Genomic DNA, 140,573 nt, shown 5'->3' with positions numbered 1-140,573 from the left:
TATGCCTGTTGTTAAACAGATACCAATTCTTCTTGGCTAAATAAATTGTTTTATATGTTTTTGTCTCATTTAATTATAGTCTCTGTTATGAAAAGTTGCTTAAGAGCTAGTAATGGATGTAGAACAAAATTTCAGGTGCATCACAATCTAACGAAAACAAATTGATCCTGCATTAAAAAAAGGCTTTTTTGACATCTCAACTTACTGAAAATGCATCCATGTTATGTGCTGTATATGATGTAATCAGTGCATGATAGGGGCTCCCGTTAGCATGAATCAGTGCATCATGGCATGGAGGCAATAAGCCTTTAGCTCACATAAGTCTCTATGACCTTTAGAAGGTTTTGAGTGCGTTTACCAGTGTTTCCTGGTGGAAAGCATTAAGTGTCCTGGAAGAAGACTGTGCCGATTTGGGACTTCAATATTGGGCTGTGGACGTTCAATAGCCAATTACATCACATGCCTTCACAACTCATTTATTTCCACTGGGTATCAAGTAACCAGTTCTCTGCTTCTCCACTCTTCCACCAGACTCTGGGACAAGACTCAATTCTAAACAAAGATCAAGTTTTACATGTAATCAAAGTGAAGCTTTGCATGGCTGAGAACGTTGCTCTGTGTTTTTTCCTAAACTGGACACAGATCAGATAAATGTAGTGTGTATTTCTTGGGACAAACAGGAAAGCTGTGGATAAAGGAAAGACCCACTTCTCATACAAGACTTTGTAACTTACATGAGATATTTCTTTCTGTGAATCTTATTGTGACATTTGGTAAAAGGTAATCTGAGACTTGGAAAAACTCTTTTGGATGGTACATTCTATGAAGTCAAGACTAGCCTGCTGAAATGTTATAAGCTGGAAAAATAAAAATAGCCTTGATTATTTATCACTTTTTCATATTTTACATACTTTGTTTATAGATGTTAAAATATTCTAATTTTTTTCAGGAATTAAAGTAATTCTGTAAAACATTCATAAACCTTACCAATTACTTTATTGAGTTTTTATGGAATTAACTAATTCCCTATAACTTTCATAAAACTCACCGGTTTGTGTCCAGAAAATATAATCAGAATATCACATAAAACTTTCAAAAAGTGTTACTTGTAATATATAAAAAAAATGCTTGTGACGTTCTGGAAGAAAATGTTGGTATAAATCACCTTTTATTTTAGCTAATTTCTCGAAGACCCACTTAAAGTTGTTGGAAATTCGCTGTTCTACTTCAGAGTTTGGAAGAGTTTGCCATTACAACTCATGGCATGATACATCTATATACTCTTATATTTCTAATATCTGCTAAGAGGCCCTCCCTGTATAATTTGCATTTGTTAATTCCAAATGATATATATTATTTATTCAGGCCAACTGTATTCTTGCTTGTCTGTGTGTAGCATCTTAGCACACAAAAAAGCCTGCTTATATATATATATATTATATATGTTAAACAAGTAAACAATTTGTTGAGCTGCTCTTATGAGGCAAACAAAAAAAACACAAAACAAAAAAATTATGAAATCAGTATTTTATTAAATTATCATTAAGTAAGTTTTTTATTCATTTTTTTCAGTTTTGTATTTTTAGAAGTACTAATGTGGATTTCTAATTTCCTTTAATAGAGAGGGTATGTAAATTCCCAAGCACAACTGTATATGTATTCATATATCAGTACAGAACAGACTTAAAAAAAAAAAAAAAAAACTGACTTAAAAACCCCAAATACCTACATTCTATCTGGCTTTTCTCATTTTAAGAAATACCTTAAATAAATAAAAGTCTTTCCACAGACTTTACTTACTTTTATTTATCCCCATATATCAGCCACCTATGCTGCCTAAAATGTGCCCCTGCTCATACACATTAAATGAATGTGAGTCATCAGTTAACACTTTAAACCTCTCACTATGTGAAATAACTATAGGATACATTTCATCCTTATTTTTGAATTAAGTTATATTCTTGTTTGTTTGGAGTCAGCCGTGGTGGTGGTGGATTCCTTTATGAACTACAAATTAGCTACCGGCTCATCGTATTGCGTCATCAGTGGGGGACAGTCGTCCATTAAATTAGCAAACTTTGCAGAAATGGCTTCAGAGGACGCGTTTAAAGTGAGTGCACGTGTCTTTAAATAAATTTTTAATTGTTAAAATCAAACTGGTGAAAAGCTTTCGTTTCTGCTCCTCTGTTTACCTTTGGGTAAAAGGTATTCGGACACGTCAAGTGTTAATACTTGTTTCTTTTCTCTGTTTTCCCAGGTGTCATCCCTGAGGGGGAAAGTGGCCTTGATAACGGGAGCCAGCTCGGGGATCGGGGCTGGAACGAGCGTCCTGTTCGCGAAACTTGGAGCTTTGCTGGCTTTGAACGGCAGAGACGTCCAGAGCCTCCAGAAAGTAGCCACACAGTGCACTGAAAGTGGAGCCGCTGAGGTACACTCATGGGCGTAGGTTTGCATAGGGACATAGGCGGATCTACTGGGGTGGCAAATGCCACCCTAAATGACAGCCTTGCCACCCCTGCTGCCACCCCAGTTGGCGGTAGGGGTGGCGAGGCTTATAAATTATGGATCATTTGAGAATTACCGACCGCTAATTTCCATTGTCGGACTGCAGTGAATGCAGCACGAGATGACGTGAGAGCGACTGAGACTGATTGTTTTGAAAACCGAATGGGGCAAAGCGAGGGAGCCAGGGGTGATGGGGAGAGGAGAAACAGGTAAAAACTGATTAACTATCTATCGACAAATTAAATCATAATGAAAGCACAATGTTGCTAGCATAGCTGCAATGCTGATTTACAGATGATTAAAATCAGGTTGCAGAACGTTATTTCTCTAAATATGATGTTAGTTAGGCCTGACGTCTGAGGCTCATAAAGACATATTTGCGGTCAATTATGACAGAAAAGAGACGATCAAGTTTGGTTGAACCTAGCATTGAATCAAAACGCACAAAAGCATTGGATCTAAATACATTTGTGTAGCGTTTTGCTGAGCAACATGGAAATCGCCGCATTCAGCTGTTATAGTCATGTTAACTTTATGTTATGCTCTCTGGTGAGCCTTTACAGAGCTGTTACATCTGACAGTAAAGTAAAGTAAAGTAAAGTTAAAAATGTGATACTGGTGTAAATCCTGCTTAACATGAAGCAGTATTGTTTCTTTTTTTGTATATAAAGTATGAACCTATCCAGAAATGACCTGTATGAACCTACTCACAACGTTTTTTGTACATTTTCAGACTGGAAGCAAAAACATATTTTTATGTTGCTTCTTTTCAGATTAGTGGTGATTTTGATATAACATGTAACATTTATGTTGATTTTTTTGATACAGCAGCTCTATCTACAGCATATCTACATGCATATCTACATACAATGCAAGGGAAATGTCCCTTTCATGTTGCCGTAACTGCTGTATGTCAGGTTACTGAGGAACAAATGGGGTAAATGTGTGTTCAGAGTAATCAATACATGGATGTCTGGTATCTTGTTTGGGTGCCTTGACCCATTTATTTCTACTGTGTAGTTCTGCTCACTTTAGTCCAGCTCAGTCCATAGATCTCTGATGGGAAACTTTTTCTTTCTATAGTTTCTTCTTGTGCAAATGCTGCAAAGCTGCCTCTCTGACAATCAATGTCACACATCTACCACTCAGCACCTGTGTCTTACCTTAATACCTTTTCTGTGATAATGCCCCATTAGAAGTAGTGTTATCATTCTTCTATCTCCTATTAAGGGAGATCACATTCTACAATGTATTTCTAATATGAACTGTTTCACATGAAACACTTACTGTACATACTATTCTCACCAAACTGTAATAACTGTGATTAAATTCAGTGTAAACAAATGCCATATGTTGCCACCCCTCAAAAATTCCTGGCCCCTCTTGCCACCCCATAAATATCTTTCTAGATCCGCCCCTGCATAGGGACCATAGGGACATGTCCCTACCAAAATTTTGGATGGACCTATTTGTCCCTACCAATAATTGGATGTGAGCAACATGTTTATAATTTACTATACAGCAGCCGCTTCTTTTCCTCTCGCAGCTTCTCTGCCTGGTAGCTGCAGCTGCCTGCTCTCTCCTGTCCCTTTCACATAGCAGTGCATCAACTGTGCTGCGCGGTTTAACTCTCTGATTATTCTGCCTTAAGTTCCGCCTTCTCTCTTTCTGATTGCGTGTTTTCTAGTCTGTATGTGCGCGCGCGCGGGTGCTCGGAGCGCGAAAAAAAAGACGCTAAAATAAATTAATATTGGGCTACGAAACTAGTCCGAATTAAAAAACTTATTATCTACGCTAAAACAGGCGAAAGCTTCTGATTGGAGTTCTGTAAAGAAGCAGGAGAGAGTTTTTTGATTTGTGGAACTTGAGAAATGTAAGTTAACAACGTTAGGATTTCTTTTATTTTATCTTTTAATCAGATAGCCAAACGCTCCTTAAAGAAGATCTTTTATGAAATGAAACCAGATGAAACAGAAACGTTTAAACGTTTCCTTTGGAGGAGTTCTGGTTGTAGAATATTGACAGACAAAAACTTTTTTTTTTTTACTTCTTAAATGCAAAATGTTTACATATTTTTTACAATCTTGGTATAATTCCTGCTCTAAGTGGGTCGCTCTGTCGGCTAAAGGCACATTTTAGTGGCCCTATACTCCAGTTTACGATTAATCAATTACTAAATTAGTTCACGATTATTTAAATAATTTGTTAATATGATTAATTGTTTCAGCCATAGATAAAATACATGTAATTAGCTACACAGAGTAACTACAGCCCAGATGTACAACTTCTAATATTAATACTTTAAGTGCTCAGTGTCAGTTCCTCTTCTAGTTCCAGTGCACATGTAAATACAATACATTTATTTGCTGTCCCTTGAATGTATTATTTTGCATGATCCAGAGAGAGCATATTAGATAAAAAAAATAAGAGTGGGTTTTACCTCTGCACAATTCTCTATCTTCAGAAGAAAACACAGGATAAATCCACATATTATAAACTATATTTGGTTAAACAGACACTGTCTTAGTAGCAGGTAAATTTAAATGAAATCCTTTTCAAAGTGGAAGAAGTCCTAATTCCACATTCATCAGAGCCAGTGATGCTTTAAATATTGATAAACAGCATCTAGTGCATGTAGTGCTTATAAGATTTGTGTTAATGTAGTAAGAAATGCTGCTGTTCTCTTTAAACAAATGAGCCCTGGAGCTCACATTAAGCATAAAAAAGAGCATGCATATTTTTGCAAAGGACCAATGAAACTGAAGAATAGTGTCCCTACCAAAGTTGAAATCAAACCTACGCCCTTGGGTACACTATGTTATTAATAAGAGCTGTGTACAAAATTGCACTAAAATAAAAAAGTATGAATATCTGTAGCTATATTTTTAACCTTTATTATAAACCAATATTTTCAACCCATTGAAATGTTTTCTGTTGACCTGTTGTATGAACAATTTAAATTTTTCAGTATATAGTGTAACTTTACATACTCACCAGCCACTTTATCAGCTACACCTGTCTAAATGCACATGGCAACAACTTAATGCGTTTAGGCATGTAGACATGGCTTTGTCTGAACATCCACCCTAACCCCTCAATCAATGGCATAACTACCGTTAAGCAGAGACTGCAGTTGCTTACGGCCCCCGACCTCTTAGGGGCCCCTTCACTGACACCTGGTTGGACCCCACGCAATTGAGGACTTGGACGTGTCTTTGCAGATGTGATGGTGCTAAAAATTCCTCTTAAACCTACCTGATACTAAGTTGACTGATTGGAACATATTTATACCCCAACATATGGGTTGGGGTTAGGGGGCAGCGGGAAGTGGCCATGGGGTGTTGTACTTCATATGGGGCCCAGCCAGATAATGTTGCTTACAGGCCTATTGTTGTGTCGTTATGCCACTGCCCTCAATCACCACATATAGCATGAACTATGTACAGTAATGACCTTTATAATGAATTAAGTTAACTGACCATTCGGACAGATGACCACTACTTTTCCCTCCCTGTTGGTCATGTGACTTACTGCCGATGTCATCTTTGTTCACTCTCACCCACAAAATAAATCCCATGATGTGCTGTGAGGAGAATTTGTCTGGTGACCATGGATGCGTTCTACTTTTCAAGATGCATTGTGGGAGGTTTTGAGTCCCTGTGCATGTTCATGGCCAGGCATCTCTAGGGTTTACAGAGAATGATCCTAAGAAAAAAATTATAGACAGTGAGCTGTACTTCTTTGGGTGCAAATGCCGCTTTGAGGCCAGAGACAGATGGCCAGGCTGGTTGAAGCAGATGGAAAGGCAAGATGCTGACGAGCATATTTGAATACACAACATCTCAAACCTTGATGTGGATAGGCTACAGCTGCAGGAGACCACACTTTGTGCCACTTCTGTTACCTAAAAACAGGCTACAATTTGCACAGGATAACCAAAAAGGGACAAAAGAAGATTGTGAAAAATGTTCCCTGGTCTGATGTGTCTCAATTTATTTTTTTGAGTTTTTATGGCACTAGTGGCTCTTTTTTTGGACAGTAGGCTGACAGGAAAGGGGGTATTAGAGAGGAGGGAGAGACATCCGGCAAAGGACCACAGGTTGGATTCGAATCCGGGTCGGCCGTATCGAGGACTAGGGGCTCTGCACATGGGCCGTGTGCGCTAACCACTGCGCCACCAAAGCACGCCCATGTTTGGATTTCTGCGGCAACATTCTGATGGTAAGATCAGAATTTGGCGTCAAAACCATGAAACCATCCTTCCTTGTATCAGCGGATCAGGCTGGTGATGGTGTAATGGTGTGGGTGCATTTTCTTGGCACACTTTGGCCTCATTACTTCACATTGGCCATCATGCCAACACCAGTCTGCCTGAGTATTGTTTCTGACCATGTCCATCACTTTATAACCCCTGTCAATCCATCTTCTGATGAATACTTCCAGCAAGATTATGTCATACAGTGCAAGTCAGGTCAGACTGGTGTCTTGAACATGACAATAAGTCCATTGCTAGCATCCTGCAGCGTTTGTATGACTCTATAATGTCAATGTGGACCAGACTCTCTGAGGAATGTTTCCAGTACCTTGTTGAATCAATGCCACAGAGGATGAAGGCAGTTATCAAAAACCATAATGAAATGGGAGTTTTCTTCTGCAGCCTTTGCTTGTTCCCGGAGACCTGACGGATGAAGACACAGTGAGGAAGACTGTGGAGAAAACCATTGCCCACTTTGGCCGACTGGATGTCCTGGTTAACAACGCAGGCGTCTTGGAATATGGCAGCATCGAGACCACAGACATGGCTCAATATGACAAGGTCATGAATGTCAATGTCAGGTATGTATCAGAGAACCCAGGGAGGAGACGCTGATGAATAAAAGTAGAGACAGAAATTGGTTTGTCTTACAGAAATAAGCAAAGTCAATCTCAGAAAAGGTTTTGTCAAGGTGGAAATTTAAGCTATTTTTAATGTTGATAAAAAATATACACAGATCATTTGTGCTATGTAAAACTAATGTCCTCCTTACCATTATAGGTATTGCATGTTTCTACATTTGACATGTATGGTTCCTAATTTAGGCTGATGTGGAAGTTTGATTAAGGCTTTTCTTAGATGTATTGTTCCTTCGAACCCTTCTTAGCTTTGACTACAGCGTTTACTATATTTGTCATTCTTTTTTTTCTTTTTTTTATTTACTTATTAAATTTCTATTTAGGAAAAATTATATTGAAGTAGGTAGATTTAAACAGAATAAAACATGCTCAGTTTTTTTAAAAGATTAAACTTTGAAAACTGGTGTATGTAATTTTTATTTATTTCTCTTAATAAAGCAGCAATGGGACAATTGGAATTGTATACTATAAATAAACACAATTCCTATTCCTTCAGAAAGATAAGATGGATAATATTTATTTAAAATCATTTATGGTAACCTACTGGCAACACCTTGACTTTTTGTTTTTACTTAAACATTTCAGAAAATTTCAGGCATCTTTACGCAAACTCTTTTCCTCCCATGCATCCATTGGTCTAAAATGGAAAAGGTTCTAGTAATAGAGAAAATTTACATACTCTTTATCAAAGTGTACATTTGGTGAATTCTTTTAGAGGTCAGAATTCCAATATGGCTTAAACATTGCAGCTGTTTTTTAATTATTTTTTTTTTTTATTAATCTGCTTTTTATCTTGAGAGTTTTAATCTATATGCTCCACTATTCAATCAGTGGAGCATATAGGAATGTTGATGTGTTTACTGGACAAGTTGCTTGTTTAAATATAAATGCAGAGTGTTAGGGCCAGGCTAGAGATTATATTTTCATCTATTTCTAGAATAAAGTCGTAAAATTACGAGAAAAAAGTCGTAAAATTACGAGAAAAAAGTTGTATTATTACGAGAATGAAGTCCTAAAATTATGAGAAACAAGTTGTATTTTATGACAACTCCCACAAGAAGCACTTTCTTCGCTAAAATGAGGAATATCGAGCATCATGTGAAGTTATACTTTGGCTCTGATTTGACATATAAGAAAATCTTTTAACACTCCAGCATCAAATCAGGCAGTATGTCAAAGTGGACTCAGGTTGCTGTTTGGTGGTGCTGGTCGATCGTCTTCTGCTGGTCGGAAACTGGTTGTTGTATGATGGCTTCATTCTCTTAATATTACAACTTTATTCTCGTACTATTACAATTTTTTTATAGTAATGTTATCACTTTATTCTTAAAATAAAACAAAAATCTCTTAGTTGGCCCTAATACTCCATCGTACCCTTTCAACATCATTCAATGTGTTATTAGTTACCAAAGGGTAAATTAGACTCTTAAAAACTACAAGGTTTTTGTGGAGCTCAGCTCTCCACTGATTCAGATGTTACTGCAGGAACACTTTTTTATCAGAGTAGGTCTTTTTTTTATTTTTTATATAAGGTTAAGATTTAAACTGATGTTTTTTTATTTTCACAAAGTATTTTGATTGTTTAAACTAAAAGATGCTTAAATACCTCAGCTTCTTTTGTTACCTCAGGCCACCTTCCAGGCAGCACCATTTATTTATTTTGCTAACGGTTTTTTTTTTTTTGTTATTTTCAATTTAAAGTTTAAACCGTTTCATACAAACAGTTCTCACTGTGCTACTATTTATCTGCTCTTTGTTTTTAAAGCAGATAAATAGCCTCAAAGGTACCAATTAGTGTTGTACTGCTTTGTCTGTGGTGTCGCACAGATTTTTGTTTATTTTTGGGGTTATTTATTATGTCTTGTAAAATATGAGTTAGTCATATTTTTATATTGATAAGTAATACTAAAACATAAAGGTTAAAGCATTATCTTCCAGGCTTCACAAATTTGTAATACCTTTATTCCTAAATACCCGAATGCTAAACCTTTTGAAAGTTAGATTAATTTAGTATTGTAAGCTTTAACATCTAAATTTGTGTTATTATCAATTAGAAATGCACAGATTCAGTTTTTTTCTGGTCCAATCCAATATCGATACCTAAGTCAAGCCTATTGAACGAATGTTGAACGAATGAATGAACCGTATATCTTGCCATGATAGTGAAGGCTTTATCCTTAACATGAACATTGTTAAAAAAATTCAATTCAGTTTATTTCTATAGCGCCAATTCACACCATCTCAAGGCACTTTACAGTTCACCAGATCATACAGTCAAATTGATTAGAAGTTTTCTATCTAAGGAAAACCAGTTGATTACATCGACTCATTGACTAGAATGCAATCCCTCACACTAAGCATGCTTGTAGCGACAGTGGAGAGGAAAAACTCCCTTTTAACAGGAAGAAACCTTCTGCAGAACCAGGCTCAGTGTGAGCGACCATCTGCCGAGGCCGACTGGAGTTCAAAAAGGTAACAAATTAACAGATGTTAATGTACTTTATTATTAACAAATGAGCAGCAAAAAGAAAAAAATAACAGTTCCGTGTAAGGACCACTGGACTGGATCTTTGATATCAAATCACTGATATTATATATGCATTCTATCCAGCTAAATAGTCAGTTAAACTCCATAAAATGATATATAATGAAAAAATCTATTTATTTCAGGAATTTGACAAAAAGATTAGTTTAGATTCATATGTGTTTAGTTCATACACTTAGTTTGGATATTTGTGGATTATGATTTATTGCCCATAAAGCTGAGAATGGAGAAGGTTGCTTGAAAAAGTTGAATATTATACAAGACAGTATTTTTAACACAAAATACTGAAAAGTATTTCCATGTTCTGATCTTAGTACCTACTCAGGGGTCATTTTTAAGGAATTGCTGCACAAGTTCAGTGTGGCATAAATATAATCAGCCATGTACTGAGTTTTAATGAAGCCCAGGATAATTTATTAACACCCTTCAGTTAATCTACATTGTTTGGTCCATTTTTCCAGCGTCTTCATGGAAAATACTCCATTTAATGTCGATTGGGTTAAAGTCATTTGTATTAGCTGGCCAGCCAGGGAGTCCCTGGTTATTAATCAAAATGAAATTAGCATGGAATTCTATTTCCTATTCGGAAAAATACCCAGAATTCTCTGAATAGGGAAGCGAATGAATCCCTTTGTCATAAATCTCAAATGTTTGAACTGAATTAAATGTTTGGTCATATTTAAATTTACTTTGATACAGCTGGGAATGATTATGGAATTATAATAATGCTTTAATTCTGTTTTTCATTATGTACGGCTATAAAAGGAAAAAGCAAATTAGACAATGGAATTATTGGGATTAAAATCGGAAAGTTTCACATCATTTGAAGAATTATGAATACAGTTTAAGAGGAAAAAAACTTTTATTCTTTTAAATCATAACCTTGCGTTTCTGTTTTCCATCTGATAAAAATTCATTACTTTCTCCTTGAGTTGTTACTTCTGCAGCTGCAGCTTCAGGCGCAAGACTTTTATTGCCTTCTCGATTATTAAAAGAGCGACTCTGAGGCATAATCTCAGATTGGTACCAGTTGTTTTTCTTTCCTGTATTCTCCTTTATATGTCAGATGATGAGTCTAAGGGGAAATTTGTAGCTAAGCATTTGTTATTTTTATATCCCTGCTTTACAATTTTTTAAAGTAAAAGTTGTCTCTCCCTCCCCCCAGAAAGTGCCTGATGGTCCTCCCTTAGTCCCTTCAGCTTCCAAAGCACTGCTAAGCCCAGAAAAATGAAGAAGGGAACACACATGTGTTACAGCCACATTTTCCCTTAAATTTATAAACTAGAAACCTTTGTCCTTCATTATAAACTGATGGATTTGGTCTAAGTTTTCTCAGTATGCAAACTGCCATCACTTACTTGATCGCACATAGACTCTACATTAACCTGGAAAGCCAGTTTAATAACTAAATAGTTCTACATATTCTTAATCTGGGAGTGCTCTCATCGAATCTGTTTGGGGAAAAAGAAGGACGTTGAGCAGAATCTTTTGAGCTGATTTGGGGAAGCAACACTTAGCCACCGTCTGCAGAAGTTAGCCACTCAAGAGAACAAATGAAATTGCTGCAGACGGCATGAGAAACCACAAGAATTTATGCATTTATACTCTTGCTATTCCTCTTTCAACGATAAAATCTTAGATTCTGACAAAATAGATGTGATAGTGCCAGCTATGCGTATGTCCTCCCCTGCTGTGTTTATTTTCATTCGGCTGAGGGCTCAGCAGCTCTTGATTACGTTTCGCATAATACTGCAACATGATTGGCTGACATGTTTCTTGTCGGACTCAAACCATTTAAGCTTTAGTGTTGCAAGATGGATTTTTATGTGTTTGTAAACTCATTGATACTGTAATAATGCTTGTAGGCAATCTTAAATTGTTTAATGGTTAAAATAATTTCCTCTACATTACATAGGGCAACATATCACTTATTAATTTTAACATTGCTCATATTTATCAGTAGCCTGATGTAGTCCTACTCAATTCTAGTCAGAATATGAGTCTGATACTGCTCCATAGAGCTGTGATTATGGGGCGTGTTTCGAACGAACCAGGAAAAAAAAATGCCTCTGCACTCAATTGGATAGACCTATAACCAATAAAAGCAACGGAGTGCGTGACGTATGTTAAGCGATGCATAGTTGTCAACAAAAATCAAAGCGTGCAGTTGCACGCCTAGAATAAGAAGATGAGCCTTGATCTTGTTTCTCTGTTCCTCTTTTAAAATGAATTTGCTGTCGATATCTTCTAGAACAGACCTAATAGCAGAATCAACACACCTCAACTCTCCAGCGGCAGCCATTGTTGTTGTCACCCAAGCACGCTTTGGTGACGTGGTTGATTACGTTACTGTTGATTATCTGTCCATCATCGTATAAAGCCCGCCCTGACAATTTGATTGGCCCGCCAGATATTGTGCGAGCATACTCGCGCTACTACTTAGCAATGCCAGACCGAACTTCCAGACCTCAAACGTTGTGGGCGGGAATGGCACCCAGGCTAATTTAACAGCAAATTAAGAGTAAAAATTAAAAACAAGTTGTGCTTGTAGATAACTCACAAATGCCTTCCAACTCCATTGAAAGGTGTAAAAAAAAAAAAAACTTAAACCTTTCTAAGATATTTGAAATAATGATTTTAAGTATTTACCATTTAAAAATAAATAGAAAACCTGTTTATTTTAATAAAAACATGATTCATCAGTAGGGCTGTGCATGATCAGAAGTTATTCATAAAAATATACCAACCTCCTATCTCATTAACACCCCTAATAATAATGAATAAACCCTATAAAATAAACCAATCAGATATGGCAGTAGCATAATCCCTCACTGAGAAAAAAAGCTTAAATTTAGTATAAAATCTAATTACACAGTTTCAACTAAAGTCCCTGAAGCTTAGCAAACTTTTAAAAATTGGAATAAAAAGGCCTTTCCCTTTAATCATTCCTACACAACCAGCTGGCATGAAGATTAGCTGTTTTTATATTGATTTTTTTTTTTAACCGCTCATCATTTTTCTTCCTGTGTATGGTGGTAAACAAAACATGCACAATCACAGAGCCTCATAGATAGAGGCTAAGAAATTAGGCCTCTTGGTCATTTTCTATTTACAAGCCAGGTAAAGCTTTTATTAAACATAGGCTGTTAGTGGTGGTGAAAATTGAGGCACTGATTACTTTTTATTGAAAACAAAAGCGCTCCTATCTTTTTATAAAGGATTTTCTCCCAACACCAAACAGGCTAATGGCTGCTTGTGTATTTAAAGGTGAAGAAAGGCTTTCATGTCAGATTTATAGATTGATCCTGTCAATGGAACATATTGGTTACTAAAAGGTAAGGGATTTATTGTGAACATAGTCTTGATAACAATTCTGGTTGAGCTTAAATTGAACCAGAATCTCTCTGTTTCGTCATGATGTGGTCATTACTTCTGATTGGACATAAAATCTAAACTGATAACAAATCAATTCCTCGTTGAAAAAGTATATACAAATGAAATGTTTGCTTATCATAGATTCTTTTTTTGGCTTTGTTAATACAGTTATGCCAATTACTTATTGTTTTTTTTAGTCAAAACATAAGTTTGTCTGAAAAGATCACAAAAATCTATTTCTATTTGCAGTCTGTGTGATACTGATATAACACTGATATAAGTTATACGGTAAATGTTCTGAGATATGAGGTATGTATCTTTTTATATCGTAATAGGAAATTTGCATTCATCTTTTTATTAAAGCTATGTAAATAAATTTAATTACATAAATTAATTGATTTATATAAATTATTTTTACTTTAAAAATTGTATGGAATTATTTTATTCCTATTATTTTATTCCTATTCCTAATTTTATTCCTAATTATTTTATTCCTATCAAAATATTTCCTTCCTATAACTGCTGACCAGCTGTGGATAATTCCACTGGTACTTTGTCTTTGTTGAGTCTTAAAGGTTGATCTTTAGCTTTGTCCACAGATTCTCTGTTTGGTTTAACTATAGTATAAGTATAGTGGAGGATTTTCTTTTTTCAGGTGGATCATCAAAATAAGTGGTCCTCCTAACTGTCAATCATTCTGGTGATATGTTTATGTAAGGCCGTCCTATGTGTTCATCCCCATTTTCACTTACCATTGGTGAGATTGACATAGTGGAAAAATTCCCAATCTTCTCTTTTAAAGTAAGCTTGTTTGAGCGATGCAAAGCGCAACTTTTAAAAGAGCGTGCATGAGGAGAAATGGGCTCGTGCACGCTCTTGCACGCGTTTAATAGGCGTTCCCTCTGGTGAGCGGGTACAAAAATCCTGCATTATACCTTTAATATTGATTCCAGTCAGTTGAAATAAAAAAACTACTTTAAAACCTATATCTACTTTTTTTCGGCGTGACTTCATTTTTACCATTAGTAAGGCAATGTTGAAATTCCTGTTTTTGACCATACCTTTTTGACAAAGCTTCTGGTTAGAGCGTCTTAAATCATTGTGAGCTACTCCTGCAATTATTCTGCCGTAGGCTAAGACCATGTTTCCTCACTTTACCTCTTTGTTCCACAGCTCTCTAGTTATGCTTTATGTGCATTTAGATCGACTAATTTCATGTTCTCTCTTTTTTTTTTTTTCTCCCCCTATCACAACTCTGTTCTGTGAAACGTTTCTAAAAGATCTTAGCTGTCTTTGTCTATGACTATTGAACATTTCTCTCGTAGACAAAGTTACTCAGAATTTACTACTGGGACATAACTTATCTGTTTAGCTACATTTCCCCCCTAGATGAAGCCACTAAAGAAACTTCTACTGTGGTTATCTTTATGGTATTCTTTTATCCTAGGGAGTACCCATGGAACAGTGCTGCTTCATTCTGGTTTGACTGCGTATTTCTATGTATATATTGGATCTTTTTTTTTTACTTGTTTGCTGCCTTTAGATAATATTTGCTGTGATCCGAGCTTTGCAGGTATACTAAATTGAACTGCACTGAAGGACAAAGAGTCATTTGAAATTGCATTTTCAATTCTTCAGTTTTTTTTTTCAGTCACACTCATCACACGTTCCAAAACATCAATTCAGTTTGTTTGTGGAGTGAAGGTGAACTCTGAAACAATGCCGCAGTTCATGAAAAAACATGCCGTTTCCTTTTACCCACAGCTTTTCACATTCCATTAATTCAACACACACATCAAGTCTTAGCTGAAGCAAACAGCTGCCTGAAGTGAAAGTGTTTGTGGGCAGGTGTGATATCGCTCCTCTCAAAAAGCAGAGTCTGATCACGGATGTGGGATAATTCTCCCTGCAGCCATTATAACACTAAAAACACTTATGCAGAATCTTTAATTTCAGACTCTGTTTTAGACGATGGCGAGCTCAAATTTGAATCTTATGCAGATTTTCAGACAATGTATCTGTTCTGTTTCTCTCATCAGATCCGTCTTCCACCTGACTCAACTCTGTGTGCCCCACCTGATTAAAACCAAAGGGTCCATTGTCAATGTTTCCAGTGTGAATGGGCAGAGATCTGTGGGTATCGTACATCTGGATATAAACTACTATTTGAATGTCTATAAACTATGACTATTATGTTTTTAAGCTAAACCAGGATGTGTTTTCTCTCTTTTAGTTTTCTGGTGTGTTGGCTTACTGCATGTCCAAGTCCGCTATTGACCAGTTTACACGCTGCGTGGCTCTTGGTAAGATTAGGATATACATTTATTTTTTATGAAAATAACAATGTTCATAATGAATAATGAACATCAAATATTTGCTTTGTTAAACTGCAGAGCTGGCATCGAAGCAAGTCAGAGTAAACTCTGTCTGGTATGTGACATGGAGCATATGTTTTGTTTTTCTAGAAGGAATTGCCTGATTCAGTTTTCTTGTTTTATCTTTTCAGTCCTGGAGTGATCATCACAGACATCCACAGGAGAGCTGGGCTGGATGAGGAGCAGTATGCCCAGGTATAAAGAAAGACTATCATATAAGTTGAAGCCCATTTTTTATATGAGGGACTTTCAAACCAGACAAAAACGAATCATGTCTTTGTCACGTGTTCCCTGATGTAGGATTATATGACAAAAAATGTAATGGCAAACACTGCCACGGTTAAAACTAATTAATTATACTGCGTTGATAAATAAATTGAAATGTTGTCTAAGCAAATAATGACTAACCTAAACAAAAACTTTTTTTTTTTTTATTAAAACTTAATTCCACAAAAATATAAAAATGGCAATGGCTGACATTGGTGCGTTTAATTAGATTAAGACTAGTGATGGAGCATTTGTTTATTGATCTCACAGTGGCGAAATATACTTGTTACATCAGCTCAAATAGTCAAAGGAGAAGAAGAATATGACAAAGGGAAAAAAAAGGTACATGAGATATATACAGTATATACAGTGTCCACATATGACAATTTTTATTTTTTTTTGTATGATTATTATACATTTATTTATAGAGAGAGAGAGAGAGTGAGAAGGTTATTGCACAGTTTATTAAATAGTAATCATTAAAGGAGCTGCTCAGCTCCTCTGCAGTGTTTTGCAGAGGGTGGAAGGTGTTGTCCATGATGGATGTAAGCTTGGACACCACCCTCCTCAGCCACCGAGTCCAGAGTGCAGCCTAGGACAGAAACAGCCTTTCTCACCAGTTTGTTCAGTCTCTTTCTGTACCACTCTGCGCTGCCAGAGGCCCAGCAGACAACAGCGTAGAGGGCTGATGCCACCACAGTGTCACAGAAGGTTTTAAGCAGGGGCCTGCTCACTCCAAAGGACCTCAGCCTCCTCAGTAGCTGGGAGCGGCTCTGGCCCTTCTTATACAGGGCGTCGGTGTTATGAGTCCAGTCCAGTGTTTAATTGATATAAACACCCAGGTAGTTGAAACTCTCCACAGTTTCTATGTCCTGCCCCTGGATGTTCACGAAAGGAGTGAGGTGGGGGCCCTCTCCTGAAATCCATCACCATCTCTTTGGTTTTCCTCGCGTATATTAACAGATATACAAAGAACAGAGTAGACATAGGATTTTAGTGCTGTGTTAAAACATTAATATCCATCATTTCTCACCAAAGAAGTGCAAGAATGTCTTCTACTAATGTCTTCGAAAAGCTTAAACAAAACATATTTGTTTTAATAAACAGTGTGCAGGGTTATCGATGCATAGGAACTTTGGAACGAAAATGGGTAAAAAGAAATGGAGCATTTGGTATCCGTGGCATGTTTTATCTATTGTTTAGTGTTATGTGCTGTATTTTCAACTATTGCTGCATTTTTTCATTACCATTTCATTTATGCTAATAGAAGTTATTAGGAAGAAAAGACATTGCAACCACATCCAAGAGGATTCTATTGTTTGTTTTTGCTACTGGTGATACATGTTGCCATGAAAAAAAAGGCACCCTCAAATAAATTTGGCTATATTGCTTCGTCACAGTAAAAGCTTTATGATTATGATGCTGATGGTTCCGAAAGTATTTTCTTTTTATATATGAACTTTATTAGTTGTATTTCATAACAAATACCAAGAACACACTTCTTACATGTAATCCTAATTCCTGTTCACTTTTCATTGGCAGTTTATTGCAAAGTGCAAACAGACCCACGCCCTCGGTCGGCCAGGGGAGGTGGAAGAGGTGGCGCACAGCATTGCCTTCCTGGCATCCGATGCAGCCAGCTATATCACTGGGGTGAATCTACCTGTCGACGGGGGCCGCCATGCAATGTGCCCTAGATGAAAGATGTTAACATGAAAAATCCTGAGAATAAGAGATTGTTAAAATCAAGTGTCTCTGTGTTTGATTTTTTTTTTTCAAATTTACTCCAAATAATCGAAGGCTGTCCCTGGAAGCAGGTCTTCTATTGTTAGGCTGATATACCACTAGAAATGACAACTAAGATAGTCATTTACAGTAATGTAATTCCTGCTACTACTGTAAAAAAAAAAACAGGGATATCTAAATGTTATAAAGGTTAGTTATGTAATCTGTTTCATTTAGACAATATATTTTAATATTAGTACATGACTGGCTGTTGATTACATTATAGATGTAGCATTAAAAATGTCCTGAAATCACTTGATAAATAAAGGTATAAAGGTTCTGTTTATAAATAGGACTATATTTCCTGAAAATGAATAAATTTATCAGTAGTTGGCTAATCAAAAATATGCATACCCCATAGTACACCACTCACTAATATTGATTGTTAGAAATTCTAGGCAAATTGTTCACTATATAAATTTAAGTGTTAAATAGACTGGATCAATACAGCCCTTTTCTTGAGAAACTGACCATTCCAGACATTTTAAAGTCCAAGGTTTAGATTTAACAATGTTTTTTTTTTTGTTTTTTTTTTTTACCAATAAGTCTGTTTGTGTTAGGAGGTGAGACAAAATATATCAAAAGATTGGGGAAAATGCAGAATGTGTATAGTATTTAAAACAAAATCATGTTATTTAAAAAATGGTTATACCTTCATTATTTAGTGGGAAATGACTTAAAATTAGAACAAACTCTACCAACCTGACCAGCATCATGCATGTTTTCACTGTTATTATGAGGGTTTATCTTTGCTGATGAGCTTCAAGTCGCTCAGGTTGAAGATCTTGCCACATCCCAATGTTCAAGTCAGAACTCTCAGTAGTGAATTACAGAACTTTATTACTCTCCATCAGGAAAAAGAATATGTTGGTAAAATTAAGAGAATACCTTATTTTACCATAGTTATGAGGAATTTTGTGTTTAATAATATATGGCTTATTGGAATGTAAAATAATTTAGGAACAAACATCTTTGATACAGTTATATTACCATTGTTGGCAAAAATTTTAGTTTTTTTTTTTTTTTTTGCCACTTACATTGCTGCACTGATTGAAGTATTGACTTTACTAAGCTTAAAAAAGCCCAAAGTAATATTATGTTGGTTGAAGGACACAAAAACACTTGCTTGTCAAGAATTATGTGCTTTTTTGGGTTTTTTTCCTACAATCAGAGACTGACCGGTTTCTAATTTAATATTTATAATCTAGATCTGGGAATTCACCATTTAAAGGCACAAACAGCTACTTCTAATACTACCCAACCCACCTCTTTTCAAAAAGTTTTGCAGCAGGAAGAGAAAACTATATGTTTGGATTTTTTTAACTAAGGTCAGACAATACATATTTTCTGCATGTTTATATGTATCTGGTTCATTCAGGGGGCTAGAGAATAAGAAAACAAAACAAAAAAAAAACAGATCTAAGCACAGTAATGTAGATGTATTTTATTCAGTCATGAGACATTCCACATATGCAATTTAAAAGCTAAGGTGAGGTTACAATTTCTCTGAGGGAGTGTTTTAAACCCTGGTTCCCAAAGAATACTACCCTGGATGTTTCAGATGTGCCTTAAGGAATTGGCCACGTTATCTCAGCATTATTATTAGATAGAAATAGACAATTTCACAGGTGAGATAAAGCCACTAGTAAATGGTAGTAAAGAGCAGAGATACATTTTATTTGCCCGTTAAATGTTAGAGGTACTTGTAAACAGTTTCAGGCTTTTATTGAATAATCTGTTTTGTCATTATGACTTTATTCAGTACTAAAAAGCTTGGTCAAACACATTGTGTCACATTAGAAGTCGTCTGAGTTTACACATTGGGGAAACCAATCACAATTGTTAAAATAGCCTTTAAATCACAGCTGCCTCTAAGGCGCTAATATTTTAGAAAGACTTGAATAGAAATCACTGATGTATAAATGGCTGCTAATAATAAATTTACAGATTGACAAGAAAAAAAAAAAGAGCTTATATTAGAACCATAGAAATAATCCTTAAACTGTTGTTTTTGTATTTTTTAAAAGCTTCCCTTTAAAAGCATAGGTATAGCTAGGATAAGAGCTGACAAGGGTTTATCCCCAGATTGCCAACTGCCATGACACCAGGCGTCACCTTTGTGTCGTCCCAAATTAGATCAAGTCACGGCTCCGTTTCACTCTGAGATGAGAGGTGCGAAGCGAGGTAGCACCGTTGACGTTTTTGCTCCAGGTTTGCACTGAAAGTTTCAAGCAAGACTTGCCCGCATGGAGAGATTTGCACAGACTAATTTCTGTGCTTTTAATTAAAGCACAAACAGAAATATCTGGAGAAATCCCACATACCTGAATGGATGAGATGTCATTATCCCTAAAGGTAACAGAATATAACAAATGCACTTCAAGACACAATATACAGTACATTTACAAATTTAAATAATATTTAATTCCAGGATAATTTCATGTTCATATTTCTGTACATATTTTTGCAGAACTGTTTCTCAAACCATAAATGAAAATATACAACAAGATCTAAGAGATCCAAAGGAAGCAGCCAGCTCTTGTATCGCAAGTGTTTTTTTCAGTTCCTTGATAAAGGCCACAGGTCTTATCTAAATGAGCTGTTTTTCTGCTGCATCTGCTGTTGTTTTTGTTGGGCTTTGTTTTTGCAGTCCAAGCATTTTTCATACTAAGAATGAAGAGTTGTTTTTTTTGGAAGTTTTAAAATCATTGATGTTTTCTCTGCGCCCTTTAATGCAGTTGATCCTTTAGTCAGCCCTACAAGAAGCACACAGGTCCGACCTCGAGGTGAATTTTTGCACTGGGCTCTGCGGTTGGTAAATTGTGCACATCCATGATGGGAAGCAAAGTTGGGTCCTGGCTCTGGAAGAGGAAGTGTGTCTGATGCCAGTGTCCATCTTTGATCTGCAAGACATAAGTACAATATGACACATGATGCAGAGGACATAAGATCACATTAACCTGATTTATTTTTTTTTTTATAAAAGCTGCTAAGCCATTAAACGTTTACCAGGCACTTTGGATAACTGGAAAGTGATTGGGTCCCCATGTTGGTATTCAGACAAGATCAAATGAGCCACTTGTAATTGGTGTATAGTTTCTGGAGAACGTAAGCTGAGAACAGCTCCTTCCTCTGTTTACTGATGCTCTGTAGAGTCAGACAGTTTTAGGACAAACTGTGGCTTCTTCATGCACAGAAGATTTGTGACTTTACCCACCAAAGGTTAATGTGTTTACACTGCTGTGCCTGTGGTTTTGGCCATTATGCACCTAGGTGCCTATTTAGTTGCTCCATATAAATAGAGAAGCAACCAATCACAGATTAAGAGATAATAAAGAAAAATAGCTTCAGTTCAAACCAAGCTTCAGAATGGGGGGAAGAAAATGCATTAAATTAACTACAAATGTGGCAGGATTGCAAGAACCATAAAGGTTACTCTGAGTGTTCCAGAAAAAAGAAAATATTGGTCTTAAAAAGAAAAGACATCCTGATTAAAAGATAATAAAGAAAAATAGCTTTAGTTCGAACCAAGCTTCAGAATAGGGGGGGAGAAAAAAGATTAAATTAACTACAAATGTAGAAAAATTGCAAGAACCACAAAGGTTACTCTGACTGTTCAAGAAAAAAGAAAATATTGGTCTTAAAAAGAAAAGACATCCAGTGAGTGGTGACTGTTTGGACAATGGTTTGCCTCATTGGGATCATAAGAGGATAGGCAAAATGCTCCAGGTTGATAAAAGGACAACAGCAACTTCAATTCCATTGTTACAACCAAGGTTTACAGAGTAGAGTAAGGCTTTGAACATAGCATGTCAAATCTTTTGTAAGAGTGACTGCAGCTAAAGAGCCAATCAGGAGCCTCTCCAGTCGACTGAATACAAAAAACTCCGCTACGATTTGAAAAAGCTAACAAAAGTTGAAGGACAGCGTTCTGATTGGATATATTGCTTTTTTCAGCACTATTATTCTGTTATTATTAAGGTAGAGTCTTAAACTACAGTTTCAAATTTCGGGAGAAAAGGACATGCATTGGAAAAAATCGAAATCTAGATAAGTCAGTTTTTGTGCATTTGTTCTTGGATTGAAGAGGTAAAAGAGACATTTTGCCAATGGAACAAGACAATTTACACTTAAAATAAGAACACACAATTGCATTGTCTTATTTCAAGTGCATATTATCTAAATATCTTATCTTAAGAGTAAAAATACCCATTCCATTAGCAAACTATCTCAATTAATGGTAAATACACTTAATTTACTTATTTCTAGATTGTTTTTCCAATGTGTAAGCTATTGTTGGTGTTTGGGGAACATTTTAGCCCCACAATTTTGGCCTATTAGTCTTTCCTGACAGAACATCTATTAAATTCCCCAGCCTTTGAGAATTTTATTCCTAAACATGTTAATTTTCTATGTCCCTTCTTCTGTTGGCCACTTCTTGCAGCATAGTGCGGCATCTCCAACACCTTCTTGATCGAGTTTGTCTCTTTCAGACATTCAGCAAAAATTTATATTTTTTCTGCCCATCCCTTTAAAATAGCTGTAAAAGGTGTATTTACAAGAAAACATGGAAACATGTTTAATTAAAAAAACAACAACAAAACACTCTGTAAAGCATTGCAATATCAAATGTATTATACTTTATGTGGTGAAGAAGCAGTGCATATGAATCCCATAAATGCTTGGAAACCCAGAAATCTCTGAACAGATGTCGCTTGAAATTTAAAATTGTGAGATATAATTATGGCTTTCACTGATACCTGCAGTCCTGTGGATATTTTTTTTTTTTCATATTTTTAATTTTCATCTTGTGAATATGTGATTTAGAAGCAACACAATATACTCTGGGTGTTTTTGTTTGTGTGTGGGGGAGGGTAATTTAATTGAATTAAACAGTAAAATACTCAATTCTGATTTCTTCCTAATATTTTTGGAGCTTTTCTGTCTGCAAATCTCAGTTATAAAATATAATTAAACAAAACCTAAACTATTCAAGACTAAAGCAACAAAAAATACTTTACAAGCTTTTCAATCCCAGTCTGGATTAAAACTCCCATCTCAACCAAAGGAGAAGGATTACGCTACAAAAACTGTGATCAAACATTTAAGTTGTATGGAAACATTTTAATGTTAAATATCTGGCAGTTAAAAATGAAATGCAGCGCAAAGAACAAGTTATTATTCTGTTAAATAAACCATCTGTGGCTGGCATTTTATTGAGATGAATTATAAATCTTGCAAAAAGGGTGATGCTAAAAAATCTTTGAATCCACATTAAAAATGTATCTAATCCAGTGGAGCATAATGTGCATTTTCTCTCAAACATCTACAGACGTCTGCAGTAAATGTTTTGCCAGTTGTTACGCACTTCTTTTGTCTGATTTCAGCTCAAAGGTGTGACAAACTCAGGACAACTTTAGGAAGTTATCCTGGTCCAGAGTTACATGTGGTATAAAGTCAGGATAACAGCTATTCTGCTTTTTATAATAAAACCTCAGGTTATCCAAGGATTTACCAAAGAGATTATTTTGAGTTCTCACTCATCCGGCTTTCTGAAACATCTGGAAGAAAGCTGCAGAAATGCATTTAGCTTGATTACTTAGACCTTTGTCGACATAACCGCACCAGGAGAGCTTGGTTTGGCCTTTGTAGTGGATGATGCCAGAACGCACTTATCATGCTAAAATAATCCTGGCTTTATGTCTTATCCTGGATTACTGAATTCAGCTTTGATGAAATAGAACTCAGAACCCAACCCAACATTTCTTTTGTGACTATATGGAGCAGGTGATTACTAATGGAGCTGCCTGTAGCTGACAGATCTGCAGCATGAAGCAATATGGCAGGCTGTAATTGAAATGCAAATGGACATCCAAACAAGATACCTAAAAAAGTAGCCAGTGTATTTAATTCTGTCAATAGAGACCTTTTATCAGTAAACATGCATATTATGTTAATTGTTTCTGTGCCTCCATCTGTCAATGTTTTGCAAATATTGCTGTAGCGAGGGTATGAGTTTGGCTTAGCAGCTACAGAGGAGAAGCTGCAGCTAAATGCATCCTGTCACTTCTAATCGCCAGCTATCAAACAGGTAGCTATAGCTGAAACAACAATGCAGATGACTTGTGTCAGCTTTTAATGAAGAAGAACACTTTTATATGACAATAAGTGAATAAGTCTTAATGTGGAAGTTTTTAATTAAGATTTCCCTCATTTTGCTTCTTGTCATCAAAAGCAGAGGAACATTTAAAGCAAGGCTTGCACTGGGTATACCTTCACATACAGGTTATCTGAGCAAGTGATAGAATAGCAAACTGATGTAAATAGGGGAATTAAGGCTTGGTTATAAAACATGATGACATGGTCAGTTTTCTAAGTGTACTATTATCTAATTATGTGTACTTTCAAAGGTATTATTTTAAAAGAAATATGGAAAAAACAAAAACTGTTTAATGCTATGAATATTAAAGCCACTTTAGTTCATAATACTTGGTTGTTGAGCTTTGATAATAAATAAATGAATGTAGAGCAATAAGATACTGAAAAAAAGTAAACATTGGAAGTATTTAGACAAAATACCATTGGACTTTAGGAGAAAAAATGTTTTAAAGGTCTTTGGACTTTTATTCTTACTGGTAGTTGAAAGATATTAGTATGACTTTAAAGTCATGATTTTAAGTCAAATGAAAGAAAATAAATTTTAAAATTGTGAAATATTTTCCTGTGGCTGTGTCCGAAAATCTGCTCTAACCCCTAAATCCCTCAATCACTATATACAGCGGGGACTATATAGTGGACTTTATAGTGAACTCACTTAACTGATCGTTCGCACAGATGACCACTACATTTCGCTCTCCGTTGGTCATGTGACTATGCCTCCCCGCGCGGTGCCTGCAACATCTTTGTTATTTGTAGCCACTGTACGGTAGCGAGAGCCTATGGTTACAACATGCCGCTGTGCCAACAGATCCCATAATGCTTTGCTAGGAAAGCTCTCCCTGCAAAGCATTCTGGGATATATCTGCTGGTCTAGTGACCGTGGTCGAGCACTACTTTTCGCTCCCAGTTGGTCAAATAACTGTGCCTGTGCCATCTTTGTTATTTATTGCTGCCAGAACAAATCCCATGATGCTTTGCGTGGAGAGCTCTATCAAAGCATTCTGGGATACATCTTATGGTCTAGTGACCATACTGTAGATGATCACTACTTACAAGGTGCATTGTGGGAAATTTCGACTCCACTACCTTTTCATCCACTAGACATTTGGACTAGGGCTGGGTAAAAAAATTTATTTATTTAATTTGCGATCGGTTCCTTTACATTTTTGCAAAATCGATGTCGAGGGAATGAGATCGATTAGGTTTATAGTGACTGGAGTGACGTTCACATTCAAATGAGCAGGAAAGATGCACTCAAGATGACTTCAAGCCAGAGACCTGAAAATATAGCCAATAGGTTGACTGAAGGCATTAAGAAAATGGGGGCTGACCAGCAAACACCCTGTAGTTGTTTCAGACAATGCAATGGAGATAATGCAGCTCACACATCTGCTGTGTCCCTACTGTGTCACGTCTGCTTGCTCGAGTGAGGCTTCACTTTTTCACAAATACTTTTTCACTTTTGAGGCAGTTTTGTTCACATCTCAAGTTTAAACTATTTGATTTACAAGTTTGCACTTGGTGTTTAATATGACAGTAAAATATAAAATACATGAGCATTTTGAAACACAGATAAACCACTTTCATTATTGTGAAAACAGATCTAATCGAAATTAATCAATTTAGAACTTTATGAATCAAAATCGAATCGATTCAGGAAATTGGCGAAAATACCCAGCCCTAATTTGGACACTGATCTATGGCGTAACCATTGATTAGGGCGGACATTTGGAAACAGCCTGTGTTTGTGTGTTAAAGTTCAACATTTTCACTCTCTCTGCAGTTCATTGTTGAAATAAGGGTTCCTCTGTGACGCAGTGGTTTTAGTGCGTCTTTGAATCTTGTATTTGTTTTGTATCTGGAAGAACAATATCATAAATAAAATATAATAATATAAAATATAATAAAATATGATATTTATATTGATTTTCTGTGTTGAACCCTGATTAAGAAAGCAACCAAAAGAGCAATTTTACTCACAGTTTTTAGTGAAGAATGGGATACAGTTACTCCCATTCCAAACTCAGTGATTTTCCCTTTTGCTTCTTAAACACATCATCTTCACAGTCCCCCTAATATAGTCTTTTCATGTAGAAAAGGCACCAAAATAAAAAAAAGCTAAATTGAAACTCTGTAAGCAGGTCCAAATGAACAGACCCCTGGTACATCTTTGTGTTTTGATGATTGCAATAAAACAATTATTGTGCAGACTTCTGTACCAAAGGAATAACATCCTGTAAACGAAGGTGATTGCATTGCAAACTTGCCAAGAATCTCTTGTTTTTCTGTCTAGACATCAACACCGCAAACAAGAATTAATGAAAATCTTTACCCAGAAGGGAGCTTTCCAAAAGGTTTGCTTTCGGTGAAGATGAAAGGCAAAAGCAGGTTCAAAATTACCTTAAAATATGTGCAGGTAAAGCCTAAAAAAGTACATCATATATATGAGTTGGTGTGAATTCTTCGAAACTAAAGGTTAAAAGAAATTAATTTAAATTGTTATCAGGAGTGTAAACTAAAATCAACTGATTAAAGATCTTTTGTTTCTCATCACACAATTTAGGGAACAGTTTAATATTCTGTACACAAAGCATGTCTGAAGAAAAAAGATGAAATATTACTGTAGGGATTTGAGGGACCTTGTTAAACGTAAAAACATCTCCATTACTTTAGCCACTGTTATGCAATAAGATCAAAAGGGAAAAAACAAAAGTGCTTGTTTGTAAGAAGGCCTCAGGCTGATTTATGCAGAGAAAAAGTATAGTGAAAATTTGCCATAGTGGTTTTCATGAAACAGTATGAGAACATAAAGGTCGTCCATTTGGCTTGTATTTGAGCTGCTAAGACCCTGGCAACCCAGTCTCATGGGAAAAAGTACCCCCACTACGTTGGTCCACACTGCAAAACGTAGTGGAGGTACATTAATGGCCATTTTTTTGTGGTACTGTTACGTTTCTTCTGCCTATACGCTTTCTATTGTTTTACGTCCTAGTCACGTGACTTTCAAGATTCCAGCTGGGAGAAGAAAAAAATATATATATATGGCTGACATTCGCTCATTTTTTTGTGGAAAGATTAATGACTTGAGTTTGTTTTTGCATTAAAATGAGTTTTGATTACATTTCTAGTGAGAAATGTATAGTTTGTTGCCAGAATATTTACTCAGGGAATGTACATATTCACTTGCTTGTTCGTTTCTTGCAAAGATTTTTCAAGATAATGTGAAACTGTAACGTTTTGGTATAAACATGGCTGAGATTTCTCTAACTTTTAGTGGGAAAATCAATAATTTCAATCAGTTTCTGCATTTAAATGGGTTTTGATTACATTTATAGCGAGAAGTGTAGGGTTTATTTACATAATATTTACTTAGTGAACATACATAATCACCCGCTTGCTAGTTTTTGCTACGTTTTTCGGATCTCGTCAGGATTATGTGAAATTGCAACGTTTTGTCTGCTACCCATCGCCTAGCATTTAGCCGCCGCCCCGATTCAACATTGAATTCTTTGTGATTTAACTCCATCTGACGGATCAAACCCTCGCCACTGCGTGCGTTGCGTCTGAGGTTGATTTTCAGATCAATGCATTACGTCGTGGCATACGGGAGAAACTAATTAAACTAGTTAAAAAAAGGATCATGGGTTAAGATCGGATGTGTTTTATTTGGAAATCTACCGGATCCTTTGTGCATTTAACTTCCTGTTTGGTGCGATCTCATTGATGGGTTTTGACCAGATTTTGACGAAAGAGGAACTAAAAAAAAACCCAAAACAATTTAAATACACAACCAGCATATCTGGAATCAATGACAGAGAGCATACATAATCACCCGCTTGCTAGTTTTTGCTACGGTTTTTCGGATCTCGTCAGGATTATGTGAAATTGCAACGTTTAGGCTGCTACCCATCGCCTAGCATTTAGCTGCCGCCCCGATTCAACATTGAATTCTTTGTGATTTAACTCCATCTGACGGATCAAACCCTCGTCACTGCGTGCGTTGCGTCTGAGGTTGATTTTCAGATCAATGCATTACGTCGTGGCATACGGGAGAAACTAATTAAACTAGTTAAAAAAAGGATCATGGGTTAAGATCGGATGTGTTTTATTTGGAAATCTACCGGATCCTTTGTGCATTTAACTTCCTGTTTGGTGCGATCTCATTGATGGGTTTTGACCAGATTTTGACCAAAGAGGAACTAAAAAAAAAAAAAAAAACAATTTAAATACACAACCAGCATATATAGAATCAGTGACAGAGAGCGACTGGGACCAGAAGTTTATTAATTTCTCCCCACTGATTTCCATTCAAAATGTTTTCGATCCCACCGGGCTCTAGGGAAGGGGCGGGCATACCGCCACCTACTGTTCATGAGTGTGTAGCAACATTGTTTTACATCTATTAAATTCTATTTTTTAATTTTGTATTCTGAAGATAAATAAATAATGCTTTCCTTAATCTATAAATATCTTTTATATTTCCTTTATTTCCCAATAATCCTTTAAGACTCCATTCTTGGCCTGTCCTTTCAACTCTTTTCAATTTCTTCCTTTCAGGTTCATATGTTTTGCAGTTCATCAATACATCTACATTTTCTATTTCTCCACATCCTTCACATTTATCATTATTTTTCCTCCCTATTAAGTATAAATTGTCATTTAAATAAGTATGACCTACTCCTAATCTGATCATTATTATTTCTTCTCTTCGGTTTCTCTCATTAATATTTCTATTTAATACTGACTTTTGTACTTTATATAACCTTCTTCCTTTTTTATCTTCATTCCACCTTTTTTTGCCATTTTTCAATTTCTTTCCTCTTAATAAATGATTTTCCTTCCCCTTTCCCTAAAGGAATTGTAATTGTTATTGCCTCCTCTAAAGCCCTTTTTGCTAAATCAATGCCACTCCTGTATAATCTAAATAAACTGTGCTGAAGTTCTAATACTAAATCTTTCCTATTATTTCCTTCTCCCTGAATACTTTCTAAAACTGCTTTGGAATCCGTGCAGACCACCATACCCTGTCTGCTCTGACCTCCTCAACCCATTGGAAACTCAGTATAACTGCCACCATCTCTGCTGTGAAAACAGATAGTTTATCTGAAATTCTTTTAGAAAATGTGTATTTTGAACTCCGGTACATATATTCCTATTCCCACACACCCTTTTAAATTCTTTGAAAAGCATAGTAATAATAATAATAATATTTTTTAAAGCAGTTAATGATTCCAACAAGCAAACTCATATTATAATTACCTTGAAATATATTCTGATGGTTCAAAGAATTTAAAAGGGTGTGTGGGAATAGGAATATATGTACCAGAGTTCAAAATACACATCTAAGGCAAAAGCAGTCACTGAAAAACGATGTTTTGTTATGACTGTGACAACACCCTAAATGATTGTAAGTAGGACTTTCCACAACTGAGGAGTAGTAACAGAAAAGGCTCTGCTCCCTCTCAGCCTCCTTTTGGACCTCGGAACCTCTAGACTCTTGACTAGAGGTAAACAGTGAATCAGCAGAATTTACCATACGACACGATTAGTGACAATTCAAATTCTTTGAAAAGCAAACTCATATTATAATTACCTTAAAATATATTCTGATGGTTCAAAGAATTTAAACGGGTGTGTGGGAATAGGAATATATGTACCAGAGTTCAAAATACACATTTCTAAAAGAATTTCAGATAAACTATCTGTTTTCACAGCAGAGATGGTGGCAGTTATACTGAGTTTCCAATGGGTTGAGGAGGTCAGAGCAGACAGGGTATGGTGGTCTGCACGGATTCCAACGCAGTTTTAGAAAGTATTCAGGGAGAAGGAAATAATAGGAAAGATTTAGTATTAGAAATTCAGCACAGTTTATTTAGATTATACAGGAGTGGCATTGATTTAGCAAAAAGGGCTTTAGAGGAGGCAATAACAATTACAATTCCTTTAGGGAAAGGGGAAGGAAAATCATTTATTAAGAGGAAAGAAATTGAAAAATGGCAAAAAAGGTGGAATGAATATAAAAAAGGAAGAAGGTTATATAAAGTACAAAAGTCAGTATTAAATAGAAATATTAATGAGAGAAACCGAAGAGAAGAAATAATAATGATCAGATTAGGAGTAGGTCATACTTATTTAAATGACAATTTATACTTAATAGGGAGGAAAAATAATGATAAATGTGAAGGATGTGGAGAGATAGAAAATGCAGATGTATTGATGAACTGCAAAACATATGAACCTGAAAGGAAGAAATTGAAAAGAGTTGAAAGGACAGGCCAAGAATGGAGTCTTAAAGGATTATTGGGAAATAAAGGAAATATAAAAGATATTTATAGATTAAGGAAAGCATTATTTATTTATCTTCAGAATACAAAATAAAAAAATAGAATTTAATAGATGTAAAACAATGTTGCTACACACTCTCGAACAGTAGGTGGCGGTATGCCCGCCATTTTCCTAGAGCCCGGTGGGATCGAAAACATTTTGAATGGAAATCAGTGGGGAGAAATTAATAAACTTCTGGTCCCAGTCGCTCTCTGTCACTGATTCTATATATGCTGGTTGTGTATTTAAATTGTTTTTTTTTTTTTTTTAGTTCCTCTTTGGTCAAAATCTGGTCAAAACCCATCAATGAGATCGCACCAAACAGGAAGTTAAATGCACAAAGGATCCGGTAGATTTCCAAATAAAACACATCCGATCTTAACCCATGATCCTTTTTTTAACTAGTTTAATTAGTTTCTCCCGTATGCCACCACGTAATGCGTTGATCTGAAAATCAACCTCAGACGCAACGCACGCAGTGGCGAGGGTTTGATCCGTCAGATGGAGTTAAATCACAAAGGATTCAATGTTGAATCGGGGCGGCAGCTAAATGCTAGGCGATAGGTAGCAGCCGAAACGTTGCAATTTCACATAATCCTGACGAGATCCGAAAAACCGTAGCAAAAACTAGCAAGCGGGTGATTATGTATGCTCTCTGTCATTGATTCCAGATATGCTGGTTGTGTATTTAAATTGTTTTGGGTTTTTTTTTAGTTCCTCTTTGGTCAAAATCTGGTCAAAACCCATCAATGAGATCGCACCAAACAGGAAGTTAAATGCACAAAGGATCCGGTAGATTTCCAAATAAAACACATCCGATCTTAACCCATGATCCTTTTTTTAACTAGTTTTATTAGTTTCTCCCGTATGCCACGACGTAATGCATTGATCTGAAAATCAACCTCAGACGCAACGCACGCAGTGGCGAGGGTTTGATCCGTCATATGGAGTTAAATCACAAAGAATTCAATGTTGAATCGGGGCGGCAGCTAAATGCTAGGCGATGGGTAGCAGACAAAACGTTGCAATTTCACATAATCCTGACGAGATCCGAAAAACGTAGCAAAAACTAGCAAGCGGGTGATTATGTATGTTCACTAAGTAAATATTATGTAAATAAACCCTACACTTCTCGCTATAAATGTAATCAAAACCCATTTAAATGCAGAAACTGATTGAAATTATTGATTTTCCCACTAAAAGTTAGAGAAATCTCAACCATGTTTATACCAAAACGTTACAGTTTCACATTATCTTGAAAAATCTTTGCTAGAAACGAACAAGCTAGTGAATATGTACATTCCCTGAGTAAATATTCTGGCAACAAACTATACAATTCTCACTAGAAATGTAATCAAAACTCATTTTAATGCAAAAACAAACTCAAGTCATTAATCTTTCCACAAAAAAATGAGCGAATGTCAGCCATATATATATATATTTTTTTCTTCTCCCAGCTGGAATCTTGAAAGTCACGTGACTAGGACGTAAAACAATAGAAAGCGTATAGGCAGAAGAAATGTAACAGTACCACAAAAAAATGGCCATTAATGTACCTCCACTACGTTTTGCAGTGTGGACCAACGTAGTGGGGGTACATTTTCCCATGAGACTGGGTTGACCCTGGATATGTGAGCCTAAAAGAGATCTGAGTTCATTACATTGTTCCTGGGAATCTGCGCATAGCATGTTAATAAAAAAGGTCATACCCAACAGTCGTCTCTGGTTATCAGAGGCTCCAGAAGATCTCCAGGTTTGATCTGCTCCCCAGACCAGGCCTTGAAGCTAACAGAGCTGGATGAGGGCTGCTGGGTGGGTCCATGGGCCCACACAGAGACGTTGAGGCAGTGAATGATGATGTGCTGCACAGCCTCAGTGCTCAGTAGGTGGATGAAGTTCATCTGAATGCGACCCACTCCAACTTCCAACTACAGACAAAACATCAGACCGGGTAAAGATGGGTTGAAACACTCAGACTGAAAAGGCTTACTTTACAACAATTTAAATAATGTCTTGTCATGAACACGGAAATTGGGAGAAAAATACTTTTCAGTTTCATTTATGACATTAAGTGCTTTGTTTTTTATTGTCGTCTTTTTACTCTTTAGTCAAACACCTCTAAATAAAACTCAGCTGCAACTAATCCTCTTTATAAATGACCTGTTGAATATACACTGAACAAACTATCCATTTAAGGTTTATCAGAATGCTTTGAAGGGACATACCAACTATGTGAATTAAGGTTTATCAACTTTTAACACACATCTACATCACACAATCTGCTTTACAAAGAAATACTGCCATCATTCTCTCTTTCTGATTGAAATATGTTGGCCTTTGTGCAATCCAGACATTTTCCCCAGTGAAGTTATTTTGTCTTGACAAGAAAATAACTCCAACAGATGAAGGACAGATAAAGAGATTTTCTTGCCAGATGACAGTGCTTCTGATTGCATCCAAATCTGTAGGCCTAATTTAGTATCTTGAGATTTACTGTTATAGAAGGCCATCCAAACTGTGCTAAAAGCATGACTAAAAGCGAAAAAATAAACAGCTGTTTTTCACATGTGATATTTACACTTTCAAAGTTAAGGAAACCCCATTTGATATTTAATTGAGGCAAGTGTGATTTCTGTTATGCATTTGTTGATCTACTTGTGCCCTCACCAGAGGAGGTAAATTTTCATCACAACATCTACAGATTTTTCAAGCCTTTCTTAGCATCCTTACCTTTAATTTAAAAGAAGAATACAGTAGAATTATAATTGTAATAGAGCTAAACTAAACAGTGTATAGTTTTGAATTAGAATGACATTGATAATTATTTTGGACAACTCTGTGAGGATAAACATCTACAATCTGCATCATTCATTTTTATTAAGCCTCTCTGGATCAATACTTTCTAGAGGCAGTTTTGCAGCAATTATAGCTGCATGTGTTTTTGGGTATGTCTCAACCAGCTTTGCATATGATGTTATTGTTTCCCTTCATTTTTATTTAAAAATAACTCAACTTATTCCGATTAGATGGATTCCATCATTAAACAAATCATTAAAAATGTATTTTGATCTGGTTTTTTGACTACGCTTTTGTCTAAAATACTCCAGTGTAACTCAGGTTCTATGTTTAGGACAGCTGTCCTGCTTGTAGTTGAACCTCTCCCCCAGCTTCATGTCTTTTGCAACCCTTTTCAGATTTTCCCTTCCAATAATACCATGCATCTACCTCCCTCCATATTTCGATAAGCCTTTATTAGTGTCCCTGTATCCCCAAATAAAGGCAGCAAACAGCATTACAGTCGAACCATGTGTTGATGGTGATGTGGAATGTGAGTTTTTCCACAACATATAAAGTTTTTTCAGGCGAATGCTTAAATGATGATCTTAGTCATGCCCCCAACATGGTTTGTAGCATTTTATCGCTTTATTTTTTCCAACATTTGCTTTTTTCTTACAATTGCATCATAAAAGTTAAATTTGTAGAGTGCAGAACAATCTCTTGTCCTTTTAACACACTATTCCCCAGGAGGCACGGATCTTCATGCACCCCTAGAGTTACCACAGGACTGCTTCTATGATGATGCTCTCCTTGCAGTATTGAACAAACCTTGGCCTTTAGACAGATTAAACAATCACAGATGTCAAATTCATTGGCAGACTGCTGAAAGTAATAGGTTGCAGTTTTACAAGGAGATGTAAAACTAAAAGGGGCTGAAAGAAACAAATGCATGCCTCACTTTTCCAATCTTTAGCTAATAAAAATGATAAATACGTATATATAAATATTGTATTGATTCATCTCATAAAAATCTAACAAAATATGCAGATAATTGTCACCATAAAGTAATAACAAAAAGAAAACACAGGGCAATGAGACGTTAGCAGAGCCCTGTGACTGTTTAAGGGAAGCGAACAGAAATCCAAACCTTTGAAATTGTGACAGGTTTTAGACAGGTTTGTCCACCACCAGTGAAGTTACACATCACTTCAATGCTGTCTGCACTGCAGCCGAGGTTTGGATCAATCCAGTAAGCTCCTGCAGAAAAAAAGGAAAGCCAAGAGAAACATTTTTAGACTTCCTGACATAGAACACGTTCATACCAAGAGTTTAACGGCTCCTCACCGTCGTACATCTGCTGCTCACAGTTGTAGAGGTCAAGGCAGGTTCGGGCTGGATGGTGCTGGGTTCCCAGCGGGTTCCTCAAGCTGTGGACCAGCGTGGTGAGGTGATGAAGTGTCTTCAGAATCTCTGAGCCTTGGTCTAACATGGGCAAGTCCACGCTTTGATAATTCTGGTGCTGATGTGAATATTTGATCAGATTAAGTTCAAAAGGTTCGACCGTTTACAATATAAGAAAATCGTGTTGAGCTATGGTTTCTAGTTAACCTCAATACTGACATCTTGCTGTAGAACTGTGGGTGAATCCATGATGACTTCCAAAACAGCACCAAGAGCTTCATTCCTCTGCAGCCAGAAGACTTTTTAGTTTACTTTTTTCAGCAAAATAACCTAAATTATTATCTGAGTAGAAACAAACTTACTAGCAAAAGCTCAGGACTTGGAAGGCCCTTCAAACAAGCAAAAACAAACCAGCAATTATTATTACAGCAGTCTCAACCCTATCTGACTATTTTCTAGGCTTTTCAAGCATCATTTTATAACTAATAGTCTTAATCTGTTGGCTGTGTTGCTCTGTTCACACTAAATATGCAGATAAGAAGAGACAAATGAACGACACACAGGAAATGATTCATGAATTGAAAATAAATTATCCATAACTCCAGAGAAGAAAAGCAGCCAGATATAATATAGTGTAGCTGATCAGATCTTAAAAGAACAAAAGCCAGCCTGAAAAGAAAGATTATCTGCTCAAACGTGTTTGCAGTTAAGCTCTTGCATTATTCTTCCTTTAATGGTTTCCCACCAAAACTGAGTCTGAAATTGTTAATTTTTCCCACATATGATTTAAAAAAACATCTAGCATTAAGAATTATCTGAATTTTAAAAATTTGTGCAAGATCATTGCATACTGGTACAGCCATGATCCAAACAGGGTCAGGCTGGGACTTTCTATCAAGTAGCAGAAAAAGTGTTATATTATTGGGCTTGAACAGCAAAAGGAGAGCAAAGAGCTGGTTTATCATATAAAATCCAAATAAGATACATAAAAGATAAACAAAAGTTGACTAAGTTTAAGGTGTTAATCATTTCTGAAAAGCCAAATCCTCAACTTATAATACATGAAATAAATCAAATAATAGAGAAGATGTCACAAAATTATTGTTTTCTTTCTGGAACATAATAAACCCCTGCACTTAAACCTACGGTAATAATGCACCTATTCATTCAATAACTGAAGGAATTCCTGCGGTGCCTTGGCTTTATCTGAGGGTGAACTAGCCTTTTAATTCATGCTATCATGAAAAGCCACCTACAGAGCAATAAATGCAGAGGTGAAACAAAATACCCTCTTGTTCTTAGTGGAGCTCAAAAGGGACAAACATCCATTTTGTGGGTTTACTAATCAAAGGAAAATTGACACATTTTTTCCATTTAACAAAGTATCACTATTATTCCTACATTAGTAGATTCACTCATAACCCCCAGCAAATCAGTCTATTTGAGCTCCAAATCTTACTGTTTTATCATAACTAAAAAAACTAAGTCATCTAAGCACCTCAGAATAAGTAACGAATTAACTACTGCACAACATTTATAAGTGGATAATCATCCATATTAAACCAGTATAGTGAAAGTTATTGAATCTTCAAGCGAACAGATAATTGACTAAAAAAATGTTGAATAAGAGAGCTAAAAGTTTATCATAAAGGGCTGTGTTAACAGATTTCTTTTTAATCCATTGGACAAATTGCAGGAGCATTGTTTGTGACGGCAAGTGAATCATTTTCCAAAAGGAAGACACATTAATATTCAAGTATATCAACCAGATAAAATTTTTATTAAAAGGAGATACTGAGATGAACCAGAAAGATGAGAATACATTGGCGTTGCGATCACTCGGAGCATCCCTAATATACCACGAAAACATTTTGATTATATTGCAAACAACAGAAGAATCTGCATAAATTCTAAAAAAGATATTGTCTGATTGAGGCAACTGTTTTTCAATAAGGGGTTGTTATTCTTTAGAGTATGATCCAACCCTGACTTTTGCAAAAATAGTTAAAGCTTAGTGAGAATGGATACAGAAACTCTTTAGACTGCAGTTTTTCGGTTCTGCTACAGATTCTGGACATTGATTGGTCCATTGATGTCCCTATCAACTCAGATCATCTTCACTGCGTCTGTTAAAGAAAGTACCTCCACAGAATAGAACTGTCACATCAATGAACAAAACATACATTTTTAACTAGAACTTTAAAAAAAGGCAGACTTTGCTCCTTGCTAACAACAAAACAAGAAAAAAAAAAAAAAAGGAATGTAGACATTGCCCCAACAGTTTCCTCCTGAGTGGCTTAAACTGCACTGCCCTGCTTCTTAAAAATACATCAAAAGCACCAAAAAAATAAAACAAGAGTGTGTGTTACAAAAAGTCACAGAACAAGATTAGCAAACACCCAGGCCCAGGAAGAAGGAGCACAGTAGCACTTTATGATGACACACTTTAAAAGTTGTTGCTGACGAGGTGCAACACATATCCGCTGCCTCTTATGAAGACAGCCTCTAGACGTCAGTGACCGTAACAGTTCAGCGGTAGCTTTGCAGCACACGTAGCTGTTTACTGGCATGTAGATCTAAAGAGCACATTTTGCAAAATGTTTTATGTGCTCTCTCTATAGCTTTTGGGGAAATCTTTTTTAGTAAATGCAGGATTTCCTCTCCCTTTTCCTAGAGGCCATATCTGCGCCATGGAGAACTCACAGAACTCACAGATGTCCTGTTAACACATTGTCCTGGCTGACATGTGGATCTCTTCTGCTTTCCTAGAGTTAACATGGGCATCTCTGTTTGCTCTGATTAATGATCACTTTGCTCAGTCTGTTAGTTTAGGTGGACAGCTGTGCTTTGGTAGATTTGCAGCTTTGCCACTCTTTCCATTTTCAGATGATGGATGGAACATTTCTCTGCAAAAGCTGGAGATATTTTTTATAACCTAACCCTGCTTTAAAGCATCTTCCACAACAGCTGTGTTCTTACTGGGATATAATTACCGCCTCATAAACTCTTATAATTGAATCAGTTCTGAAAACAGCTGTAGTACACCGGAGTTTTTTTTTTAGATATCAGAGTAAACAGGGCTCAGATTTTATTTGAAATTTGTCAAATGTGAAAAAGTCCTATGGGAATAAATGATTTTTGCAAGGCAGTACAGGCAAAGTTTTTCATATATGAAATCAAAAAAAAATACTCACTGGTGGCCCAGGCAATCCTCGAGGACCAGGAGATCCCTAAAAATGGATATAAAGAAATTAAAATACAAACAGTTCACAAAATATGGATTTAACATAAAAACATGTTTAAGGGTTTTTGTTTTCATATAGATGTGTAAAAGACTTACATTTGGCCCTTGCAAGCCCTTTAAGAAATAAAAGAAAATAGGTTCAATTCAAAATCAGAGAAAATAAAAACTTTGTTAAAACTTAAAATCTACATAGTTTCTGCGCCAAACTAACATCTTCATCTGGTTTATTTTCCCCCCGTTGTGAGTTATTACTTAAAAATCTTATTCCACTAAGCAAATCCAATTTTCAGTCTGTAGTCTCGAACATGAACATAGGCATTTTCAGAGAGCGGGTGTAATTTATGCTGTGTGCGAGCGCTCAACAAACCTATTAAAAATCTCTCAGACGTGCAAGCGGCCAACATTTATCACACTGACAGGATTTCCACAGCAGCTAAGTGTCACTGCGAGTGTTACAACAAACAGCGCAACACAATAGGAAATGAAAAGTGCTGAGGGGCAGAAGGAGGCTGAGTGGTGCGCTCTCTCCTTGCTAAGTATCCTATTCTGTGCTCACAGTACAGACAGACAGGGATTCATCAAAACAGCGCCACGCACCGTCTCCCCGCGACTTCCTTTGTCACCCTGGGGCCCCTGATGAAGAGAAAGAAGACAGACTATCACTCCATCACTGCCAACAAACCAGAGAGAAGTCACATAAAGCTTGGCACGCAAGATGAGAGATGAGGTACATACTGGATGACCGCTGGGCCCAATGATGCCAAGGGGGCCCAAGGCTCCAACCGCACCCTGAAAATCAGAGGCATGTAAGTGACTAAGGACACATGTGATGAAGCTTCTGATGAGGCTGCACTTATTTTTCATGCCAAATGTGCAGTTTGGGAGAGTTCAATGCCCCAGAGTTGGCTGAAATACTGCAATGAGTTGGCACACCACTATTTATTATCATCTTACCATCAATCCTCGTGGTCCTTTTGGTCCCTGTATTCCTGCTGGGCCCATTTCCCCTAGGGGCCCCTGGAAACACATCAACAAACCTTAATGTAACGCAGACCCAAGTTAAAGAATAGATTCTGTGCAAAGCTAAAATAAAACTTAGTGAAGCAAAGGGTATTTTGAGTTTATCAGATGTGATCAGATGTGTACCATGACTCAGAGAATCTTCTCTTCCTCTAAAAATGGCCTTGAATGACCTAAGAGTTAGTTAAAGCAAAGTATTTTCTACATTGATGGCAGCAAATTATCTTTAAAAATTAGGAGTCTTGATCTTGGTAGGCTGTTATGTATGCACATGTGATGTAACTTTGCATAACAGCACATGTGTATACAAGCTTCCCCTTAGATTTAGCTTAAGCAATGAGTTTTCAAGGTAACAATCATATTTATCTAACTATTAAATTGAAATATTGTCTCAGTATATGAAAGTTAATTCTATTTTATTTAGTGAAGGAATAACATGCTTAAGTTTAGATGCTGATGACGCTCATGATAAAGTCAAATCTCTAAAAGGACTATTTAGTTTTGTATTAGATACTGTAGATTTTGAACCTGGGAAAAAGGGACCCAGGTAAATAGCATGGGAGCTGAGAACATTAGAGAGTTGGACCTAAAGTGAGAGGATTCATTCTGTCTGCAGTCACTGCTGTCTACAGTCCAAAAAATTGACTGATCACAGAGGTAGTGCTGAGGATTAACTACAGCCTTCTTCCAAACTTTCTTCTTATGATAAAAGTTTAGTATCATAATGTACAAAATACTTCGAAGTATCATCGACTGTGAGGTTTTACTTTTAATTACTATTGTTTTGAGTGATTATTTTCTGGTATATCATTGTTTCTTTAGTCATGTCTTTGTAGGTTACATTTAGTGATTGAATTCTGTTAGTTTATATTTGTTTAACACAGCTTCCATTGAAGGTAATGCACTGCAAGTACGCATCGTTTTGCTGAAGCTAAAATTCATTGTTCACTGTATTGGTCATTAGTTTAAGGTTTTTAAAACTTAAATGATATGTTAATTCTTGTTTTGATTTTAAATTAGATATATATGCTTAAATCTCCTTTTTTTAGTGGTATAATCAACTTCTTGGAAAAGAAAAATATTTTCTCTTCACATTTAAGAGACAGTTAAGAGACTAATTTATAAATCATACTGTAACCCAGGACTGACTTTAATAAAAAAAATCTAAATAGCAAAGAGAACAGAGTAGAATTGAAGAGTAGTAATTGAAAACTCTTGCAACACTGTTTAGAAAAACAGAGATAAGAAAAACATAATTGTTTTGCTTTTCCCAAAATAAAAGTTTTAATTTCCAGACAATAGAAATATTATGTGACTAAACACATTATACCAAATTGAGCCACTTTACTGTTACATATACTTTTCAAATGTTCAACTAAAAGTTGAAATATGGCTGGCTCCAAGTCTTCTGCTAGCATAACTTTACTGGATAAATAAAATGCATGTGATATTATTCTGATTTCCCTAAAGTAGTCCTACTTGATAGTTAGTGTGTCTGAGCTTAAACTATGACACAATTCACTGTATTTATATATTTTTTACAAATATGATTAAAATAAGTGTCAAATGAATCCTCAAATCAAATTATTCCAGGTATATGCTTGAAAAAGAAGAAGGAGGAATAGAATCAGAACAAAAAAAAGAAACCAGATTAAGTTGTTTAAAGCTCAGTACACGCTGTGGGGTATCACTGAAAAAACGTAAAAAATATAGCAAACAATTAAGGGCCACAAAGAGACTAACCATTGTGACTGCTTACTGCCCCCCACATGCATTGAGGCTATAAACATGATTAAAATTCTTTAAAAAAAACATGTTGAAATATTTGCAGTCTTCTGATTCTAACATTTTTCAGCAATAATATGTGATATTCTTTTAAGGAAATTCATGAACATCTTTTAATGTTCTTAGTCATTGCAGGAGCTTTTTTTGAGCCTTTGCACTTCAATGTAATTTACTGTTTTCTTTCTTACTAACAGCTTTAGAGTTAAGTCAGCAGCTTAGCATCAACAGTAGTTGTTTCACAAAGAGCTCAATTACAAGGAAAATGTATGATGTCACTGTTAAATTAAAGACTTAGACTAACGAGCTCCAGGCAGATGTATCAGCTGGTCCTGATCTAACACTGGTGAAAATAAAGCAGACTCATAGCAAAACAGAGGCCACCTGGGGGACATTACACTGTAATAATATGCAGCTTGGAAATCTAATCCCCTAAAACACAAGATAATCTTCAGTACCTCCAGATGATTTTAGTAATTTAATCCTAACAAGCAGTACTTTAGCTGAATTCATGCATCATCATTGGGTATTCTATGGTGAGCCCCGCCTGCAGAGCGATGGTTTGAAAGGTAAAACTTGAGTGCTGAATCAAAAGTCCTTGGCAACTTACCTTCGGTCCAAATATACCAAGTACTCCAGGGAAACCCTGTTCTCCACTATCCCCCTGACAAAAAGAAATAGTGGTTACAAGACCATCGAAGGACTGTGTCCTATAAAGGAATTTGGCTTTCTAAAATTAAACCTATGCTAACTGGTTGGCCTTTAGTTCCAAGGTCTCCAGGTTTTCCCGGGAATCCCATCACACCAACAGAACCTCTCTTCCCTGCGGGACCCATCTGGCCCGGCAGACCCCGCTCCCCCTGAAACACAAACATCATCACTTTCCTTTACTGCAGTCTTTGCACACTTTCATAAACTAGTGTCAGTTAGCATTGCAACAAGCATATGGTTTATAATAAATTGTGTTAAATATGGCCCCTAAACAACACAAAAACATAACTCCTGAAAGTCCAGTCTCTCAAACTACTTTCCAAATTATTCAAGTTCCCACTTCAAATGTATCTTGGCATGAGGGAATAAAACAATCAAAGCCTCCTAATAAATTCAGCTCTTTATGTCCAAAATATGACATAAACCTAATTTCACTTCCAATCCTAGGAGTCAACAAGGGGGTGAAAATTGTTTATTACTGTAGAACTAATAAATGCAGCTTCTCTGTGTTTGTCAAACACCATGAATTTTGCATTTTATATAATACTGGCATGGCAAGGCAAATAAATACTGCCAACTATTTTGCTACCCTGATTACTGCTTTGAATGGAGGGATTGTAAGAGAGGACATAATGGTTTGAAACATAGTCAGGCATAATAAAAAAGAAACATAAACAGGTTGTAAATGTTCAATATATGCAGAAGTGTAAGAGGGGGCAGTTACAACAGATTAAAGCTCACTGGCAGTTAATATAGTCAATAGTAAATTTGCCTCAGTTCTTAGATATACAAGTTCTTGTGCTACAAGTTATCCTTCTTAGCGCAGGCAAATAAAACAGGGAAAAACCTTTGCAAATGGTTCACCCAGCCTTCACACCTTTGAACCAAAGGATCCCTGTGTTCCTGGAAGTCCTGTCACCCCCTTTCCTCCTTGAAGACCAGGTTTTCCAGGTAAACCAGTTTCTCCATCCTCACCTTGATCCCCCTAAACTCAGAGAAAAGGTAGTTAGCAACAACAACAACAAAAAAAAAGTAGACTTTTTCTTCTCTTTCATTTAACGGCGCATAGTCACATTAAATAATAATTTTTTAATTACACATGGTTGCATACCACTGTTTTACACATCTTGCTTCCTGTAAGCTTTGTTTTTCCCGAGTTCGTTATTACATTAAGACCTTTTGTGTATATTAATGATAAAAGCTACATGCTCTGTACTTATATAGTGCTTTTTTAAGTCAGGAGACTCCAACAATTTATGCGCACACTAACACACTGATGCTACATATAGCCACAGCTGCCGTGGGGCACATTGACAGAAGTAAGGCTGCCATACATAGGGGCCACCAGACCCTCTGACCACCATCAGTAAGTAATGCAGGTGATGGCTGGTGCTGGTGCTGGAACCCATAATCCTCTAGTTGCAGGGAAAAATCCTGCATGTTAGATTAGTTAGCACGTCCCAGAGAAGTTGTGAAAATAAGGAAGAAAAGTCAAAGATCCTGTGTGATAAAACCCAAATAACATAGTTGGTTGTAATGTTTGTTCATCGCGCCCCATTCCGAAATTCTATTAAGGCTCAAAGAGGACTACCTAAACACTATAGGGACAGATATAAGCTAATTTTATCATGATCAATTTGTTTTATATCATGTCGCTATCCACCTTTAAACATGTTTCACTCACCTTGACTCCTATACTTCCATCTTTACCAGCTAAGCCGTCCATTCCAGGTGGGCCCTCCTGTCCCTCCCTGCCTAGGACCCCACGTTGGCCAGATGGCCCCTGGGGACCCTTAGTACAATATAAAGAAAAATAACAAAATAAATCCTAATACCAAAGCAGATATCTGATATGTGTAACAGAAATATGGTAACTCTAAAAGTATACACCCCCTTAAAAGACAAGCCATGTTTTGTGATAAAAAAATATAATGAGAAAGAATTCCTAAACCTTTTGTAAAGTTTCGATTAGATATTTGATCCTTTTCCTTTTTTTAAAAAAGAAATAAAAAAAACTCGGACTAATAAATGTTCCCATAGTTACACTTTTATTATACTCCTCAGTCTTCTTGAGTTTAAATCAAGCAGCAATTATAATTAGTTTGATTTACAGCAAAATGGTTCATCTAAGTTATGTGTCACACATTAACTCAGCGGTATCAGCATGGTGTGATAGGACGATCACACTATTAATTAAGGTGAAAGTATGCAGCCAAACGAGCCAGTTTAACCTAAAGTGGTCAGCTGAGTATGCTAGAAAGTGGAAGAGTGGTTTCCTTTTCTAGCATCAATCTAAGTCCAAGCAAACATCCCAAACGTAAAATTAAGCTTCACCAGAAGATTATACAGATATACATTTGATTTGGACAGATCCACCAAGATTATAGAATTATATCTGATAGAACCTCTGTGGGATGCTCAGAAACATGGTAAGTTTAAAGCACTCATATGCATCATGTTTAATATACTGTATCCTCTGTATTCACCAGAAGATACACTGTATCACGTTAACAATGGCTCATGAGGGGTGAATACACTTTAGACCTACTGTCCATCCAACTCACTGGTGGTCCTCTGTGCCCAGGAGCACCTGTTAGCCCCGGTTTTCCTTCTGAACCCTACAACAAAAAAGCACAAAATAAAAAAAAAAGTCACCTTCTAAAAGTTTGATAGAAATCGAAGAAATAAATAAAATAAATATTCAAGTGGTTCCCAAAGGTTTTCAGGCACCCCCCCTTCTTTGTTAACCACTGAAATATGACATTGTGCACAGAGTCTCACTGTCTGATTCTTTCCCAGAAATATATATTTCATCTCCTTACCAGATCACCTTTGGAGCCTTTCAGTCCTGGCTGCCCTTTTAAACCAGGATGACCCTGAAATATTCATAAATATATGATTATTGGAGTTTATGTAAAATTGGTATAAATTGGTGTGTAGCTGCTTAAATTATAGCTGACACATTTAAGAAGGACACCTACAGGAAGTCCTGGGGCACCAGTTTCACCTCTTGGTCCATTTAAGCCGATTTGACCCTAATAATATCAAGAAAACAATAATTGTCTGTATTTTAGGTATCATTTCTACACACATTCAGCTGAATAATGTGAAAAAAACGACGAAAAAACAAGTTCTGTGTTAGGGTTGTCTAATGCCTACTACGTTTGATTTGGACAGATCCACCTAGATTATAGAATTATATCTGATAGAAACTCTGTGGGATGCTCAGAAACATGGTAAGTTTAAAGCAGGTAAGTTTAAAGTAGAAATAATGCCTGTATTTAAGGCATTATTTCAACACATATTCAGCTGAATAATGTGGAAAAAAAACGACAAAAAAAAAAAGTTCTGTGTTAGGGTTGTCTAATGCCTACTTACTATGTGTCCTGTGTCACCTGCCTCTCCTCGCTCTCCTCTGTATCCAGGAGGACCCTGAATTCAGATGAACACAATAAATAGTTCAACACCCAAGAGTGCTGCAAACATATCGCAGACAAAGAATAGGTGAAGCACACAAACTTACTCTTTCACCTTGGGGACCTGGAAGGCCTTCTATCCTGTTGTCATCTCCCCGATCACCCTAAGCAACAAGCAAACAACCATACCCAAAGGTGCATAACTCCTAAATTCAATGATCTAGACAGAAGAAATGGCCGTTTTAAATGCTACTTTGAAATAAAAAATGGAGCGCTCTCTTTAAAAGAATGGGAAATCCTTTTCACAAGCTATTACAATGATCCTATTTCACATGAATGGAGCTAACCAGCTGCAGGGTTTTTTTTTTCATGACATTCATTTAACAATATCGATGGATATGTGTTTAATATAAACAGTTACATGCTGCACATGTGGAGAAGGCAATAAATACACAAAGAGCCCAACAATGATTCTATACGAAGGATAAAAAATGAAGGCCAGGGGGCAATGAGGAAAGACAACTGCAAAGATAAAAAGCAATAAGCTGTATCTACAGCTGTAATTTAGATTTGTATTGACATTATAGTTTCAGTGCCAGAATTACCTGACACTAAACCGACAATCATAAATTCGAAAATTGCCTGGGTGATAGCATGATACTGCATTAATTAGAGCGCAGGCACAGCAATTATGTTGAGAACACTGGCAATGAGAAAACAACAAATAACAGCATCCAGATGGCTTCTGCCCAGGGACTAAAAAAATGCAAATGAGGGTATCACAAAACTCTGGTGCGCAGTGTATACACACACATATTACATAGTGCTCCTGTCAAATAAACACAAATTATGTGGCTAATATCTACAAAAACTATCAGCAGAAGTCCAGGTGCTTGGCTAATTATACGCATTTGACTGTGCAGAGTTAATTTGATTTGTCCAGGTTCATATCACAGATTAAATCAGGGGTAACTTGGCGGGTAGGCAACGACATTAAGACACACCAAGAAAGCACTAATTAGAAACACAGCCCTGGTCCCAGCCCATCAAACAAGTGGTCGTGCACAAAGACATTATGATATATGTGACAGATCCTCCTGGAATTAGTCTGCAGGCTGCTGATGGAACAACAAATGAATGGATGGTACCTTTTCTCCTTTTGGTCCAGAAGGTCCAAGTGGTCCTGGTGATCCCATGTAACCCTGCAGAAACCAGCAGACTGACTACATGCTTTTACACTGTGCATCCAGCCTTTAATTTGAGGCACAGTGGTACAGAGTGGCTGATACATTATCTATCATATGCAATATTTAGAGACAGGAGAATCTAAATGAATACATTTAATTTGGAAAAAATCCTTAATTAGGCTAAAAAGAAATGGATTTTTAAGACAGAAATGTTTGCTTAGTGGAAAGTATTTGTAAGTACTGCACACTACATACAGCAGGAACTGAAGACAACCCTTAAATGGAACTTCTACGTTTTTAAGGAAGCCACAGTTGCTTGAAGAGCAGCCATTACTGGCTCTGGTGTTTCATTTTCCTCTTGAAAATACAATATAGACATGGAGTTGGTCTTGGATCTGGACTTAAAAAGGACTGTTCCAACATCATCAGATAATATGGTTCTCTAAATCATCAGTAAAGGTAGTTTACTTCCCCAGGAAAAAAAGGAATTTGGATCAATGCACAAAAGACCAGGAACTGCTGTTCTGATTTTTGGGGAGGTTTAAGGCAAATACAGAGACTCTTGAAGCTTTTTCTCCCCAGTAAAAACTGCTGCTAATACTGTTGTATGTGCATCTTTTTCTACCTCCTATCTAAATAAATCAATGCAATCAGCAGCCCGCTTATCTAGCAATCAGTTTTAGTGATGCACCCTTCTTTTAGAGAGCCTCAACTTTCCAGTCAGCTGTCTCCACCATTAATGTGTAGGTAATAACATTGTGATGACAATAACATTGTGATGACTTGATATTCCTGTCTTAAAAAACATGGTTTGAATTGATTTTAGGCAATAAATGTGGGGTTGGTATCAAAAATATGATCAAATTTATATTAAAAAAATAGTTGAAATGTAATGTGGAGAACTGTAATGAATATACTTACTTAAAGGTTTACTTTTTTAAACACTAATATAAGCAGCCTTCATTCTAATTTCTGTATTCTTGACGGGCAGCTGTAAATCAGCTAAAGATCGTTCACAATCCTCTCAACTACTAAAGCTTATATTTTCCTCAGGTTTGTCGTTTTTGGTTTAAGCTAAAGAGCAAAAATTTTAATGCCTCCAGTTCAGCTACTTGACCTTTCAAACACTTGTTTGCTGTAACTAAATACTTTAATAATTGATTATGTCAATAATTTTTTGATGAATCTATCAATAATAATGCAGCAAAAGGTTCCTTAAAGATTTTGTACTGAATTTAAATCAGGTGAAACTAAAATTATTCCAGATGAGGAATTCTGGGGAGAGCATATTAATGGATAAAAAAATGTTTTTTTGTTTTGTTTATTAATTTTTTTATTGAATGTATTTATTTTATTTTATTTTTTTGCAATTTTGGTATAATAAAGCTAATAATATAATATATATAATATAACAAATGCTCTAAGTGTGTTACTCTCAGCTAAAGGCAGGTGTTTGAGTCTCTACAGTCCAGTTAACAATTAATCGATTACTAAATTAGACTATGATCATTTCAACAAGTAATTAATCACAGTCATTCCGATAAATTGTTTCAGTCTCAAAAAGCTTTATAATTGAGAATACAGAAACCTTTAAACAAACCTGACCACTAGTACGGATTTCTAAGAGCTGGATCTGTAGCCAGAAGAAATTTAATGTCTTTGTTGATTTAATGTAGACCTTAGGAGTCAAGCTGTCGCTGAAAGCTGATCAAATTGGCTTTGTACATCCTTGTAAATACATTTTATTTGAAAAAGAAAAGTGGAAAAAGACTTTGGATTAAATCAGTGAAACTGAACTTTGCAAATACCCCTTTAAAAAAAAGAGCAGAGGTTTTACAGCCACCCTCAAATAAGAAAGCAATCTGCTGATTCTGTGGAGAGAATTATCTCACAACACTAACAATGTCTGATCTCTTACTATTACACAGTTGAAACCATGAAGTCACTTTTTGTGCTATCAATTATCTGATGAAGATTTGGTATTTCTAAAGCTACTGTATAAACCCATGCAAAATGAATGTACTTCAAAATGGCTGAGATCAACTGAATAAATGAGGAAAAGAAACTGTGGCAGACGGCTGTTCCAGGCTCAGCAGGAGAAATTGACAAGAAATTGTGCCACCTAGCAGGATGTATTGACAGAGAAAGTTATCATGACAACTAGTTTCTACAGAAAAAAAGGAACATTTGGCTGTTATTGTTAAAAAGAGGCTATTATTTGTAGAGAAAACAAGAACTTTTCTAGAATTTTTCTAAATAGTTATGAACTGTATTTGTGTGTGCACATACAGGTGCTGGTCATAAAATTAGAATATCATGAAAAAGTAGATTGATTTCAGTAATTCCATTTAAAAAGTGAAACTTGTATATTATATTCATACATTACATACAAACTCATATATTTCAGATGTTTATTTTGTTTAATTTTGATGATTACAAATGAAAACAAATGAAAATCTCAAATTCATCATATCAGAAAATTAGAATATTACTGAAGACCAATAAAAACAAAGGATTTATAGAAATGTTGGCCAACTGAAAAGTATGAACATGAAAAGTATGAGCATGTACAGCACTCAGTATTTAGTTGGGCCTCCTTTGGCCTGTATTACTGCAGCAATGCGGCGTGGCATGGAGTCGATCAGTCTGTGGCACTGCTCAGGTGTTATGATAGCCCAGGTTGCTCTAATAGTGGCTTTTAGCTCTTCTGAATTGTTGGGTCTGGTGTATTGCATCTTCTTCTTCACAATACCCCATAGATTTTCTATGGGGTTAAGGTCAGGAGAGTTTGCTGGCCAATTAAGAACAGGGATACCATGGTCCTTCAACCAGGTACTGGTAGCTTTGGCACTGTGTGCAGGTGCCAAGTCCTGTTGGAAAATGAAATCTGCATCTCCAAAAAGTTGGTCAGCTGCAGGAAGCATGAAGTGCTCTAAAACTTCCTGGTATGTGGCTGCGTTGACCCTGGACCTCAGAAAACACAATGGACCAACACCAGCAGATGACATGGCACCCCAAACCATCACTGACTGTGGAAACTTTACACTGGACTTCAAGCAACGTGGATGAAGTGCCTCTCTTCTTTTCCTCCAGACTCTGGGACCTTGATTTCCAAAGGAAATGCAAAATTTACTTTCATCAGAGAACATGACTTTGGACCACTCACCAGCAGTCCAGTCCTGTTTCTCTTTAGCCCAGGCAAGACGCTTCTGACGCTGTCTGTGGTTCAAGAGTGGCTTGACACAAGGAATGCGACAGCAGAAACCCATGTCTTTCATACGTCTGTGTGTGGTGGTTCTTGAAGCACTCACTCCAGCTGCAGTCCACTCTTTGTGAATCTCCCCCACATTTTTGAATGGGTTTTGTTTCACAATCCTCTCCAGGGTGCGGTTATCTCTCTTGCTTGTACACTTTTTTCGACCACATCTTTTCCTTCCCTTCGCCTCTCTATTAATGTGCTTGGACACTGAGCTCTGTGAACAGCCAGCCTCTTTAGCGATGACCTTTTGTGTCTTGCCCTCCTTGTGCAAGGTGTCGATGGTCGTCTTTTGGACAACTGTCAAGTCAGCAGTCTTCCCCATGATTGTGTAGCCTATAGAACTAGACTGAAAGACCATTTAAAGGCTTTTGCAGGTGGTTTGAGTTAATTAGCTGATTAGAGTGTGGCACCAGGGGCCATCAATTTTGAACCTTTTCACAATATTCTAATTTTCTGATATGATGAATTTGAGATTTTCATTTGTTGTCATTTGTAATCATCAAAATTAAACAAAATAAACATCTGAAATATATGAGTTTGTATGTAATGTATGAATATAATATACAAGTTTCACTTTTTAAATGGAATTACTGAAATCAATCTACTTTTTCATGATATTCTAATTTTATGACCAGCACCTGTATGTATATATATATATATATATATATATATATATATATATATATATATATATATATATATATATATATATATATATATATATATATATATATATATATATATATATATATATATATATATATATATATATATATATATACTTAAATAAGTTTTATTACCAGGGGTTTTTATAAGTTTTACTCTTAAAATTACTCTCTATTTTTCATTCCTTTTACTATGATCTGTCCTTTATGTCAACCTAAGACAAATTCCTTCAGGCCTGAAAGCAAACATGATTTTTATAGATGTTTTCTGATGAAAGTAAGTACCTCATAACCAGCTATGCCTGGATCACCCTGCTGGCCCATCCTTCCAGGGGCACCCTGGGATTAAGAAATAAAAAATATTATTATTTTCTACAATATTTAGAAATAGAATCTTACACTATAAGAACTTACCACAGGGCCAATGGTTCCTCTCGCCCCCTTCTGGCCAATAAACCCAGAATCCCCCTGCATTCCGATTGGTCCACTCTCCCCTAAATAGCCCTGCTGACCTTTGCTCCCCTGGAGAAAGGACAACAATGATCAGGTATGTGCAAACACGCACCAACAGATGTCAGAGGAATCTAACGATGTAAACATTGAATGCCAGAACTCTATTTGACAAGAACCTCCAATTCTGCTCTCATAAGGGTTACTGACCTCCCAGTTTGTTTACAACTAAAGCTGAGGAATATTTAATTCCAAGTACAACAGAATAAATTTAGAGCAAACTAAAATGAAAGCTGTGCTTCGCTGAAATCAAATGTGCTGGCAGACCTTTTCTCCTGGCTTTCCTCCTTCCCCAGTTTTGCCAGGTCTGCCCTCCTGACCCTGTTAAACAAGAGTCAGAGCACTGGGCTTTCAGTGGACAGAAAGAGCTGCCTTTATTAGATGTGAAGGAATCAAAGTTCCCTCTTGAGATACTCACCCTGAACCCAACAAGTCCAGGAGGACCAGATCTGCCTTCCTCTCCTTTCAGGCCGATTTCACCTCTGTCTCCGGTGTCACCATCTGCACCAGCATCTCCTTTTTCACCCTGAGGAAATTAAACTTTAAAATGTAACAGTTCATCTGGAAGCTCATAATTTTTCAAAGTGAGGTTAAATTCTGCATCTCAATTGAAAACCATGTTCACTAATATCCAGTCAATGCCAGCAAATACTTCCTGCCAAGTTAAAGGACACTGGGTTTCCCAGACATCTCAACAGAACCACAGGCTGCATGCTTATACATACTTTACATTAAACAAATTTTCAGAATAAAAAAGTTGACTTATATAAAAAAAAGAAAAATTCAATGTAGTTTACTATATGGTTCAATACAGCAGTCATTTATCTACAGTTTTCTTTTTTTTTTTTTTTTTTTTTTACACATCTCTGCCTCTAAGGAACAAAACAAGTTGAGATGGAGCAGTAAACTTAAACTACTTACAATTTTCTACATCATCAAATGAACAAACACCAGCTGAGGAGTTACTGCAGAGCCTGAGGAACTGCTGCCACAAAAGCTAGGTCTCTTAAATCCCACCCATTTTCTCAACAGAACAGCTATTAAGCCTCTACCTAATGAGCACAGAGAGCTTTGTGCAGCAATAAGGTTGATATCAACCAGTGCTCACGGTTATAAAAATAAAATCTTACATTTTATCTATTATTCACAGCCATCTGAAAAGGCCCAGAGTGGGAAGTTGCGATCCACATACAAAACAGACTCTACTTAAAGGTCCCGCTGCAGCGCTCGGAGCTGCAGCATGAAGTTTCTGCAATGACAGCTCAGGCATGTAAACAAAGAGTCACAGCATTGAAACCAAAATGACACAAAGGCATGACTTATTTATTAGTTAGACACAGCAGCCTGCGAATGGGAGATATTTCTGAGAAGAAATACAGAGATGTGACTTGACATAATATTTTTTTTCCAAGGTGTTTATAAGTCCCTCAACATTTTATGTCACAGAAAAGTAGGTCATAGCTCAAGAACTTCAGTTCTGATGCAATTTTTTCAGAGAGAAGAGGTTGGTCCTTTAGAGTCTTTGCATTATAAAAGCTGCCTTGTGTAGAAACTAAATCCACATAGCCTTAGGGCAACTGTAAGATGAGGTCTTTGGAAAAACAATGACAAAAAAAATCAAATGAGAAAAACAGCGAGCCTTAAATGGATCATACAAACATTAAAATTTTATTTTTCACAAAATACAGAAGGCAAAAAAGTAGAAATATTAAATGTACCCAAAAAGAATGGTATTTTTTTGTTACTTCACTGTTTCTTTTATTCATTTCACACTCTTTCAAACACATTTCTGTACTATTATATGTTAGCAAGAAAAACATGTTGTGGGAAACTTGTTATGTTAACAAATACAGACAAACCATCCAAAGTGTGTCATATTTCTGCAGGATCTGTACAAACTAACTGAAAAACTAATTTGACACTCAGGGAGAAAGAGGGAAATTCAGGTCGTGTATCCCTTCAAAAAACAGAAACATAGTGATCACTTACTGTACAACTAAAAAGAGATGGACAGGATATGTAAATAGTGATCAGTCCTGCAGCAGATATTTTGAGATAAAAAAAACGAGAACAAAATGGGATGTCAAATGTATCTTATAAAAAAAAAACCTCACATGTACTTTAATGTATTTTTAGAATAGCATTGTTTGCTTATTTACAATAAAACATTTTCAGATCATAAACCTAAATTTAATATAGAACACAGAAAACCTGATACATAATCCAGTTTTTAAAAGCTATCCAAACCAACCTGACCATATATGAAAGGCAACAGCTAATGTAAGCATCATAAATGGATTTTTCACTTCTGGAAACAACCACCAACCTATGTAAAGTATTGCCAAAGTATCTCAAAATGATCAAATTGGATTTTGACTCGTTAATTCACAAAACCCCAATAATGTCTTAAAGTTTTTTTCAGCAACTCAAAAGTGGACATATGGTTTGCTTCTGATCATTTTTCAAAAGAATAACCAAAATAATAAAAGTCAAAAACTGATGGCCAACTATTCTCCTGCAGGATTTTCTTATAAAGAAGGGAATTTTCTCATAGATAGCAGAATCAATGTTAGTTAACGCAGGTTGTCCAGTTTGTTAAGTAGCACAGCATTTTTGCTAAGTGCGTTCTTTTCATGAAGTTCTGATCACTTACCTTAACTAGGGCAAGTGCAGTTTGCAGAGCTTTAGATACTGTTTGGGTTCTTCTCTGACCCTCTGGATGAATCATTGATGGACACATGGAGAACTTTTGATAGGCTGCCATTCCTGGGAAGGTTTCCCACTGTTCCATGTTTTCTCATTTTGTGGATAATGAGTCCCACTGAGGTTTATTGGAGTCTTAAGGCCTTAGAAACGGCTTTGAAACCCTTTCCATACTAAATAAGTTCACTTCCTTGTTTTTCATCTGTTCTTAAATTTCTTTAGATCCAGCTTTGATGTGTTCCTTTTTGAGTTATCCTACCCTGCTTCTTATTGTTAGATGGGTTCTATTTAGCTAATGTCTGGATTCTATAGGTCTGCCACTAGTCAAATTTAAATGTTTGGATGGAAATAAAATACCCTTTCCAAAACATATTAATGATTTAAAAAAGAGGATCCCTGTTTCGCAAAAAATAAGGTTAAAGATACACTCTATGAAATTGCATAAAATAAAAATAGATAAAACAAAAACTGAATAAATTTGTGATGGAAAAAAACAAAACAAAATTTTTGCTCAGTAGATTTGTGTTTAACCAATTACAATGCATCAACTTAGAAATGTTATTTTCTTGTTTTTGTGACAACAGTCTGTAAACAGAAAAAAAATCCTGCTTTTTAATTTTATTCAGTTTTAAAAGTCCAAAAGTGTTAATGGTAAAGGAAGTTTATAAATGAACATTTAATGCTATTTAACAAAGATTAATACTGGTTTCCATACGTTACATATATCAAATAGGTTATTGGGTAGTTAAAAATGTGTTATCTTAGACAACAGTAACAGTTTAGAGTGGTTCTAAAAGAACAGCATTTACCACTTTATTTCCAAGTGTACAGATTTTAAGCGCTAGAAAAACTTTCACCTTAGCAGCCTCTCAAATACTCAGAAACAACGAAGGCATCCTTGAAAAATAAGATAGAGAGTTAGAAAATAGCTTTGGAGGGTGAAATGGACCTTACTGGCAGAAATAGTCCAAGTATAAAAACGCCTAATATGACCAATCGTAAGCATTTGACTTTTATTTTGTCAAGCCATTGTAGTACTGAAACTCTGCTGAACACATTTTTTGTTAAAGATAATTTGTTTTTTGTCTTGTTTTTTTCTGTTTTTTTCAGCAACACAGAATTTGGCCAAAAACAGAAGTTTTACGAGTTTCCTTTAAGACGTTGCATTGAGGCCTAAATCCTCTCATGCCTGTTTTAAACCCTGCATGTCTAAAACTGTCTTATAGCTTGAAGGCTCAAAAAACTTGTGGGTTGGTTCTGTTTATACAATACTTACACATGTTTGGCTATTTCAGCAAAGTAGTGTTGCTGCTACAAAATGTGCCCTACAGAACACATTTTTAATAAGCCCACACCTAGAAAAATCTCATAGCGGCAACAACGTCCAGCAAGAAAGATGAGACTTACTGAGACATGACCATAAAAAATGCAACGTTTTTTGTCCTTTAGACTTGCCTTATTTCCATAAGGTCCACATGTTCCAGCCTCCCCATCAATGCCTGTCTCGCCCTGTATGAAATATCAAAAAACAATCATTAGAAAAGTAAGCATTTTTAATCATTTAGCATGCCTCATTAAAAACTTATGCTTGAAAAGATAATTTTGAAATAATGTTTAGCAGCTAATAAATAGTGAAGCGCCAATGCCTCATGCTTTTATTACCACTTTATTCAGTGCGACCTGGGTTCAATGAAATGTATGATTTGCAGAGGACAAAGAAGTGTTGCAATATTCTGGAAATCATTGAACAAGAAACAAACCTAACCACCATGTCATAGTGCTTGATCCTGTAATTACTATTCATGTTTGGGTGCTTCAATTTTTATAGTTTATTGTCTGTCACTAACTGATGAGGATAAATACTTACTATAGTGTAGTTTAACATTTGTCAGAATGTAATGCAGATTAAACTAGATGAGGAAAACATTTTATACTCACCCTCTGGCCAATTAAGCCCTGCTCTCCAGTGCTCCCAGGTGCACCAACAGAACCCTGATAGGCAATCAAAATAAAGCATTTGTTCTTGAATGACTACAAAATATAGCTGCCACATTTGATATCAAAGTAAATTTTTTATAATATAACCCAATGCCATTTAAACCAGATTTCACTCCAACTGCAATTAAGCCTTTTTTGTCTCATCTATTAAAGTTTTTTTTTTCTTTTCTTTTTTGTTTTAGCAAACTAGCTAAGACTGAATAAAAAGTATCTTTGATCAGAAATCTTCCTAAAAGCTGTTAGTTGGAATTAAGCTACTGAATGTGACAACACAGTCAGTACCATTCTAATACTTCCAGTTAATATGTTGGGATCTGGGCTGCACAACAGGGCAGTGGGTAGCACTGCTGCCTTGCAGCAAGAAGGTACCAAGTTCAATTCCCGGCCTGGGTTCTTTCTACATGAAGTTTGCATGTTCTCCCTGAGCATGTGTGGGTTCTCTCTGGGTACTCTGGCTTCCTCCCACAGTCCAAAAACATGACTTTTAGGTTAACTGGCCTCTCAACATTCTGTTTAGGTGTCAGTGTGTGAGTGAATGGTTGTCTGTACTGTCTCTGTGTTGCCCGGTGATAGACTGGCGACCTGTCCAGGTTGTACCACGCCTCTTGCCCCATTGACAACTGGAGATAAGCAGCAGCATCCCTCGCAACCCCAGCAGTGATAAGCATGATGGAAAATGAATGAATGTCTGGATCTAAACCATTCTACTATGCTCTTCATTTTGCTGCTTGTTTTCTACTATTCTATGATAAATCTCTGAGATACTTGGTTTGAAAAGCACATTCATATCAAACTTCATTTTTTGAAAAACAATTTAAAACATTTAAAAATTTCCTTCCTCATAACATTTATACCACACTTTATCACTTAAAATCCCAGTTAAGGAAATAAGTTGTCATTGTAAAGGAACAAAATGTGTTTTACATGGATATTTTTACAAGAAGGTCTATGTAAAACAGTATATGTTAATATGGAGGGTGGCACAGCTATCATTCCATGAACTTTCATTTCTTCTATTCTGTTCTCTTTACCTTCTCTCCATGTTCACCCGGCAGCCCTTTTTCTCCAGCATTTCCAGCAGGTCCCTATCAGAAACAGTTATATCATTTGATATGTGGCACTAATATAAAAATCAGCTTGAGTTCTGACACCAGCTGTGTGATCAACTAACCATCGCTCCAATCCCCCCAAGTGGCCCAATCCTTCCTGTTGGCCCTGAGGGTCCCTGTATCGACACAGCAGAGGCATCAATAAAATTGTTAAGAGGATTTTCTGACATTAGATAAACACCTCTGACAGGAAAAGAAGATAGGAGAAAAGGTTCAAGGGATAAGAACTCAGCAGAAAGGGAGCATTTTCAGGGAATACGTTAATCTGCAGGGTTTAAAATCTTTAAACAACAACCCAAGGCTTCTAAATGTTAGTAAAACTGGCCTGCTGTTTTAGAGACACACTGAAAGTACAGTAAAGCTGTCTATAAAAGGAGGAAATGGGGCAAACCAAATTGCATCTGCTTTGCCATACTTTGCTTCTTATGTCCATGAGGCTTGGACAAAAGAAGAGGAAAAGGAGGATTAGGATGTTTTTTGAGCTTTTCAAACAGGATATAGAGTTCTTGGAAAAGCTAAGGAAAAGATAAAAAGAAGGAATTTAGACAAGAGCCAAAACATCTCAAACACTCTCCTATAATTAAAGTTAAAATATCATATTATTAAACTACATAGAAGGTTAACTTGAATAACAAACTCACTGGTTCTCCTGCAATTCCTTTGGCCCCTGGAGGTCCTGAGGGCCCCGGAACACCCTGGAATTATAACGCCACTAAGTGCTGGTATTCATACAGATGCTGAAAAGTCATAACTGATCGGAACCAATCTTTGTCTGATAACTTACTCGAAATCCCTTCAGCCCAGCTTCGCCCGGCTCACCAAACCTTCCCTGCAGCCAAACAACATAAATGGGAAAAATTTGATAAAACACAAATTTAAAGTTCCAACTTATAACAGCACCATGAATGAATGAATGCATGAATAAATGAATTAAAATTATTAATTTCAGACAATTAACAAATACTAAAAATAATAATTGATAAATCTTTTTCAGAAAATATTTGAAACAGACAACGATTTACCACACAAAAAAGCCATTGGTTACAGGTTGAAAATTAAATTAAATAAATACAATTTTCAGTTCCAGATCAATTTAATTAATTTGAACATAGATAGAAGCCAATAAAATAGACAAAATGTTCCACTAAATAAAGTCAGTATATAACTTTGTGATAAAGAAATAGCAAGCCAATATATTTCCCTAATATAACATAAATGCTGTCCTCTAGATGGTTCAGGGGGTCAAAGTTGTAATACGACAATGAAATAAAACTGTTATTCATAATGTGAGTACTCTGGTCCTCAGTGGATGTATCCAGCACATTTTACATTTTACTTGCTTAAAGTGAGACATGATGTATATAAATGTCAATAATAGGCTCCTGGAGAACTTGAGAGGTTGATGTGGTAATTTCACCATTTTAATTAGGTGTTTTAGAGCAGAAACATATCTGGTGAAGGATACAGACCAAGATTTCCATGTTTCGCATGTACCGTATGTAGGGTGCAAAATTACAACACTGTAGTGTGAAATTTTCTGCATTTTCTAAAATATTTAAATTATTTTAGAATATGATCATTAATATGTTTCAAATGCAAAACATTCTGTGACATATTTAAATAGGTAGACATTTGTTACCATTTTGAACAATACCGAAAGATAAAGATGTCTGTTAACTAAACAACAAAAATCCGTTTTTATCAAACGGAATTAAGAAAAATGTTATTTCTAGGGAGGAAAAAATTAAGGAAAGAATGTAAAAGGCATAAAACGTCCCAGAGGTAAAGTACATGTCAACGCAAGATTACATCGTTTCACTGCATTTTGATGAAGGCTTACCCTGTGATATCCATTTGTCTGTTCCCCTGACTGTTGAAGTGAGAATGAACACTTTGGTAAGATCTAAAAAGCTGTCTGAGGCCTAGACTGTAGCAGCCTATTAGTGAGGTATGAAATTCAAGAAGGTGTCAGAATAAATTAGTTATTTCACTGTTCAGAAAAGGTTCTACATATGCAATACATAAAAAAGCAGCACATTAAAATCAGACTATAAGGTGGCACAAGAAGTCAAGAAACTTCAAATCTTGCCAAAGCACCTCCAGCAGCCTCTAGCTACTTTTAATACCACCTTGCATGCCTTTAAAATCGGAACATGACTGCACAGGTTTTCCTTTCAAGGTTAAACATTTGCTCTCTAAGAAAACAACATTGTCTGATCAAAGTTCATCACAGGGGACATAGAGAAAAACCATGATCTCTACAATGTGTTTAGAATAAAGAGGCTAAAATTGCATTGTTTGGACACCTACATAGTTTGGTGTAAACTAAAAGCAGCCTTTCATGAAAATAACTTTTTTATACTTTATGGTACAAAGCATAGAGATTTAAGTGTCATGATTTAAGGTTGCTTTGCTGAAGTAGGATTTGGCTTGTTTACTATTACAGAATCCAGCAAGAATCCACCTGTGTATCAAAGACTACTTGTACTTGTGGAATATACTTGTAAAAAATATGAAAACATGTTTACCAAATTAAAGCTGGATAATAATGACATGCCAGTAAAATTACAAAATTATGAAACCTACCAGTAAAATTACAAAAACAAACTAAGTGTTAAAACAAATTCAGTTGCCTGATATTTAAGGTTCCATTTTATGCTACATTTGAAAATAAAAATTATTAAAGGCACACCGTGTAACTTTTGGCCACTGGGGGCGCTAGACCTGTAACTGCCTGTAAGTAGCTTCTACTAAACATCGACAATAATACCAAAGATACATGACTGTGTACTAGGAGCACAGTGTTAACTTACCAGTCTAATAATATGGTTGAGAAAAGAGAATAAGTTTTACATATTTCACTTTCAGCCTGCACCACTGAGCAAACTGGTTACCAATATCGACTCTTGTTTTTCCTTGAGCACGATTCCCTTTAACGTTTTCTCTTTTTAGGCTCCACAGAAGGTTTAAACTTTTCCTTGCTCATCCATGGCCATTAGTCGAGCAAGCAGAAAAATACTAAAGCAAAAGTCTCAGCTCCAGGAATAAATAAGAGCCTGTGTTCTTCCAGGTCACATGACCTGGCCAACAACGGTGTGTCTTCTCCCAAATTACATTAAAGTCAGCATTTCCAGAGGGGAGTCCTGCTTATAGCATTGATAGTGTGAAGCGCTGTATATTGGCCCGATGAATCATTTAAAATTACTCATATGCCTCAACTCTTTGGGTCACAAAATCTTTGGTGTGCCTTTAACAAGATCACAATGTTTGCCATTTCTGCAGGACAATTCCTCTCAGACAGCCTTTACCAGAAATCTGCTAATTCAGCCCTCCTCTGGACGAGCTGTTTTGGCTTTAAACTCCCCGTCCTCCTGAAGGCCACGCCTCCACAACCCACAACGACCAGTCAGAGGTTGTAAAGATAACCTAATAATAATACATTCAATGAAGGCCGTACAGTAGTTTGATCAATGGGCTGCTAAAGCCACTCTGGACAGCTTTATACCCCCTTATGTCATCATAAAGGGCATGATTTTCAAACAAAGGATTTTAAGCACACATTAGCTAAGAGGTGGAGAAAGCAAATGATAGAGGTGAAAGAAATTTTTTTTCATTTTGGGACTCGTATGACTGTTGTATGTTTATTATGTGAGCTTTACATATTTGGGATCTTGGAGTGACTTAAATACTCATAAATCTTAAATGTATATACATCTCAATGAATGAGTAGAACGGGGCAAATCTTCTTTCAATCCATATCAGAGATATGGATTAAAAGAAGCAAAGAATCAAAGATAGATCACTACCAGAAAAGCCTGAAGATACTTCAGCAAAAGACGTTGATCCTGACTATAAGAAAATAGGATATTGTAACTCTAAAAAATAATTGTTGATGTTTAAAGAGAAAAACAAAATTACTTTTTTTTATACTTAGGTAAAAATCCCTTTGTGCAACCACAAAAACTTACAGTATTTTAATTTGCTAAAATATAATTATAAGAAAAGGTATATATTTAATGAGGTGCCCTATATTTTTTTTTTACACCACGGTATTTGTGATCAAAAGCACAGCTTCAGTTTTGTAACATCTCAAGCCAGCATACTACTCTTTAATCTCAACTTTTCAGAGATGCCACTTGAACAAATGGAGAACTAGGACTGGGGCTTTTGCAAAAACTTCTTTTAGCAGTGGAAAATATAGATTTTTTTTCTTACCATCTCCCCAGGGAGGCCCAATTTTCCTGATGGACCATCAGGCCCCTGCAAAGAAACAGCATGGAATAAATGGGCTTCGTGAAATCCCCCTCAATATAAAAAGTGCTACCAGCTTCATTATTCTTTAAAGCTCCTTGATATACAGCTCTGCACCTTATTTCTAAGAGGGTCCTGCAATATCCTTCAGCTAGTAAAAAAGTTTAAGAATAACAGCTTTTATAAACTGTTAAACCATCTTGTTTTTTCCGAATAATTTAGGTGAATTTCTTTTTCTTTAAAGCACCTTTATTAAGACGTTTAAGTGTCAATACAAAAAACAATGAAAAATAACACATCTTGAGTAGCTTACACATTTTAGTCTTTACTGATATGCTCACCTTGACCCCTGTTAACCCTTTCACTCCTAGAGGGCCATCAGGACCTCTGGGACCCTGTTAAAGGATAATAGTTGTTATTGATAAACAGCTTTATTAAATTGCTCTCAACCACCTGCTTTAAAAACAAAAACAAAAAGAAAAACACTTTTGTATGTTTTTCATTATTCATACTAAGGTAACCTGAGTTGCTTTTGGTTGTGCCAATAAGATTTCCCCACACTGGTGATACAAACAGCAGCTGCTTAGGCAGATAGCTGGCATCGGCCATTTAATTCCACTGTGTGCCCATTTCCCACTGTGTGCAACATTTTCCCTACTGGTCCACAATCATAACAATGGTGCTGTCTGCAAGAAGTTACTTTAAAAAAAAAGGTCTGTAATCTCTGGGCCTATATTGCTTTACCCTTAAAACTGAGCCGAATTATTCAGTCAAAAATCAGAGAGATTTTTCTAAATAAGTTTAAGCAGGATCAAGCTGTCTTTTACTTATTTCCTAAAACGTCTTTTCTGAAGTGATAAATAACAGTTATTTCAAAATAGAATTTAAAATCAGTGTTTTGAACATGGAGTAAAATGATTTAAATCTCTCATTAAGGAGGCAGAGATAAAATATTTTCTATCACAACATAAATAAATAACAATCTCATCGTTGTCAGTAACATCTTTTGCAAATTATTGGAGTCAGAGTTACATCTAGTTCACATATTCTAAAATAATAAAAAGATATGTGTAGGTGTACAAAGTAAAGTGTGCAAAGAAGTTTGCACCCTTTATATAAATGGGAGTTATAATACCAGAGCAGTGTGCTCTTTGTTAAAGAGATAAAGTCAAATGTTTAAGTAACACAGCTTTAACTCTCCTTTTAAAATACTTGATAATGCCAAAGTGGCCCAATATAAAGATGAGTTTTGACACCCATGATCTAGAGATAAGGCTTTTGTTGGTGATCTGCTGCTGCTGCTGCTCAGTTACTGTCTGAATGCTGTCTAAAACAAAATTTCATTTTGTATACACACTGTGTATACAACATGACAATAAAGTTGTCTAAATCTAAATCTAAATTATGCATGTGCAATAGTGAAAAAAATCTTAAGTTAACAGTGGCTAATGTTCTGTATTGACATTAACAGATCTGAAATATTCCTTTTTGCACATTTTATGCCATGATCAGCGGCGGAGCCAGAGGCATAGTTGGGGTGGCAACCCCAAAAGAAATCCTTGCCACCTGTGTTGCCACCCTATGGAAACCTTTAACACTGATTGAAACAGTCACATTTCCCAGGGGACTTGAATGCATCCTCATGCAGCACGCTTCTGTTACACTTTTAATTGGTTCCTTTGTATTCCAACCAGCTCAAAAACAGGATCAATGAAAAGGATTCCATTGCTACTAAATTAAAAAAAGGGCTGTTTTAACGGAAAGTAAGGGAGACGTTGCACTGCAGTGCTTGTGTTTAGTATTACACATGTAATACTACTTCAATGACAAGTCTCATGAAACGCACAAATACCGTCACACTTGCGTGAAGATGCTTAAAAGAACATCTCGTTAAGAAAACATTCAGCAACAATCACAGAAATGAGGTAGAATTTTTCATATTGGTACACGTAATGCAGGATAATGACGCATTGAGAGCATTGTGTATGAATTGTGGGCTATGATTCCTAAAAGAGGAGCCTCTGCTTGCTTTGAGGAAAACATTCAAGTCAGACTTACAGTACTGTAGCAGCCATTCAAAATGTCCCTTCCCAGTCAAACGCCAGCCGAATGGCAGCCTACTCCCCTGCGACTCCCATTGAAATCCCCACCAACTTCCAGCCACTGGCCTTCTCCTGGGTGTGAATTTTTTTTTTCTTTTACTCTGACTCCACCATTTCACTGAATTACAGCGTCTGACCAGGAGATAATGCTTCTCTTTAGATCTTAATGTCAACAAATCATGACAAAAAGAATATTTTAGTACAAAGACTGACGTTTAAAAAGGAATTGTAGGGGACCAGCCAAGGACCTATCAAGAGAATTGGGGAAAATTTTAATGGCTACTACTGTAGAAGACCTTATGCATGAGCTTCATCAAACGGGAGGGCTTCTTTTAAGAAGGGAGAAAAGTGGAGAGAGACCAGCTTCTCTACTTGAGTTTAATGTGTTTTTTTTTTTTAAACTTACAAAGAGATTTTCCATTAACTTTTTAGGCTTGGTAAAATTTGGCTTTTGATTCCAGTTAGCACTGCATATTTGCCCTCAAATTAATAAAACCCCACCTTAGGACAACAATGGCCAATGATAGATTAAGTCAGTGTTGAGTCAGGGAGGCCTAAATATGGAACATTTTGTAAAACATTTTGCTTCATCTCACCAGAACCACAGAGTTTTGCAGTTCTGATTGTTTTTGTGAACTTGGTCTTATCATATCACTGGGCAGTGGTGAACTACAGTCAGTTTTAAAGGGCTGTATATTTTTTTGTTGTTTTTTCTGTTCTTCTTGTGGTACCCATTTAAATGTGCACTGCTGCTTGTCCTGCCTTGTTTTGACAGGTCCAAATTTACCTCATATTTTTGTTTACTATTGGATTTGATTAGTCCAAGGAGAACATTAAGTACTTTTTTTTGTTTGTTTTTTTGCTGTATACTTAATTTATAATACATTGTACTGTACATAATTGTATACATTTTGGAGCATAAACAACTTTCATTTAATCAATGTACATTTTGCAGAAAAATTTTTTTGTTTTTTGCCTTGATTATTACTGCCCAGTAAAACCAGCAAGTTGCAGGTTTGATATTTCCCTATACCCACCCACCTGGAGGGCTATAAATATAATATGAATTGCTCCTTGACCATTTTCCCTCTCAAGCCAAATGAATCATAAAGAAATAATGAGGATTGCACACTAAACAAAGAGCCGCAGCATCCCACTGGTAGGAGATGATGTGTATATTTCTGGATTTAAATGGACAGTATAATATTACATTTATATTATTCATATTTGTGCAGTTAAATTAAGGTAAAATGTATTTTTAGTTGACAATATGTCTTAAATGTTTGATATTATGGAGATGGTGGTATACATAGTTTGCAAATTCATTGTTATATGATTTTATTCACAGTTAAGTTTTAAAAGCTGTTTTTATCTTTGTAGGTTATTGACCAACTCATATGATGCTGAGCTTTATTTGAATCAAAAAGAAAAGTTAAAGAAAATGGAACTGAGTTGAGTCGTCTTGAAGACCATTTTGGTTGTGGCCGGACCTTTCAATTTTGGGCAACCTAAAGAAAACTTGACAATTACCTTAGGCTTATCTAAAACAGTTAAATTCAGATATACTTATTAATCCCAGTATTTTGCTTGGCAAAGTATTCGATAGAATAATAAAAAAACAACAAAAAAAACAAGAAAGACCTTTTACTGAAACAGATGACATATCTTTGTTATGAGAAGGCAACAGACAAGAAGCCCAAGCAACAACAGAGTTTATTAGAATACAGAATATTGCCTATATCAGTTTTGCCATAAAGCATAAAGGGTTAGAACTTTTTCAGGCTTTTAAAAGTCTGAAACACAAGCTTTGAATTGTTTTATTTAAAGAAAAAGATGAAGGAACTATCGCATCACTTACCAATGATAACAGGACCACTATCTTATAACTGTTGTTAAACATTGTTTTAAAAACTGTTGTTATCATATGCAGTGATGTGCTTGAGTTTTATGAAGGTGATGAACTCTTATGTTAATGAGCTTTTTGTTGTCACTTCTTTCAGTTCAACACATAAACACACCATGTGGCATGAACACAGTCTAATATTGTTCCTGATGCCAATTTTTGATCAACTGGAAACTCTGTAATATTTGCAGCAGTAACTTACCCTGCCACCCTTGGGCCCTCTGATGCCAGGAAATCCTCGTGAACCAGGGGGCCCCTAGATTTGTGTGTGGGCAAAACAAGTCTTTTAGTTAATCTATACATTACTACTGAAACTGATAGAAAAATTTATATTTCTTTAATCCAATGACCTGTTTTGTAATCAGTTACAAAAAAAAGGTAATTAAACAATTAAATTATTTTTAAGCATTCATTTTAACACAAGGTAGTATGTCTCTGCTTTGAAATAATTGGGAAACTAGAAGTTCATATACATGCTTTAGAGATTTTTCAATCCAACATGATAAATGAAGAATTTTGAGACAAATGTAAAATAAAAAAAAATGGCTGTCAGGTAAAGCCGGGCATACACTGTACGATCACTTGAATCGAGCCAAGTTTTAGCCTCGTGCATCCTGTGTTGTGTAGTATACAGGGGGTAACAAGGGGCGATTAGACTCTCACGACCACCTCCCTATAAAGAATTGTAAGGTCGAGAGAAAATAAAACATGTTTGAAATTCAGTCAGCCTTCATTAGGTGTTTGTGAGCAAATCCTGCTGTTGAAGCAGAGCAAAGAGGATCTACCAACCAATTTACCAGAATGTCGACCACTGTGCATGTGCAAACAATATAATTCTTCTTCTTCTACTTCCAGATTGACGAGCCCAACCAGCACCATTGCTCGTCGCGAAGTCTGACATGTGGTTTCAGAATGTACAGAGTGAGCAGTTAAATCACATCAGAGCATGGGGTCGTACAGTGTAAGAACTTACATAGTGAGCTGTACTATGTAAATACTGCTGTTTCATCGTACAGTACAACAATTAAAAATATTGTACAGTGTATGCGCAGCCTAAGTAAAGACCTGATAAGGTTTCTTCTTGTACAGCATCCTTACCTCTGATATGCAACCCTTTTGAAGGTAATATATGTAAAAGCTTATGGTAACAAAATTATTACTGTCTGAAAAATGTTTTAAAAGAATTTCTATAAAATACACAAAACTGAAATTATTTTTAATAATTGCTTCTGGTTGATCTTTGGGAAACTTTCTGGGAAAAGAACATTTCTACATTTTCTTCAATTTTACACTCACCCAAGTAGAAAAAGGCTTCACAATAGCAAACTTACTGGAATCCCCTCCAATCCCGGTGCACCTGTCTCTCCCGGTATTCCAGAATGTCCCTGACAGACGTAATATTATTCAAATTATGTAGTCAATTTTAAAAGGTAATGAATAACACATTCGAAAGAAAGAAAAAAAAAAACATTAGTACTTATTTCAGTCAACCTTTCTGAGCAAATCCCTTTCACATCCATTTTAAATGTAAAAGTGAATGCCCCCAGTGCAAGATTTGGGGTTCAGACTTACTCCTTACCATCGGCCCTGGTTCACCTGCAGGTCCTGGGATACCCATTTTCCCTCGATCCCCCTGAAAAACACGATGATATTTTATTATATGTCTGCAAATAATCCATATTATTATTAGTTGCTTAGAGAAACCATTATTTAACATGCTGATATTAGCAATTATTTTACACCTGATGGGTGTTTTTGTCCATTGGTTGAGTTGCTGTTACTGAACACTATAGTAGATCAATGTGATAGGGCAATAGTACAGTAGGACAAAAAAGGACAAAGGAAACCTTTTCTCCAGCCATTCCTGTCTCTCCAACACCCCCAATAAAGCCCAGCAGTCCCTAAAGGAAAGAAGAAATGTCCTATTTTATGTGTTTTTAATTTGTGAGCTATATTACTGCTACCCATTCATGACAACTTGTCTTAGGGGTTCAACAAAACAGTCTAATGCAGACACAGCAGGTGTCAAACACAAATTACCCTGAAATAGAGAGAAAAGTCTTTACCCTCTCGCCAAGCTTGCCGACCTCGCCGGTTATCCCCGTCTCCCCCTACAGCAAAGTAGATAAATTAGCATTTCACAAACTTAGTCAAGCATTTGATTTTTTGTTTTTTAAGGGAGCTCAGTTGAAATAGGCTTAGAAGCTTGTCCCTCTGTTGTGGCAGAGAATTAACATCTAATTTACACATTCTTGGATGATACGTTATCATGAAAGGGAACCAAACGGTGAGAGAATGTTTATTTAAAGATCACAGTAGTTCAGCAGTGAAGGTGCCACTTTTAAGTCTGACCTTGGGTCCATCTGAGCCTGCCAGTCCAGTAAATCCAAACCTCCCAGGCCTGCCCTGAACAGAAAATAAAAATCAGAGAAGTGCACAGTTTCACACAAATTGAAATTAACCATATCACACCAGGGACACATCATGTGTGAGTCTAACTTTCCCTTGAGAGGATGAGGCACAAAAGAAACTGACATCTGTTGCCAAATCAAAAAGATTCCTTAAGGATCCTTAATAATACAGAAAACAAAGAACTCTTTGTGGTCATTTTTTTTTTCTTTTATAATTAATGGATTTGGGAGACGACAGATTGAAGGAAACCTTGGAAAATCAAAATCTGGCAACATGTTCCTTGTACGTACTGTAGCTTGACAAGGGTTAAATGGTCTTAAATATGTAGTTGATAAAGATGCTTAATGTGACTTCATTTCTTTGAAATATTTATCTGAATACTAGGGCTCCATCTTATCCAAAAAAAATGTATATACAACCCTTTACAAAAATTATGGAATCACCAGTGCCAGAGCATGGTCTTTCGCTTGTTTTATTTAGTTGAAATAAAGCAAATCACAGACATGACCTAAAACTACAATCATTCTAAGTGGAAATGTTGTTGTCTTTAAGAGATACTATAGGAAATCAAGAAAAAACTTTGCGGTAGTCAGTAACCTTGATCAAGCAGAGGGAAAATTTTAAATAACCCAATTCAGAGGAAAATATGGAACCTTGTAAACCGAAACAAGCAAAAGGACACCTCAACACATCACTAGTACGTTGTCTAAACACCTCTGGTGATGATAACAGCTTGCACTCTGATGCATGGACTTAATCATTTACAAACTGTAGTCTTCATCAATCCAGCCCCAATGTTGCCTGATTGCTTTTGCCGAATCATCTTTGCAGGTTGGAGCCTCATCATGGACCTTTTTTTTTTCACCCTCCACCTCAGTTTCTTAATTGGGTCTAGATCTGGACTTTTTTCAGGCCATTACATTTAAATTACGTGGCTTTCTTTAAAGGAATATTTTCTTAGTTTTTGCTCTATAGCAAGATGCATTATCATCTTGAAAAAATATATCATCATCATCAAACATCCTTTCCTTCTATGGAATAAGGAAACTTCCAAAAATGTTAACATAATGCAGGCATTTATTGAAGATTTAATGAAAGCCACCTCTCTAGTACCTTTACCAGAGATGTAGCCCCAATACCCCATATCATTAATGACTGTTAAAATTAGCATGCTTTATTTAACCTTCCCCATAAAAATGACTTGTTATACAAATTTTGGTCTAAAAATATATATATATATATATTTAAAATCATACTTATATTACACTTTCCTTCAGTCAATTTAAAGAACTAGGTTTAAAAGTTTTTTGTTTGTTTTTTTGCAATAAAAAGTTCCTCCATCATAGTAAATAGCAATTTGCCGACCAATCTGGTAACATGAGGACACAGTGTCCAGTAGGACCTCTTTCAAAACAGTTTTAAAACAATAGAAGCAGCAGTCAGCCAAAGAACCAACAGACCCAAATTGCTCATTCATTCAAAGCTAAATTTAGGCAGAGCCACATGTGTGCTTCTGCTCAGCACGCTTTATGGTCCTGCATGAGAATTACTGCTGTGTCATTTTATTTTCTGACTGGTGTTGAGTTGCAGCGGTTATTCAATCAGAACTCACCTCGGCTCCAGCAGGTCCAGCTGGCCCAACTGGTCCCTCATCACCCTGATGAAAAGAAAGTCGCTGAAGCTGAAATGAAAATACATTTCACACATATTTAACTCGTTTCCAGAATAAGTAAAAGCAACCCCACCTGAAGTCCAGGTGTTCCTTCTGGACCTGGTAAGCCTCTTGTCCCTTGCCTTCCCTGTTGAGGAAATATTGAGGGCATAAATTCACTTCATCACATCTGTTGAAATGGGCTCATGTTACTTTACTAACCTTTGATCCCTCAGGGCCATTTTGTCCTGGTGGGCCAATATCACCTGGGAAGCCCTGTGAAAATCCCAGAAAATGAACATTAGGTGTATAACCACATAGCTGTGGAGTAACAAATACTGCATATATTTACTTCAGTTTTCATTAAAGAAATAGAACATAAAAAATGCACCTCTGGGCCAAAAGGACCAGGCTTTCCATCAAGGCCTTTTTCTCCAGGTTTTCCCTAAGAAACGGCAAAGTAAGTATTTCATACCGGTCAGTTTTTATGTAATCAAATTTGTGTGTAAAACGTATATAATGTGGCATTGTGACTGAAATCTAATATCTAATCTAATATCTTCACTTTAAAAAAAATCATATTGCACCGATTTTACCCAATGGCATGACAGATCTTATAGTATAGGTAGTCAGAAAAGATTCAAGTATCTTTAGCTACAGAAATGGGTTCTCTATGAAGCTATTGTATGCATTATACCTGTTAGATATTCAAATGGCAGAAATTATATATAAAAATGAATCTCCATACTTAAATGGTTCTAAGTAAAATTTGTTTTTTCTTTGCTGGTTGTTCTATCATGGCTGTGCTGTGCAGAAAATACCTGTGGTCCAGGATTTCCACGAGGACCTGGTAACCCAGGAGAGCCTCTGGTACCCTGAAAAATTAAGTTAATTTTAATGACAAGTACAATCATCAAATAAATGAGAGCAGCAGAAAGACCATTAAAGCAAACATTTAAAAAAAAGGAATGAAAATGGAATACTACAAACAAATTGAACACATTAATTCAGGGAAAAAATAAAGTAGTGCACTTAAAAAAGTGACTTTTTGGTGCAGTAAACTCTATTAGAGTATTCGTCATAATTTTTACTCTATATTTTTAAGCTTCAGTAAAACTGGAGTTTCTGAAGTAAAATGAAACCTTTTTTTTATGTAATACATGAATTTTGGGCAGAGAGTAAGTTTTGCTAAAATTTCCTTATGATATTTAAACGTTTAATAGCAGTATGTACATAAACCTAAAAATACTACATAAAGTTGACTCTAAAAATGTGCCGTTTTGCAACACACGCACGGTGCATGTGCACTGTAGCTGCAGCAGAACTGATTCTGCTCCGACTCCAGACGTTACAGGATCACACACAGAGCAAGAGGTAGTCCCGACAACAGTTATTTTGGCAGGGTGCAACAGTACTGCAAAAGCCTGCTCACTGCTCATGGGATTGATATATGTCCTGAACTTGGCATACCCTCACATTTTGCGCTACACTTTTGAAGTCTTCCAAAATCTTTTCCTGGAGCTTTCTTCTGCTTGTCTAAGATTAAGTCTAAAATAGCAAGTCAAGAAGGTAAACACAGACGTCTCTTTCCAAAAGGACAATCTCTACCGTTTTCTACTTGAAGGCATTTCCAGGCCAGATAAGATACAAGTCCAGTGCTCCCAGTTTTCCTTCTAGAGGGAGGTTTCCAAAAGGTTTCTTTTGGTCATGATCTATGAGTAACCTATCTTATGACTTTAGAAAAGGATTGGAGCATACTGTAGACGGACCAGTTGTCAAGATATTTGCTTTTTTTATCACTTCCCCCTAAATTCATTTATCAAGGTTTGAGTGGGATCCATATTAAAAGTGTAATCATGCCCAAAAGGCTAAAATGGAGAAGGTAAAAAAAAAATGTAAATAAATAAATAAATAAAACCCTGATAAGACTACAGCTGTACCTTCCAGTTTGAGTCCAAGGCTCCACCTCATGTTCGGTCCACTTCATAATCACATTCAACCATAAAAGTTCCATGCAAATCACCGCATGATTGTCATTGTGTGTTTAAATAAGTCAGTTGACCAATGTTATTTAATGTTAACCAATAGAAACCACAGCCAAGAGAGTGGAAAAAACCCAACAACCTGCAGATAAACTGAGATGATTGTGTTACAGGCTGAAAGTCAAATAAATATATATTTGGTCGCCACCATACATGAAAGGAGAGAATATTAATGACACCTTAAGGGTCTGATGTAGACTGATAATATTAACAAGGACATCCAGGCAGCATTGTGCTTATCGCTGATTGAAATTTTAAAATGTATGGATACATTCACAGAATTATTTTGTTCTTGGTTGTTAGCTGATAACCAGTCATTATCTTGGGTCAGGAAACATTGGTAATCACTAAAAATGTGTTCCCTCCTAGTTCTCCCATTTCCAAAGTCTCTGGCATAGTCAAATCATCATCCCACACCATTACGCATGGGTGATTTGGCGGTATTTAAATGTTAACAGCAATTCATGTGAACTGGGAAATGTGCAGACTTTGATTTTGAGTTTAAGCTGTTTTTTTGTAATAATTTGTCACAGGACCTGTCAGGGCCAACAGTATCACACTGTGGTTTCTGATCTGATAAACATAATCTATGATTAAAGCTACATATGAGGAGAAATTATGATGCAATTTGGCTTCAGTTCCCCTTAGTCAACATCTGTGTCACATATTTCCCCTTTCTCCAAAAAATAAGAGTCCATACAAATGGGGTCACAGTTGGCATTAGCATGTGCACATTTCTACACCAAGTTTGTTTTTGATAAACCACAACCTTTGTGAGGAAAGTGGCATATACAAGATTTAGGACATGTTTTGCATATATGCAAGCTTGATAGGTCAGACCCCAGGGCAGAGATCAAGTTATTGCTGACAAAGCCCAAAGACATCTGTCCATCTGATGTTTCATCCAACCACTGAAACATCAAAGTACTTCAATCTCTCCACTTGAGACAAAGACTGACCCCAGCCCAGCAGGATCAATTATAACCCCAGTAGTTCTACAGACAGAATCAACAGTGACGGATAATCTGCTAGCCATGAGTTTTCCAAACTGGACACCAGGCTAATATGGCTTGTAATGCTGTCTATACACATCTCAAACAGCACAAGGGGAAACCTGGACAGAGTCCAGCCCACACTGAGAATAAGTCCACATCAATGCTGAGACTGTGGAAGAGCACATTGTCTGGGTATACAGGTACTGTATAGCCTTGAACAGAAGCCCAAATAGCCCACACTTGAAAAGATCCCAACAAATATGTAAAAAGGAAACTGTCATGGGCCTTTGCCAAATCCACAAAATATGTTAAGCAGACAACAAATTCTAATGAACCTGTCAGCAATTCAACAAGATTAAAGATTTTACCTGTTACATAGCAATGATGAAAATGTCCTTAAAGCTACAGTGTGTAATTTTCAGCGACATCTAGCGGTCAGACTGCAGACCGCAGCAACATGAACATCTCCCCCCCACCGCTTCTCCCCCCCAACAGTACGGCGAGCGTTACGGGACAAAATTTCTTCCACGACGTCCACATCACCTACCTTCTCAAGTGATGAGGTTTGTTTACATAGATAATTTTACAGATAGTATTTCATTAGTCTGTGTAGGGTATAGATTTCATGTAGACTTAAGATAATAAATATACCCGTTATTTTTTCTACATCGTTGTGACGTTTTGGTGAGCTGCTTTGCATGGTGATATAAACAGACGAAGTAATTGTAGTCATTAGTTTAACAGCGAGATTGTGTTCGCTGGAAGGATATATATTCCCCGTTTACAGAGTCTAAGTCATTTTGGTGGCACGGGGTTTACAACGCGAGGAAGAGGGAGAGGACGAGGGCGAGGGCAGGGAGGCCGTGCAGCTAGGGCCAGGCGAGAGAGGGGAGCCAGCGGGGTGAGAGCAGAGGAGGAAAGGCTTGAAGATCTCCAAAGGAGCTGGAGAGAAGTAACCGAGGTATATATCCAGAAAATCATTTTACAGAAAATTACTGAATCATTACCTATGAAACGTCAGGGATGTTGCTGAATAAGTATACTGGAGAGGAACAGCATCATCACGCCGCAGCATGTTATTGTTTTAGACAGGTCTGAGCATCCTGTACTCCAAAAACTGCAGTGATATTAGACAATTGTGTGTGTAGGATTAATTACCTGTCCAAGAGAAAACTGGCAACTTGAGCGTCACTTTGAAAACCTTTTTCCTCCATCAGTGACTTCCATCGTGTAAATGCCGTGCCAATGTTGATCCGTGTTTTTTGCCGTTTCTTGTCACGCTTGCGTTTATTCTCGTCGTGTTTCCGCTTCTTAGATGACGGGGGTTCGGTGTCCGCCGCTTTTCGTTGTGATACAGAGTAGGCATGATCCTCCATTCGTCTGATGTTTGGCCACACAGTGCCAAACAGTTTGCAAAGTCACTCACGCCTGCCGCCTTGTTCACCTTTCTTGTTACTGAGGCGCAGTATACCTGCTTCTTCTTCTTCTTCTTTGGTTTCAGGCAGACTAAACGCTTCTCAGGCATAATACTGCCATCTACTGTTCAGTACCGTCTCAGTTCATCTCTCTCAACTTGCCGTAGTTATTTTTGAGCGTCATGGGAGATCTCGCAATCGCTAGTTTGTTGCCTCTGCGCTTGCCGTAGCGCAAAGATGTCAGCCTCCATGGCTGCGAGACCCGCTCCTATGTAATTATAAATAACGAATTCTAAGGCAACGCAAATATTATGGTTAAAAGGCTGAGCTCATAGGTGATGATAAATAACATAGTTATGTATAATATATTAAATTTCTGACTTTATATCCCTGTAATTATTACACACTGTAGCTTTAACACATAAAGATGTAAAGACACTAAAACAACAATCTGCTTCTTTAAGGAGGACATCTCTAAGGCATCTGCTGCCACATCAGTAGGACTTACCTTGTCCCCTTGGAATCCACACTCGCCTTGATCTCCAGTTAAGCCGACATCACCCTTTATTAAAAATATGCATTAATATTATAAATGTTCAATAAGATGTGTATTACAGCACTTTTTAGTTTAGGTTGATCAGAATTTACATTACTATTCATATTTTATAACATCTAACTAATTGGTAACATGTCAACAATATCATGAAAAACAAAGATGCAGATCACCTTATCACCTTTCAGTCCTGCTTCTCCTTGATTTCCAGGTAATCCCTAAAAAAAATATCAACTATAAAATCAAAATGATTTAGTTTATTAAATATCCACATAGTTTGATTCTTAAACTAAGAATAATCAGTATATTTTGTATACGGAATTAGCAACCATTCCAAGACTGTGATAATGTAAGTTATTTGTATTGGTGTTAGATACAGCCAAACAGAAAAAAAAAAAACAGATAAAAAAGTAAGAATAACCTTGAGTCCTGGAAGCCCCGGTAACCCCATCATGCCACCAAGGCCCATGTCTCCCTGTACCCAAAACCACATTTAAAACAAAACCTTCACATTCATAAATAGTGGAAAAATATCAAAATGTGCATAAAAAAATAATAAAATGTTTGGAATTATCTCAGAAACCAGTCTTGCTTGAAAATGTAACTTGATGGTTTTTGGCCCTTTTCCCGAAGTTTTCAATGGTTTTTACTATCTCCCCCTCTTGTAATCAATAGAAAAGATGAAAGTATTGATGTTGTCACGACAGCTAAAACCCTAAACACTCTTTTTTTTTTTTATAACCTGCTGCAAATGATACTTTATGTCAACACTTACAATAAGCCCATGGACTCCACATGGACCAGGAGCTCCCAGCTCACCCTGAGACAAGAAGCAGGAAATAGGATTTAGCAGAAATAAAAGCATCTGATCATGATGATAGGTAAAAACTACCTCTTTCTACTCTAGTAATATTTTGTTCAGCAGCTTTTAAACCATTGACCCCTTAAACCATATTAACCATTAACTCTGTATAGGGCTAGTTATTGCTTTTGGTCAGTGAGGTCTAGAAGCAACAGCCATTCAGTCAAGATACTACTACGTTGCTGGACATGTCATCTTGGCATTTGACTAATAAAATGAGTCCTTGGATTATATGTTACCTACAGTTAATTCAGCTTAAAAGAAGTTAATAAGTTAAGAAAAATGGTAAAAACCTAATTGAAAAGTTAACAAGTTATGTTATAAGTTATTAAGCAAAGTTAAAAAGTAAAAAAAATCTAAGTGCCTGTGTCAGCATTAATGTTCTATGGTTATCTTATAACAAAAAAAAAAAGATTTCTTTTACTCTGAGTTTGCCTTGAGTCTCTAATAGAATAACTATATATTTTTTTTTCATTTTTACATATTAGGGCAAGTTACCTTTTATTGTTAATACCCTGACCTTGATTTTTGCAATAAAACACATACATATTTTTTTTAATGTTACAAAGGTAATATTTTGGATTTCAAAAAGCATTTCATTGAGTGCCTTACAAAGGGTTAAAGATGACTCTAAATCTGACTGCAGTATACCACGGTTCCTCATAAATTCAATTCAGTTGAGTTTATTTATATAGGGACAATTCACAACACACATCATCTCATGGCACTTTACAGAGAAAGCTCAACCAGATCATACAGTCGAAATCTCAGGTCCGCGGATGTGTGGCTGTAAAACAGGCTGAAATCATTACACTTCCTCTACCATGCTTTGGGGGTTACGATGATGTGTTTGTGCCAAGATGCTGGATTTACTTTTTTTTCCTAAATTAAATGTTTATACTGGCAAATATTTCTAAATTTGTCAAAATTACATTGCTCCATAAGTGTAGAGGTTCATTAAAATAAACTGTGCAAACCCAAGTTAAAAAGCTGAATACTGTCTCAAACCAGCTTTATTTAGTCTTTATGTATCTTTTCTATTCTGACTTGAATTGTGTTAAATAATTACTCCCAGTGATAATACTGTTACTTATTTTAGAGTTGAACTTACATGTAAATAATTCTGATTATGTCCCACAATAAAAACCCTTGAATTAAATGAGTGCACTTTATTTTTATGCTGAAAGTGGGTCTATATTTCAAACCTGTATTGAAGCATTCAGCATTTTTTGTATTTTTTATGATAAATGCTGTTTTTCTTCACCTCTGATGACCCGAATAAAAACTCTCCCATGACTGCGTTTAGCTTTTCATGGGACAGATTTAGCCTCTGAGACAAAGAGGCTTTTTGTCCAAACGATCTAAACCCAAATGCCGCTTGCCCCCATCTACACTAAAGGTTTCTTATAGGGGAGAAATGGAGGGTGCAGCATATAGCATAGTGTGGCCTTCAAATCGCCTCCTTGGGTCTCTCTGCGAATGAAACAACATGACTCAGGCCAAATGAAAAATCCCTTCTTCCCACTGCAGGGAGAGGAAATGTAGCCTCCAGCTGACTGTTGGAGGTCAGGAAATCTTTAATCTAACACTGACTCTGTCATTCACAAGCAGATAGGGTCAAACTTGGAAAAGAGAAGCAGTAAGTCATACGGGTGCTGCTGACCTTACATGAGCATGGATCATGACGGGTGTGTGGAAAAACTGCAGGGAATTGCTTTATAGTCTTGCCTAAAATGGTCCTGCTGTAATGGAATATGCAAAAAGCTTAGACCTCTGCATCTCCCAGTGAGTATGCAGCAGTTTATTTACAGCTATAGTGAAAGAGATAAGAACTGCTGTTGTTTTTTTTGCATCACTCATACAAGCTGACTTTCCAAAAGAAGATTTTTCAACTGTGTCGGACTCACAACCGGTGAGTGAAAATGGGGACGAGCACGTAGGACTTATTTAAGTAAACAATATCACCAGTATGATTGATAATTAGGAGGACCACTTATTTGATGATCCACACAGAAATAGAACATCCTCCACTTTACCTTTGAAGGGGATATTTCATTTGAAAAAAGTTCCACTTACTGGGTTCCCATCAGGTCCGGGGGGTCCCCGTTCTCCAGGGTTACCAGAAAACCCCTGAGAACAAAATGTAAGCAAACAAACTTGTAAGCTGACCGGAAAGGAAAATGTGCGACATTACAATAATTAAACACTACAGCTGCTGTTCTGATTAATAAAAGTATTAGAGTAGGATAGATTTGCCAGGTAAGGGATTACACCAAACATTGGGGATCAACAAAGTGGCTCCCAAAACAGAAGTTTGCATATATAAGCCAAGCAAACCCCGTTAAGTATTCTCCCAGTGCTTTCATTTTTTGAGGACCGCAAGGAAAATCTGAGGATAAGTGTTTTCAAACGACAAGTGTTGATGTGTGTGCACGGCCCCTAGAGCAAAACCCTCAGGACTTGCCTGAATGGATGAATAAAGCTGCTTTCGACCAGAAACTGCTGAGTGTGCCTTTTCATTTTTTTACTTCTTAGTTGTGTGACTTTTACAATAGGAACAGAACAAGAGGTGTATGAAGCGGCCACGGGGCCATGTGCCTGTCACTATCCCAAGGTCAACCTGCCACACTTCATGGATAAACACTTGGCTAGAGAAAGGTAGGGCTGTGGGACATATATGACAGATGGCAGAAATAAGGAGGTCTCCCTCAATCTCTGTCTGCAGACTGAGAGGAATAGATTTTGTGTAATGGGATGCCAGATGAGAATGTCTTAGCTGCATCGTTACTTAGACAAATTAATGAAGAATTATGGGATCTGTGTGATCATTATTGATATTCAACTGGGTTTGGGAAGGTGAAAATCGTTTTTATTCAAATTATTCACCTTAGCAACCACAGGTTTTGCGTAAAGGTCAAGCATTACGTTTCACATGTATGTGAAAGAAAAGAAGATCATTGTTACTGGATTTGTATTAACCCTACCACCACCCACCAACACAAGACCCAAAATGAAATGCCTTTAGAAATCATCTGATTAGTACATAGAGACTACCTGTGTGTGATTTAATATCAGACCACAACAGTAATGAAACAGTTTCATAAAGGCTGAAGACAACTTCAAAGCAGCATTAGTTTATAAAACAAAATGATCAGGCCCATTTAGTGAACTAAACTGAATAACACAGACATCATATGAGACATATGAGAGAATCAGCCAAGAAACACATTAGCTGTTTCTCAATATGTGTACTTGTGCGTTCTAATGTCTAATGTGCTTGTGTGCTCATGAACCTCACCCTCAGCCCAAGCACTGTTCCAGTTCACAAGAACACAAGACAGACAAAGTACCTGGATGTTGTTCTGGCCCCTCCCTCTTCACCCAGTATGCATCAGAGCAGACTGTTCTCAAGATTGACAGCTGTCCCAGCATGCACCGCGGTAGCAGCCGCTTCCAGTGGAGCGCTCACAGAGCTCTGAGTATTAAGTTAAAAGTTCACTTTTCTGTTGCCGTTTGCTTTTATAAATGTAAGTTTTAAGATCATTTGAGGACTGTGGCAACCAGCGGAGATCCGAGGCTAACCACAGCAGGGCTGACGTTAGCCCTTCTGCAGCAGCCCTCTATCTGCATAGCTGTGTATGAAGTACCGCTGGTTCTGATGGTGATTTTTTTTATTTAATTTGACAAAATGTTCATTTGATTTGTGTTTATCCTACTGTGATAATTAATATCCCCCCACCAAATGAAAAAGGTAAGAATCTATTATTATCTAGAGACTGTTAAAAACGGGAGGTGAAATGCAGCTCCAGACGAGCAGAGCATGTGGTGACATCACAAGCACGTTTCTGTTCCAATTGACCCATATTTATTCTGCATGTTCCCGTTCTCCCCAATTCCATACTTTTCTGTGTTCTTATCAAGAACATACTTAGCGAGAACACAAGTCCGTACTCGCATTCTTATGAAATGAGAAACGGCCATTATAACTCTGGTAGAGCTGCAGTGATACATATCTAAGGTGGAACTGTTAGTCATGGACTCAGTAGATATGACCTTTATGGATTGTAAGGAAAGAAACTATAATAACTAATCTTCTCATTTTAACTGGCATATATGGGGAAGGGGGTGAGACCAAAGTAACATCCCACATGAAAAACTATTATATATTTGTCAGAGAAAAACTAAAGCCTTTTTACTTCACAAATAGAAATGGAGGAAGTCATGATTGACGGTGATTGACTGGCATATTAACCTAGAGGACAATAAACATAGAGGACCCTAAACATAGAGACAGAGCTGCAATGCAGGTATTTTGAGCATAGTAATGTAATGTGTTAAGAGTGGGTGACTTTCCAGCCAGTTAAAACTTATTATCTTATAAACTTCTTATCTTATAAACTCTGTATAAAAGACTTATAAATTACTATTCACAGATGCTTCTGGCAATATGACTCAGTTTTAACTTACTTTGATAGCACAGACGTCATATGCATGATTAGACACATTTTCTTAAAGACTTAGAAAAGTTAGAGGAATTGGTGGCAGACAAATTTAGCATAAAAAATAGAAATGTTCTTGGTCATAGTGTTATAACATAATGAAAAAACTATGATGGGAATGAATACTTTTGCAAAGCACTTTTTATGGTGATTCCTAAGTAATACATTTAAAACTGGGTGGAGGATGTGTTGAAGCAACATCTTGAATTTCCCTTTTTCCCCTTATAATAACATTTATTTTGCTGCGTAAAACAAATTTCCATTTCTTTCTGTTTTATTTTCCACTTTACCACTCAGACAAGAAAGAAATTGAGAATAGCAGACCTCACTTTTCACTAAGGAGGGAGAGAAATGGCAAACTCACAGCTCAGTGATTACATGCATACTTTCAACCTCAAGATGTGTCACAGACCACAATTGCATAACAGTGTTAAGTAATCAGTTACATCCAGACAGAGCATGGAAAGTAGTCAGTTTCTACATGTGTCCAGCAAAAAAAAAAAGAAAAAAAAAAAAGTTTTTTTTATTTTCTGTGTTAGTCTGCAATAATCGGGAGCTTGCTTTCAGGCATCAATGATATCACACTTCCGTCATCTGCGGTTAAAGGCTCCATAGAGTCAAACCCAAGAGTTACACATTGCCATATCTTTATAACATAGCCCACAGAAGCCCATTAATAAGCACAATGTCAAAGTATGAACATTCCTTCTTAGTGAAAAACACAGCACATCAATCAAAGAAATCCACTTAAAATCTTAAAACTCAGCAAGAAAGGTGACAAACTCTAGAGACATGAACGACCAAGGTCCAGGATACTATTCAGAGTTCATTTCTTGCCAAGAAAAACAAAATCTAGCTGAAAACCTTCATAAAAAGGGTTACCTCGTTTGAGCTAATTAAGATGTCTGAAGATTACCATATATGTAATTTATGGTTACAGAGTGCAGGGGGGCTGAATAAAATTAGAGGCTTTTAAAGGATGCTCTGCATTTTATTTGGGGTTATCAAAGTAAAAAAAGGTTGAATTACAAAAGGAGCTACTTACGGTTGTACTTTATTCTTTAGGACTATCACACTAAACAGAGTTACCTGACTTTTAAAGTTTCACTGCATATTATCCAGGAATGATTAGGTGACTCCTACAGATGGCACTACTTTATATTTTAGAGCAGGGGTCTTCAACACCATCCAGGCCAGAGACCCAAACTGATGGTGAGATGGAGCGCAGAGGCTCTGTAACCATTGTCGCGCACCTCAAAAAAATCCTAACTACAGGTAGGTAGGTCGAAAACCCGTGTAGACCTCAAGCGGAAGTGCGCAAAAAAAAAACAGCTATGATTGGTCCTTGGTATGCCTTTCCGGCTGTCTGTGTGGTCGTCCTTCCCGATTTGGTGCCGAGACGCGCCATTTTTAAAAACCAAGGAGTAATAACAACAATGGATAACCACAACGAAAGGTTAATCGAGGAGGTTAGGATGTACAACCACTTGTACGATGCCTCAGACATGTTGTTTTGGAAAATAAACACTCCCGCCGGCACCGCCAAAGAAGTTCTCGTGACCCTCCTCCGAAGTTCTCGTGAGTTCTCGAATAGGCTCCCCCTTGCGCTTTGGCGGGAAACTGCTGTGCGTCCCCAGAAAATCCAGACCGATGTTGCAGAAGCATACCAGCAAAACTGGTTCATGACCAGACGCAAGCGACATTGCGGTTGCAGAAGTATAATAGGTCCTTAAGTGTAAAGAAGCCTAAACAAAAATGTGAACCACATGTTAAAAATATCCTTTTCATGCTACTAAATAATTATTGATCCATCTCTCTTGGCTACAAAAAATCAATCAATTTGTAGTCGTAATCTGAGAAAATGCAATAAATTCAGAAGGTATGAGTACTTTTGCAAGGAACGATTTATAGGACTCCTCAAAATGCTCACATTTCCCACAACAATCCAATGCATTATGTGCTGCTCAGGAAATTTTTTCAAAAGCCATTGGAGATTTTACATAAAGTTAACTTTTGAAATACTCTACAGTGTCATTGTTTTACATTCATAATAAGTATGTTGAGAGAAAACTTTACCGGCCTACCCATCTTGCCCTTCTTCCCATGCAAACCAGGAATTCCCTATAAATGAGACAAAACACAGCATGATAACCTTAAAGGGGCAACAAGAATGACAAATCTTAACAGTACATAAAATTGTCATTTTTTATATTACAAAAATTAAATTGACAATGAAGACACATCCATGACACATTTCCCCACTGCTTTCAGTAATTCTGTCATTATTTCCATCTGGCAAAGAAAAAAAAAACTGACAAAGTCCAGTTGTTTTGATTTAATGGTTTGGAGGTTGACGGTGATTTGATTTATAGTTGGTTTTCTTTAAATATAGATCCATCTTCTACACTCAAGCATTATCCATGACTGTATGTGGGTTGTGGTGTTAGTTCTGATCCAAACACTATTTAAAGAATACTAGTTCTGAGGACGTCTGCCTCAAGTATCTCATTACAGAAAAAAGTTAAATGTATTTCTATTTCATAATTTGGTCTAAGGACTGTCACAACATAACCCTGTATGCAAGACACTCTCACAGCCACTAATACTTACTCTCTCCCCATCAGGACCAGGAAAGCCAAAAAGCCCTGGGATGCCAATGTGACCCTGGAGGGATGAATAAAATATGGAACAGCGTAATAGAAAAAGCACACATAAATGAAATGAAAAAAGCAATAGGATGATAAAAAGGACACAGTGAAAATGAGAAAAAGATGGTGACATTGTTCAGATGGATGATATGGCAGACCAGCAAACAGATTTCTCTGCCATCTGTTACAGTTCTGCCAGGTTTTTGTTACAGAAGATTTAAGGAGCCAGGCCTTGAAGTAAGTGTATATGCCCATGGACTGCATGGTGCTGGCTTCCACGATGTAGTCCAAGGGCACATACCCTCGCATCAGGGATCTCTGAAGATCTTTGTCCAAAACCTGACCATCAGCAATGGAAAAAGCATTTGATTGAAAGCCTTGAAGATTAAAATAGTTTTACTATCTACTGTCTTTACCAATAAAACTATATATAATTTTCTAAAATCCTATTAGTACCACAATAAATTTGCAACATAAAATTCACCCTGTTGAATAGTATTCTGTCTTGAACCATCAACACCTTTCAGAAATGCAGACCTGCACACAAGCATATCAACCAGATACAGTGTTTAACATGTTGGCTAAAAATTTCCTGTTAGGTCTTAACTAATCAGAACACCTTTCATATCCTCCATACTACAGTACAAGCAAACTGCAGTAATGTGTTATGGATTTCTTCCAACATTGGCTTTCCTCTTGCCACCTTTCCACAAATGTGTGGAGTAAATGGATTGCATCTTTACTGATTCTCCCCTCCCAGCAGAGGACGTTTACAACTGGCCCAGACTTAACCTTGGCCTGTTGGCTGCTGTTTCTTTCTAGTGTTGCCCTTACATGGCCTTTCAGTTTAGGCAAACCACAATGTTTTCGTAGGTTTGCAGCTGTGCAATGGTCTTTTGGCCTTTAGATTATGGACTAAACACAGAGCTATGAAAAACTTGTTGTGATATTGTTTTACAGCTTTACCCTGCCTTAGCCCGCCCCTCAACTAATAATGCCTGACCTGTCTGTTTTTTTCATCACACTGCTTTTGGTGTTCTCTAGAGATATAATACAATATAATATACTGCACAACACTTTGAGAGGTTTTAATTGTACATTGCAAAAAAAATGAAATCTAACTGAGTTAATTTCTCTTCAAATAATGCATTGTTTCATGAATTGAACAGGTAATGGAAACAGCCTACCAGTGGAATACTGTATGACAATTTACATTTAAAATAAGAAAAATAAACAACTGCATTGTCCTATTTCACTGTATAATATCTAATTATCCTATTTTTAAGATAGTAATTCCATTGGCAAATTGTTTTATTGATATTCTCAGATTAAAGGGGAAAAAAACTTATTTAAAATTTCTTTGCTCAGTTTCTTTGCAGTGAAAGTTTACAATGAGATATTCGTCACATATCAAATAAGGAGAAAGTTAAAATGGTGTGATTTTTAACAAGGCTTTGTGTCGTTTATGAATCTGTAGGTTTGTGTAGCTACACTGGTTACACGGGCATGCAGAGGATTTATTGGCTTATTCAAATCAGACATGCAAATTTCATCAAGTACAAACAAAGGATCTGTTATGTAGCTATTGGCTTTGTGGTGTTATTCAGTCAAGATCAAAACACAATTCTACATAGTTTGTATTAAACATCAAAACAAAAACAAAGGAAATCCTTTTAGTATCTACTTACACAGACACCCTTTGGTCCTATTCTTCCTACGGGCCCTGGAAAACCCTGAAATGTAATATAATAAAAAGATATTTTGTCAAACAGTGAAAGAGCTTCAACTATTGAGAGAAAAATAAATGTAGATCAAATTATGCCTGGGAATACATGAGAACAGGAACACTACCTACAACAGAGTTAAACTTTCTCTCCTTGAAAATAAAAATGTGCACGCTTAGCTCAGTATATATTCCATTGCAGACAGCTTTATCTTTATGACCATGAAGTCAAAGTTCTTCAGGATCTGCAAATGGTAGGGGGTGCTAAAAGCTAATTTATTACACATCTCTGAGCATCTACAGGATCTGAATTCTGACATAGAGAGCACTCTGAAGCAGAAGGCACAGAGACTTGCACGGAAACTCTATTATATCCTAAACACATGAGAGCTCTAAAATTAGCAGGCATATAATAGATTTTTTTTTATTTAAACTTAAAGCTGAATAGGACATAATTTTAAATGTAAAGAGACTGTATAGCTGTTATATTAATGACTTTACCAAGAACTGGGACAGGAGATGACGTCCACAACTCAGAGGGACAGAGGAAACTTGATTGTACTCAGAGAGATGAGCTATTACTCACACTTTTATTACTTTCTTTCCTTCAGGGTAAAACTTTCTTTGAAAACCTTTGACATCATTTTTTAAGAAGTCCAAGAGTTTTCACTCATGTCATGCTCAACACCTTTTTCATTAAATTCTCTTATCACATTAAATTAAATGCTGGAAATATATATATATTGTTTCAAAGTTGCTGTATTAACACATTTAACACATTTCATAATTTTGTTTTAATTTCACTAATAAAGTGATACATTTAAAGCTTTTATTTTTTAGTATTTACAGTTTTTCACTCTTATATATATATTTACCTTTTTACCCAAATTAAAGAACAAAAAAGGAATGCTTTAGAAAATAAACAACAATAGATAAAATGCTGTCAATTTCTTTCTTGTTTCTTTCTACACTGTGTGTGAGCGAAAGTGTTGGTGTGTGTGCTTGGCCCTGCTCAATCAGCACCGCAACGCTAGATTTACTGCACCTGCCTGCCAGGATAGCCTTTGGCCCCAGGCTTTCCATCATCTCCCTGCTCACCCTGTAGAAACAAAGACAGCACAAAATTCAGAGCTAGAATTGGACAGGGATCAAGGAGGGAAACAAAAAGAAGAAGAGCTAGTTGATTGGAGGAGGAGCTAACTTGTTTCTGAAAATAAAAGGTGCAGATAGCTTTTTCATAACTTCAGTACTAAAAGACATTAAGATAGAAAAAAAGATTTGAAGATGACTAACCCTGTATTCATGTAGCAGGCCTACTATCTGTCAATTGCATATATATACAATAAAGACCATTTGTTTAGTCAAGTCAATAAAGTCTAAGAGGCACCACAACAAAGATCACCATTGAAAATATTTGATATGACAGAAAGTGAGATTACATTGTGGTCAAGTCATAAACTGGCACAACTACTGTGGGACCAGTTTAGCTCTCACACAAAATTGTCAATGCACATAAGAAGCAATGAGTCATTCCTTCCTTGTGGTAAGACCAAAGTAAATGCATCCCTCTGGGAGGAATGTTTTATATCATATATTGTTTATAAGAAAGTCTTAAAGTTCATTAGTGAAGGCATGCAACCAATTATAGGCTGTTCATACTGTATACTTACAGCTAACCACATTTATGACATACTGTGCGCAGCCAACACTTATGTCTCTGCAGTTCCAGTGGCCTTTTAAAATGGCATAAATCATGCATTTAGAGGCACACATTTCTGACGTATCAAATGGAAGAAATAAGAACATGTATACCACAAAAGATTTAATCACTGGGAAAAAAAACTGGTAATAATTTAACATATGACTCAGAAAAGGCTGCTCAGTGGGGCAGTGGGTAGCACTGCTTCCTTGCAGATAGGAGGTTTTGGGTTCAATTCCTGGCCGAGGGTATTTCTGCATTGAGTTTGCAAGTTCTCCCTGAGCATGTGTGGGTTGTCTCTGGGTACCCCAGCTTCATCCCAAAGTCCAAAAACATGACATGTTAGGTGAATTGGCTTCTCTAAATTCTCCTTATGTGTGCATGAATGGTTGTTTGTCCTGTTTGCCTCTGTGTTACCCTGCGATTGACTGGCGACCTGTTGAGGGTGTACCCCACCTCTCGCCCATAGACAGCTGGAGATAGGCACCAGCACCCGTCGCAACCCCACTTGGGATAAGTATGATGAAAATGGGTGGAGAAAAGTGACCTCTTAGTTTCATTAAAGTTCTGCCCCTTACCTGAATGTTCTGAAAATGTGCCTATTTCAAGACATGTAAAAGGTGCCTTCTTTATTAGCATTGAAGATCCTTTTATATGTTTTTTTTTCATTAGCATTTGCTGTTGCTCTAAAGCATCTTCAGAATCTGACCAGATGACCCTGTTACATCTGGCCATCCCTTTTCACTTTGGCTGGCTTCCAATTCAGTTGTATATTAATAAAAAATCCCCATGTCTTGCTACAGTATAAATCCTTGCAAGTTCTTGCCTCACTGTCTACCTCCACACCCAGCAACCTTTCACACCGTCTAGACTCTTATACACATCATTTATTCTCCACCAATCAACATCTGAGGGTAGTGAATTAGTTTATTGATAATAAAGCACATAAAAGGATTTGGAACTGCCAATAAAGGCACATGGAGTTATTTCAAAGAGGAACTCTGATTTTTAGAAGCTTTGGCACACTGACTTAAACTTAAATAAATCCTTTAGCTGAAAAAAAAAGGGAGATTTGTTCAAGTTTTGGTTACGATACAGAACATTCCTGAAAAGAAAGATTAGACTCAATTTGGACTCAGAAAATAGTAAGAGGAAGAGGAGGAGGAGGATGTGAAGGAGGAATGATCCTTGATGTTTAAACTATTTAACCTACTTGTTCTTCAGCCAAAAATGTCTTCTGGCAACTATCTGCACACACCATGTCGGATTTTTTTTTTTTTTTTACTGATCTCTTCTTCAGACCTGCATATCGTTTTGTTATTTATATCTTTTTTATTTTGTTTTTTATAAATAACTCAGCTTTGTTTCATAAAAACTGTCATATTTATGTCACAACTTTTTTTGGAAACTATTGATGGACAAATAGCATCTAAAAGTTTATCTGTTGACATATTTTCCTCTATACTAGTGGTTGCTTTTACATTGCATATGCTATATTTGTAACCCTTTAAACATCTAATATAACAAATACAATGCATTATTGTGATGAAATATCATGAAAATGAAGAAATAAAACTGCTACAATTACCTTTTGCATACAAACCTTTAAAGTAATAATTTGCTGAAGTATCCTTTGATTTAATTTAAGCACAAATTTAATGAAAGCTTAATTTTAAGGAAGGAAAATACTCACAGGTTCTCCTGGGAGACCAGAAGGACCAAAAAAGCCTTTTTGTCCCTGTGGATAGAAAACAAATCTTCAGGTGTTTGCAAGTCTGAATTATTTCTATATTTTCTTACAAAACTATCTGTACTTTTGAGGCAAAATGTGTGAGAAGACAAAAACATTCTGATCAACCCTTTCCCCCATGTTAAAATTAATCAAAAAAAGACGCACATTGGTTTTCATTCTAACTTCTTCAAGAAGTATTTTACATAAACACTGACTAAACCATCAAACCAGAGACCTGGGATTTGATATGTAATAATTTGAACTTCATTTTGCAGAGACGTGTCTAATATCACCTTAGTTCTGTTACCCAAAAAACATTAAAAGGCATAGAAAATACAATTGTACTACATGACAGCCTTTTTAAAACTGTCATGCAGTATAGAATCATGCTTTCATCTTACCATTTTTCCTCATGTTCGTGCTGCAATAGGGTATCAGTAAAAGGAAACCAAATTCATTAAGGTTTGTGTTCATCAGTGAAACATGAAATGACATCAAGTTTCCAATGTAAAATATAAACATTGCTCTTTGGTACCAAATAATTGATCCCCAAGAATAAAAGGTGAGATTAATTTACAAGGCTGCTAAGGTAAGACTGATTTAATAGCTGCTAAAGCAATAAACCACTTTAGCAGTGATGACTGCAAAGCCATGAATAAAGCTGTTACTATTTAGACACAATAGTTTTACAGGCTACTTATTCATAGCAGCTCATCTACTGGTCTTCTGTTGTTCAATAACTGCCACCTCTATACTCTGTTTAAAATTAATAAAGCCGATAAACCAATTAGGCAGTAACACCTGACACCCAGAAGGATATTTAATGGTCACCTTCACACTCTGTGAACTCCAATGAGTCTACCAGCTGGTTATAAAATATATTAATCTTCTCCTAATCAAGGCTCACAGAAGCAAAGATAGAGATGTGAAATGATCTCTTGTGAGGAATGAGCATGCCTGTCTTCTCAAGTATGACGATATTAGCCGCCAGCTGTGTCAGCCTGTCGGCAGCAGATCCAGTAAACAACAGGCGGCAAAAGGCTGAAGGAGTGGTATCAGTGTAAACAGTAATGTCACACAAAGCTTAGACTCTTGTTAGCAGGGTTTACTAACAAGGATTACACTCTGACACAAATGTACTGAGCATACAGTACGTCTCTGTATGGGTTGTAAAGCAGGCCTCGGATTTAACAAGTGTTTGACTCAACGCTGGCAGATGCAAACGTTGGAAACGTTTAAATAAATTTAGTAACAGGGATGATGGGATGAATATCCCGACCATCATTGGTGCACATTGGTTGAGCAGTTTAACTTAAACATGCAAGGGAAAAAACTCTCAAAGCGCATCTGTTGTAAAAAGGGATTCAATGTGACACGCTATAAAATATGTATTGCGGTTTTTCATTCGATTGAATCTATTTGAAGTGCTTACCAGCAATTAGATAAAGCATATTTCATATAAATAGCATGTTTCATGGGGGCTCTGCACCTGCCATTGCTGAGTCTCTGTAGAGAGATTTTAGCCATTCATGCACATGCAAATGGTACAAGTGGAGCCTCCCAAGCCAGAAAAGATGGAAGGTCAGGAAGAGATATTAATTTTTAAAGAATTATTGTTATTCCAATATCATTTGCATAAATATTGCAGAGGTTTGACTGCAGTATTCGCTTGTTTGGTTCATACATTCATGCTCTCTGGCAATGGTTGGTGATGGGGTTTTGTCAGAGCAGCAGTAATTGTTTTAAAAGGGTTCAGTTAAGCCTTTATTCTTTTATGTAGTTATACATGGAGAGTCCGCAGGGAATGGGGCTAAAGGCGGAGTAGAACCTGGACAGATTACCAGGACATGCCAGGGCAGTGTAGTACTCAAAACCATATACCACACACTTTCTACTCACTTAAAAAACAGAAAGGCCATTTAATCTAACATGCATATTTTCAGACTGTGGGAGGAAGCTGGAGTATTCACAGACAACATGCAGACTCAAAGCAGGAAGACCCCAGGCCAGGATCAGAACTCAGAGCATTTTATCTGCAAGGCAAGCATGTTCCCCCTTGCCCTCCATCTTTCTTATTATTAATATAATTGCTACACTGTTTTAAGAGCTAAAATAATCAGTTTAGTATTTCTTTTTTAATCACATCATCATTGTGACATTCACCATAAGTTTTGCATATTCAGTTTTTCTTATTCACCAGGTCTAATAAACTGTTGAATATATATGTATTAGAGTAAACTTGGAAATGCACTGATATTTCCAAACTCCTTGTGTAAAACTGTGACCAGGTACAAGTGACAAAATATAAATATATATCACACATGCTTTGCAGATGACAGGCTAGTATATGAGTTTCACTTTAAAATCATTTTTCTTTATGGGTGGAAAACAATCTTTTTTGGAAACTTTTTAAAATGATGTTATACAGGCAAGCCATAAAGTCACGTTCAGACCATATGTCAGTTCACCAGCTGATCTAAATGATGAACTACATTACTATTTACTCAGCTGATCCAATTCATCACATTCAACACGCACACCACATGTAGGGGAGTTTCTATAAGCTGCAAGCTGTTCTAGTCTGCTGTCATTGCTGCCAAATGCTGCGCAGAAAAGGGCAGCATATGTTGGGCATACATAGTGTGCATAAGAGAAAAGGAAGCCCAGAAACACTCATACCACCAACCTTTATTCTCTCCATATGGTTGTCTTAGAAAATCATCTTGAAAGGTTGAAGTCTCACAAAGAGAGAGGTCATTTTAATTTCAGTTACTCACTGAAAAAAATATGTTTAACAAAAATCCATCAATAAAATACAATTGCAGCAATATAAAACACAAAATATAGCCAAAACATAGAGCAAGTAAGAGCATAAAAAAACTTGGCTTCCTTTTCCTTTCTACAAGGATAATGTGTCCCTCCTAAAACAAGTCCTTGAACTGAGATGCTGTGGGCCCATTTTTGCAGCTGCATGACCATTTCTCCTTGATCCCCAAAAGGAAAGAGGCGCTGCAATTCATTGAAATTTAAGAACAAGGTCGAAACAAAGAATTTAGCCTGAATCTTACAAAAGAGCTTGCAACTAATTCCACATAGTCCTCACAATGAATTATCCGGAAAACACTTTCTGTTCTTTCTGAGATGTAGCAAATTTTTTTTTTTCTAAGATATAAAGTATGTTTTTATGCAAACGCGAGGAAGGAACGGAATAGAAAATTGCAGGAGCTTTTTAGTACAACGTAACATACAGGAAATAGTAGGTTGCATCAGTGCGTACAGTACCATACCAACTTTTTCATACATCTGTAACCTATAGGAATTTTGAACATTGCAACTTCAAACTTACTTTAAAGAGCAATAAATGATGCCCTAAATTAGATTATGTATTGACCCCTGCCTTAGGAGTATCTATGTGATGATCTTTACACTGATGACTGTACTAATTATTAATTTCATTCACCTGCTAGCTCCGCTCAGCTTCTCATTATCGTTCATCTGATCCATCTGCTTTAGCCTTTATTTAACCAGTCCTCAAACCAGTCAAACCAGAATTATCAGTGCCAGATTATTCCTGAGCCTTTGGTGAGAGTATCTCTAGCGTACCTTAGTGTTACTGATTGCCGGATCCTGACATGTTCTGCCTTTGGACCTCTGAAACAGCCTTTCCCTGTTCTAATCTGTCTGCTCAGTCCTGATCTCCTGCCTGTCTTCCAACCTCTTGGACTTCAGCTTCTGGGACACTCTGGGCAGCATGCACCACATCTTGTTGGCAGCCAACCGGCTGGAAACAACCTCGTCTGAACTTTAAGACTAGGTTAGTGACTCACAGATTTATTATCATCCACCAGATTGATATGGTCACTAACCTGTGTTTCTGTCTTAGACGCCCTGGCTTTTCACTGCGAATTTGTTTTTTAATAACCGTTTTTGAAATATCAGAGTCTGTCTACCTCGAAAACTGGGTCCTTGGTTCTGAGCCTTGACAGGATTCGTTTATCATAGAATCAGGTTTTCTGACCATTGTAATTACTTCTAAGATATCAAAGAAAAAGTGAATGATATTTAAGATATCTGAAATGATATTATGACTAGTGAAAATAAAAATTCAAGATATCAATCAATCACATTTTGGAGAATCAAAATGCCTTTTGAGATATCTCAAATAGCATTGCCTGATTTATCATTTGAAGTTTCACAAATCTAAAATTATAATTAATATATCTAAAAGTTAATTTTGATTTGTCAAAACTATATATTTTGATATCTGAATTACGAAATAACCCCCTAGTGCTGTCACTGAGCTACATAACAGGTGCCTTCAGTATTTAGGGCGGCTACAATGGTGCTGGCTCTTCTTGAAAAAGTTGTTTGAAAATGTTACAACATAGAAAAACCTCAGCAATATGGGATGTGCGGCAATCAATAACTTTGTTATCCCAAAAGCTGCTTCAGAAATATGTGGTGAATGGCTGCAGGGATGTTAGTTTGAATCCGGATATTCAAACTCCGCAGAGTTAGCAGCGCCTATCTCACAGTCGATCTGATTCAGGAGCAGAAAATGTGAAAATCAAGCTATTACACATACGAATCCTCTCTACGCATTTGCAGATCTCACACGACAGAAGTGTAGCAATAATCAGGTGTGTAAAGAGAGCCAACCGAGAAACTGCTTGACTTGTAAACGATGATTTGTCTATGTTTCTGGGTGTTGAAGCAAAAATTCGTCAGACTTAAGTGACTCTGTGTTTACAGACTGATTTAAACATTTGTAGATCTTAGTACACATTTGTGGAAACTTTACAAATTTGCAAATCAATTATACACAAGTTATTTCACACATTTGCAGACACTTTTACAGACAGACAAATCTCCTTACACATACAGTAGTCAAATCCTACTGCACACACACAAATCTAGGTACAGACACAAAACTCTCCACAAACATTGGAAAATGCTCCCATCGCAAAGAATGTCAAATTTGAAAGAAATATATATGGTGAAAAGATTTCCAAAAACCAGGTGGGAGATATCCCACGTGACAAAAGGAAATACTTTATGGCTGAGATGCAGAACATTATATGTGAAAGATAACAATCACTGCTCCTCATTTATATTTCTTCACATGTTAATTTAAAAATTAAACATTAAACAAAGACACTTGCTCTGAGTTTCACCTTCCAACATGAACCTTAAAAATAGAGCTACTCTTGTGTGGTTAAAAACCAAGCATGATACAGATTTAAATGGACCAGTTAAAGTCCACGAGGGATTGGATTTAAAATCTATGGCAACACTTAAGCTGATGAAGACACAACCAAATCTGACTTTCTCTAGATGCAGAGATGGCAGATATAGGTGTCATAATGGCTGATCACACAAAGCTCCATTACAATCCAATGGGGTTCAAATTCAATGTGCAAGAGGTTTACGGTACTGTACAGTATGTCACTATAAATCAGGACTAAGCAACCCTGCTGCCGCCAGCAAGCTGAGACAGCTGCTCCTTCTCCCTGCTTAGCGCAGGAGAAATACACTACAGCTTTAAGACAAATAATGCATTATTTTACAGACATTTTAGTTTTTATTTTGACACAAGACCCAGTCCCAAGACACAGCCCTCTCCCTGTTTTCTTACATAAATCAATCCGCAAACACAGCTTTGACTCTGCAAACCTGAGGCAGGACAAAAAAAAAAGAAAAAAGAAGAATCTGCACGTCATGAAAAATAGTTTTATTTCCGTCTGCCAAAATATAAAGCTGGTTGTATAAAGGGCTCACTGATCCAGAACTTGTAATGCTCTCCGCAGTGTTAGGATTTTACACAGACACTCCACCCCCCCCAAGTCTCTTCCTATTTTATAACTCAGAAAACTGAATGACTCTTAGGCAACCTTCTCGTTGTATCATTACACATTTCCCATAGCGAGGAAAGACTTGTCCTGGCACTGAGCCCATTTCTGAGAAGAAAACTCAGCATAAGAGGTCTATCAAGCTGCAGTAGGTCAAAGTTTTACTGGCTGCTTGGACAGCTAGAAAGCATATGCTTGAGTTTTATCTGCATCTTTTGGGTTTTCAGCAGTATTTTATGGGGGACTGTCTGTGCTTGAGAATGATTAAATAGAGAAAATACTGAGAGAGAAAACAGCTGCAAGGAAGGAGATACCTGATGGCCTTGCACAGCACGGAGTGGATCTGCTTTGTTTTAATTAGCTGGAAAAGACACTGTGTTGTAATACTCTGAATGGCTGTCAGCTAGTTCTTGTGCAAGATGAATTCTTGCAAGCTAATGCAGAACAGCAACCAGGAGAATATAAACCATTCCTCATCAATCTATGTTTAGATATATAAACATATGTGATGAAGAACATTAGCATTAGTTGTACTTAGAGAAAGTTTCTCTGTAAAAAAAAATAAGTTAATGACAAAGGTTTTCTCATCTTGCCAGTCTTTTTGTTTTAATTAGCACAATACAGCAACCAAATTCCTCACCCCACAATAACCTTTGTTTATTATTTGCGTCTGTCTTCTCCAGGGTAGTTTCTGACAGAAACTAAACCACAATTAAAAAGAAGTTAACTTTTCCAATAATATTTTATGCTGTTTTTCCAGACATCAGCATTCCCCTCTACTCAAATTGTTCCCTCTCATATTATGTGCAAAGAGGAATTCTTGCAAGCTGACGCCACTATGAATTGTATTGTATTATGTATTGTAACAAACTCTTTATTTCATTCTTGGGTCTACTGGCTAAGAACCCTAACTGCCTAAATAGTTCTAGGCCTTCAAAAAGTTTAAGAGATAAAGTAAGTAAAACAGGACATAGAAAGAATTAAAAGAATGTTAGTAAAAAAAAAAAATTAAGGCTTTTCCAATATAACAATGAAGATCTACAAAAGGAGCAAGCTCCCTACTGTGTTTAAACTGCAGTGCTTATAAATGATAAATTCTGTCTAAAAATCAAGCAAGAGAAAACTGTTAAACTGGGATAAAAAGAGCCGAAAAGCATAAAGAGCAGTCCAGTCTTTCCCTGTAAAGAAATTAATCAAAATGACCAAAATTATTATTAAATTATTAACAATCAAACAATACGATTTACTTAGTATCTTTGTAGCTTTGTTGTCTTTCACAACAGTGAAAAAAAAAACATTTGTTCAAACCAAATTGGACCAAATATTCTTCATCATTGACAAATGTACTTGTTATGTCTATTACAAGTTGTTTAAGTTGGCTCCATCTTAAATTAGGAAAAGTGTACTCTGGAATTTTAAAAACACCATTGTTATACCCTTAAGTTAATCCGAAGCATCTTATTAAGATGTTATTTTATTAAGTCCTAGAATGAGCTAAGTTTTCTGATGCAAATCTTGCTTGTCCACAATACATTTTTATTCTTTAACAAAAAGTAAAAAAATATGTGTATAAACAATGATTATTGTTTTTTTTGTTTGTTTTTTTCCTTTACAGTGTTATGTAACAGGTCTTTTAGGTGGAAGTGTCTTGAGGTTTAATTTGTTAACTGGAAATGCAGCCCTATTCAACTTTATAGGAACTTTCTGTGCCTTTGAATAACCTGAAAAAAGAAAATACTGAGATCAAAAGCATGTGCAAACAAAGAGATATATGTTAATCTGAAACACAGCAAAGATACTTTGTCTTGTTTTAAATAACTTAAGTCGAAAAAATAAATGCATTATAATACCCTGTTATGTTAAGGGGTTTTATTTAATAATTAAGGGTTTTGTTTTGTTTGGGGGGCCAATTAACTGCCTAAATGTAAGACTTTAAAGACCTGTTGTTCTAACACTGAATGAGAACAGGACATGAAAAAAATATGGTGATAAACTGGGGACATTTTGGATAAATTCATTCTTGTATTTATAGAAGTAATTAAGAATTAGAATACTGGCAGTCGGGAAAGCAAAGAATTACAGTTGTAAAAATTTAGCTCTTGCTTTTCCAAATTAAAACTGAATTTGAAAATGAAATCACACAGATTTCAACCTTAATTTTATGGTGGTTTATACTTACCTCAAAACATTTTTTTAAGTTAGTTTGGCAACTTTGGCCCAGCTGCTTGACCTGTATGAGCCACAAGAGCATTAAGCTCATCCAGCCAGATGTTCTCACTGTAGCTGAAATCTAAATGTAAGCACAGAGGGGATCGGGCTTTTGCAGCAGATGCCCAATAGACTCTGGAACAACCTGTAAATTGATATTCCCCCTGCAAAGTCAAACCAGTCTCTTAAATCCTTCCAGCAACCTCACCCTCCTTTTAAAATCAACGTTTCATGTGACTTATTATATCATTGACTCCTACTAGGCTTTATATATTTATAGTCTCTTTTTTAAGTTTGTTTTAGCCAACTTTATCTTATGCATTTGTTCGTACCAAGTATTTTGTTCATTTTAACTCTCTTGCACTTTAAAAAACTTTATCCTGTTTTAGGTTCTGATCTTTAGAAGGTCCCAGATTAAATAAAACATAACTGTCAGGTCTTATGCCAATCAGCAGACAAAAAAAAAAAATCTCATGTTTTATGTTTTTTTTAATATATTTTTTATATTTAACTTGAATGTTATCAATTTCATCATCATATGTGTTCGGGTTAGTTATGAATTAATTTTAATTTCTGTTGTCGGAATTTAAGATAGGCTACCTCTTTCATGTGATCTATAAAAATATAAATTTTATATATATATATATATATATATATATATATATATATATATATATATATATATATATATATATATATATATATATAAAATCTTTATAAACCTTATCTCAAGGATTTTGAACCTCATCCTTCTTTTGTGGCTATTCTCAAACTGCTTTTATACAGTGGTGTCAAAAGTACACACATTTGTTACTTAAGTAGAAGTATAGATACTGCAGTTTAAAAACACTCTGGTAAAAGTTGAAGTATCAACTTGACCTCTTTACTCAAGTAAATGTGAAAAAGTATGTGCTCCAAAAACTACTTAAAGTATAAAAGTATAAAGTAACCTTTAAAAGAAAAAGCAAGATGCCACTATAAGAATTTAAAGCTCGATTTTAAAAGTATTTCGAAAAATTCTTTGAGATGGGGCCAAGAGGTGTTGAGGGAGGTGTTGTTGGTCTCCGTCTCCGTCTCCCGATACGCTCTCACCTGTTTAGACCTTTCAGACATTTCAACATCTTTTTCTGAATCTGTCATTGTAGCATGGCATAGACATTTTGCGTTTGCAGTTTGAAGAACACCTGCTTGCTTCCGATGATTTCCTTTAGCTAACCAATGAGAGTTTGCGTTATGACTCATCCAATTACACTAGTTTACACTAGATGTGGATGGCGCCAATGATCTGCATTGGATGGCGCACATGACGTGAAATAAATATTCATAAACATTAAACCGAAGCAAAAAATAACGAGTAACGTTTGTTTTAAAAATATAAGGATTTGAAAGTACAGCTACTTGTGTGAAAATATAATGAGTAGAAGACAGAAGTAGGAAGAAAAATAAGTACTGGAGTAAAGTATAGATACGTAAAAAGTATTTGTACTTTGTTACTTGGCACCTCTGCTTTTAGAACATGCAATCTACTCATTTTAATGGGTAGAAAAAAAAACCTTTTGCATGTTTAAACATTTTCACAGGAATCTTTGTAGCTCAACCTCTACAAACTTTTTGCATGCACTTAAAAAACACTTTTTGCATGCCGTAAAAAAAAATAGCTTAAACATGCAATTTAGCATCCCTTATGTGGAATCTTTGACAACCAGGCCTTAAATGTGCTGTAGAAATAAAAATGGATTTAACATTAAGCTACTGGGATGATCTAACTATCCTTTTTTTTACTTCAGGAAAAAAAACTTTTTTACTTCAGTATGAACTTGAACATGGTGCAACACCTTTTGCATCATGTCTCTCCTACACTGTTTACATTTTGATCACTGCTGCACTTCATAAATGGAATTTTTCATTTCGCTGCTAAGCTGCTCATTCACTGTCGAAAAGCTTTATGTATAAAAATTTAATTTACTATACACTCTGTGTACACAAAATGAAAAGGTTTTGTCTAAGTCTAAGTATGAAACCATTCTATAGAAAGTTAAGCAAAAAAAAAAGAACATTTCGCTAGACCAATCCAATTAGTATATAAATGAAAGAGAAAACTTTTGTTTTTCCTTCAATGCATGGTAGAAAATCCAAAAGGCATCTCCCCTACTGACATTAGTAATAAATGCGAGGGCTTGGGAAATGGCCAGAAATAAAATGAACAAGTCCCTGGAGAAAACACAAGGGTGTTAAGTATTTTACATCATCAGCAGGATCACATCAAACCACCTAAACCTGTTCCAAACTGTTCCTACAACTCAGAGGACAGCCCGTAAAATTAGAAGTGACATCACAAATCCTGTTTGAACTCTTTACCAGGGTGAACCTTCATGTTATGTTTCTTCAGCTGCCACACAAGCTAAACAAAACCTCTGAACTCCACAGTTTGGCATTGCATGTTCGACATCTTTGACAGAAATTCAAATGATAGATTGTAAGAGATCTATCATAACTTTAACCCTTTAACTCCCTGGTCAAGCAAATAATAGCCCTTTTGCTCAGTGAAATGCCGGTTGAGGTTAAGATTAGTTAACTTTTTTTTTCTTACCTTTCGTCCATCTTGCCCAGGTGGCCCAGGAGGCCCAATAATGCCAGTTTCTCCCTGAAGAAATCAATCAGTCATGTTAAACCAACCTAGAATGTGACAGAGCCATATCAAACAAGCTTTTTTAAGATGATACTGATGCTTACTTCTTGTCCTTTCAGCGCTTGACCAGGCGGCATCCCAGGATCTCCTTTTTGTCCCTAAGAAAGTGGAAAAAATCTGAATAAATTTGTTTTCAAAATGTGGGAAAAAAAACTCCTAAAACAGCAGACAGTGTTGATTGAGATTTCTCTGAGCTAAAAAAAAAATAAAAAATTTCTTCAGACAAGGAACATAAAGCTTGCTGTTTACATCCTATTTACACAATTATAGAGTGATAAGTCTATTCCATTCATTGGGGGAGTTCTGAGGTTGTATTTACACAAATGAGCAGTCAGTTTATCCCTTCCTGTAACTCAGTTTACAACAAGCCAGCAAGAAGTGATGGGGAGTAATTGTCTACATTCTTCTCCCTTTTCGGGCAGTGAGAATGATGTTCAAGCAGTCTGGGTCAGCGTTAAGGTCACGTGTTTCTCTGGAAGGACACACTTTTTAATCTGGGCAATTACAACACAACAGCTCAGAGGAGGACTAGATCATTTCCTGTATGGGAGCTTATCTCACACAGAAACATGAATAAAATATTACAGGAGTGAGTTAGCTGGACTGAAATCACACAACTGACTGCAGATGTTCTGGTACAGTTTATGTGATAAACTGGGGGAGTAGGGGAGAAATTCATCATCCTGTACTGTGATGAATTTCACACAGACCTGCAGTTAAAGCCGGTCATCAGTGGGTCATCTTTAGCTGATAAAATGAATGCAAACATGGCGATTTACAGCAAATAAGCCCATCTAAATGTGCCTACATTTTTGTCATGCAGCTGTCTTTGTGGAAATATGTTCAGAGACCAGGCAAAGCAATCACACATGAGAGTGCCTTGCAAAAGTATGTACACCCCTTGAATGTTTTCACATTCTGTAGAGCTAAAATTACCGATGTCGGGGTTTTACTGTGGGATTTTTTAAAAAGTCGAATCAAAATGGCCCATGCTATTATGTAGCTGCTAAGTACAAGAAAAATAATAAATGGTTTATATTTTTGTCAACAAAACCAATACTAATATAAAATGCTTCAATTCTCAACTTCCTTTACATGTTCGCCATGAAAAGCACAATATAACAAACTACTTTCCTAGATTCTCATTAGTGTAACTTTTCAGGTTTCATAGTGAGGTTTCATAAGGGACATATGAGAAAAACTCTCCATCCACTTTATACATACCTAACACACATTAAATCTCATAAAAAAAATGTAAATGCCAAGTTTTAACAAAAACAAAATTGGAAAAATGTAAGATAGTTTTGAATGTCTTATGTATTGAACCCTAATATCCCATCTAAAATTGTATTCTTTTTCCTGAACATAACCTGTATTTCAGCCTTGGTTAATGTACATATTCAATTTATTTTTACAGTGCATTTATACATTTATACAACTTATTCCAGGCTGCCTTGCAGTAAGAGGGTTCCAGGTTCGATTCCCAGCCCGAGATCTTTCTGCATAGAGTTTACATGTTCATCCTGAGCATGCGTGGGTTCTCTCTGGGTACCCCTGTGCGTCCACAGACAGCTGGAGAGCACCAGCACCCCTCGTGACCCCGCTTGGGATAAGTAGGGGGAAAATGGATGGATGGAAAACTTACTGTATTACATTTTTTTGTCAAATTACAGTGTTAGTTGACAAGCTGTATGCATCAAAATTTCGCTTTGTATACACTCTGTGAATGCAAGATGACAATAAACTTTGTCTAAGTCTTAGTAACTAATTTAATTATATGGCAATTGTGCATAAAAATACAATGCAAAGTAGCAATGAATTTTCATAAATTTAAACAAACAAAATTCACCTTTCTGAAAACGTAACTATGTTATAATGTTAATCTTTTATCTTGATTTAGTATGTCTGAGTATTCTTCATGAATTGAGACAAACAACAACATGCCAACTTCCTCCAATCAGTGAGTGGTGATGTGATGCAGAGAGTGATCATTTGGTTCATAAATATGGATTTGACCTGCAAGAAGTCTCAGACTGTTTAATCTTCCTAAAGAAATGCCTTATCACCAGAAATGGCTTGTTGTGTAGAAAAATCCAACTGTGCATTTCATGACTTATGATTAGAAGGTGCCTGCTTTGTTAAAAAGGCTTATCTTGTGTGTAACTTTGTTTCAAACTTAAACACAGCTCAGCTGTAAAGAGCCCATCAGTTTCCAAAAGAACATTTTAGAACAAACAGCATTGTAAACACCATGAACTACAACAACCAAGCACTGGATAACATTCAGTTCAAAGCAGGATTAGGTTGTGGCAAAAACATTACTGAATGCTGTTTTTCATGCAGCATTATTTTATTATTTTACTATTATCTAAAGACGAAAAAAATATAAGGCTCAACTGCAAGTCATAGCCTTCCACCTAAGCTACACCTTGCAGTAAGACAATTTTTTCCTAAGAGGCTCATGGTAACAACCCAAGGTCTGAATACACAGGACTATAATTTTAAAGTCATTTTAATTATAGAAGCAGATTGCTGAACATGATTACATGAAATTTAGAGTGACAACTGGAAGATAAAGTTCAGGGTTAAAGTTCAACTCACTATATACTTTTTTTTGTGGGTTTATAAAGACAGAGCCATGTATCCAAGAAGACATTTTGCAGTTCAAGCTTTGCATGCAAACGGGACAAGCTAAACCCAAGGTTTTCATCCTGGCTCTAAGCAAATGCACATGTGAAAAATAGCAGCTCGTCCAGTTTAAGTAATACCAAATCGGCTTCCAGTTTTATTTTTCAATGTTGTAGAAAAAAATTAAAAGCAGAAATGTACTGATCAGAGTCAGTGTATATACAAGCTTCCAAAAGCAGATTTCCTTTTTTATGCAGGCTAAAATATGATGGAGCTAAAAATATTTACTTGTTGACAGAAGTGCTCAGCAATAACACAGACCAAGTTTAGATCTTTCAAATTATTTTGACAGAACAAATAAAATCATTTGTTTGTTTTTTTTATCTAAAGGAAACAAGGGATGTTTTTGAAGTCTCAGAAATTATACAAGTTATGATTAAAGTAAAAAATTGTTAATAACGTGGTGTAATCTCTTGATAATCAAATAGAAATAAAGTAAGGAAATAAAAGACATTTTAAAAGAGCAGAAAACGTCAAGAGATTTTGACCACAGGAACAGAAAGTGATCAAAAAAATCTCACATAAACACAGAACGACGAGAAGAAGCAAAGCACAAGGAAGTTGCTTCATTAATTCTTGTATTTATAAAATCTAGCTTATAATAGTTATTTATTCTGGATATGCAAATGTGCAAATAAATTATAGAATGTAACGGTAAAAAATTTTATATAACATTTTTTTTTGGTTGTAACAAACCTTCACTGCCCTCATTAAAAACTAATCCATTACAAATAGCTTTTTAAACTGCAGCACTATATTCTATAATAACTCTATAAAATCCCTATATATTTTTGAGGCACTGTAGCAGTTTGTATTTTAAAGTTGATCTAAGGGATTAGTCGCTTCTAATTGGAGCCTATAATCCATTTATAAATAAAAATGACATGATGCTGACAGACAATTTTCTTAGTCATTTTACAAGATAAAAAAGAACAAGGCATTGAAGTAGGTAGGTGCATAGAAAGATAGAAATAAATAAACATATCAATTTCTTAATCTCAAATCTGTAACAAAGCAGAAAGACCAATCTGTTTCTCCCACCATAGCAAAGATTATGTAAGACAGAACTGGAAAAAAATCTCTGAAGTGCACTGTCAGGTATTTCATTGTAAACATCGGCACAGCAAATGTTTAATTAGAGTGCCTAATTTAGAATTAAAGCTTCTGCTACAAAATATGAATTCCCACTAGGGAAAATATATTCTGATGTGCTCCCAGGTTTTGAATACTCTTCAAGTCAAGGTGTTTCCTTTCTGTGTGCACCATCTGACCTTCTATACACTGTGCTCAGATATCCCTTGGCTGCTCTCTGTGCAGAAGATACAGTTACATAAAGCTTATATTTTAAAATGTAAAAGAAAATTGCAGTTTTGAAGCAAGGGAACAACTTTTTTGTGAGCTTTGTCCACATGCAATTCACTGCAAGCTCAATACAAAATGTAATGATTCAAATAATAATAAGTTAATGTTTTATTAAAACAGAGAGAAAACTTTAGCCTAAATTTAATAGAAATCTCATTTTGTTAAGACTCTTTAAATTTTTACATTTAAACAGAAATGTCTGTACTACTCCTTACTTTCATAAAATGGGCTCATTACTTCTATGCGTATGGATGAGGACATGATATAGTAGAGGGAAAATCAAGAGCGTGGAGAGAAGCTGTCGGATAGGAAGTTTATTAGAGAAAAAAAACAAAGGCAACTTGTAGACAGGAGTTTGGGAAGACAATGGAATGGACTTGGAGTCCAAGACGTTCTCCATCCATGTCTGTATTTAAGAGAACTGTCCAATGTTGTCAGCTCCAAGAATAATGCAAGGTAAATGTGCTGTTTTTGTGCCAAACTAAAAGGCGGAGCTCCTGTTTTATGTTTTGTGTTGTTTCAAAAACAGTTTTTACCTTTGTACTTAAAGCATAACTCACCCCAAAAATTCAATTTTTGCATCTAACAAAATAAACTGGGCCGTTGGGGGTTTTTGTTGATAGTAATGTGAGCTCTTTTAGATTTTCATTTGAGATATTTTAGTTCTTTTAGTAATACTCACAAAGGCACCTCAGTGCTGTGAAGGCAGTTGGTTAGTATAGATAGTACATTTGACTGTTCCTATTGATTTAAAACGTATTTGGGATTTACACCTATGTCAGAGGTAGAGGCCAGCATTTGGGTATAAATACATCTAGCTCAGACATAAGCCTCCATAATAAGTCATGCTGTCCTCCAGTGCCTCAGCGTCACCGCCGTCAGGCATTGCTGAATGAGCGTTTGATGAAAGCAGCTCAAACTAATAAGGTTTTGGCCCACTTGGCTCCAAAAAGCCTCACTTAAGAGGTGGAATAAAGCTTCTTGTCCATCCTTTTCAGTCATGGCGGTAGTTTTGAAGGGGTGTGTTAAATCCCAACTGACTACCACTATTCCTTTCCTGCAGTAAGAACAGGGATATTTCTATAGGCCCTAACCTGCAGTTTGAATGAAGTTCTTTGCTTAACCCTTTTAGCATGCTTTGTGTTTCCACATTAAAGCTAAACTGAACATTTAGATGAAGACCTGAACTGCAAAGTTTCATAACTAACAAGATCGATGAAGAACGCAATTGTCCTCAATATGGCAGGCAGATGAGAGTGAGAATAAGAATCTGACAGGGAATAGAGACAAGCGGGGTAAAGCGTTTGAGTTGCTATGAAAGAATCTCAGGAGGAACAGAGATGAGTTAGGAGCAAGATATGGTAGTGATAAACTCTAAGGGCAATAGCAGCTAACAAAGAGACCAAACTAAGGTTGAGGTACAAGACAGAAAATGCATACATGCATACATTTGGATTAAACAAAACCATAACATATGCTCAAAAGAACAAGCAAAGCTTGCAACGAACTTGCAAAAGTCAGGTGTGGTATAATTTATTGTAAGGTTGGAACCACGCCAGTGTGAACCATTAGATCTTTACACACAATAAAACCTTTGCCAGTCAATTGGCTATTTGCATTTTCTAGAATCGCATTTCTAAACACAAACTTTACATTGGACTTGGATTTTCAGAGCCTCCAGATAAAATACAGTAAACTGGCCTTGCACTAAGACAAACTTAATGTTATGGTTTTCCCCATTTGGGACTCTGAGTTTTTAGGTTTCAGTTATTAGTTGTTCTGTTTTGATGATCTTTGGTTTGTTTTCAATTACAGTCAAGCAGTCTTTAGTTACTCTCTGTTGCCCTCTTGTGCTTGTTTCCTTTCCCATTGGCTTCCTTCTAGTTAGCTCCCCTCACACCTGCTCCATATTCAGCTCATTAGCCCATCCTTTGTTCTGTTCCCCTTATATACTCCACTGCAGTCACTCAGTGCTGGTTCCTTGCTTCCTCATCTCTGGCTCCCCCTTTGAGTTTCCCTTAATGTTTTTCTGATCATATGTTTCTTTTTATTTTTCGATTTTGCCTCAGTTACTCATTAAACCTACAACATTCACCTCAGCCTCCTCGTCTCTGCAGTTGGGTCCTCAAAACCTCCACCCAATTGTGACACTACGTAGATTATTTTTGTAGCGCAGGGATAAATCAAAAGTACAGGCACACCAAAAAGTTTTTAGACCCCTGTTAAACTTCAGAGCTTTTTAACATAAAAAACCCCATCATGATAAGTTATCTTTCATTTATACCCATATGTCACAAATATTCTGTTAGTGTAATGTGATGAAATATCAAGTCTTTACCTTCACTCCAGGTGTCCCAGAACGGCCAGGATTTCCATGAGGACCGGGGGGACCCTGCAAAAAAAAAAAGAAAAGTATGGCTGAGGATGACACATGGTGAAGATGATCTTGTAGTAGATTTGTAAGAACTCTAGGAAAAGAGGGGCTGATAACCACATGTCAGATGCATGGTATTCTTGGTCAACCGTATGCGTTCTAAGCTTTGAGGTCCCACTGGGTTTGAGGAGAGAAGCCCAGTAAGTCTGCCATTCAGGCAAAGCTACTCATGTATCATGTTTTGTTCCTTAAAATGCTTCATACCAAAATTTAGAGATGCCAGCATCAAGACAAGGGATTTGATGCACAGCAGCAAATATTATTACTTCAACTTGATAATATTGATAAAAGACTTTATAACAACCACAGCTGCAACAGAGTGGCACATGTAAAATATAGAAACACTCCAAACAAAGGATAAGAAAACGACACTAGAGAATGACTAAAATAAGTGAAACAACAATCACATAAAACAAAAATTAGAGATGCATTTTTATAAAAGTTTTAGAGGTGGACGGTGAAGGGGCATGTGTGATGTCACACCTGGTAGGGAGGTATTTACATAAGGTACTATGAACAAAACTAAAAGCTCTGTCCAATTTGAGCGTATCACTAGATCACAGAATCTTCCGGAGCAGCTGATCAGATGACCTGAGCTATCGAGCAGCAGAATACAGATGAAGCAGCACAGCCGGAAAAGACCGGGCTGGACCGTGGAAACATTTATAAACAGAACTTTAAAATTAACTCTAATGCACTGGAGCGAGGCCAGAGTGGGGTTAATGTATTCCCTCTTACCAACTCCAGCTGGCTTTTTTCAGCCCTGCTCAGGAGCAGGTATAATCAGAGATTAGTAGACCACAAAGGCCAGTATGGAATAAAAAAGCAGTAATGGAAACACTTAAGATTGGGCATTGATAAAGACAAACAATTTAAATGTTTCTGGGGTTTATTTCATCTCTGTTCCACCTATCTCTTTGTTCTTTCTTTAAAGTATCTTTGCTAACTTGACCCTCTACTTCTTGGTGGGTAGATCAGGCCCAAAAAACCCAGCCCAGCCTGATCCAGGCCTATCGGTATGAAGCCCAATCCACCCGAGCACGACTAATACACTTGAATTGTGGGTCTGAGCCGGAAGTAAACCCCTTGTAAATAGATTTTTTTTTAGGTATTAATGCTACTAGATACAGTCGATACGTGCCTCACGTACCACAGCACTGGTTGCGCAGACATAGAACCCTATAACTAAACCACACTTGGCACGATACACAGTGAATACCCTGACAGGCATGTTGTACAGGTGATATGCAGTGTGTAGCAGAGCAGCTCTGCTTCCACAGCTGCAAGACGGGATCCATCCTCCAAACTCTGGGCACAGCAAAATCAATTGTGATGTGGATGAGAGAAATTGATTACAACATTAGGCTTGTAGCTTTCATGCTTTGCTCATCTCTAAGTACCTGCTGCATCTGACTTTCTCTCTTTGACAAAAGAGTAGACAACAGCTAAAGAGCTAGTTCCTTATTTTATAACAAGCGTAACCACAATTTATTTCCACTACAGCTAAATAGATTAAGCTACTATGACATGAGATTTAAAAAGAAATCTTCAAGCCAGATCCGAACCTGACTGTTCTCTGATCATCAGCTGGTTCGACTCAACAAATCCCCCTTTTAGGGATTCTTTGAAACTTTCTAATGGCCACTCCACCCTGTCATTAAATGTGCTATCTGTCTTTAAGTGGGATTGTTTGTATTCACCTGCATGCAAGCATACGTGATGCAGCGCAAGTCTACATGTGCAAAAGAGAGGCGAGCAACCCCCTTCAAATAATGATAATGGTAGAGCAAAGCCTGAACCTAACTGTCAAAATAACACATGAAGGTTTATCATACAGATGTGCAAATAACCATGTAAATATGTTAAAATTCAGTACGACGCCCAAATAACAGCATAATTGTGTTGCACTGATGGACCTGTCTAATCTAACCCAGATCTAACCCAGTTAAGTGCCATAACACAGATAGCGACTTAGTATTCTCAAGAAAAAAAGCTTTGATAATTTTTTGCCAGATGTTTGACAGGATCCCAAATAAAAACTGTGACAAAGTGGGAATATTAAAAAAAAAATCAAAGCTGCAACTTCTATCCAAGAGTTGCTCTTTCCACTGGGTGCTTGTATGGAGTAAGGATGAAATGCTGAGCATGGGAAAATCCTGTCCAGTAAACTACATGACCTAAAACATGTTCAGATGGCCTGGAACAGCAAGCTGCTGTATATTCTGTCATTTATTTTTTTTGTCTTAGTAAGAATTTCCATGGATAGCAAGGAGAGGTATTTTCCCTAAGCTGGAAGTGGGAGTCATAGGATAGGATTACTGTGAGCACAGCAGCCTATAAAGAAGACATGCAAGTACATAGCTGGAGGGATTCAGACATCATATGTCTGTTATCACGTTGGGAAAAGGAGTCAAACAGCCAAAGCAGTTCCTATTCCCCTAAACTGGCTGAGACTCTTTCCTCCAAGGCGCTCACTGCTGGACATATGGAGACACTTAACAGAAGCTCATCTATAGATTTTCTCTACCCTCTTTTCTATTCAGACTATTCCACCTTTCACTTGCTCAGTATTAAAATGTATGGAAGCCATTATCTCCAGAGCAAAAGGAGAAGGAGAAGTAGAAAAAAAGGAGGCTGGGACAGAGTGTTACAAATTGCATTCTTGCAGTACATTAGATAAGGAGACATACTGCTGATGAGAGGCTGGGCGGCTGGTCACCCAAATGGAGAAGGAATATTGGTGAGAATGAGTCACTTAGCCTCATCCATCTTCAAGTTGGTGAAGATTGTAATAAAGATCCTTTGTGCTTAGAAAATTAACTAAATAGTTCTTGAAAAGCAACCATTAGGGAGAAATCAGGAACTAAACATAAATGCATTAGAAATAGGAAGATACTGAAAAAAACATGCCTTTAGACCTGAGCCTATAGATAAAAGGCCTCCTGTGTGCAAGATTTACAATCAAGGCATTTCAACTTTACAGGGGAGCTACCAGTTTTATTGATCATCAACCCAGAGCAGATGTGATGAAATCTTTCCTCAACACCAAAGATAGAAACAGTGCCTTATTTGCTCAATAGTTATGAAGTTGGTGTATTATAAAAACGTTGAAGCTTGTATTTTCCCTATTTCAGAAAAACTCTTTCAAGCCAAATGCTGCATCTTTAAGAAATATTATTTTCCCTATTTATTATTATTTCCAATCTTTACCATATCCACACTTGTTATGTATTTGTTATGATTTGATGAACAAAAAGTAGCAGTTCAGTGAAATGAACATAAACACAACACTTTCAAAATTATAACTGTGAATTTCATGAATTTGTATTTATTGTGTTTAACTAAGTTTGATGATATGGTGCCAGATTATCTCAGGGGACTCTAAAAAAAGGAGAAAACTATAAATTCATCATTAAAGATTCAAAGTCGATTATATATACAATTTATTTTGATCTTCAATGAACAAGTCTCAGTATTCAGCCACCTGTCACTCTGAGTCTCTTAAAATAAAATCTGGCAACTGCCATCATGAGTCAAAAAAATGGCATCTATGTAAAAGGACTTACAAGTTTGACAGACAGGTCAGAAATAAAAGGGTGTGGGAAAAAAAGAAAGTTTAAATTTGAAACACATGTTCAAATTTTCCAAAGCTGACCTTGAACATATCCTGGTAAACCAACCAGGACATGTTCACCTTCAACACTATATGCAAGAAAGGCATTAATCCAAAAGGCAGCCAAGAAGCCAATGGTAATATTTTAGTAATTACCATTAACAGCTCCTCCACAAAAAAGGACAAGTCCCAATAAGAACCAAGCACGTCAGCAGACATGAGCATCAGGGCTGATGATCCCTCTATCCTGCACCTATACAAGTCCAGGGTCAGGGATAGGGCAACTAACATCTTTGCAGACCCCACACATGACCCCCTTTTAACTTACCAAGTTAAGTTAACTGAGCTCATGATCTGCACTTCAGAGTGGTACTTGCCTAATATCAGAGTTCCAAGAATGCTAACATGCTTATTTACATGAATCCAACCATGTCTTTGTTCTGTGAAAAAGACTATAATATATATATTTGCTGCAGCAAGAAGGTCTTGGGTTTGACTCCTTGCAAGGGATCTTTCTGAATGGACTTTGCATCGCCTCCCCCAGCATGCAAGGTTTCTCTTTGGGTACTCCTGCTTCTTCCCACAGTCTGAAAAAGCGAATGTTGGATTAATTGGCATCTCCAAATTGTCCTTAAGAGTTTGCATGGTTGTTTGTCTTTCTGTTACTCTGTGTTTGCCTTTGATGGAATGGCCACCTGCCTTTTGCCCATAGACTGCTGGAGATGGGCACCAGCACCACCCAAACCCTGACAAATAAGGCTTAAGAGGATAGATGAATGGATGAATTGATATTTTTAGTTTTCTGTTTATATATTCATACCTCAGTGAGAGCAAAATGGAACATAAGTAAAACTCCTTGCCTGAGTGTACAAACTTGCAGACTAAAGCTTGTTCTGATTCTGACTTTTCTTCTACCAGGCTTTCTCCCTGATAAGCACAATAACTTATTTTCAGTCTAAGTGGTCAACTACTCTGCTGTGAAATGTATATCTGTACTACCACAGCCTGCTTTCATTTATTTAATTAAAAGCTATTCCTATTAGTACATGCTATTCCTTTTATTGTTTATTTTGTTTAAAGAAAAACTGAAACATCCATACTAAATGCATCTACACTGTAAACTCAAATCCCTTGCTTATTTACACAATATTGGTCGATACTGCTGACTCTGATTCCTTTCATTGGCTGGGATAAGGAAGCTGTTCAGAGCTGATGGAAAGATAGATGTAGCAAAATAAAAACTATGTAGCTGAATGAAACCTGTTAGAGACTTAAAAAGATTTGTGACCACAGTGAAGGTTCACCCTGCAGCAGGATAACAGCCATAAATATATAGTCAGACCTTCAATAGAGTTTATGTCTTATCAAATCAAACAGCTAATATTGACTAAACTGGAGTGCACAGTCCATTCAAGAATCTATGGTAAATAATCAATATATCTGTGAACATGCAATAAAAACTAGAGCAGAGAATATAAATGTTTAAATCCCAGTGTGCACAGAGTTCAAACAGTACTGTAAGTGCAGCAAAAAGTGGATTAAAAATGTGAATTCAAAGTGTTTAAAAAACATGCATGCTACTCTCTCTAAAAAGATTTTAGTCAAAACAATGATCTTTCTTCACAGCTGTCCACTTCTTTGCATTAAAATAAATATTAAATCCAGATACAATTGAAATATTTTTTGTCATTTCAATATGAAAAAAAAATGTAAAAAAAGTGAAAATTGTGGAAAAACCTACCAACATGTGAATACTTTCTTCAGATACAGCCTGTCTCCTTAATTATGCCATCAGTGCAACCTTGACTGTGCTGTTGTAATACCAGTCTGCATTTATATTCGTTAGTCAAACTGATGATCTGACTTACTTATTTTTTTTGTAACTTATTATTCTAATGATTTTCACAAAAACAATTCTTTTTTTTTTCTTAAAAACATCTGCTTCTACAGCTGGAAATTTGAAATAAATCTCCCCTCTGGATGAACAGTAATGTCTGCTGGCCAGATGCTCCATATGTTAATACCATCTTACACATGGAGTACAGATGATTCATACTCAGAAAATGTATGGAATATTGAGCAATATTTTGAAACCTACATATTAGCATGTGCTAGATTTGTATGCTTAATTAGCAGCCCAAGCTGCTTATAGCTACTTTAAAAGCCTCTAAAATAATAATAATAATAATAATAACAATTATTATTATTATTATTATTATTTTTTTTTTTTTGAAAAAATTAGAGCTGAAACTTTAACCTCTGTTTGTTTAAGCTCAGGCATCAGAGTCGAAAATAAATGTATAACAGAGATCTTCAAGGGACTGCTAAAGCATGTCAGCCCAATATTCATTTATCAGTTTAAATATTTTCCTACCAACTAATCCATGGCAGAACAGTCCGCCAACCCTTTTAAGAAATGTATGCAAATGTCCCTGGTTCTATAAAAAAAACCCTGCCTCAACAGGCCATTATGTTATGTTAGAATGCTGACTGCTTTCAAAATTTGCTAAGCATTTTTTTTTATTATTATTCTAGTTTGTCACAAGTTTCAAGATTAGTTTTCAGCTTTTACTTCTTCGGAATCTGTTTAACATTCAGCTTAGAAAGAGGAGCTGAAATGAGGTCATGCTTTGCTGCAGATTGGAATTTCTCTTTCAACATCGAAAAATGCTGACTAGGAAAAACTTCCTCAAAAATATTTTTATTTTGTTGAGGCCTTGAAACTTCAGAACTGCTATAGGTATCATAGGTGTTTTTAAGTGTTATACATCCACCATCAGTGGAATGCATGCAATGCACTGTATGAGTACAGGCCATATATAAAAAAAAGTATATATATGTATATATATATATATATATATATACATATATATACATATATATATATATATATATATATATATATATATATATATATATATATATATATATATATATATATATATATATATATATATATATATATATATATATACATTGTTGAGATCTGGAGCTGTACCACCTTCCTCCAGCAGAGTGCGCCGTGGGTCCTCCTGAGCTAAGCCTCCAACACACCTGTGGCGCGTCTCATCATCAGAGTTCCAGCACTATATAACCTGCCTTCAGACCTTGCTTCAACGCCGCAGTGTTGATCTAGTTTGGTTAGCGACCTGAGCCTTGAAACCTGAGAATCTTAGCTATCTCTAGATGAGATAAGATTCTAACTCTTCCTTTTTTTTTGCCTCACAGGAATCCTGTCTCTCCCTGAGGCTCTGGATGAGCTTAACCTGCCGAGCCTGCCCTCGTGAGCCAAACCTGAAGACTCTTCTGTGGATTCCCCTGCAGCTCTTGGCTAAGAGCTGGAAACTCAAATCAAGGTCTGCCCTCAAAGTCAGAAGTAAGACGCTGAAGCAATTATTGGACTCTGCTGAACAAACAGTCTCTGGACCCAACAGTTTCCTCTCTCAAAGAGAAACCCGGACACCTTCAAGGTATTCCTCAGAAATATCTAAGACTCATAACTCATCATTCTGTTTGCTAACTGAACTGTCATCCCTGCAGACTCCAGTGAACCTGCCCCCTGACCAGTATCAGTTCCAGTGCAATATTCATGTGCTTGTGACTCAATAAACCTTGTTAACTTTTTATCCAGTCTCCGTGTGTGTTCTGCATATTGGGCTTACTCTGTAACCAATCATGACATACATACATACATACACATATATATATATATATATATATATATATATATATATATATATATATATATATATATATATATATATATATATATATACCGTATTTTCACAACCATAAGGCGCACCGGACTATAGGCCGCGTTTTTTATATACAGGTACATGTCCTCTACTACCTTTAAATACCTCTTCTGCGTATTTAAAAATACAGCGGGGGCAAAACTGAGTATGACTGTGCTTTATTCATGTATTTATTACAAAGTATTAATCAAACCTGGGAGCTGGCCGTGAGACATACACATCGCAGATGACAGAGCGCTGTGATCACTCCTAAATTAACTTAAAATCCTGAAACCTGCCCACGGAATATGTTCGCTTTTATTGCCGGTATCCTGGTGCCTGCAGTTTAAATTATTTAGATGAAAAACACCTGCCAGCCGCCGCGGTGAACCCGGAGACTGCCCGGCCCAGAGGCTGCTGTTGAAGGGATTTCTACTGTCGGTGTACCACTGGTATGTGGGGGTCTGAGCGCCTCCGACAGAAATAGTATAGGCAGGATAATAATCTGGATGAACTGACTGCAATTATAAAGTTTTCAGGTGGACTTTCTCACTTAAAAACATATTAAAACTACTTTATTCCCACTGATCACAGCAAATATAGCTGCAAGATTTAGATTATTTAGATGAAAAAACACCTGCCAACCGCCGCGGTGAAACTGGAGGAGACCCGGCAAAGAGGCTGCTGTTGAATTAAGTTTTCAGGTAGAAAAATAGAGCGGGAGCAAAACTGAGTATGATTGTGCTTTATTCATGTATTTATTACAAAGTATTAATCAAACCCATCAAAATCATCATCCTCTGTTTCTGAATTAAACAGCTGCGCTAAATCAGAAATGCCAGTTTCCCCTTCTTCGCTGCCAGAGTCACTTTCCGTGCCGGGCGGCTCCTCAGAAATAATGCCCGCTTTTGCGAAAGGTTGAACAACAGAGCCAGCAGACACGTTAGTCCAAGCATCTACAATCCATCCGCTAACGGTGGCGTAACTTTCCCGGCGCTGCCTTCAACTTTTCGTGAAACTGTGGTCTCCGTCGGTCATCCATCGCTCCAACGCCGCTCGCAGCCTTACTTTGAACGGCCGGTTCACACCGATGTCGAGCGGTTGAAGTTCCTTTGTCAGACCTCCCGGGATAACGGGAAGAACAGCGTTCATTTGATTCACCATGTTTTTCACATCGGCTGTGAGATGGGCACGCAGTCACAGATTAACAGCGATGGTGATGCGTGGAAAAAACCACCTGGTCTCCTCACATACACCTGCCTCAGCCACGCTTTCATCATCTCCTCATCCATCCAGCCTTTTTCATTTGCCTTAATATCATATGTCATCAGAGCGATGTGTCTGTCTCGCTGTCAGCTCCCAGATCAGCTTCTCTGATTGGTTGATGCGGCGCGTCCAGCAGCAAAACTTCAATTTTTCCATCTCGAGCAGCAGCAGCGCGTTGGCAGATGCTTAAACGCTCCCGACGCGCAGCGCCTGCTGCTCAAAGTGCGCTGCGGAGCCTTTTGCTGCGTCTATACGCGCGTCAACCATTGACTTTGCATGTAAACACGCTGCTTCTGCTGCACCTGCTGGGTCCGGTTCACACCGATGTCGAGCGGTTGAATAACAGCAAGCACAGCGTTAATTTGTTTCACCATGTTTTTCACATCAGCTGTGAGATGGGCACGCATGTAGTAACAGATTAACAGCGATGGTGATGAGTGGAAAAAAAACACCTGGTCTCCTTACATTCAGCCACTCTTTCATCATCTCCTCAATGAGGTGGTCTCAAAAGTCGCAGTTACAACACACATAGGGCGCACCGCACCAAAGGGCGCACCTCACATTTTGAGGGGGAAAAAAGACGTTTAATTGCGCCTTATAGTCGTGAAAATACGGTATACATATATATATATATATATATCATTTATTTAACATTTTAGTGATTATCTTTCCTCTATGTTTAAAGTGTTGTCTACTGAAACATTTCCCACTAATCATGCAATGTTTAGGGTTTTTGCAGACCTAAATAAAAAGAACAGTTTTAGCCGCCATGACTTCTTGGAATTCAGAAGGTTGATGATTAATGGACCCTGTAGGATTTAGTTTATGCTGCACAGAACTACTGAGCTCCAGACTGGGTTTTAAATGCTTTTAATAAGAAAGGGACAAAGCTTTCTTTCTTCCTTGTTTAAAGAGATTGGGTTCCCACAACCCACCCCTGAGGCCCCACTGCAGAGCTGCAGCAGGTAGCACACAGACACAAATCCCAGTAGCACAAGTGCTCTGTACACATAATCTATCTGAAGCAACGCAAAAGAACCACGTCTTAAGAATGAAAAAGAAGTTAAGTAATTTAATTCCGTGGATGAGGGTTAGTTGAGAGTGCAGCATATAGATAAAAAAAAAAAAGCCAAAACAGACTAATTTAGGTTACCTAGTGAAGTGGGACTGGTCGACCAACCATTTCTCTCTTTACTTTGTCTTACATGTATGCTTTTTTTAAGGCATAAGCTTAATTTATGGCCTCAAACGTGCAGATATTTTTGGGGTTATTAAATATGGTCATGATTCAGCAGCTGTTAATTCAAGACAACAATCTGCAAAATATTACCTGAACAACTGAGAACAGGCCCAATACATTTAATGAAGAACTGCCAATAAATATACACTCAGTTACCCTCCATGTACCTTTGTTTCTTTTAGTTATTTTTAAATACCCACAGTCCACAGATCTGTAGATTGTGGTTGTTTTGTAATTGAAATTTAAAAAGTGACCTTAGCAGCAATGAAACGCAACTTTAAAAAAACCCAGAGCCAAAGCAAACGAATGCTTGGCTAAATAATTCTACACACTGCAATTAGGCTTCTGTATGTTTCTGTGTGATTAGACAGATCACTAAAATGGTTTCAGCACTTAACTAATGGATGTCATTTAACTTTGATGAAAATGTCACATGAATTAGAGAATGCAGAACAAATTAAAATTGCACTAACAAGAGGACATGGATAGAAGTACTGTCTGATAGTATTCTACTTTGAAAAAGCAAACTTGTTTTTAAAACTTGTCAGGTAGCAACCAGAGATTTCATATTTATAATTGGGATTTTATGTGATAGATTAGCACAAAGCAGCACAATTTTGAAGTTGTATTCATATTCAGTTTTATTCTGGTACATCTTGATAAAATGAATTGTGACCGATTGCTTTTTTAAATCTTCTACTTATCTAACATAGTCCTTCTGCTTGTGTTTTATTGTCATAATGAAAACAGCTGTTATGTAAATGCCTATGAGGTTTGTTAGAGACCACTGGTAAATAATTAGCATATAAAGGCTGATTTATGCTCAGAAAACAGGTTGTCCGTGTGTGTGTGATTGAAAAAGGTTTAATTTTTTTTTCAATTGTTGCACAGGGCATGTTAAATAAAAGTCAAGATCCTCCTTTTGTCTATGAAGACCTTCCCTCCTCTGCTAACCCTAAACAACCAATTTTCTACCCTTAATCCTCTTCAAGGTCCTCCGAGTTAATCTGAGGTTGTAGTATCTGCCAGTAGGACAAATTTTAGTTGCAACCTTTAGAAAATTGCCCTTTAAAAGTAGAGAGGAAGAAGGAAAGCTACTGTTAAAGCATGTTATAGAAATTACTTTTTAAAATGTACAACTCATAGGAGACATATTGAGAAAAAGGGTAATATGGTGAGGTGAGACCAGGGGCTGAACTTTCTGGCATTCTATGATGGTGGCAGCCCTAGGATACTTTTCCTTAGTAAAGAGAGGGAAAGGACAATTCTGAAAGAAAACCTGTTAGAGGCTATGAAATAGAGGCTATATATATATATATATATATATATATATATATATATATATATATATATATATATATATATATATATATATATATATATATATATATTTTTTTTTTTTTTTTTTTTTTTATGTGCACAGTTCTATCCATCTGTTACATGTGATATACTTACCCTAGGGCCCCTTTTCCCTGGTTTCCCTGGCAAGCCTGGAAATCCTTGGGGACCCTGAAGGGACAAAATTAAAAACAGCCAGAAGTATAAATGAATCACTTTCATCAATGCTATAGATACAACTAAATGCCTTTGGTCATGTAAGGGAGAATAAAAGATAAAAAGGCCAGCTAACTTGACATCACTTCTGTTAAATCATATTTTGTCTTTCCTTTGATCACGCGTTTGCTAACTAAGTGTTACTTAGCAATCAGTGTGTTGCTGCGAGACGTGAAGGTTTCTTGTTAAAAGCTGACACAGGCCTTTTTTCAGACAACATTGGTTCAGCTGAAAACAACAGCAGTACTTAGACGGTAGGCCTGAGTCATTGTACTCACAGGGAGGTCGCTGCTGGATCCAGCCAAAACCAATCACATTAATTACAAGCATCAGCTGGCTTTAAAACAATTTCACACATTGATTAGCAAAGCTCTGAAAGGTCACATTTAATGTGGGGTCAAGTCTGTGGAACCTGATTTTGTTTGATATCTTGGGACTCTAACTTACTTCTCACAGCTGAAGAAGTTAAACTAAAAGAGGGAAATTAGCCAAAAAGCAACTTGATGCTGTCTTCGGGGCTCATGTAATAATTCCAAACATATTAAGTCATTTTCCCTGGCTTTGAAAAAAAACACATGTTTGATTATAATTACCCATCAAACAGTCTGACAAGCCAAAGGGCTTTTAGCAAACTTTAGATCCTGAGGATTGCAACCATCAGGCGAGCCACATGTGATAAACAGTCTAAGCTGCATTCCCTAATCAGGTCAGTGCCAAGTCACTGCTTCAGCCAATTTCTTTTAGGGAACTTAAACAAACTCCCACATTTTGTCTACAAACACACATGTACACTGAAAAAAATAATGCAACCGTTTTTGGGATGCAAATTGTGTTGCTTTAATACAATTTTGGCAATCATGTTTAGTCATTTAAATACAACTGTTTCATGTTAGCAGGGTAGGACATAAAACAATTGTGTTAAAGCAACTAAATATGATTAAGTAAATGCCAAAAGCGGTTACAGTATTTTTTTCAGTGTATGGTACCCTAATAGGCACCATCAAAAGGCTGAGTAGGTGACGGTAAAGAAATAAACTCCACTGGAACTCTGAGGATCAACTGGATAAATTAAATATTTAAACGTGAAACATAGGTGGGCTTTCTGTAAACAACACATTAATTTGTAGAGTATAAAAAAATGGAATGTTGAGACATTGTTAGATACATCTAAAGTAAATATTATTTTAATATAACTTGTTAAAACAACTTTTATCTTCATGCAAAGTAAATGTTGTTGATATTTTAGCTTCACCTGCCAGATTGCATTATCTCTACAAAACATTTGGAACTGTTCATTACAGCAAGGCATACAGGCTCAGAAATGTGCATTGTTTAAAAGAAAATATAAATTATTAAAATAATGCTTCATCTTCCATTAATCCTTATTCCATTCCTGCTGTTCAGGTACCAATTAGAAGTGAATTTGTTGATCAATATGATCGGTCGGGATCTTTAAAAACTGTGTGCATTTTTTGTTGTTGTGACATCATCAGTTTTTGAGGCCTTTTGAACTACATTCTTCTTTTGGATCAGACAGCAGGATTCAGCCTTTCCTGACCATTGGCTGAATAGGATCAGTGTCGGATTTTTTTCTTCTTTTGCCCTTTTTTTTAAAGATCCAATGTTTAAAAAAAAAAATAGAATCCACTTGTCATCATATGTTATTTTAAAAAGTGTGAAAGATCATTATGAGCCCCTGATATTCAGGTTAGTACCCCATGCTTAACATTTATCATTTTGATGTAAGAAAAGAAGCAGTTACTTAAGCTGTACTTGTGTTCTGACAAAGTTATTGAGAAAATACAAATTTTTGAGCTACCCAAGATAATTGCATATAAGTCTTCCAAAATAGTTAATTGATTATCAGCAAAAAGGATAACACAAGGTTCATTCTGTCTTTTAAAACAGTCCATAGAACGTTGCAAATCTTAATAAACTGCATCAAAGGCTATGTTCACGCTGCAGCCTGAAGTGACCCAAATCCGATTTTTTTTGGCCCATATGCGACCTGGATCTAATCCTTTCATGGCAGACTGAACAACTCAGATCCAATTTTTTCCAATGCGACTCAGGTCACTTAGCTATGTGGTCCTGAATCCAATCCGAATCTGATCTTTTCAAATGCGACCTGTGTCTGAATGGCCAGGTCGCATTCATCCGACCTGAATGCCATTAATACCTGACAAAGGTCACTATTCTGGGTCTTGCTATGAAGAAGCGGCAAGAAAAACAACAACAATGGCAGGCGATGATGTGGAGAGTAGTATTATGTTTAACCATCTTGAAAAGATTGAGTTTTTATGGTTGAGAAAGATCGCTGGATGAGCCCATCAATGGTTAATTCGGTAAACACAGAGCATGCTGGCCTGTGACGTCATTGCGTCCTCTACTGCGCATGCGGGACGCTTGAGCTGTATCAATGCAGTTCACACAGGAGATCACATACAAGTCGCATATATTTGGAAATGTGAACGACCACGCAAAAAAGTCGGATTTCACAAAAAAAAATTGGAATTGAGCATCAAGGCCTGAAGTGTGAACGTAGCCTAAGTCTGCTTTTGAAAAAAAAAAAAACAATCACTTGATTTTGTGTTTGTTGCAGGACGCACTCGGTCACCCTGCTCTTGTGTTTTAATTTGCTTTATCGCTCCCACTGGTTGTCTGAAAGTTTAAGGTCTGGAGACTGGGATGATAAAAGAGCAAAGTTGACCAAATAAAGGGCTGGTTTGGGTTCAAATTATATTTTCAAAAATGGACTACAACTCAGGACAAAGCCAATGTGTAACAATTGTTGCTGTCACTGCAAGAAATGACTACGGCAGGACAGAGCACAGAGCCAGAAATGAAGGAAAACCACTATGGGGGTCCTTCATGCAGCACCTCTGTTTTGCATATTAATGCAGGAATTATAGCTGAGAAACCATTGTGAGTGTCAAAAGCAGCTTGGGATCAAAAAAGACTATTTTCTGCTTTGCTATTCTAAACGGAATGTTTAATTTAGTTTTAGTTTCCCTCCCTCACTATTCTCATGTTTGTCTATAGAGGAGAGTAAAATATTTAAAAATTTTCTCCAACAATGATGAACACGTTAAGTGGCTTTCTGTATATACCACATTTTTCTGACTCATGACATTCAACACACATTTTCACAAGTCTCCGTGCTTGGCTAAAAGACCCTCTTAATCCTGTCTTTTTTACAACGACATAACATAAAGTTGTGAGTTCTTAATTTAGAGTTTAAAGACACACTAATAACTTATGGATGAATTTAGAATGTTTGTTGTTTTGAGGAATACGTTAAAGGCGTCAATAACTGTGGCATCTGTAATTGATAGAATTAGAATATTAGCTGTAACCTTGTAAATTTTCCGCTCCCAAAAAAAAACCATATATATATATATATATATATATATATATATATATATATATATATGTGTGTGTGTATATATATATATATATATATATATATATATATATATATATATATATATATATATATATATATATATATATATATATATATATATATATATATATATATTGCCAGTATTGTGGAGGCCACTTTAGCTCCCTAAAATCATTAGGAGTTTATCTGATTTTGTAATAGTGCATTATCCCTCAAACATTTTTATCCTATTTCAGAAGCTTTCACTTTCTTTGGGTTCTGACATCACCTCAGAGGAATCTTACACCTTGCTGCTATTAACACCACTAAGTAAGCTTCAAAGGGCCATCATTCCACAGCTTTAAAATGGAATGATCTCACATAAATGAGCACCAAAGTGATATGGACTGAATGCATCTAACACCACATGGGTGCAGGACTGGCAATTCAGGAAATCAAAAACTCTCGACCGCTAACATATGCTATACCATCAAAGTCCCTACTGTATGTCCCAGTTTTGAGTAAAAGGAAGACTGTGTTTAATTTCTTCTATCTTACTTTTACGTACAACACAATGGCACACTTTGTCTAACAGTGGCTCGATATGAAAATGTGATTCCAGTGCGATGGAAGGATTCTGAAACTTATTGCCCTCAAATGGAAATAAACACCCTATAAACTAGAGTACAGGGGTGGTTTTAGATTTCCCAACTGGCCTGAACATAAGTTGACCATCATTATTTGTCCATAAAAACATTTGATTGCAAGCTATTATGAATGTTTATTTGGTGCTGTTCCGTTATTAAGCAGGCATCTCTGTTAGTATGTGCCTGTTGAGTTTTAAAGAGTATATGACCTACTAGTGGCATAGCAGTAAAATACTGTTTTTAAGTTGTTCTACAGCGCAAATGTAATTTGCACAGAGATCCAAATTAAAAAGTGATGGATATATAAAGACTTTACACAGGGGCTTGGATTACATTTATCAGAGTCAAAACTGAATGACCACCAAACCAACACTTAAACAGCTTGCTGAAATGTTAAGCACCACATTCTGGATCTGCCACAGTTTGAACAAACTCTTTCATTCATTAATGGATTTACACTACCGCAAATCTGTTCAAAGATTTCTGTTACAGGTTTACACTGGGATTGTTCTCGCACTTACCCGTGGTCCTGGTTCTCCCTTTGGCCCAGGAGGTCCAGCAAGCAGTGAGAAGTGGGTCGGCTCCTGGTCAAATGTCTGAATGTCATCTTTTGCAGCTGAAGTCAAAGCAGGAAGTGTGGTTGATTTAAAATCACCTGTCACTTTCAGGTCAGGTTTCCTTAGAGCTACCGTTGTCAGCTCCTTTTTATGGAGAAAGTAGGTGTAAGAAAGAGACCCCTGTGATGGAACAGCAGAGGGCTTGAGGGCAGGCTTCATCAATGGTGGTTTCATGAAAACAGTTGAGAATAAAATTTTTCCAGAATCATCTGAAGACCCCCTTAGTTTCTTGTTTTTTGCTGTGTGTTCCAGATCGGATGGCTCCATGGTTCGCAGAGATGTAGTAACAGTTTCAACTTTGAAAGGGTTTTCCAATTCAGTTTTTACTTGTGGAGGAATAGATGCATCAGCATATTCTGCAGATAAAGATGTTTTTTTCAACATTAGCAGCCCATCGGCTGGGCGAATAGTTGTAGTCCTTGAATCTAAAGATGGCACCTGGGCCTTTTTTGGCTTCTTTGTCAGTAAAAATGAAGTTCTATGAGTGAAAGTAACATTTGGGTCTGAAAATAGAGGTAGTACAGTGGGAAAAACACCCCGATATGTGTCAACTTCTCTGCAGTGTTTCCTAATGTAATCACAATAGTTATGAGCTGCCTCTGCAGAGGGATAAATGTCAAATTGACAGATTGCACCTTCAAATGGCACTGAATCGTGGTTCATTTTGCCCAGCAGGAAGGAACCCTCTGGATCCAGGGTATAGCCTTTTTTGAAAGACAAATTTGCCTGTAAGCTCTGGTTATTACAGGATGTGTGCAAAAACACCTGGTTTCCTCGAACATTCAAAGCAAAATTATGCCAACGGCCATCGTAGACATTGTAGTCAAAACTCACAGAGCTCTTTTGTCCCATATGTACAAAAACATTCCCAGGTGTGAACTGCACACCGAGCTGGACCTTCTTTCTCTTAGACAGGATGGAGAAAAGGAAAGCATTGTTGAAGCGATGAACAGAGAGACTTGTGATCAGGGAAAGGCTGGTGGTGTCATAGTTGGCAGGGATAATGGTACGGAGTGGAACCTGGAGATTGGCCTGGGGTGTGAGGATGACACCAGACTTGAAGGGGATGATGCCAGCCGGAATAAAGCGAGCCACTATTGGTGATGGCACATCCATTTTCCGCTCAAAAAGCCCAAACTGCCGCAGAATATCAACATCTGCAACAAAAACACAATAGAGAAGTAATTCAGTTTTGACTAGGACTCGAATGAAGAAATCCTGGTTATTTAATTCCTGATTTCATCAGTTTGATGGTCGTACATTATATATGACAAAATAAATGACAACAAAAACAACAATTTCTCTCTTAGTGAGACATTGAAAGGAAAATGTGGTACAGATTGAGTAAAACTCCCCAAACAGTATTCCACTCTGCTGATCTTCATCAAATTACAAGCTAACACCATTTAAAAACTAGGAACTATAAGGATAGTAAATGTTTTGTGATGCAATGGTGGGAATTTACAGCATTAAACCAAGGCTAATGGAGACTCTGATATAAAAAGGCTGCCTTCAAACCTCCAGATATATAAGGGATCACACGTCATGACTCGCTTTGGGGGATTTCTGGATATTATGTAATCCTTACATCAAGTCTTAATTAGGACAATCTCAGAAAACAGCAGCCAAACAGGTCCCCAGAGGGTATTATTGTAGAGACATAAGGTGCACAGACAGAAATGTTATCTCTCTTTATCTGGTAATATGTGCTGATTAAAGATGATTCCTCTGACAGGAGCTTGAGCTCACAGAAACATACTGCAGTGCTTGCCGCAGGTTTTAATTGCTACTCGCATCTCATGGGAGGAAAATGTGAGTAATGTTCACACCTTGCTGCTCTGTGTGCAACACATTTTGCTCCAAATTGGATTCACACCTTTGAGGAAGGGTTTAATTAAATCCATATTTCAGGCTAAAAGGAAGCAGACTTTGTCTCTGCTGCATTTCCAATAATACACATCTATTCTTGAAGCAACTACCTACTGTAGCATAGATAGGGAAACAAAACAAAACTATAAGAGGATATAGAGTTCAAGGCGTAACTTTAAATGTATGTTTCATCAAATAGTGGGGCAGGCATATGAAAAATAAATACCAGATTTTATCATTTTTTATTTATTTAAATATGAAATGTTCTTTTGGGTAGAATGTATATACTAGAAACCATTTTATCTGTCCATCCATGCATCAATCCATCCATCCATCTATCATCCATCCATTTCAGTTTTCTCCAAATCTGATTGTGTATATACAGTAATTGCATATATATATATATTTTTTTTTGTCACAAGAACTGGTTTCTCCCACTTTTTCTCCATTTATCAGAACAGGTGGGATCACCAGCATCAGAGAGAAGCCACAAACATGGTGGCAGATGGTAGGATTTTTGTTTTGAAAGCCTTATCTTGTCTATTACAAACGCTTTCCTTCTAATTGTGAATTAATTTCTTAAATTATGGTCTAAAACAATCTCATTGTGGAAAACTGTAAATCTAAGTTAAGTTTAGAGGTCTGTACCCCCTCTCACTCAATGTTTGTATTCAACTCACTTCACTGGGGATGTTCCTTCACAGGGATTCCTAATTCTTCCAGCTTGTGATAGCTTTGAACATTGATGGTTCCTGAACTTCATAAGCACTTTCCTTCAATCTGACAAAGGAAAGGTTTGGTCTGATGGATGACATTAGTTTTCCAACAAAGGAATTATAATAAAAACGTATCAAGCTGGTTTTGCAATGAGCTTCACACTAGCACTATTTTACCAGGAGCTTCAGAATTTTGTACAAAACCCCAAAGGTCTGCTCACAAATTGACATTTAACCAAATATAAGCATATGTGTATGTGTACATTTAGCCAGTATGAATAATTTTAGTCATATATAAATTTGCACAGCTTTATTCAGATAGGATTCAACACGGGTGTTCTAACCCAACACAAAGACCACAAGTTTGGGGAAAAATCAACCTTATTATTGTTTTATCTATAACTAATTTAAAAAGAAGTTCAGCAAAAATAAATTGTTTTGCTACCTAAAAATGTCAAGCTTGGCAAAGGAAAAATGAGTATAGAAACAAATCCTGTTAGGAGGAGGGAAATCCTGCTCAGTTTGCAGAGGCAGCGGGAGATCAGCCAGACTTCAAAACCAAGGCATTACAAAGAAAACACTGAAAAAATGAAATCACACAAAAAGACCATCGACTTTCAATTTGTAATGCGGCACTGATATAAATTGTTAATAAGGTATGAGAAAGCAAAATTGTACTTTGATTGTGTCGTGTATTTTCTGAGGGCTTTCTGAAAATCATGTTTTAATATGAGTGTGTAGGCGGGCTGCCAGAGGCTCTTGGTGACCTCCTGATGAGCATAAGAAAAATAACAATGTATTAGCCTAAGTTTAGAACATCTAAATGCACAAACAAGCTTGGCAAGAAACTAAATGTATCATGGAGAAAAACTGGAATTACTGGGGCACAGGCATCAAGTAACTCTTATTTTAACTGTGCTCAGTGCAGTTATAAAGAAATCACATTTCTGATCCTCATGATAGAAGTTTTACCAAATGTAGTGGAAATGAGGTTCAGGTTAATTGTTAATATATGGGAGAGTGATGACACTTTTCCTGCCTGAGGAACAGTGGACAAGATCAAGTCTTTCTAATGCAGAACCCACTGTGTTCTAAACCTGAAAATGAGCCTGAACAAAAGTTTGGACGTTCTCATGATAGTTCTTCTCAGATTCTGTTTCAAGTGTTAATAAACAAGATCACAAAGCAGAGCTCTGGAAATATAGCTTATAAAAGAAGGAACGAAATCCTGGATGGAAACAGCGGAATGCAACTCCAGGTAGCACAATAAGCATCCATTGTGGTGAAGTAATCTGTTTTTGAGGAACTCCATTAGGGAGATCGAAGCAGAAGTGCTGCTCCTCTAAAAACAAAGAAGTAAATGTACCTATTTAGAGCTTTTTCAAGTCAGAGTACTTGACCAAAGCACTTTACACTACGTTTAGTAATTCACCCATTAGCTCACACACTGATGGTGGTAAGTTATGTCGTAGGCACAGCTGCCTTGGGGCTTACTGACAGAAACAAGGCTGCTGCACACTGGTCACCGGGCCCGCTGACCACCGGGCCCGCTAACCACCATCAGTAGGGAATGCGTAAGAAGTGTCTTGCCCAAGGACACATCAATACTGAAAGTCGGAGCCAGTGCTTGAACCGACAACCCTCCGGTTGCAGAGCACACTCCTTCGTCCAACGCCACTGTCACCCTGACATTTGAGATGGTTTGGCATCTTAATTATTTACCATAGCTTGGTTACATTTTAAGTAACATTTTGAAGAACATTTTTTATATCCGTAGTTTTACTGTAACGTAATTCATACTACTATTTGAATAATAATATTGTGAAGTATTACTACTCCTACTTGAGAAAAACTTTTGGATACTCTGACCGCTGTGAGTAACTTGAATTATTCAGAGATCAGGTAAATATACAGTAAACAGTTGACGCTACATCAGTAAAAGTTCTTCACCCTGTACTAACAAAGTTTTATTTCTCACCGAGAGGATTAGTTTCATAACTAAAATTTTCTGCATGTTTTTTATTTTATTTTATAGTAATATCTCTATGTGTTTTTATGTATTTCAGTATTTAAAATAATAGAATTTGCAAATAAATTATGTCTCTCTAAATCATTTGTAAACATCACAAGACAAAACTCTAAGCAAGTACTTTTTACTTAAGTAGCCCTTTTACAAAACACTTTTTTACTCTTACTTGAGTCATTTCTTGGAATACCACTATGTATTTTTACTTAATTAAAAAAATTGTTGAAGTAGCACTGGTGATCAGAGATCATTGCTTCTTTGTGTTCTCTTTGTCAAACTACAACTCTTCTTTTTCACCCTCTCGCAATTATCAAACCAATGTTGAAAAGTGCAGCTTGAAGAAGTTGCTACTGCCGATCTACAGGCCTATCTCAAACCTTCCCTTCATCAGTAACGTTATTGAGAAAGTTGTGTTTCAACAGTTGAACACCTTCCTATTAATAACCAACCACTGTCATGTCTTCTAGTCTCACTCGTCTCACTTCTGTGCTCACCAAAGTACAGACTGCCCTTGTCAGGGTGTTCAATAATATCAGAATGAATGCAGACAATTGAAGAACCACAGCGCTGGTATTACTGGAACTTAGCGCAGAATTTCTGTTGATCACTCGATGTTAGTATAGAGCCTGGAAAACTGGGAGGGTTATTCTGGCAAAGCACTCGACTAGTTTAAATCCTACCTGAAGAACATGGCTTTTTTGTGAAAGTGTTTAACTTTACCTCACAGACCACAAAAATCAAATAGCATTTTCCAAGGGTCCACCTTACGGCCCATCCAATTCAATATCTAAATGCTAACTCAGATCTTATTAGTCAACCACATAAGATACCATAACTATGCAGGCGACACACAGCTATGTATTATGATGTCACCATGTGACTATGAACCCATTCAAGTGCTGGGTAAATGCATAGAATAAAATTAATGCATGGTTGTATGAATTTTTTTAGCTGAATTAAAACAAAACTGAACGTATAGTTTATGGACCAAAGGAAGAGCTTTTAAAATTAAGCACACGCTTCATTTAATACAATAAGTCACCAATTAGCAGTGGTGTCAAAAGTTCCCACATTTGTTACTTCAGTAGAAGTGTAGATACTGAAGTTTAAAAACACTCTGGTAAAAGTTGAAGTATCAACTTGACCTCTTTACTCAAGTAAAAGTGAAAAAGTATGTGCTCCAAAAACTACTTAAAGTATAAAAGTATAAAGTAACCTTTAAAAAAAACAGCCAGATGCCGCTATATGAATATTAAAGATACATTTTTCGACTATTTCTATAAATTCTCTGAGATATGGCCAAGGATGAGGGAGGTCTTATTGGTCTCCGTCTCCCGATACGCTCTCACCTGTGTCTGACCTTTCAGACATTTCAACATCTTTTTCTGAATCCCACATTGTAGCATGGCATAGATAATTCACGTTAGCAGTTTGAAGAACACCTGCTTGCTTCTGATGGTTTCCTTTAGCTAACCAATGAGTGTTTGCGTTCTATGACTCATCCAATCACACTAGTTTTCACTAGATGTGGGTGGAGCCAATGATCTGCATTGGATGGAGCACATGACGGGAAATAAATATTTAGAAACATTAAACCAGGGGGAACCAATTAAAAATCAGTGGGTCTGAATAAAGAAAATACATTACATTTTTAAATTGAAACAAAAAAAACAAATTGCCAAAAATTGCATCCTGTGTTATCTCAGAGGAGTTGACACTTATATATCTGTATTCCTATACATCCATCAGTAGTTAAAGGTCAAGGGTCAGGAAATGCAAATTCTACCTGAAAAACAATAACAGCGTAATTGTCGCTGTCTGATCTGAAGCCTCATTTGGAGCTTCTAAACTGGCTTTTGAAAAACTTTAATAATTTGCTGCTAATATTACAGATTTTTTCAGAATAAAAAACTAGCAGATGTGCATAATCAAACAAAAATTAGAATTACAATTATAGATCAATCAGTATTATAAAAAAAAGTCCACACTGTTTCTGAATAGATACATTATTGTATTAGTTAAGTTCTGTTCCGTTTATGTATCTTTCCTTGAAAATATGAAATGTCCCATGCTCCTGAATGCACCATAGCTATCTGACGCTCGTGAATGCATCACACTGGTCTGTGAACGCTTTCCGCTTCAGACAAAGCTTTGCAGCTTCCAAACTCACGTCGGCATCACTGTTTATTGTTGTGTGTGAAAAACAAGAGACTACAAAAAATAAATCAGCCGTACCTCGGTCAAAATCTTTGGATTAAATGTTGTTCATAACACCCATATATTTTTTAAATGAATCTTCCATATAATCACAAATGTTTTCCCCAGGAGAGAAATATTGAAATGTTTTTATATCATTAATATAACAACAAGTAACTCCATTGGTCATAGTTTAATCCATTTCCCTCGTTGATATGTGGTTGTACAGAGCAAGGCGCGCTCCTGCTACTGGGGATGCATATTCAGCAGGGATGCACTTTTCCGCATAACACCGGACCGCGGTCCCCTAATCCGTGACCTCTGCATTAAACCGAAGCCAAAAGTAACGAGTAACGGTTGTTTTAATAATGTAAGGAATAGAAAGTACAGATACTCGTGAGAAAATGTAATGAGTAGAAGTCAGAAGTAGGAAGAAAAATTAGTAATGGAGTAAAGTATAGATACCTAAAAAGTGTACTTAAGTACAGTAACGAAGTATTTGTACTTCGTTACTTGACACATCTGCCAATTAGGCTTGGAATCTGAGGGACATAAAGACAGTAGAAAAGTAATCCTAATCAGATCTTAATTCCTATGCTCCACTAATCTGGAACAAGCTCCCAGAAAATTGTAAAAGTACTAAAAACCTTTATTGCTTTAGGTTGAGACTGAAAAAATATTTGTTTAGATTGGTCTTTGACTGTGCTACCTAACTTTTTTTCATTATATTATCTATCATTTTATTAATTTATATTTTTTTCTACCTTGCAATGTACTTTATAATGTGTGATGCCTAATATGTACTGCTCTTTGAATTGCTTTGCTATTTATTGATGTGAAATATAAATTAACTTGCTTTGATTTGTCAAAATATTTATTTTTCTTTTTTATTTAAAATTGTTATTTTATATAAGACACAAAGATAATACATAATATATCTCAGTCTTTTAAACCATTTAGTCAAAGCCTCATTAGAAAAAACAAAATGTATAATCACAGGATTAATTCCAATAATACTTCATAATAAATAAGACAATGACAGTTATAAGATTACATTTAAAAAAAAACAGAAAAATACTTATTTTAAATTTTAGATAAGGAGATGACAGAGAAAATGACCTTAGACTTAAAAGACAAACAGTTCTGGCCATTTGGAAATATGTCCCTTGTTAGCTAAGTTATTACTGCCAACAACCTAATGTCCTCTGATTATAGATAATACACATAGCTTTAATTTGGTATTTTACTCTCTCTCTCCAAGAGAAAACATCTAGTGTGTTAGCATCCTTTCAGCTTCTCCAATATTCAGGGGTCACCACAGAAAGTCATTATAACTTGATCTCAGACTTGGAAAAGTTTTTACAGGGAGTGCCCTTTCTCACACAACCAGAATTTACACCCTGGTCCCCCACACCATGGTCAAAAACTTTAATCACTTCACCATGAGGACTTTTACTGTGACTAATATGCTCTCTTTAATAATGTGTTGAGCTAAATTAAGCAAATAAAGGGGCTACCCATGCCATTAGCGTTTGATTTTCTTTTATATTAAAATCAACTGAGATTAGTCCTTTTGTGTTGTTGTTGTTTGCATGTGTCACAATCTGTAGGGTTTTGGCTCTGGTTTTCTTTTGTTCCTGTTTTCCAGTATTTTGCTATTGTCTAGTGTATTCCTTTTATTCTTCCCCTTTTCTGTCATTTCTAGAGTTTGCTACATCAGTTGATTTAAATGTTATTGTTAGGTATTTCATGCACATTTACATAGTTTGTCGCACTGTTGCCTTGCAGCAAGTGGATTCTGGGTTCAATTCCCAGCCTGGGGTCTTTCTGCATAGAGTTTGCATGTACTCCCCGAGCATGCGTGGGTTTTCTTCGGGTACTCTGTTTTCCTGCCATGGTACAAAAACATGACTTTTATGTTATTAGGCATCTCTAAATTGTCTTTAGGTGTGAGTGCGTGTATGCATGGTTTTATGTCTTTGTGTTGCCCTGCGATGGACCTGTCTAGGGTGTACCCCGCCTCTCATCCATAGAATGCCAGAGAGGCACGGGCCCCACTGAAACCTTGATGGAATAAGCTGGAGAAGATGGATGGATGGATGGATGGATGGATGGATGGATGGATGGATGGATGGATGGATGGATGGATGGATGGATGGATGGATGGATGGATGGATGGATGGATGGATGGATGGATGGATGGATGGATGGATGGATGGATTGATGGATGGATGGATTTTGGTATTTTATTATTAGCATTATCATCATCCTTGTTTATCTTCTCCTGCTGTGATCTTTAGTTAGTTGTTTGGATTTAGTAAAATGTTTGTTTACTTCATGTTAGTAGGTTTATTCTATGTTTCCTTCTAGTGCTTTACAAATCGTAATCACCTGATCCCTCGTCTCCTTATCTTGATCCTCAGCTGTGTCCACTGCTCTTTGATTGCCTCAACCTTGCCCTCTCCCCCTCTCTCTCTAAGTCATCAGTCATCAAGCCCTTATAAATAATTTTGTGTTTTTTTTTTTTTATTGAGGAACTTTAGTCTCACTGCATCTGGGTGCTCCTGCAAACTAAATCCTCACAGTATGCCTCTTTTTATGAAACCCAGTTAGTCAATGCAGGTGGCTTCTCCCACTGAGCCAGGTTGTGGTGAACGTTTCTTTCCATTAACAAGGACTTCCTTTTTTACGGTCACTGCACGCACTGTCTGCTCCATTTGAGGATTGCTGTAAAGTCAATGACAAAATGAATGCTGTAAGTGACTGGCTCACTGACAGTGAATTACTGAAAGACAGAAAAACCTTTAAACCATTTTAAAAATGAAACTGAAGCTGACTGCCTTGTTTCATATCTTGTATCTATCTAGATTGTAAGTTAATGACCTCAAATCTTTCCATAGGATATGACTTAATACCTTTGGATCATGTGTGGTGTAAGAATGAACTATTTGAATTTAACTAAATTGAGTATTAAAAAAAAAAAAATCACAGAAAGGGGTTATTTTAAGGAAACAGGTAGCGAAGAAAGAGACGCCAGTAAATGTGTTAAAGCAAGGTTGAAGTTAACAACTTGAAATGTAAAAACTGAGCACATCATAGGCACAAATTGTGAAATTTTCACTAATTAAGATTGAGCTTCTGAGAACTACCTGAGCTTTTATTCCCAGTTCTTTGCGTGGAGGCGATTACTGATTTTAACATCACTTTGAATAAGTTCTGAATATAGTAGATGACTATATAAAATATTATATAAAACAGGACTTAAGATTTAACAGCAATCTAATCTTAACCAGACAGAGAAGATTGCTCGAATTATAGCATTGGGCTCCTTGTTACCGTTGCAGGGGGAAATGAATGAAGAATGAACCCAGAATGAGGGTTAAAACAGGGTTTAAAAGATCATACAGTACACACATACGTATTTTTTTTAGAGGCAAGTCCTCACTGGAAGTTATTGGTAAGACAATGAAAGTAGACAGACTCCAAGGTTTATTCATATCTACACACAATACCAAGTTTGCCTAAATATTTCACATCTGTGACATGCAGTGTCAGTCAATTATCTGTTAATGTCTGAAAAAGAATGTCAACATCTGAGCAACATGCAGATCCATATAATGTCCAACACCCATCTTCATTCATCCTCAATTTCATTACCATTTATAACCTCTCCTGGATGTTTAAACACAATGCATAACATCCCAGACATCCCAAATTTGTAATCATGGATTTCTCAAATTTGAGACATTGCCAGGTCAACAGCAAAGTTGCAGAGCATTAAAAATGCATTCTTAGTCATCATTATTCCAAGTTTTCGTACCTTGTGCTTGTGTTAGCCCCACAGAAAATGTGCAACACACTATAGTCCAAAGAATCAGGGCCCACCTAAGAAAAAGGACAAACATTTTAGAAAACGTGTGAAATTAAAGAAAATACAGTTGGCATATTTACAAATAAGCTTTCTTCTATTCTTTAAAGTTTTTATCATAAAATGTTAAAAGGCATTTGCAGGTCTATATTTAGGTATTTCAGATCCTCTTCCTTTTGAATATAGCGGCAGCAGTGGAATTGTATTCTGATCAAATTCCCTATTTAGGTCTAAGGTTGTTAGGCAAGTTATATTTAAATTCCATGCCAATGGTATGCAATATTTAGGATTGTTTGGAATTATTTACTGTCGATTTGCAAATACCTCCCAATAAAAGCACTTATAATATCCCTCAACCTGTTTCAGAAAAAAAACTACTGTAATGCTTTAAAACAGTGAAAAGTTTCAAGTCCACAAAAAGGCTTAAATCCCAAGCAAAATAATTGTTGCTCTGTTTTTCAGAAGACCTTTTTTACACCTACCCTGCAGTCTTGGTCAAATCTGTTGGCTTACACTAGAGCAATATGTAGTTGGAGCGCTAATGCTACGTGAGTGTGAAGCGACAGAATTTACAAAGGCTCCTGGATAGGTGTCAAAAAGTCTTCAGAAAAAACTGAGCTAAAGTCTGATTACCTCCAATTTAGCAGTTTTGTCGCTGCTATAACCAAGACAAAGGAGGATCTGCATAGGCAATGTACCTACAAGAGTATTAATACACCTTGATGTATTTATCTTACACGGTATTGTATTGGAATATATTGTGAAAGACCAATACAAATGTTTGCATAGTAATGAAGCAGAAGATAAAGAATCCTGTCTCTTTCTGCCTTCTGCTTAACTCTGACAGATGTGTTATGAATTTGTATTTACCCTTCTTTGTTCTGAAACTCCTAAACACAATTATGTGTACCTACAGAGGTTAACTAATTAAAAACAAAAAAGCAACGAAGAAAGCTAATTAAAATGACAGAAGTTCAGGTGAGACTAATTATATTGAAATAAAGCTGATTAAAACCCTGTATACATTTTTTATTAAGCCATGAAGAGGGCAGAGTACAAAGAAATTTTTACTTTAAGAAAGACATGCAAAATGTTACGCTCAGAGATTCTGCTGCTCTGCTGGTAGATGATGATGGATGAATTATCACCTGGTTTAGATTGTCCAGCATCATAGGGGGGCATTAAGGAACCATGCCACCGTGTGCCAGTTTAAGATCTAACTACCCCTCTGTGCAACTGGCTTTTTTTTAGTAGGCAGTGATTGACAGGTTGGGTATTTCCTGAACAACTTGAAGTAGCCCCAAGATATTTGCATCTGAATGTTGCTCAGATACACAAGATTACCTGGAAACGTGCTTAAATAGATGCACATTAGATCACGACTTTAACTGAGGAGCTGATTTCCAAATAGAGCTTTTTAAGCATCCATTCCTATAAGGCACAATGCGTAAATGTCCCATCTGCTTTTATAAATAATAACTATTTTCCTCGCACATTGTGCATGTATTTATGATGCACAAAGACGCACAAATATAGCTATTGGTTTGCTCAACCCAAGATTCCTTTTGGCCCTATTGCCAGAATAATATAAAAAATTTAACCAATCTACATCATAACGACTGGAAGCAAACTCTAAACCCACTCTGTGTGGTAGGGCTGGCTTTTATATGTTTTTATCTATTTACCTTTAAAAAGGGGATGGGAGGGACATATTAACTTGTTTTAAACATTAAGTGTAGCCTACTTCACTTGTTTGTGTGGTGATGACACTCCTTATAGAAGCATGAGGGTCTTATTCATTTGTAAGACGGCATTGGGTGGGTTAGCAGTTTCTCCAATATTGTTTTATTTTATACAGAGAGTGATCTATTAAGGAAAGCTGTGCGGTAACAGACATTTTATACAGCAGGCTTTTTTTCCACCGCAAGTTTCAATATTTCCCTCTACTGCCAAAACTCTATTCTTACTACTCCTTTATGTGAAGGCCCAGGTGTCTACCTCCATAAAGATACACAAGCAAAGTACAATGAATTGTGTGCGGTCCGTTTAGCTCAATTCCTGTTCATTAAGATCTGAATTACAGGATTTCATATGGTATGGTTTTCCGTTCAGATTGGATGGCAAATCGTGTCCAGTGGGTTCAGGTTACAGTATACAATATACAGAGCAAATTACAAGTCAGGGAGAAAACCACAAAAATGTCCTTTTTGGTTTTCTTTGGATGCTTGAACAATTAGCACATTTATTAGACTTGAAAGTTAGAAGCTACCTGCAGCCGAGGAACCTTTGGCCACCCTGGAAAATATGTTTGCTGATACACTCCACCAAATCAGTTTAAGCTATTTTGCTAAATGAATGGGTAAGAAATTGCCCACTCATTTAGCTGATGAGTCAGCTACTTCATTAGGATGGGATTAAATTGAACTCAGATAACAAAGTAAAAAATCTTGGAGTTATTTGATCAGGAGCTGTCATTTAAATCCCATATCAAAGAGGTTTTTAGAATTTTCTTCTTTCACATGCGGAATTGTAAATATCCTGTGCTGCTGTCATCAACACCTTTGTCTCTTGATATTGGAGCTTGGCTTGTATTTCAGTGCAGTCCTGTTTCTCTGACTGTGACTAACTGTATATGCTCTCTTTCATCCTCTGACATGGGAGCTGGCTCAGCGCTCGTTTGCGTGGCTGTGTGTTTCCTGGACAAGGCTGCCTGTGGAGCCCGTTGACACCTTTTGTATTTCTGCTTCTTTCTGTAACTCTGCTTCTGTTTCCTTGAACCCCAGTCAGCCTCAGCAGATGGCCGCTCGCAATGAGCCTGGTTCTGCTGGAGGTTTTTTTCCTATTAAATGGAAGGTTTCCTCTCCACTGTCGCTATAAGCATGCTTGGTGTGAGGGATTGCCTTCGAGTCAAAGAGTTGATGCAATCAACTGGTTTTCCATAGATAAAAAACTTTAAATCAGTTTGATTGTATTATCTGGAATTGTCTGTAAAGTGCCTTGAGATTATTTTTTTTCTTGTGAATTAGTGCAATATAAATAAACTGAATTGAATTGAACTGAAATTCAAATTTTAGTTGTAGTTCCTTCAACTACAAGTGCAGATATTTTGGGGTAGAGGCATACCCTGCAATAACCCATACCCTGTAATTTCCACAGGGAAATCCAAGATGGCGGCATAGGTGTTTTCACGTCTGTCTGCGTTACCTGTGTCTGTGTTTTTAATGGATTAATTGGGCTATATTTCTTAGATTTTTTTTGGATCACGTTTTCCTCAGAGCACTTCTTTAAGTGGCATCACAAAAATCGTAACACTATGGCGATGAGTAGCCATAAACAACTATGCAAACCCAGACCTAGGCCTACTCAGTCACGTAGGTCTGGCTGCACCTTCAGACTCCCAGTTTATCTATCATTTGTGTTTGCGCTGTACTCACCGTTCATGGGCGTCGTGGGAGCTGCAAATGATGATGGATTTTATAATTCCTCTTGGCGGATTGTACTATCGAATGCTGGAACTGGGTTGTGTACTGACACGAGCGGATTTGCACCCCTAACTGGATGTGTTGCTGAGTCCCTTTGCCCAACCGAACCTGTCAGCTGGCCCGAAATTGGACATTCTCGGTTCATCTGTAGCAGGCGCGGCAGGGGAGCCGCCAGCAGCGCAACAAGATCAGCGCTTTGGATTACCATTCTTCTGTGTTTGTCAGGTAACATACATCCAAACCCAGGACCACTAGTGACTGAACTGTCGAGTCCCGATGTTTTGAAAAACAGCAGTGGCTTGCGTTTCATCCATGTCAATGTGCGCAGCCTTATAAATAAAATCGACGCTATTCGCATATGGGCTAAAATGACGGACAGTGATATACTCGTATTATCTGAGACCTGGCTCAAGCCTGCGATTGCGAACAATGTGGTTTACATCGAAGGGTACAATATCTATAGGACGGACCGTGGGAAAAAAGGAGGAGGGGTGGCCATATATGTAAAGGCCTCCTTGGACTGCTGCGTCGTCGAGGCAATTAGTAAACCAAAGTTTTTCGAACTCTGTGCCATTAAACTCAATCTCCCCAATGGCGCTTCCTTGACAGTAGTAGGTTGCTACAGGCCACCATCGGCAGTGGCTGGAGCATCTGCGCTGCTGTCTGACTTCCTGGGAAAGCTGTCAAGCGAGTACATCGTCTTGGGGGATTTAAACTGGGACTATCTCTCGTCGTCCTCTGCATTAAGAGACTTGTGTGATGCACTGCAGTTGACTCAGCTGATCAAGTCACCTACACGCCTTAATATTAAATGTATGGACAAATCTACGCTGCTTGACGTTATCCTGACCAATGCTCCACACAAATTTTCTGCGGCTGGTTTTTTTTTTTTAATGACGTCAGTGATCACTGCATGGTTGCGTGCGTCAGGGACTGTAAAATGGTTAAGACCAAGTCAAGGTTTGTTTTTAAAAGACATCTTAAGCGTTTTAATGAGCAGGCATTTCTTCATGATATTTTCCACAGTGACTTAAATGCAGTTTGTTTTATGGATGATGTTGAAATGGCCTGGGATTATTTTAAGAAAACTTTTTTAGCCATCATTGATAAACACGCCCCTTTTAGAAGATTTAGAGTGAGGGGCAGGGATAACCCCTGGTTTAATGATTGTATTGCTACTGCAATAAGAGAACGTAATGAGGCATGGGTAAAAGCAAAAAAATATAATAGTGATGCAAGCTGGTTGAACTACAGGGTATTAAGAAATAAATGCACAAGACTAATAAAAAATACAAAAAATGAGCATTACCTTAATTTAATAAAAGAAAATCTCAATGACCCTAAGAAATTTTGGAAAGCAATAAAATCATCATCAGGCGATGTGCCACCTCCCACTATCCCTGAATATATTGTAACTAGTCAGGGAGAAATTAAGGATAAACAACATATGGTAGACACTTTTAACATGCACTTCATCAATGCTGGAATTGCTACTCAGTCAACTCTTCCAGCAAAGGTTAGCAGAGGTAGGCCTACAATTACTGTTCCAGATCCAAATATGAGTCCAAATAGTTTTAATTTCAGCTGTATTTCTGCTTATGAAGTTCAGAAGGCTTTGCAAGGACTAGACTGTAAAAAGTCTGCTGGGCCTGACCAGATTGAACCGTATTTTCTTAGAACTGCTGCTAACTTGATTGCTGAGCCTATTGCCTCAATTTTTAATCTTAGTTTATGTAGTGGTACCATACCTACATCTTGGAAGTCTGCTTTTGTCCTCCCACTTTTGAAAAGTGGAGACCCTTCCTTATTGGACAATTATCGCCCAATCTCTAGATTGTCTGTGCTGGCCAAACTGTTTGAATCTCTTATAAACGAGCAACTCAAACTTTTTTTAACTGAGAACTCAATTTTAAACCCATTGCAGTCTGGCTTTCGACAAGGTCATAGTACAGTCACAGCTGTTACCACTGTCACAAATGACATTTTGAATGCTTTAGATAATAAGAAGTCTTGTGCTGCAATATTCATTGATCTTTCTAAAGCGTTTGATACAGTGGACCATGATCTTCTTTTGAAGCGATTACAAAGAATAGGCTTTAGTGATACTGTACTACGGTGGTTTTCAAATTACCTTAATGATAGAACGCAGTGTATTGTAATTGATAACTATACCTCAACATCATTAGAAGTTACAATGGGGGTCCCACAAGGGTCAGTTTTGGGTCCAATTTTATTTTCTCTTTATATAAATGACTTGGGTAAGGACCTGATGACAGCAAAAGTGCATCTTTATGCAGATGACACTATTTTGTACACCACAGCTTCATCAGTGAATGCTGCATTTGCACAATTGCAGTCTGCTTTTAATCATGTACAAACATTTCTTATTCAATTAAAGTTGGTACTGAATGCTAAAAAAACTAAAACAATGACATTCACACATTCACGATCCTCACCTAACATTAGTGTTTCAACACAAGATGGCACTAAAATAGAAGGAGTATCATCTTACAAGTATTTAGGCATCTGGTTGGATGATAAGATGTCCTTTGGTGTTCATATTGAGAGCCTCTGTAAGAAACTTAGACCAAAGTTGGGTTTTTTCTTTAGAATGAGGAAGTGCTTTCCCTATCTTGCGAGGAAAAGGTTAGTTCAGAGCACATTCCTGTCAGTGCTTGACTATGGGGATACACTGTATATTCACTCCAGTTTATTCTTACTTAAAAAACTGGATGTACTGTACCACTCTGCCTTACGTTTTATCACAGGTGCATCAGCTAGGACTCACCACTGCACTCTCTATGAAACCGTACAGTGGTCTTCTCTTTACATGAGGAGAAAAATTCATGTACTGACTTTTATTGCTAAAGCCCTTATGGGTAAACTACCTTTATACATTTTTAATTTACTTTCCATTCAAGATAGTACTTACAGGACTAGGTCATCAGAAAAAATACTTTTACATACTCCATTTACAAGAACTGAACTAGGAAAAACAGCATTTTCATCATTTGCACCTAAAGTATGGAATGAACTTCAAGCCACTTTAAATCTTGAAGTACTTCCATCCATAAATTCTTTAAAAGACCTGTTAAAATCATCATTAACTGACAGATGCAACTGTTTTTGATTGGATGCCTTATTTGCTGTTTGCTTTTTGGTTGTATGTGTATGCCCAATCTTGTTGTGTTGTGTTTAATTTTGCCTAGATGATATGTAGCTGTGGTTGTCTTGTCTCCTGTGGTTTTATGTTAATGTAACTTTTTAAGCCGCCTTCTTGGCCAGGACTCCCTGGAAGAAGAGTTACTTTAACTCAATGGGACTTTCCTGGTTAAATAAAGGTTAAATAAAATAAAAATAAAAATACCTGTTGGAGACGCGAGAAAAGGGTGTTTCATCAAACAAGGGGTTTCAGCGACACGAAAGTGCTTAAACAAAAACAGGTGTTGAGGGTTTGCTACTTACACGTTTTAGATAAGTCCCTGTTTCAATACAACTAAAATCAAATGCTGACGTGGAACAACAGCATGTAGTCAAGTTTGACAAGTCAAGTTCTGCTTATTACCTGGTTAATTATTTCATGTGTGTTGAATTACATTTACATGGAAATACTGAATGTTACAGGCTTTGACTCACATGAAGTACAGCGTTGACACAAAGGCAGCTGATTCAAAATTCAAACGATTCAACATCTACATTTTTTTCAAAATTGTCTGTGTTTAGTTTTTTATTTGGAATACCACATGTTTGTTTTCTATTTGCATTTTTGCTTTACGTGTATATCTCTATAATAAAACAATTTTTTCATCCATTTTCCATCAAGCTTTATCCAAGCTCGGGTCGCATGGGGTGCTGGTGCCTATTTCAAGCTGTCAATGGGCGAGAGGCGGGTTACACTTTGGACAGGTAGCCAGTCCATCGCAGGGCAACACAGAGACTAACAACCATTCATGCGCACACTCACATCTAAGGAGAATTTAGAGAAGCCAATTAACCGTCAGGGTGTCTTTTTTATTGACTGTGGGAGGAAGCCGTAGTACCCAAGGAGAACCCACGCATGCACAGGGAGAACGTGCAAACACCATTCTGCAACTCACGTTCTGCAAGGCACCAGTGCTACGCACTGCGCCAATGAGCAGCCCGCTATTTTTCATAAGATTATTATTGTAATGCAAAACATATAAAGTGTGAGGTTTAATAATACTTTCTGTGGCCCTATACAGATAAAGCAAAAATAACAATACACATTCTGACCATTGTTTGACTTTGAGATTCAACTTTTTTTTAGCATGCATATGACCTACTTATGCCTGTTAAAAAACTACCTTATTTCCATTTAGTAAGCTATATAACCTTGATATAACTCCAACATCTTTAGTTTGTCTTGAATAAAATCATCTGCATCCTGTTATGTTATACACAAAGTTTTAGAATTTAATTGATTGCACTGGCTAATTTTGTACTGTAAGCTTCCTTTAGGCAAGCTGTTTTAGGAAATATATTTCCAGTTTCTGCAGAGAGGCACAGGAAAGTCTTGGTTGGCCTTCAGTTATAAGATTTAAAAGACTACAACTAAGACTTTTAAAAGGTTTAGAAACTAAATCTAAATTTTAGGCAGAAGTGGTTTGTCACTTAAATTGTTATTATATATTTAACGGGTTTAGAATGATGCAACATTTTGGCCTTAATGTAAAGAAAAAAAAACTATCTCCCCTCTGGCCATGCTGAGAGAGACGCACAGTAGGGAGGAGAGGAGGAGGGGATGAGGAGGACATGAGCGTCTCCGCCTCCGGCACATCCCCAGCAAATCAGTCCCAGATCATTTGGCAGTTCATTCTGAAACAAGTTGTGGAGCAGTTCAGCCTAACAGTTCAGACTTTCATTGAACTGTGCTGAGAACATGCAGAATTGTTTCCACACGTTGTTTATCTGCAGCTTATTAAAATATCCCACTGGCTCCGCTTCATATCTGCATACAAATCTAAATCTAAGTCCAGCAGTTACTCTAACAAGGCTTTTTAAACGTTACACGCTCACTAAAAACATAATTAAACGCATTGTAGTATTGGCATAGGCATGTTAGGAACACATTCTGGAATGAATCTTGAATCTTTTAAAGCAAAAGGAATGAACCGATTCTGTCTGTAGACTCACCCTCCGACTCCAGTGGCTTTTAGTTTGGAGTTCAGGACATTTTGCGGCTCCATAGCGATTACTTCATTTTTTCGTGGTAGTTTTTATTATCCAGAGAAGGTCAACTTTTTCCATCCCAGGTAATCCTTGTGGAGCTCTGCGCAGAGCGAACGCGCAAAAAAATATAGAAAAGTAGGAAGAGAAAATGAGTAGATCAGGGATCAACTAATTGAAATGCAGCGTGCTGTTATTGCTGCGTCCTTTGCTCTGCAGCCTACATGGAGATAACCACTGGATAGGAAAGACGCTCCACCTGTGCGCTCCTCTATTTAGTTTGTGCGTTTTATCTCCATGCGTCTGGCAAATATGGATAGCAGCAGGATTAAAGGATCTGCAGCCTTCCTGGCAATCACAGGATGACGCGAAAGAATGCGAGACCTTCCCAAAATGAAAGTTTATTGTGGACTCAGAGAAATCTGGACACGGAGGGGGGGTGAGGGGCGGTAGGGGGTGGGGTACACCTCCCTCTGTGGCCCTCAGCTGACATCCAGGGAAGCACTGGAGCTGTTCTTTCAAAAAGAAGTACATTTTTTTCAGACCGAGTGGATTCATGCACAATTGTTTTAAAATGTTCTTAAAGTTTGATTGTAAATGTTTGAAACTTGCACACAGGGCCACACAGATTTAAGAGGCAGAGGGACTCTAGCCCTTACAGTGCCAAACCACCCCTGAGAAAAATCTTTATTTTATTTATAAAATCCATTTCTCAAGTATTTATGCTCTCTCTATACATATGGCTAAGTTTGAAATTATTCATAGCTTTGGCTGTTTAAAACTAAAATAATTTCTCATTAAGTTTTTTCCCCCTTAAAATTCAGTTCAAGCATACTTAAAATAAAATTACACCTAAGTTATATAGTGGTTTATGCAGTCTGTCCTTGACCAGCTCTTGAGCCTCTTACTGAAGACAATCTGGTGTACACAACATTCTGGTAAAGACTATTCTCTGGGTTTTCCTTAAGGTTTGATTCAGAAAGAATTGTTCTTTGAAAAAATAATCTGCAGAGATTCTAGAGAGGCACAGAGAACAGAGCCTGTCTATGTTAAGTTCGTTGAGCTTCTTTAAGTCAGTTACTCTGATCCTGCTCCCCAACCACAAAATGGCAGTACAAACCTCACATCCTGCAACAAAATAATGGAAGATAAAACCTTAATTTGCCAAGGGGGGTTATATTATTGGATAATTATTAAACCAGGGTTCATAATGTTTTATCTGCTGTTAATATTGGTGTTAGTTATTATATAATTAAATCACTGTTGGCACACCCTCTTTTATAGACTGCAGTTAAGTTCAAACAACTGTGAGTCGCTGGCATTACACTGCGCCTGACATGACTCTAGGCAAAAACGGTTTTAATTAGAACCATTCTAAACTGAATATTTGTTTATTATTATTTTTTTTAAATTTACTGTGTATATTTACAGTGTAACAGTACAGT

The 140,573-nt window shown here is 36.7% G+C and overlaps 2 protein-coding genes across 5 annotated transcripts; one reads left to right on the top strand and one right to left on the bottom strand.

Annotated features, from left to right (window-relative positions):
• Positions 1 to 2,045: 2,045 nt before the first annotated feature.
• Positions 2,046 to 17,709, top strand: zgc:101858 (uncharacterized protein LOC449555 homolog). The gene is made up of 8 exons (XM_038299588.1): positions 2,046 to 2,110; positions 2,258 to 2,428; positions 7,163 to 7,341; positions 15,358 to 15,451; positions 15,552 to 15,621; positions 15,712 to 15,748; positions 15,825 to 15,888; positions 17,503 to 17,709. The coding sequence occupies exons 1-8, from the start codon at positions 2,087 to 2,089 to the stop codon at positions 17,659 to 17,661; spliced, it is 798 nt and encodes a 265-aa protein (XP_038155516.1). The 5' UTR covers positions 2,046 to 2,086; the 3' UTR covers positions 17,662 to 17,709.
• Positions 17,710 to 20,493: 2,784 nt separating this feature from the next.
• col27a1b (collagen, type XXVII, alpha 1b) lies at positions 20,494 to 139,526 on the bottom strand. 4 transcript variants are annotated; one of them, XM_038300398.1, is made up of 61 exons: positions 139,096 to 139,526; positions 130,412 to 130,476; positions 119,689 to 120,941; positions 115,037 to 115,090; positions 103,633 to 103,686; positions 97,289 to 97,342; positions 97,146 to 97,199; positions 86,460 to 86,504; positions 84,113 to 84,166; positions 83,033 to 83,077; positions 81,307 to 81,360; positions 80,773 to 80,817; positions 76,274 to 76,327; positions 74,111 to 74,155; positions 73,757 to 73,810; positions 73,509 to 73,553; positions 73,291 to 73,344; positions 69,152 to 69,205; positions 68,722 to 68,775; positions 68,553 to 68,606; positions 68,425 to 68,478; positions 68,292 to 68,360; positions 66,620 to 66,673; positions 66,334 to 66,378; positions 66,115 to 66,168; positions 65,847 to 65,900; positions 65,599 to 65,652; positions 64,470 to 64,523; positions 60,604 to 60,657; positions 60,227 to 60,271; positions 56,796 to 56,840; positions 56,653 to 56,706; positions 56,074 to 56,127; positions 55,934 to 55,987; positions 54,843 to 54,896; positions 54,360 to 54,413; positions 50,620 to 50,727; positions 50,469 to 50,522; positions 50,106 to 50,213; positions 49,977 to 50,030; positions 45,729 to 45,782; positions 44,688 to 44,744; positions 44,543 to 44,596; positions 44,146 to 44,199; positions 43,987 to 44,040; positions 43,729 to 43,782; positions 42,849 to 42,956; positions 42,042 to 42,149; positions 41,206 to 41,313; positions 41,064 to 41,117; positions 38,606 to 38,668; positions 38,387 to 38,440; positions 38,249 to 38,284; positions 37,748 to 37,765; positions 37,602 to 37,637; positions 34,770 to 34,796; positions 34,627 to 34,692; positions 34,351 to 34,525; positions 34,154 to 34,263; positions 31,938 to 32,156; positions 20,494 to 20,648 (listed from the first exon to the last, which is right to left on the bottom strand). In XM_038300398.1, exons 1-61 carry the CDS (start codon positions 139,146 to 139,148, stop codon positions 20,502 to 20,504), a joined length of 5,076 nt encoding a protein of 1,691 aa, XP_038156326.1. In that variant the 5' UTR covers positions 139,149 to 139,526; the 3' UTR covers positions 20,494 to 20,501. The 4 variants fall into 4 exon arrangements, with proteins under 4 accessions (XP_038156326.1, XP_038156334.1, XP_038156346.1 ...); XM_038300406.1 differs by having other exon boundaries at positions 68,292 to 68,354; XM_038300418.1 differs by having other exon boundaries at positions 68,292 to 68,336.
• Positions 139,527 to 140,573: the final 1,047 nt, after the last annotated feature.

Source organism: Cyprinodon tularosa, unplaced genomic scaffold (genome assembly GCF_016077235.1).
Source record: "Cyprinodon tularosa strain WSP-4 unplaced genomic scaffold, ASM1607723v1 ctg112, whole genome shotgun sequence".
NCBI lineage: Eukaryota > Metazoa > Chordata > Actinopteri > Cyprinodontiformes > Cyprinodontidae > Cyprinodon > Cyprinodon tularosa.
Note: the sequence above shows the minus strand (reverse complement) of the source record. Positions and strands in the feature narration are given on the sequence as shown.

Bases quoted from the DNA above. Each gene is read 5' to 3' on its own strand.
- col27a1b (XM_038300398.1), bottom strand. From the start codon at position 139,148: ATGGAGCCGCAAAATGTCCTGAACTCCAAACTAAAAGCCACTGGAGTC. The intron at 50,523-50,619 runs GTGAGTATCTCA...CTTGTTTAACAG, and splicing joins CTGGACTTGTTGGGTTCAGG to GGTCAGGAGGGCAGACCTGG. The intron at 44,597-44,687 runs GTAAGTTTGTGT...ATCTGAATTCAG, and splicing joins CAGGTCCCCAAGGTGAAAGA to GGTCCTCCTGGATACAGAGG.
- zgc:101858 (XM_038299588.1), top strand. From the start codon at position 2,087: ATGGCTTCAGAGGACGCGTTTAAA. The intron at 15,622-15,711 runs GTAAGATTAGGA...GTTAAACTGCAG, and splicing joins TACACGCTGCGTGGCTCTTG to AGCTGGCATCGAAGCAAGTC. The intron at 15,889-17,502 runs GTATAAAGAAAG...TTTCATTGGCAG, and splicing joins ATGAGGAGCAGTATGCCCAG to TTTATTGCAAAGTGCAAACA.